This window comes from Cibotium barometz, chromosome 2 (assembly GCF_041138505.1).
Source record: "Cibotium barometz isolate CiBa-2024 chromosome 2, ASM4113850v1, whole genome shotgun sequence".
In the NCBI taxonomy this organism is placed as follows: Eukaryota; Viridiplantae; Streptophyta; class Polypodiopsida; order Cyatheales; family Cibotiaceae; genus Cibotium; species Cibotium barometz.
The window spans coordinates 25,419,994-25,550,158 of NC_141047.1; the positions used below are offsets into that span (position 1 = coordinate 25,419,994).

General features: G+C 43.5%; 1 protein-coding gene across 8 annotated transcripts; it reads left to right on the plus strand.

Moving 5' to 3' along the window:
- Nucleotides 1-14,231: 14,231 nt before the first annotated feature.
- Nucleotides 14,232-96,705, plus strand: LOC147640857 (3-dehydroquinate synthase). 8 transcript variants are annotated; one of them, XM_086816080.1, is made up of 12 exons: nt 14,312-14,339; nt 53,981-54,720; nt 55,917-56,147; nt 59,208-59,374; nt 59,515-59,613; nt 59,942-60,010; nt 60,185-60,319; nt 60,431-60,520; nt 84,435-84,602; nt 84,747-84,828; nt 85,028-85,123; nt 85,249-85,693. In XM_086816080.1, the coding sequence occupies exons 3-12, from the start codon at nt 56,006-56,008 to the stop codon at nt 85,311-85,313; spliced, it is 1,113 nt and encodes a 370-aa protein (XP_086672206.1). In that variant the 5' UTR covers nt 14,312-14,339; nt 53,981-54,720; nt 55,917-56,005; the 3' UTR covers nt 85,314-85,693. The 8 variants fall into 8 exon arrangements, with proteins under 8 accessions (XP_086672194.1, XP_086672220.1, XP_086672206.1 ...); XM_086816068.1 differs by lacking the exon at nt 53,981-54,720 and having other exon boundaries at nt 14,232-14,339; XM_086816083.1 differs by lacking the exons at nt 14,312-14,339; nt 53,981-54,720 and adding an exon at nt 55,013-55,147.
- Nucleotides 96,706-130,165: the final 33,460 nt, after the last annotated feature.

Below are 130,165 nucleotides of genomic sequence, written 5' to 3' on the forward strand. Positions count from 1 at the left end.
CTATATCTTGGCTCATGATCTCTTTTGTGTTTGCTCTAGGCATGTCTTAAGAATGTTTTCTCTTTTAGCCTTTTGTGTTCTACTTCTATTATTCTAGCATCCAAAAACTCGATGTGTGCCCTTTACATGATTGTCATAGCCAGTTGTGCAGTAGCAAAAGCATGGGGCTCTAAATATTTTGGGGGAATGGTATCATCGTAATAAAGTTTAATTTTAAGCTCTCTAGTTCTGCCTTTTATGCCAGTGCTCCAAGCCCATCCTTATGGAGATTTTTTGGGAACTTGGGAAGGGATTATCCTAGTTTCTCCTCTTTCCTTTCTGGCGAGCTTGATCCATTGGTGAGTGGTATTGGTGATGTCATCCTTTGCATGGGCTTATACCCCCTCACTTAATCTCCTAGTCAGGATACTGCTCCACTTCCTCTCATGGACCTAGAGCTAGTTGCTCGGGTCTCCTTGGACATGATACTTGCTAGCTCTCCATCTTGCTCTCTTCTTAAGGCTGTTATGTCAATTCTTTGTTTGATTATTCTATGAATTATCAAATTTCTTCCCAGTTACCACTAGGACTTATCCGAATTTGCCTAGCATGGTTTGCCAAGTCCCATAAGAACTATCATGCCTTCTTCAACTCCTTTTTTGAGTCTTCTTTAGCCTTGAAGAGCTCACTCAAGAGCTAGATTTTATCCCAACTTAAAGCTTTCCTAGCCTTATTCTCTCTTAGGCCCCAATTCTTGAAGTTTGGGATCGTTTCATCCTTGGCTTCTAGGTGCCTCTCCTTGTTTTCTTAGATCTCCTTATGCATTTTTGCTAGCTCCATTCTAGAGGAGTTGAGGGCTTCATTGAGCTCTTTCAAGGTGTTCTATTCTTTAGCTCCATAGCAGATTCTCCCTAGGTTATTGTTTACTTGCTTCTTAAGCTCATTTATGGCCTCCTTATTCTTCTTTTGCTTCTCCTTTAATTCCTCCACCAACCCTTCGAGCTCTCCGATGCGGGCCATGAGTGCAATCTCTGGTGGCATATGCTCTCTCAATTCATTAGCAGGTAGTATCGTGTCCATTGCAGTGATGGTCCACAACACTAGTTGCTTGACCTTGCCTCCTCTTTCCTGTCCTATCATGGCTTTCTTGCCTTCTGCCTTCAGGTTCTAAATTTTGTTTTTCCAGATTTCCAACTCTTGCTTGTGGAAGAATGTCCATGGTTGCCCACAAGACATCAATCTAATCCTCATAGTTATTAGGCTCTAGAAGAGACTCATAGTCTTGGTTCTCATCTTCACCCATCCAATAACGTTTTACAACACCTACACATGCTAACCGAAGATGCTGATTGAAAACATGGTCAGTGATAGTTGTAAATAGTCTCATTGGTGAGAATTCCTTGACCCATGGAATGAGTCTTCCCTATTTTCAAGTCTATCTTGAAGGAATGGTTACCTTTGCAATGGGATGTAAACAGATGTAAATGTGATTGGTTTCCCAATCATGAACCAATCTTGTGTGTCTCATGTAAGGCCTTTTGAGGACCATGGTGTATGATCCCCTTCTCTCATGTAATTCCTTTCGAGGATCATGGTATATGATCCCCTTCTCTAAAAATATATCACCACAAATGAGTGGAGTTTGAAGGTCTTAATTTTTACATCTTGTAGGATGCTAATGGTTTGGCTATCCACCATCAATAAGATTGACCATAAGCCTTATGCATATGAGTGGTGGCTTGCACCGTGGCTTGCACCGTGGCTTGCGCCTAGGCCTTCCAACAATCCTTGGTTATTATGCTAACACCAACACCACCATCCAAGATCACGGAGACTATCGTTCCTTTATAAGCAATGGTAATGCAACATTCATTTCCTTACTTTCAAAGTAGTGTCCCAGCTTGTTCATGGGTACTTTTGGCTATGCTTTAGCTTTGGGTTTAGAGGGAGAATGCTCAATGTAGCATAACTCATCCTCCTCATCTTTAGATTTAGGTTTAGCTATGTGAGCTCTTAGGTTCTCATTCATCTAGTCAGATAAGTCTCTCTAAAGTTGAGAATTTCCTTACAAAAGAGAACTTATCAAGACCCAAACTTCTAAGGACAAGAAGGTTGTGAGACAGCCTGCTATGTCATGCAAGTGATATTCCCACTCACTTCGTTCACACTTGGTTGGAGGTGCTACCAACATGTAAGGAATGTGTAGTGGTCCTTTCTTGGGTGGTGGGGGTCCTCTGAAGGGTATGGAATAACTTTGTCATCCATCACTTCATAGAAAATGACTGTGATGATCCATGGAAGGTCAACTTTTGCCTCCCACATTGAGTCATCCTGCACTACATCAATGTGGGCTCTAGGTGAACTAGTTCTAGAGGAAGAGGCTCCAAAATTTTTGCCTCTCCTCCTTTACATTGATGTGGGCTCTAGGTGAGGTAGAGGCTCCAAAACTACTAAGCTACTCTAATTAATCTTGCAACTTCCTTACAAGCTCTTGGGCTTGTTTCATTTGATTTTTCTCCAACATGGGATTGGGGTAATCCTTGAGTTTCTTTAAAAGGTTTGCATAATCAATGGGTTTCCCCTCTTTGGGAGGAAGAACTAGTTTGATGGTCTCTCCACAAAAGTGATGTAGCTTTAGAGCTCTCATCCAAACCACTTTCAATGGTCACATCATTCTTGTGTTGGCAACTAGTTGTGCGTTATGTTTATCGGTGCTCTTTGAGGTCTTCTTATTTTTTACCTTTAGTGCTAGTTCATTAGCCTTTTTTGTACTACTACAGCCTTTGAGGCTAGCACCTTAGGCTCTTTAGCTACTTTCTTTGAGTTTAAAGTTTGATCTTTAATGGAAGACTCAACAGTACCAAGGCAGCTCTACAGGGACCGTTTTGCATGTAGACCCCACTGTGGATACTCTCCATGGAATTTGTTTGCCGCTTGGTCATGTTGGCGTGTCAATAAAAGATGTTGAAGTGGGAGAAGTACCTCTTCTTTTTCCCCTCAAAGATGGTGATATGGACAAGTTAAATCAAACCAAAGGATACATCATTATGTGGCCAGCTAGAGATTGCGTAAGTGTTATTTTATATCTCTCCACCTTTCCAATTATGCACTTTTTTAGTGGTTTTTTTAAGAGCAATATGTCTTGTATATGACATTGTGTTTAGATTGTTGCAAACACATCAAAGGAAACCCCACATCCAAAGAATGCAAAATGCGTTAAGAGCATACCTGCCAGACAAGTAAGCCAAGAAGTGAGATGTACGAAGAAGAGGAAAAAAGTGCAAGAGGAAGAAGATGATGATTGGACTCCTCCTTCGAAGGAATCCAAGTCAAGTTGCTAAGTCTTCGAAGAAAGGTGCTTCTTCAAAATCCATTAAAGAAACTAAGGAAGTAGGAGAGGTACATGAGGGAATTGAAAAATAAGGCGAGAATGAAGAGGGTTTCATGGCGACTCATGTAACTCGCTTGCGATTAGAACTCCTACAAGATAGTCCTAATAGAGTGAAGGTAATTATTATCCACTTTTTATTAAATCTTACATAAGGTATTTTTTGGATTACCAAGCATAACGTGTGTGTGTGTGTGTACATTGCACGTTGGTGAAATACACTCCTTTTCCACTTATTCCCTTGTGCAGACTTGTGCCTAATCCCTCTATACGAAGAGTGCAATTTAGGTACAAGAAGCTGGCAAGGAAATTTTATATGAATGGCTATGTTTTCGATAGATACAGGTTCATTTGCTCTATCTCCTCATCCCATAATCATGTTAGAGAAGTGACTCAAGATGATGTTATTGCATGGGATGACATTTGACGATTGAAAAATGAGGAGTTCAAGAATATGATCAAAGGCACGGAGTGGGAATTCATGAGAAACAAGATGTTGTATGTGTGGGATGACAATCATCAAGTTGTGGCATGGATGGAGAAGATTAATAAATGTGAGTCTACTTATATTGCCTACTTTTTGAATGTGGTCTAATGTTATCCTTATTGAATTCAATGAGGATAGCAAGGGGGAGGTTCTCACAATGATAGCTTACTTAAACAAGTAAGAGAATATATGTCTTAAGTCTCTTTGAATTTGGAATGTCGTACTATGTTTCAATCTTTCATCATAGCCTTAAATTTTTTTATCATAGGATGAATGAAGTGGGTTATGTTTCTTCATCTCTTATGGACAAAGTGTGCCTCATTAGGGCGCTTGGGCTGGCAAACAAAGAAACAATTATGAAGCACACTAGAGAGATGAACAAGGCATGGATGGACAACCATGCCTCGACACATAAAAAAAAGGGTCACCCATCCTGGTATAACTGCGAGCTTTCGAGACTTTCCCAAATAGTATTCCAGGTAAACCTTCAATCTTTTGAAACTTGCAATATATGATTAACATTTGCATATTATCCAACCACTAATGTTGTAATTTGTGAACAATAGGATGAGTATCTCGCAGCCACCCGAGATATTGACACCCTAGTAGATAGCTTGCATGCACATGAGTTTAAAGAGAAATGGAGAATTGCATTTTATAACGATGAAAGAAAGTGGAGGCATGCTACAAGGCGGCTAGCAGTGATTGCAAATTCTCCATAAGGGGAAGGTTTCTTTGAGTAAGAAATCCTACACTCTTTCCTCTGTCTATTTCGTAGGTAACAACATTTTATGGTTTTAATGTTTTGCGGTTTAATTTTGGTGTTGTGTTGCAGACGACCAGTGCAAGTTAATTGGGACGAGAAACCAAATTATTTGACAGAGGATAGGCTATACAGCTTGGCAGCTAGCTCGTTGGCCAAATGAGCACAAAGCACATATTTTGGATATTTTGATTGATGGCAATTTGCAGAGGCTGAAGGATTCACAAATCCCTAAAAATAAGTAATAATTACTTTCCTTATTCTTGATATATACAAAGCACTCTATTTTGTTTGAATAACAATTTCAATGGTGACATAGCAAATGTAAGTTTATTCAGGGATTGTCTTCAAAGAGAAGTTATATGGCATGAGATTGGAGCGCAGGGTGTAGCCCTCCTCGTAGAAATATCAAAAAAGTACAAGGCAATTTTCCTAGATACATTCGTGGAGGACCTTACCGATCTTAAGAGACTATATTTTGGGAAGCTACTCAAGGAAATGGTGGGATCCCTAAAGAAACAAGGTGTAGTAGCTTCAAACCTTGCTATCGTTATTATAACATTAGAGTAGCTTGTTCTGGGGGACACTCTAATGTTAAGAAACAAGGTGTAGCAGCTTCAAACCATTTTGGGCTACCAAGTGTGCTGTGTTCATGTGCGTAACATTAGAGTGTCCCCCAGAATAAGGACCCTACATCAAATCCCCTGAGTGCCCTAAGCACTCCAAATCCCAATGTTATTCCCTATAGAGAAACAAGTCTTAAGTGCAGATTTGACCATCCATATAGGTATTATCCCGATTGCCCTAAGGGCGACTGTCGCCCTTAGTGAGGGCAAGGCTAAGGTCACCCTTAGTTGGGGGGGTGCCACCCCTCACCCTAACTAAGGGCCATCGTCGCCCTTAGTGAGGGCCCTCACTAAGGGCCCTTACTATCTCCCTTGGTGAGGGTCCTTAAACTAAGGGCAATGGTCGCCCTTAATGAGGGTGATTGGTGGCACATCCCCCCCCTCACACATTTTGTCTTGGTCACACACAACCTTCCAAATTAAGACAAACCCCGCCCCCTCCTTTTTCCCCTAATGAGAGGAGCACCAGCCTTGTTTAGCATGTGGGGATGTAGTTGACCATCCAGTCCTTTGGGATGACCATAATACTCAGTAACGTAGCATGATATAGCAACCTAGTATTCTCTACAATGAGTCTACACACAAGTTCCATCCAGGCACGACGACCTAGCCTCGATCGATCCCCAGTGGAGAAGTCATCCTCTTCATTCCACTTTAAGTCATCGTCTTCATTTGGTGTGTTATTGGCCTGCTCTCTCTTTATCTTCTCTTTCATTTAATTACCTCTATTAATTATCTCTATTAAGTAGTATAAAAGTACTCTTTATCTTCTCTTTCATTTAATTACCTCTATTAAGTAGTATAAAAGTACTCTTAGCAATGTAAAAAATGATACTTGTAATAGACACTTAAAAACTACACAAAGGGTCTATACTCTTTACTTGGGATTAAAATGAATGGATTAAGTCCTATACAAAGATACAAGGCATTAAAACATATCAATTAAGAACTATAATTGGGGGTGGGACATGGCACTTTGGGTTAAAATCAATGTCTTAAGAACTATACAAGGGCATGTACTCTTTACTTAAAATAAAAATGGATGGAATCATAAAAAGGAATAATCATTAAATGGGAGTTAGCTATGAAATAATCATTAAATGGGATTGACAAAGCTGATGTTTTTGATGCAATATTATGTCCTCACTTTGGATTGAAAGTTTTTGCAATCAAACCACAAGATAATGGTGTAGATCATCTTATATCTATCATGTCAGTTAGACCCATTGGAGAGAGGAACCATGTTATATCTTTGATAAAGATATAACAACAAAATACCTTATTGTTCCAATAATAGGAGAGTCAATCAACACTACAGCAAGCCCCCCAAAAGAAGTCATTATTGATCTTACAATAGAATATTTTCCCACAGGTACACCACTTCAGAAGAGTGTGGTCAAATACTTATTGTCTGAGGAATCTCACGCTGGTGTTCTTCGTAGAATGTTATTAGCAGGCACACATATTGAGAAAGTAGAAGAGATTCCTCAAATCTATAATGGCAATGTGGCTTTTGAGTTGCCGAATGTACATGATCCTTAAGCCTCTCCAATCCAAGGAATGGAGTAAGCACATGATGGCCATTGTTGGGTGAAACCTACATAGAGTCACGTGAAGTTTTCTGGAGTTGTACGAAAGAGTTCCTATGGAGGCTTATTTGAGTGCACTTATGCCTTGTGTGGAAGCAAAACTATGAACGGCACACTGAATAAAACATCATGGATTGGTAAGCTTATTATCTTGGCTCAATTTTAGTAAACTTTGATTAATAAGAGTATTTATTGAAACTTTGTAATTTTTCACATATTGGGCAAGCTCACACAAAAGCTTCACTCACTAGGCTTAACAATAGATGGATATGGATCACTAACTGGCTTCTACTACAATAACAAACATGTATCTAGAAGAATGTTTGGTTCTATGGTGTACTATTATAAGCCACCTGACCCACATGTGGTGACAAGATTAATGATACATCAAGGGGAACATTTGCATGAGGTGCAAAGGGGCACATCAAGGTAGGCGTTGCAAAACATAAGAGAACTTGTGCAAGAGGCAGTTTCAGAGGTGGCTACAAGTGGTCCAGCATCATGGAGTTATCACTATTATTAGAACACATGCATCCCCTAATTCAATGTCAAAGGTAATGTTAATTCCATATTGCTTTTAATTGTTTGGTGATTCAGAATCTTGTGAACTTAAGGTTACATAGTTTATTCTTGTAGATTTAGGAGGATGGTACGTGCTTCTAGGATCAATGGTTATGTGCAAGGAGTAGAGTCAAGTATCCTAGAATTGAAGAGACAATGTGCTTTTGAGTTCTTCCATGGTAGTCGTTTTCTTGGGCAAGCTTTAGAAGAGTCAAAGCAGTGTTACGTGTTTAAAATGTTAACCATAGGACCTGCATCGGGTTTGGATCTTGTGAACTGTATGTGCCAAACAAGAGATGGTGATTTGAGGAGGGCTTGGGTTTGTTTTAATCACGTTAGGCGTGTGCAATGATAGACAACAATGGCTACACATGTATATGATCCAAGGTATAGTTTAGTCTTGAAAAGTTCTTAATAAATTTGATCTTGTTTTTAGTAGTTTTCCAACTGTTGTATGATGGCATGCAGCTTGCAAAGAGCTCATGAAAATTTCAACTTGCGAAATGAAAGAGGAGGACACAGTGGCACAAGTGCTTCTCTGGGAAATGATTAACAATGTGGTGGTCCAAAAAGGCTTTTCCAAACCAGATTTTTTTGGCTTCATGAGACTGATGATGCTGGAGCCAACTAGAGGGCAGTTAGGACATTCTATAATAATGGACCAGAGAATATATCGGAAGGTTGTGAGCGTTTGTGTATTTTTCATTGGGAGAAAAGCTTGAACTTCCATACAATACAATATGTAGTTAGGAATTTTTAAGAAGAGTACAAGCGACTATGTCGTCAGTGACATTGTGCATTGAAGAGAAGAAGAGGCACTTTTAAAATACAGACACATTAGATCATGGTGGATGAATGGTAAAGTCACGCTGATGCAAACTTACTAGCCATGGATTGTTGGCTTAGTTGGTGGCATAATAGATATCCCCATTGGAGGAAACATCTTATAGGGGTGAGTATTACTTTCTTGGTTTTCAAAAAGAATAGCTTGCATTTGGAATCTGAATTGTCAAGTTAATCTTTTGGTTATGAAATGTAGTTGGAGCTTGCAATTAACTTCATCTCTTGTTGTAGGATGTTGACGATGCCAGTGTGTCACACATGCCGACCACCAATCTAGCCGAAACAAAATATGCAAGTTGGTAAGCAGGAGAGGGTTTCAAGGGAACCATCTCTTTATATGATGCAGCTATTTCAAACCTCACTAATGCCCTCTTGCAATCCACAAAGAAGCATGCATTCATGCAAGGTAAATATTACGGAGCAGGCCCTACAATAACAAAGTTGATGGCGAAGGCCAAAACATCAAAAGCTCCAAGTCCATCAAGCACTAGCAGAGTGGTGGGGGAAGCCGTGAGTGGCACACCAATGCACATGCAACCAAACTTTTTTGGTGATCACATTACCGTTAGCCGGCATAAAAAACCCACAATTATAAATCTTGAGGAATATAACTCATCATCACATCATCCAGTGTATGTCATATAAAACCAGCCACGTAAGAAACAAGGTAGTAGATTAAACTTTCCACCCACTATTCCTTTCGCTACAGAGAGTGGTTGACACAATGCAAAGGGAGAGACAACTTAAGCAGAGGTGAAAGAAATTGTGGAGAGTGACATACACAACTAAATGTGGGCTATATGTCGAACATCTCTACACAACAAGGTAACTTGCCAAGTATGGTTAGGGTGGCTAAGCTGACAAGTGCAAAAAGAGCATCAAGAACTGTGGACAAGGTGTTCTAGCTCCTTCTTTCTATGGTATGAAAGAATGGTATGGGTGGCAAAGGCGTCAGTTCATGTGGTTTTGTAACAACAGCGTAGATTATACTTGGAGAGTATGTAACACCATCTCTCAACCACCTACTAGATCCAGTTGTTTGGCCAATGGGACGAGGTATAAACCTGACTGTGGATGAGATCCGAGCATTGGAGGCTGGTGGGTTTGTGTTACAAAAGGGACTATGTCAGGAAGAAAATGATGTAGGCCATCGGTCAACAAGGTACAGAAGTGGCATATCAAATATGGCAACCAAGAGAATAAATTTGGCAATTTCAAGCACAACTACGGTCTTTGAGCATTTGGTAATTAAGGTCGGGCATATGGAAGTGTTTGTAATTGAGACTAAGGAATCACTAGTACGTAATGAAAAATACCGGGTGACTATGGGAAAGAATCCATCATGCACATATCCTGTTTTTCAAATTAGGGAAGGTACTGGACGACCATATTGTGCATGCAAGCACCTTTATTTTATATATTTGCGTATCTTTGGGTTAGATGTGAACCATAATATGTTTATACATCAACCCACTCTAAAAAAGGAGGACCTAATGAAAATGTTCAATAGCAGGAGAACAATGTGAAAAGGACCTCGTTTTGTAATGATGATATTGTACTGTAGTTTTGAAAAGATCATTCATGTTGCAATAATAAAATGTCCTTTGTCTCAATTCTCTAGCAAGGACTATTTACTTTTCATTTTTTCTAATGTTTTAGCACGACAATCAACATGGTTGTATATCAATGGCTTGAATATGTTCATTAAATTCATCTACTTTTTTAAATTAAGTGGATAGCCATGCATCTACTTTTCTAAATTTAGGGAAAAGCCATGCATCTACTTTTCTAAATTTAGTGGATAGCCATGAAAAGTACCTTTTTTCTTTTAGCTTTGTGTATCAAAAATATGACCCCCTGCCTCTTACTCTAATCCTCACTTCCAACCTCTCATTGTATTTCTTTACCTCACCATCATTCTCTTCCTTACAACCTTCACCATCATCAACTAACCTTTGTTGATCTCTAATGGCCTGAGCTATACTCTAAAGGAAACCATGGATAGGGTTTGCAAAGATTTGTGCAACCAAATGGGAAGAGATACGACAGAACATCTCAGAATCACGATAGAGGCCCGCGCAATCTTTGGAGCAAGATGCTGGCGGATGAGCCTATTGATTTTGGTGATTTGTATATGTGGAATTTAAAGATTGAAAGTGCTATCGGCACTTGGCGAAGTTACGGGTATATTGTCGAAGAGACGGAGGAGCCCCTACGAGAGGAGTTAAAGAATAGAGTAGCCCAAAAAAGCGCATAGGTGTAGGAACAATGCTTGATTACAGTCGCCCTTATAAGTACATAGTTGTCTTTAGCCCGAGAGGATGGTGTAATAACTTTATGGAATAAAGTGGTCTCAACTATAGATCACCTTGTCTTTTGTATTAATTGTCTTGTCAAATTTTCAGTTTGTTATTGTTTTGATTAATTAAATGAAATTTCCAGTTTGTTGTCATGATTTGAATAGCAGTTATGATAGAAGAGTTGTATTTCAAAGTTGTATGTGAATAAACCTGGTTCTGTTTGTACTTAAAACTGGTATTTTCGATCCTAGGATTTAATGTCATCATGTTATTCTCTCTCTCACTCCCTCTCCCTCTCTCTCTCTCCCTCTTCCTGTCAAATAATTATGCCATGACCTCAATCATAATTGAAAAATTATTGACCTTAATAAATTTACATTCTTCACTATTTCTTATGAAACAGTACTAAAGGCATACTGGATATCATGCCTAATGCTTGTATGTATAATAATTGTATACATTATTCACTTTGTCAATTGTACTCGCATGCAATGATATAAGGTCACATGCAAAGGATATAAGGTCACATGCAATGATATAAGGTCACATGCAAAGGATTCAAATGACATATAATCACTTGCAAAGGCATGCAATGACATGCAACACTATGTAAATGACATGCAATACTATGCAAAGGGCAAGAAGTACCATGCAATGACATGAAGATATAATAACATCCATATGCAATGCCATGCAATGTATATTGTAATGGCACATACATGCATTGACATGCAAAAGGATAATAAAGAGCAGGTAATGTCATGCAAACGTAAAAATACAAATGTAGAAAAATAAACTCAGATGCAATGCTATGTAACGTCATGTGAAATGAGGGAGTGAGAGATAGAAATGAGGTGAAAGAGAGATAGGAGGGCAAAGGGAGGGAAGAAGAGATTATGTATAGGGAGGGTTGGACAAGGAGAGAGAGAGAGAGGAAAGAGGGTGGGAGAGGAGATAGAGGGAGAGGATAGAGAGAGTTAGCAAAGAGAAGGATAGATAGAATGAGAGAGAGAGAGAGAGAGAGAGAGAGAGAGAGAGAGAGCAAAGAGATGGATAGAGAGAGAGAGAGAGAGAGAGAGAGAGAGAGAGAGAGAGAGAGCGAGAGAGGGAACGAGGATAAGAGGTGAGAGTGAGAGAGAGAGGGAGAGAGAGAGAGAGAGAGGAGGGTGGGAGAGTGAAAGGGAGGGAGGGAGAGGGAAATGAAGGAGATAGAGAGAGGGGGAGGATAGAGAGAGTAAAGAGAAGGATAGAGAGAGTGAGAGAGGGGGAGGGAAGAGGGTGGGAGAAGGAGAGAGAGGGAGAGTGGGAGAGTGAAGGGGAGGGAGGGATGTCCGGTGGTAAATGAAGAGAGAGAGAGAGAGAGAGAGAGAGGGGGGGGAGGGACGGTGGGAGTGTGAAGGGGAGGGAGAGGAAGGGATGTGCGGTGAGTGGTAATAGATAGAGAGAGAAAGGAAGGAGCAAAGTTGGTGGTGTGGGTTGGGCTGGGCTGGGCTAGGTGGTGGTGGGCGGAGATGGTGGTGGCATTAGTTAGGGAGAGATTGTTCAAGTAGAGAGAGGGGGCTGCCAAGAAAAGCTCCCTCAAAAATCACACTCCTGGACTGCTCATTCCTAATGGTATAATAAATATGTCCTGATTGCTATAGCTCTTTTGTTGGGCTAGTTGGCCATGGCCATAAACCCAGCTCAGGTTTAAATATTTGAAACACTGTGATGTCCACTTCTCAAGGGAGCGAACCTTGATGTTCTTGGCCTTGCTCTCACTGATGCAAGAAAATTTGATTCTTATGTATGTTGTATATAGTGTACATATGCCCTTTTTTCATGTAAAGAGATGCTAAGGACATGGATGGACATGGAGTTTGCTGAATAAATCCAAGGGTCTTTTCCCGTTGGACTAGTATGGATTGCAAGGTAGGTTGTATATATGAATTTAGAGATAAGGGGTTTCAAGCCAAGATCTTGAACCAAATTCTGATATGATTGGGAGTTTCTCATGATAATGGAGAATGCACTTATCAAATTTCAACTCATTTGGAGCCCATTCACCATGTTTTCATGCAATTCAGAAAATTTAGATGTTTGAAACATGATAGCTTTAAGGTGAATTGGATTTGTCAAATGGAGATTAGATATCATAGGAAACACCTCTACAAATTTTTATAAGGTTTGGATTTCTTTTTGGTCATCAAAAGCCCAAATCAGGGTTTCAGGACATGATAGTTAACAATTTCAAAATACAGCTTCCTCAGAGGTTTCAACTAAATATAAGGTGTCGATCTTCATCAGCATTATTAACCTAAGCGACAAACCAGATTTGGTTTAGTTCAAATGAGGGAAAAATGTTTACATGCATTTTAGAAAATCAAATGTTTTGCTTGCAAGTGAGCTTGAAATGTTGGGTTGAGTTGGCATATATTGTAAATATAGGATATGAGTTGTCCAAGCAAGAATCCACATCAGATGCCAAGTGGGTGCCACGTAGACATGTAGCTAGAATCATTGAGGTGATTTTAGCAAGGAGAGATATTAGAAGGCTCTTCTTTCTTGCCCTTTCGAGAGTCTTTTGAGAAGGAATAGCTCAAGATAAATTCTAGAAGAGGAGGAACACGATTTTTTTTCATTTTGGCAGCATGAGGATCATACTTGTGTGAGCACCCATGTGCAGGCGGCAAGTTCTAGAAGATAAGGAAGCATGCTGTTGTACGTCTAGGACATATTTATTTATTATACCATTAGGAATGAGTCTTATGTGGAAGCACATTAAGATAAGAACAATAAGGAGAAGACTAGAGTCTTGACATTGATTGACCATTGATCATATGACCACAAACCGTGACCAAACCATTAACCATGACCATGACTGTTGATCATTAAACTCGAATGTGACCATTGACCATTGATCATACTAGAAGAGAAGGGTCAATCCATGGAATATATAATTTTTAGAGAAAAAGCATGCAAACTCTCCATCTATGAGACTTAATGCCTCAATTAAATTTTGTGAATTCACAAAAAGGCCTACTTATGGCAAGCCAAAAATATCTATGAGACTTAATGACTCATGTAAAATGGCTTGGTTCTCTCTCTCTCTCTCTCTCTATAACGCTCTCTCTCTCTCTCCCTCCCTCTCAGACACCATCTCTCTCTCTCTCTATAACGCTCTCTTTCTCTACACCCAATATGAAATTGCGTTTTTCATAGATTCAGTTGTCTTTAAAATAATCATTTAATGAAACTATAGTATCATTGATCATAATCCTCCAAAATATCCGGTTGAATCCTAATTTCCATTTTTTCTTTCATCGGTGTACCTATGGCATCATTGGCAACCAGAACGCTCACCACCTGTCCACTCGGGGGCCTTTTAGTACCCGGCAATATATTCACTTATAAAAATCAAAATGGAATCTCCGTTGAAGATCAGCAAGATCAACCAACAGATCCATATAAAAGAGCCATGGACTCATCCATTGAGGACCAGCAAGGTCAATCAACCAGATCCATGCTCGAATTCAAAAAACAACTCTTACTTCTTGCTCCAATATCTTCCACGATGCACGTGTGGGTATCTTCGGTGACCCAGAGCCCGAGCACCGTATGATCAGCACCCTCTAGGATCCTTCGCAGGTCACCTAAAGCTCTCTCTCTCTCTAACATATGATGGTTCAACGCTTAATTTAAAAAAGTAAAAAGTAGTTTAATATTAAGGTGGGTTTAACATCTGTTAATGCCTTAAGTAGAGTGGTCGACGCCTTCGCCAAGTACTTCAGTTCGTTCCCCTACAGCGATGGTCTCTCTACGTGGTACGCCCTCCGCTTCTGCTGCTATGCTTGAGGGATTCAGACCGTCAACAGAACCGGGTTAAATTGTTTGCATATTCATGGGCGATAACTTTAGCATTTGTCCATTTAGTTTTTCAGACAATCCCTTCTAAAATTCATAGTGATTTTGCCACCTTATGGCTTAGCTCCCCATATTCCTCAATCATGACTCAGAGCATTTTTAGTATCTTATCGCTCTGACACAACCACTATACTACACATACATGCATTCTATGCATGTGAAGACTTCTCATATAGAGCTCCTATGCATGCATATGCAATTCATGTGTATATAAGGGCTTGGTTGTTGTAGTTTATTCTGCAATGAGCTGCATCGGTTTCTCTCTCCCTCTCCAGGACAGGTTGCTGCACATGGGACCTCAAAAAAGTCCTTCAATGGCTCCCATCCTGGTGGCCTGCATGAGTCTAGGGGGTTTTAGCTCCCCACCCATGAGAGGGGAAGGGGGGATGGCTGTCTGTCCCCATACATGGACAGGGGATCTCCTCTGCCCAGGCCCTCGCCTGTGTACGGGGGATGATGTAGCCACTCCCTTTTCTGATAAATTCTGCCAAATTATGTCATGTGCACTAGCTAATGGAGTGCCACATGGGCATAGTTCCTGATATTAGCACGCTTAAGGGCAGATTTAGGGCAAAATAAGCATAGTCCAGATAGCCCATGTCTGCCCAAGCATGTCCATGCAGCCAAGTGCCCAAATGTGGAGACAAATTAGGTGTGTTTTTGGGGATATGGGCCAGCTGACCGGCCCTACAACTGAACAACCAGTTCTGGAACACTATAAATAGATGGGCAGAGAAGGGGGTCAGGCATTCACTGCTAGTTTTGTATTGCCATGTATGATGTCCTAGAGCAGCAAAGGCAAGTGTTGAATCAACAGGAGGTAGTGCCATGTGTAGTTTATACATTGAACAAGATTCAGGATAGCAGTACAACCTTTTGTTCATGCATTGTAGCTTAACGCTAGGATGGAAGGAGTCCGAATCTTAGTCCAGAACTGAGTTTACGGCATTGTATGTGTGCATCTGTGGAAATATACAATAGATTAGGTGAATCTCTCCTCTTCTTTGTGAGTATTCAGATTGTGCTTTCAATTTGTGTTATGCACTGAGGTGCTGCTATGTGACACACTGGCTTATCATCAGCGCTACATTTGTACATTAGTAGAACCTTTTAGGGATTTATTGTTGTATGCCGTGACCCCATTGTGAGCCCTAAACCAAGGACATGTCATGCACGAGCTGTTACGTAGGTCACATCTGAAGCCTTAGGTGTCACTTAACCCACTTGGAGAACAAAGCATGTAGGTCATCTTAGGATAGATGCATATAGCAAGCATGTAGAACAGCATCCAGTCAGCCAACCTAAGCAGCCCACAAGCCACACGTGTGAAAAGCGAGGGCATAAATATCATTTTCAGCAAGTCGTGTGCATTTAACAACAAGCCAACAACATGTAGGGCAACCGACTTGATGTAGGGTGATGTTATACAAGGCGCTTCTCAGTCCCTTCCATAAACCATTTCATTCTTGCATCATTCATCAGTGAAACAAAGCAGTTTCAATGTGTGCTTGAGTCATCTGACTTGTGCATACATAATTTCAGTAGAGCTCCGTTATGTGCTTCAGTGCAAGGCAGCCAGAAGTCATCTCATTCTTGTATCATTCAGCAGTAAAACAAAGCAGTTTCAATGTGTGCTTGAGTCTTTTGACTCATGCATACATAATTTCAGCAAAGCACCTTCATGTGCTTCAGCACAAGGTAGCTAGAAGTCATTGTTAGTATTTAGCCACCAGACTTGCAATCCCTTAGCAGATCTGGGTGTGCATATTGGCTCGTGAAGTGGCTTCTAAGTTGTCTTGATGGTTCAGCCGACGTTTGGTCTACCTCGTCCTTGCGTTTGGCAGTCCACAATCATCCGCCGTCGCCAAGTAAGTTTCTTGGTAAAGGCTGCACCATTGCCAAGTGCGTTTCTGTTAGCATTTCATCCCTGTATGGGTTTCTATTTGCATTTCATCCGTGTGTGCTGCCCATATTTAGCCCATATTTGTTCCCTTTTTTTATGGCCCTTGATTGTGGGCTGGCCGCTCTATTTTTTCCCCATTTTTTTGGCTTTTTTTCCAGGTTGGGTACCTGATGACCAGTCGGCCAGCTCCGGTTGGCCAGCCCCATACCTATATATAGGTGGGTTGGCCTCTCCCATTCAACATGTTCATTAGTTGTGTTGTGTGGTTCATGTGTTGACACACCTACTCCCTTTTGTATCCTTCACTTATGAGCTTACAAGGTCTCTTGCTTGGGATTTTATTCATTGCAGTATATTCAGCTTTTTGGCTTCATCTCTCTCTCTCTCTCTCTCTCTCTCTCTCTCTCTCGCACTCTCAGTTCAGCACATTCTAGTGCCCCCTTTGCTTCTGTTGTGTGCACACTTTATCATGGTATCATCGCTCTAGGCTTCTGCGTTTTTTTGCCCCATGTTCAGCCCTGTTTTCAGCCTCTCCTTTTAGCATTTTTTTCATGATCTGCTGCTGCTGGTCGGATCTCCTCTTCCTTGCACTTCGTCGCTGCAGGCAACAGGACAACAGCACCTTTGTTGGCTATGTTTTCTTCTTCAGTGGACACATATCACTTGCAGAGGGGGTTTGGTGTGGCTGGTTGCTTTGAGGGAGCAACGTCGGTGGCTGGGCTCCTATCTCCCAGTTGTTGCTCCTCCCAAAAACCCAGTTGGAGGAGATATCTATGACAAGGTGTCACCACACCCTATGTATGGCTCTTCGACTTCCCATGCTCTCGCATATGGGATAACCCACCACTTCCAGTCATGTGACTACCCGAGAGTAGCTATGAGAAATGCCACCTCCAACACCCTCCAATTCGAGCACCTCCATCAATAGAGGCTAGGATTGCCCAGGACCACACAGGATGAGATTTGATACCATGTTAGAGTCACGCAGTAGCAGTGGCAGCACGCACACCACCCCAGTGCATTGAGCAATGTTAGTGGCTGGGCTCTCATCTTCGAGCTGTTGCTCCGTGCAAAAACTCGGCTGGAGGAGATATCTATGACAAGGTGTCACCACACCCTATATATGGCTCTTCGACTTCCCATGCTTTCGCATATGGGATAACCCACCACTTCCAGTCATGTGACAACCCAAGAGTAGCTACGAGAATTGCCACCTCCAACAGTTTGATGCTTATTTTCAGTCTCTTGTTTTTTCTCCTCGGGTTGTTCCAGTTACTTGGGAGGAAGTGCTTCCCTCCATTATGCAGATTGAATCTCACTTTGAGGAGCGGATTGACACCTCTGGTGGTTTTGATGGAGCTTTGGCTGCTCGAGATAAAAGGAAGAGTCGACAGAAGAAAGGGAAAAGGGGTTCTGACAAGAGCTCCAAGGACAAAGACAAAGACAAATCTTCTAAAAATCACTGTTAAAACCCTAAGATCTCTGTAGATAATTGTCATGCATAAACATGCATAAACTAGGCATAAACTCATCCACCCAACCACCCTCGAGCCCAAGGAATGCATACATGAATTACAATGAAGTACCTCATACCTTAACCTTGATGTCCCATACCATCAAGAGATATGACTTCATTCTAGTAGCATATAGCTCTAGTGTGAAACGGTAGGTGAGTAGATACAATCCTCTACACAAGAGAACATCCCTTGAGTGTGTCCCATGTCCCTATTATATAGGAGAGTTCTCAAGTGACTCTTGACTCTCCAATTTCCATGTGTGACCCTTGGATGCTTGACCCTAACCTCAACCCTTAAGGTTAGCCCTAACCCATGCTCCACTAGAGCTTGTTCCCATGCTCCCATGCTCACAAGCCTAATGTGGGTTAGTCTTCTAGTATATGTGCATATAATGTGCACATAACACCACCATAGTCCGGTTCTTAAACTCAACTACTTCATTTTCTGACGGCGAACCTGTATTGGCCAGCTCCCGCTTGATGCCATGTTCCGCACAAAACCGCACGAAAGCATTGGAAGAAAATTCTCCTCTTTTGTTAGCCTTAAGAGTCTTTATCTGCAAGCCAGACTCTTTCTCCACCATCACATGTCACTCCTTGAACCGAGCAAAAGCTTGGTCCTTTTGTGAAAGGAAATAAACCCATGTGAATCTGCTACAATCATCAAGCAGCAGCATAAAGTACAAAGAACCTCCCAAGGATGCTGTCTGCATAGGTCCACACAAGTCAGTGTGTACCAACTCCAAAGGTTTCGAAGCCTGCCTGGAAGCCTGCTTCGGAAAAGATTCCTTGTGCTGCTTACCACGAATACAAGAACTACAACGTCCTTGCCTGCTGCCAACATCTGGCAAGCCAACCACCATCTGGTCCCGGAAAGCTCACCGCAGCGCATCCACATTCAAGTGGCCAAATTGAAAGTGCCACAAATCACCAATTTGAGAACTTGTCAAAGAGGAGAGTGCGGAGAGTTTATATATACCATTCTCCACACCACCTTCCCAAATAACCTGGCCAGTCTCGCAGTCCCGTGGAGCAATAGAATGCTCCTCAAACTCCACTCGGAAGCCAGTTTTGCACACCTCATGCATTGACAACAGATAAAAACCAAGTGCGGGGACGTAAAGAATACGAGAGGAATGCTTCCTCCCTCTGCCATCGGGAATCATCTCCAATCGGCCCTCACTGTGAATTGGTATGGCGGAGTTGTCGCCAATGAAAATACGACCTGACTGCTCTTTCAGATCCTGAAAGAACTCACAGGAAGGAGTCATGTGCCTAGAAGCACCACTATCAAGAATCCATTCCCGAGTATCCTTGGCGGTGAAGCCAACTGCCTCCTCGCTCGAAGAAGATGAAGCATTGGTATCCAACATCTCCAAGTGCACAAAAGCTGGAGTCTTTGTAGCTGAAGCTGAAGAATCAGCACTCTTCCCAGTCCGCTTGGGACACTTCCTCCAATAGTGGCCTTTCACGCCAGAATCATTACAGGTCCTCTCGGCCTTCAGTTTCTCTCGGTCTGAATCAGGCTTCTTCTCAGAAGACTTCCCTTTGCCCTTGTTGTTATTACGGCCTTACAACCGTTGGCCAGTCAAGGCCTTAGAACGTCCGCCCTGTGGAGGGTTCGTGAATCGCTCTTCCTGGTCCAAGACTATAACACGCGGAAGCTCTAGGGGTCTTCTTTCAGCCCTAAACACTCCTGGAAACAATCTGATGCAAAACGTAGACATGAATAGAGAGTAGAGAGAGAGAGAGAGAGAGATATGCTGGAAATTCAGTATATTCATATAGTACAAAAAGGTACTCCTAATCTACAGCCCTAGGCTGCCTTCATAAAAGGTGAACATCACCAAAAACTGTCCCTAACTAGGACCCTAAGGACCCAACTCCTAGAGAGTTGAATGACTCTAATGAACAGCACATGTGGCCTTTTATAGTCCTCTTGGAACATTGGAGTGCTGGCCGACCAGCAGTCGGCCAGCCGACTGGTTATATTCATCATAAAAGCTGTGCCATTTGGACATAATCCCTTATAATGCTACGCCTTCAGCCGCCTTGTCCTCTGGTCCAGCCGACGTCATCTTCTGATGCAGCCGATAGTCCCCACTTGCAGCTGACAGCTTTCTCTTCATGTTCTCCATGCTTTGCTCCAAGTCCACACTGGCTAATCTGCACTCTGTGCTCCATAAATCCTGGTTCTATCTAGTTCATACTCTTTATCTGGCTGCCTCTTCTGGACCAGCATCTAAGAATGTCCATGGCATCTTTCATGCACATGACATGTCCCTCTGATAAACTTGATGACGGGATTCCAACCTGTTCTTGGATGACTGTCATCATTCCAATCTTTTCCCGAAGTCCCTGTGTCATCCATCCATCTCTGGCAAACCCTTTTCTCTGAAAGCCCGGCCCGGTCTCCAAAACCACTATGTCTCTGAATAAGATCTATGCATCTGTTCCATCTAGTCCACAATTCTTTCCTGCCCTGACTCTGAACACTGTCTTGGTCTTCATTCCTGGAGAAATGAGTCTGGCACTCTCACATCACCCCATGGAGGATAATCCTCCCTTGGGACCGTTGCCCGAGAACCTATCTGGCTCATAGGACTGCCATCCCCTCTGGCTCTGTGGAACACCACCAACAAACCTCCTGGGAGCTCTTCCCGATTCTGTGTTCCTTGCCTTAGGCTTCGTATCCGTGTACTTTCCTGTACCTTGGACCTGTACACCATCATATGGGACTGATTCAGTGTTTAGCTTTGCTGAGCCTGATGCTCTGATACCAATGTAACACGTGGAAGCTCTTGGGGTCTTCTTTCAGCCCTAAACACTCCTAGAAACACGTTGATGCAAAATGAGAGTAGAGAGAGAGAGATATGCTGGAAATTTAGTATATTAATATAGTACACAAAGGTACTCAGTCCACAGCCCTAGGCTGCCTTCTTGAAAAAGGTGAACATCACCAAAATCCGTCCCTAATTGGGACCCTAAGGACCCAACTCCTAAATGAGTTGAATGACTCTGAACAGCACATGTGGCCTTCTATAGTCCTCTTGGAACATTGGAGTGCTGGCCGACTGTAATAAAGTAGGAACTTTATTCAATAGGGTTAATAATGGGACAAGTCCATGTATAAAAGAGGGGACTTGGACCATGGTTTTAACTTTTGATGATCATTTTTAGAAATGGAAACTTATGTTTCTTGGAGCTCATGGCTTCTCTCTTGGCTTGTGGAAGGCTATTTCCATTCTCTTGGTGAGAGACTAAACACACTTAGGCATCATGTTTACATGGTGATTACTCATAATTTTCATGCATTACATCCCTTCATTCCAATTGGTATCAGAGCTCTTGATTTTGATCATGGGCATGCATGGGTTGTTGGGAAAATTTGCTTGAAAATTTGAGTTTCTTTCATTTTTTTTCTCATTTTCTTGTAATCCTTGAGTGATTCTTGACAAATCTTCTCTAATCTTGCTTAATCTCATGGAGATGGTGAGCATTTCATGGAAATTGCTTGAATTTTGAGTGATTTTGGCCAATTTTGCCATTTTTGGACCAAATTTTGGGCCTCTGGACCAAAAATTTGGGGCAGTCGGGCCAAAACTTAGGGCAAGTGACTAATTGCAATTAACTTTTTTGCTAATCACATTTAGTAATCATCTTCTTCTTCCTCAAGCTTTCCATAGCCATGGGATGCTCTTCCTCTACCCGTTTTGATGCCAAACCTTAGGGCTTTTGTAGAGCTCCTTGAGATCTTTCATTTGAGCCTCTTTCTTGCAAATTTTTTTCTCAAGATTTGGGAGCTTGTGAACATTTCTCCATGGCTGAAAGTTGAGCTTAGTCTACCTTCCATGAACCATATCTTTCATTGCTAAGCTTTTACACACTTCATAGGCATCATTGGTAGTCTAATCATCTCATGAAGGAGGCAAAGAAGAGGGCGACGGGCTATTGCAGGCTGCCGCTGCGCGATTTTCGTGGGTGAGAGAGAGCTAGGGTTACCTAGCTTTACTACCTCACAAGAGGGAAGCTTCACAAGAAAGGTTTTAGCACTTGTTTGGAGCAATTTTCAAGCTATGTTCAAGCACATGGGAGGTGTTCTTTGGCTGCAAATTTGAGAGCAAAGAGAGGCCACGTTTTTTCTCCTACAAGAGGCTTCTTCAACAATTTTTTTCATTGAAGCTTTCCGGATGACATTGGTGAGTGATTTGATTAATTTCTTGCAAATTTGAACCATTTGGTGGAGCTTGGGAATGGATTAGGGTTGGACACATTCAAACTCCCCTAATTTTCAGAAATTAACCATTAAAGCTTGACCATTCACATGCCAATATTGCTTCTCCATGCATTATTGATGGCAATGGTGAAAGGAATTGATTCCACATGAGCTTGGCCAATTCATAGATCACATTTTGGGGGATTTTCTTCATTATGTCTCATTTGGCATGCCATTGATGGAATAGCAAGCTTATGCAATGTTTTTGGAGTCCCTCATGCTCATCTTGATGCCATATGGACACTATGGATGCTATACATAGCCATGCCAATGCTATGTTTTACACATGGGCATAAGAGAGCATAAGTTTTGGAAGCATGCATTTGTCAATATGATGTGAAAGGGATTGTTGGAATGCAATTGCAAATGCCTTGATTGTGGTTAACAAATGCTTATGCAAATGCCATGGTGAGGGCATTGTGAATTGTTGGTTTGTGTTGGAGCTTTTGGATGATGGATTGAGGCACGAGTCCATGCTTTATTGATGAGTTCTAAATTGTAAAAGGGCATGAGTCATGCTCAATACTTGTAAGCCAACAAACTTGTTCTATCATTTGATATTATCCACATCATTTTGTACCTACACTCACCATTGCTACCACTTCAAGTTTCTATAGAATCTAGCAATGTGTGAGGGTACCTTGGCATTGGTTGGAGAGGCCAAGGGGAGAATGGCTTGAACTCTTTGTGCCGTGATTGCCATGGTAAAGCGGTACAAAGGGGGATTAGGTACACCGGTGTGAAGAAATGGCCTCAACCTTCACCTTGGAGGAAAACTCGGTGAAGGGGTGAGAAGAGCTTGGCCGGGAGATCGGCAAGCTTCAACGCGCGTCCTCAACAATCCTCACCATCGACTTTGTGGATGCATTTGGGCAATGGGGCCCCTTTTCCGTCATATTGTGTGGATATTGCAAATGCTTTGATGGACAAAGAGTGCATATGATCTTTCATGACATTGTGGGATACAAAGAGTATTGCATTGTGATTTGAGAAGTTGCATTTTCATTTGAGTTTTGGTTCCAATTACAAAGGAGACTCTGGCGGAATTTTTCCAACAAGGGAGCCAAACAAGCTTATTGATTGGAGATTTACCCCATGGATACACTTGAAGAGTTATTCACAACTACCAAGGGGAGAAACACCAATCATTTGTAGCCGGATTGAGCTTTGGGACCGAATTTTGGGAATTTCTGGGATTTTACAAAACCCTAATTCAGTCCTAGGGTTTTTGGGATTAGGTCCGAGTGATTACACGACTCTATTCTACTCCTTGAGAGTTTTCAAATGAGCCATAGAACCCCTTAATCGGATATCACAATCTCGGTCAAAGTAGTCATGTTGACTTTCTGGTCAAAGTCAAACAGAATATACTTCCACTTTGACTGAATCAAAATGCTTTTAGGGGTAGGTTCTATCTTCCGTTAGCTTTCTATAGAGCCGTCAAAATCCTAATTCCGACATATATTTTGCGTTTTAGAGCCAAATTACTACTTTCAGCTGTCCCGCACAAACCCTAAAACAGAGAGTACTTGCCTACACCTAATTCTTACTGTGTTCATTTGGGAGGATAGTAGACACCATTACCTACCCATAGAACCTCTTTTTGTCCAATTCCGACATCATTTGGGCATTCTACCAACATCTTGCATTTCTTCACTATGCCGAAGGGAAGACCACGCAAGGGTGGGGATGTTGTGCAAGAAATGATCATTGGTGATGAGGACATGGAAGGTAATATGGATGCAAGGGATGCATTCATCAATGAAGACAATGGGGGCAATGTACATAATCAAATTTCTCAAGGGACACAAGCGGCGGTTAACCATGACACCCTCATGCAAATGCTTGTACAACGGTTGGAGACCTTAGACTCCAAGCTTGATTCTCATTTTGAAACATTATCCTCACGGATTGGTGTGATGGAGGACAAGTTTGGGAAGTCTCAAGCACAAGAAAAGCATGGGAATTATGGTGACTATGAGCAAAGAAAAGGCAAGGGCATCTTGAATGAGGATTCCATGAAGGCCGTACAAAAGGATCCATTGGGAGCATCCACTCGAAGATTCATGGCGGATGCACGGAGACCTCTTGTCAAGGACATGTTTCCTCCTTCTTTTCATTCGGGTTTGTCTCACCTCAATGCATCAAAGGGTCCTACCTTTTCTAGGGCAATGCATTCAAGGGAAGAGGATGAGGTGTTTGTGAATGAAGAGAGATTGCACTCGATTGGAATCAAATGTCCTTTGCCCAAAGACAAAGGGATGCTCACGAGAAGTGGATGGAATTGTCGAATATCATCAAGAGGGATTACAAAGACTTTGCACAATTTATGGAGTCATACTCGAAGATGCAAAGATTCAAGCCCTCTACCCAACATGATAACCCATCCCACATATCTTCCAAGGATGTCAAAGACAAAATCTCACTATCAAAGTTCAAAGGTGACGGGTCATCTCCGCAAGAGTTGGAGGAGTGGGCTACCAAGCTTGACACCTATTTCCAACTTTACCCAAAAAGTGAGCGTGATATGGTACAATTTTCCTCCTTACATCTTGAAGATTATGCTCATCAATGGTGGAGGCACTTGGTCAAACAAGGGAACACGCCATCAACTTGGGAAGGATTGAAGCGGGAGATGAACTTGGCCTTCATTTCACCCTTAGTGCTCGACCGATACCATGAAGAATGGTATGAGCTTTCTCAAAAGGGGATGATGGTGATAGGTTACATCAAGAGATTTTTGAAGCTTTCAATGTACGTGGAAGGCTTGAGTGAAGACATGAAGATGAAAAAGTTTGTGCATGGGCTTGAACACTTCATCAAGGCGGATGTGTCGGCTCAAAGGCCTAGCTCTCTCAAAGAAGCTATGAGGTTAGCCGAACTCTATGAGCCAAAGTACAAGAGGTCTCAGCCCATGACCTTCACCAAAGACACACTCAAACCAACCACTACTTCTTACAATTTTGGGAAAGGTCCTACCTCTACATTACCATCCTCTAATCCAAGAACTCCTACATCATTTGGGGGTGGACAGCCAAAGAATGGGATACATCAATTTGATGCCAAAAAGAGTAGTGACTTCATGAAGAAGAAGCCCTTTCAACCCTTCAAGAAGACTCAAAGAATGGATGATCCAAAGATTGAGGAGTTGAGAAGCAAAGGGCTATGTTTCAAGTGCAAAGAGAGGTGGTCACCCGGGCATGTGTGCAAATCAAAGAAGATTGTGGCCACTATGATCCTCATGGATGAGGAAGAGAACAAGGATGACTCTCATGACATTGAGGAATGGGAGGATTGCAATGAAGAAGCACATGAGGAGTCACTTGAAGACCATTCTTTCATCACGGAGGATGGTGAGTTTCCGTTTGATCCGGGAGGTGGAGTTAAGGAAAGCCTTGTGGACGGAGACATGCCTACCAATGCAGAAATTTCAGCTTGCATATGCTCTATCTCACAAGAGTTGTTGGTGGGTTGCAAGAACCCAAGCACACTAAGGTTGGTGGGGACCATCAATGGGAGGGTTGCACATATTCTTGTGGATTCCGGGAGCACTCATAGCTTCATCAACTCTAAATCCATCAACTCTCTCAAACTCAACACAAAGAAGACACCTACAACGTTCCAAGTGCAAGTGGCAAATGGGGAAAGTGAGAAGACTAGCTTGGTTTGCCCTTCTACAAAAGTGGTTTTATCCTCTTCATACACTTGGGAAGGTGATTTGGTGGTTTTGGATATGGGTCCCATCGACATTATCATGGGGTGTGATTGGTTGGCTTCACTTGGTGACATTCACATGAACCTTCAACAAGGTTTCATGAGCTTTCTACATCATGGGCAACAAGTGGTACTTGCTGCAAATGCACCTAAGAAGCTCTCTTTGATCACTCCAAGGCGACTCAAGAAAGAGATTAAGGCTTTTGGCACTATCTATGTGTTACATGTTACCCAAGAGGGGATGGAAGGCAGTGGACAGCACATAGATGAGGAAATGGCAACTCTTCTTAAGGAGTATGAAGATATTTTGCAAGTGCCAAAGAGTCTACCACCTAAGAGGGAGATTGACCATGCCATAGTACTTGAACCGAATGCAAAGGTTGTCAACAAGCCTCCTTACCGTTTGTCTAAGGTAGAAAGAGAGGAAGTGGCTAAGCAAGTGCAAGATTTGCTTGCTATGGGTCTTATTCAACCTTCACAATCTCCATTTGCATCTCCCGTTCTCTTGGTGAAGAAGAAGGATGGATCCTTTCGCATGTGCATTGATTATCGTGACTTGAACAAGGTCACAATCAAGAATAGGTATCCCATACCTCGCATTGATGATCTTCTTGATGAGCTCAAAGGGGCAAAGTTCTTCACCAAGATTGATTTGAGATCGGGATATCATCAAATAAGGATGAAGGAAGGTGATGAAGAGAAGACAGCATTTAGGACGGAAAGGGGATTGTTTCACTTCATGGTGATGCCCTTTGGTCTTACAAATGCTCCGGCCACTTTTCAAGCATTGATGAATCGGATATTGGCTTCCCTTCTTTTCAAGTTTGTGCTAGTGTTCTTCGATGACATCTTGATCTATAGCAAGAGCAAAGGGGAACATCTATGTCATGTGAAGCAAGTGTTTGAAGTGTTGAGGAAGCACAAGCTTTATGCAAAGGAGAGCAAATGCACATTCATGGTCAATGAAGTGGAATATCTTGGACACTTGGTGGGTGAGAATGGCATAAGGGCTGATCCTAAGAAAGTGGCATGTGTCAAAGAGTGGCCAACACCAAGCAATACAACTCAATTGAGAGGATTTTTGGGATTATCTTCTTTCTATAGAAGATTCATGCAACATTATGCATCCATTGCGGCACCTCTTACCGACTTGCTCAAGAGGGAGGCTTTCTTTTGGGATTCCATTGCCAACAAGAGCTTCAATGAGCTCAAGGAGTTGCTCACTTCAGCCCCTATACTTGTATGTCCGGATTTTGCAAAGACATTTTATGTGAGGGCGGATGCAAGTGGTAGAGGAATTGGGGCAGTTTTGTATCAAGAGCATGGAGTCATTGCATTTGAAAGCAGAAAGCTTACCGAAAAGGAGATGGGGCTTCATGTTTATGAGCAAGAGATGCTAGCCATACTTCATGCCATCAAGAAGTGGCATCACTATCTTTATGGTGCTCATTTCAAGGTGAGAAGTGATCATAGGGTGCTGAAATTTTTCCTCTCCCAACCAAATCTTTCTCCAAAGCAAAAGAGATGGCTGGCCACACTTCAAGGATATGATTTTGAGATATCCTACACACCCGGGAAGGACAATGTAGTGGCGGATGCATTGTCTAGAATGTGGGCATGCGCTACAACTTCAATCATGGAGGTATATAGTGAATGGATCAAGGGGATTCAAGAGGAATACCTTATCAATGAAGGTGCTGCCCATATTTATACCAAATTACAGCAAGGTGATGGTGGAGAGTTTCCTCATTACAAGCTTCACAATGGTCTCTTGTGGTACAAGGATAAGGTGTATTTGGTTCCTACCTCATTCTACATACCAAAGGTGCTTCATGAGATGCATTCTTCACCACTTTCGGGCCATCTTGGTGTACTCAAAACCTATGATAAAGTGAGCAAGAGTTTTTATTGGAAAGGTATATGGGGAGATGTGAAGAAGTTTGTGATGGAATGTGCTTCTTGTCAAAAGAATAAGGATAGCCATCAACTCCCAAGTGGTTTACTTCATCCATTACCTATTCCGGATGGTAAATGGACTCACATTTCTATGGACTTCATCACGGGTCTACCAAAGACAAAGCATGGATGGGATCAAATATTTGTAGTGATTGATAGGCTTACAAAATCAGCCCATTTCATTGCTTCAAAGACCACTTATGGAGCATCTCATATTGCCAAGCAATTTTTGGAACATGTATTCAAGATACATGGCTTGCCACTCAACATAGTTTGTGATCGAGATACCAAGTTCATGGGGACTTTTTGGAGGTCATTATATGAGAGCTTGGGTACTCAAATCACTCCATCTACGGCCTATCACCCTCAAACGGATGGGCAAACGGAGTGCACAAACAAATGGCTTGAGGTGTACTTGAGGCACTATTGTCATGACATGCAAACATCTTGGGATGAGTGGCTTTATCTTGCTGAATTTTGCCATAATTCAAGCAAGCATTTGAGTATTGGCATGTCACCATTTGAGGCTCTCTATGGATATCAAGTACATGTGCCATCGATAGCCTTCCATGAAGACAAAGTGGTCAATCCATTGGCAAAAGAAGAGTTGGAAAGAATGAGACAACTTCTTCAACTTTGCAAGGACAATATGAAGAAGGCTCAAGATGTCATGAAGGCTAATGCGGATGTTCATAGAAGGAATGTGGAGTTTCAAGAGGGTGATTATGTGCTATTGAAGCTTCCCAAGAGTCGGCATAACACTCTCAAAGGTGTAACCAACTCAAAATTGGCTCATAGGTATTATGGACCATACTTGATTATCAAGAGGGTTGGTGATTTGGCCTACAAGTTGGATTTGCCTTCTTCGACAAGGATCCATAATGTGTTTCATGTATCTAACCTTAAGAGGTTTATGGGATCTTTGCCTCAAGAGATGGAAGAGCTTCCACCCATGAATGAAGAAGGTGAGATCATTTATGAGCCGGAGAGGGTTATTGGCAAGAGGACAAGAGAGTTGAGGAATCGGAACTTTATTCAATAGGGTTAATAATGGGACAAGTCCATGTATAAAAGAGGGGACTTGGACCATGGTTGTAACTTTTGATGATCATTTTTAGAAATGGAAACTTATGTTTCTTGGAGCTCATGGCTTCTCTCTTGGCTTGTGGAAGGCTATTTCCATTCTCTTGGTGAGAGACTAAACACACTTAGGCATCATGTTTACATGGTGATTACTCATAATTTTCATGCATTACATCCCTTCATTCCAATAGTCGGCATAACACTCTCAAAGGTGTAACCAACTCAAAATTGGCTCATAGGTATTATGGACCATACTTGATTATCAAGAGAGTTGATGGATTTAGAGTTGATGAAGCTATGAGTGCTCCCGGAATCCACAAGAATATGTGCAACCCTCCCATTGATGGTCCCTACCAACCTTAGTGTGCTTGGGTTCTTGCAACCCACCAACAACTCTTGTGAGATAGAGCATATGCAAGCTGAAATTTCTGCATTGGTAGGCATGTCTCCGTCCACAAGGCTTTCCTTAACTCCACCTCCCGGATCAAACGGAAACTCACCATCCTCCGTGATGAAAGAATGGTCTTCAAGTGACTCCTCATGTGCTTCTTCATTGCAATCCTCCCATTCCTCAATGTCATGAGAGTCATCCTTGTTCTCTTCCTCATCCATGAGGATCATAGTGGCCACAATCTTCTTTGATTTGCACACATGCCCGGGTGACCACCTCTCTTTGCACTTGAAACATAGCCCTTTGCTTCTCAACTCCTCAATCTTTGGATCATCCATTCTTTGAGTCTTCTTGAAGGGTTGAAAGGGCTTCTTCTTCATGAAGTCACTACTCTTTTTGGCATCAAATTGATGTATCCCATTCTTTGGCTGTCCACCCCCAAATGATGTAGGAGTTCTTGGATTAGAGGATGGTAATGTAGAGGTAGGACCTTTCCCAAAATTGTAAGAAGTAGTGGTTGGTTTGAGTGTGTCTTTGGTGAAGGTCATGGGCTGAGACCTCTTGTACTTTGGCTCATAGAGTTCGGCTAACCTCATAGCTTCTTTGAGAGAGCTAGGCCTTTGAGCCGACACATCCGCCTTGATGAAGTGTTCAAGCCCATGCACAAACTTTTTCATCTTCATGTCTTCACTCAAGCCTTCCACGTACATTGAAAGCTTCAAAAATCTCTTGATGTAACCTCTCACCATCATCCCCTTTTGAGAAAGCTCATACCATTCTTCATGGTATCGGTCGAGCACTAAGGGTGAAATGAAGGCCAAGTTCATCTCCCGCTTCAATCCTTCCCAAGTTGATGGCGTGTTCCCTTGTTTGACCAAGTGCCTCCACCATTGATGAGCATAATCTTCAAGATGTAAGGAGGAAAATTGTACCATATCACGCTCACTTTTTGGGTAAAGTTGGAAATAGGTGTCAAGCTTGGTAGCCCACTCCTCCAACTCTTGCGGAGATGACCCGTCACCTTTGAACTTTGATAGTGAGATTTTGTCTTTGACATCCTTGGAAGATATGTGGGATGGGTTATCATGTTGGGTAGAGGGCTTGAATCTTTGCATCTTCGAGTATGACTCCATAAATTGTGCAAAGTCTTTGTAATCCCTCTTGATGATATTCGACAATTCCATCCACTTCTCGTGAGCATCCCTTTGTCTTTGGGCAAAGGACATTTGATTCCAATCGAGTGCAATCTCTCTTCATTCACAAACACCTCATCCTCTTCCCTTGAATGCATTGCCCTAGAAAAGGTAGGACCCTTTGATGCATTGAGGTGAGACAAACCCGAATGAAAAGAAGGAGGAAACATGTCCTTGACAAGAGGTCTCCGTGCATCCGCCATGAATCCCCGAGTGGATGCTCCCAATGGATCCTCTTGTATGGCCTTCATGGAATCCTCATTCAAGATGCCCTTGCCTTTTCTTTGCTCATAGTCACCATAATTCCCATGCTTTTCTTGTGCTTGAGACTTCCCAAACTTGTCCTCCATCACACCAATCCGTGAGGATAATGTTTCAAAATGAGAATCAAGCTTGGAGTCTAAGGTCTCCAACCGTTGTACAAGCATTTGCATGAGGGTGTCATGGTTAACCGCCGCTTGTGTCCCTTGAGAAATTTGATTATGTACATTGCCCCCATTGTCTTCATTGATGAATGCATCCCTTGCATCCATATTACCTTCCATGTCCTCATCACCAATGATCATTTCTTGCACAACATCCCCACCCTTGCGTGGTCTTCCCTTCGGCATAGTGAAGAAATGCAAGATGTTGGTAGAATGCCCAAATGATGTCGGAATTGGACAAAAGGAGGTTCTATGGGTAGGTAATGGTGTCTAGTATCCTCCCAAATGAACACAGTAAGAATTAGGTGTGGGCAAGTACTCTCTGTTTTAGGGTTTGTGCGGGACAGCTGAAAGTAGTAATTTGGCTCTAAAACGCAAAATATATGTCGGAATTAGGATTTTGACGGCTCTATAGAAAGCTAACGGAAGATAGAACCTACCCCTAAAAGCATTTTGATTCAGTCAAAGTGGAAGTATATTCTGTTTGACTTTGACCAGAAAGTCAACATGACTACTTTGACCGAGATTGTGATATCCGATTAAGGGGTTCTATGGCTCATTTGAAAACTCTCAAGGAGTAGAATAGAGTCGTGTAATCACTCGGACCTAATCCCAAAAACCCTAGGACTGAATTAGGGTTTTGTAAAATCCCAGAAATTCCCAAAATTCGGTCCCAAAGCTCAATCCGGCTACAAATGATTGGTGTTTCTCCCCTTGGTAGTTGTGAATAACTCTTCAAGTGTATCCATGGGGTAAATCTCCAATCAATAAGCTTGTTTGGCTCCCTTGTTGGAAAAATTCCGCCAGAGTCTCCTTTGTAATTGGAACCAAAACTCAAATGAAAATGCAACTTCTCAAATCACAATGCAATACTCTTTGTATCCCACAATGTCATGAAAGATCATATGCACTCTTTGTCCATCAAAGCATTTGCAATATCCACACAATATGACGGAAAAGGGGCCCCATTGCCCAAATGCATCCACAAAGTCGATGGTGAGGATTGTTGAGGACGCGCGTTGAAGTTTGCCGATCTCCCGGCCAAGCTCTTCTCACCCCTTCACCGAGTTTTCCTCCAAGGTGAAGGTTGAGGCCATTTCTTCACACCGGTGTACCTAATCCCCCTTTGTACCGCTTTACCATGGCAATCACGGCACAAAGAGTTCAAGCCATTCTCCCCTTGGCCTCTCCAACCAATGCCAAGGTACCCTCACACATTGCTAGATTCTATAGAAACTTGAAGTGGTAGCAATGGTGAGTGTAGGTACAAAATGATGTGGATAATATCAAATGATAGAACAAGTTTGTTGGCTTACAAGTATTGAGCATGACTCATGCCCTTTTACAATTTAGAACTCATCAATAAAGCATGGACTCGTGCCTCAATCCATCATCCAAAAGCTCCAACACAAACCAACAATTCGCAATGCCCTCACCATGGCATTTGCATAAGCATTTGTTAACCACAATCAAGGCATTTGCAATTGCATTCCAACAATCCCTTTCACATCATATTGACAAATGCATGCTTCCAAAACTTATGCTCTCTTATGCCCATGTGTAAAACATAGCATTGGCATGGCTATGTATAGCATCCATAGTGTCCATATGGCATTAAGATGAGCATGAGGGACTCCAAAAACATTGCATAAGCTTGCTATTCCATCAATGGCATGCCAAATGAGACATAATGAAGAAAATCCCCCAAAATGTGATCTATGAATTGGCCAAGCTCATGTGGAATCAATTCCTTTCACCATTGCCATCAATAATGCATGGAGAAGCAATATTGGCATGTGAATGGTCAAGCTTTAATGGTTAATTTCTGAAAATTAGGGGAGTTTGAATGTGTCCAACCCTAATCCATTCCCAAGCTCCACCAAATGGTTCAAATTTGCAAGAAATTGATCAAATCACTCACCAATGTCATCCGGAAAGCTTCAATGAAAAAAATTGTTGAAGAAGCCTCTTGTAGGAGAAAAAACGTGGCCTCTCTTTGCTCTCAAATTTGCAGCCAAAGAACACCTCCCATGTGCTTGAACATAGCTTGAAAATTGCTCCAAACAAGTGTTAAAACCTTTCTTGTGAAGCTTCCCTCTTGTGAGGTAGTAAAGCTAGGTAACCCTAGCTCTCTCTCACCCACGAAAATCGCGCAGCGGCAGCCTGCAACAGCCCGTCGCCCTCTTCTTTGCCTCCTTCATGAGATGATTAGACTACCAATGATGCCTATGAAGTGTGTAAAAGCTTAGCAATGAAAGATATGGTTCATGGAAGGTAGACTAAGCTCAACTTTCAGCCATGGAGAAATGTTCACAAGCTCCCAAATCTTGAGAAAAAAATTTGCAAGAAAGAGGCTCAAACGAAAGATCTCAAGGAGCTCTACAAAAGCCCTAAGGTTTGGCATCGAAACGGGTAGAGGAAGCGCATCCCATGGCTATGGAAAGCTTGAGGAAGAAGAAGATGATTACTAAACGTGATTAGCAGAAAAGTTAATTGCAATTAGTCACTTGCCCTAAGTTTTGGCCCGACTGCCCCAAATTTTTGGTCCAGAGGCCCAAAATTTGGTCCAAAAATGGTAAAATTGGCCAAAATCACTCAAAACTCAAGCAATTTCCATGAAATGCTCACCATCTCCATGAGATTAAGCAAGATTAGAGAAGATTTGTCAAGAATCACTCAAGGATTACAAGAAAATGAGAAAAAAAATGAAAGAAACTCAAATTTTCAAGCAAATTTTCCCAACAACCCATGCATGCCCATGATCAAAATCAAGAGCTCTGATACCAATTGGAATGAAGGGATGTAATGCATGAAAATTATGAGTAATCACCATGTAAACATGATGCCTAAGTGTGTTTAGTCTCTCACCAAGAGAATGGAAATAGCCTTCCACAAGCCAAGAGAGAAGCCATGAGCTCCAAGAAACATAAGTTTCCATTTCTAAAAATGATCATCAAAAGTTACAACCAGGACGGAAAGGGGATTGTTTCACTTCATGGTGATGCCCTTTGGTCTTACAAATGCTTCGGCCACTTTTCAAGCATTGATGAATCGGATATTGGCTTCCCTTCTTTTCAAGTTTGTGCTAGTGTTCTTCGATGACATCTTGATCTATAGCAAGAGCAAAGGGGAACATCTATGTCATGTGAAGCAAGTGTTTGAAGTGTTGAGGAAGCACAAGCTTTATGCAAAGGAGAGCAAATGCACATTCATGGTCAATGAAGTGGAATATCTTGGACACTTGGTGGGTGAGAATGGCATAAGGGCTGATCCTAAGAAAGTGGCATGTGTCAAAGAGTGGCCAACACCAAGCAATACAAATTGAGAGGATTTTTGGGATTATCTTCTTTCTATAGAAGATTCATGCAACATTATGCATCCATTGCGGCACCTCTTACCGACTTGCTCAAGAGGGAGGCTTTCTTTTGGGATTCCATTGCCAACAAGAGCTTCAATGAGCTCAAGGAGTTGCTCACTTCAGCCCCTATACTTGTATGTCCGGATTTTGCAAAGACATTTTATGTGAGGGCGGATGCAAGTGGTAGAGGAATTGGGGCAGTTTTGTATCAAGAGCATGGAGTCATTGCATTTGAAAGCAGAAAGCTTACCGAAAAGGAGATGGGGCTTCATGTTTATGAGCAAGAGATGCTAGCCATACTTCATGCCATCAAGAAGTGGCATCACTATCTTTATGGTGCTCATTTCAAGGTGAGAAGTGATCATAGGGTGCTGAAATTTTTCCTCTCCCAACCAAATCTTTCTCCAAAGCAAAAGAGATGGCTGGCCACACTTCAAGGATATGATTTTGAGATATCCTACACACCCGGGAAGGACAATGTAGTGGCGGATGCATTGTCTAGAATGTGGGCATGCGCTACAACTTCAATCATGGAGGTATATAGTGAATGGATCAAGGGGATTCAAGAGGAATACCTCATCAATGAAGGTGCTGCCCATATTTATACCAAATTACAGCAAGGTGATGGTGGAGAGTTTCCTCATTACAAGCTTCACAATGGTCTCTTGTGGTACAAGGATAAGGTGTATTTGGTTCCTACCTCATTCTACATACCAAAGGTGCTTCATGAGATGCATTCTTCACCACTTTCGGGCCATCTTGGTGTACTCAAAACCTATGATAAAGTGAGCAAGAGTTTTTATTGGAAAGGTATATGGGGAGATGTGAAGAAGTTTGTGATGGAATGTGCTTCTTGTCAAAAGAATAAGGATAGCCATCAACTCCCAAGTGGTTTACTTCATCCATTACCTATTCCGGATGGTAAATGGACTCACATTTCTATGGACTTCATCACGGGTCTACCAAAGACAAAGCATGGATGGGATCAAATATTTGTGGTGATTGATAGGCTTACAAAATCAGCCCATTTCATTGCTTCAAAGACCACTTATGGAGCATCTCATATTGCCAAGCAATTTTTGGAACATGTATTCAAGATACATGGCTTGCCACTCAACATAGTTTGTGATCGAGATACCAAGTTCATGGGGACTTTTTGGAGGTCATTATATGAGAGCTTGGGTACTCAAATCACTCCATCTACGGCCTATCACCCTCAAACGGATGGGCAAACGGAGTGCACAAACAAATGGCTTGAGGTGTACTTGAGGCACTATTCTCATGACATGCAAACATCTTGGGATGAGTGGCTTTATCTTGCTGAATTTTGCCATAATTCAAGCAAGCATTTGAGTATTGGCATGTCACCATTTGAGGCTCTCTATGGATATCAAGTACATGTGCCATCGATAGCCTTCCATGAAGACAAAGTGGTCAATCCATTGGCAAAAGAAGAGTTGGAAAGAATGAGATAACTTCTTCAACTTTGCAAGGACAATATGAAGAAGGCTCAAGATGTCATGAAGGCTAATGCGGATGTTCATAGAAGGAATGTGGAGTTTCAAGAGGGTGATTATGTGCTATTGAAGCTTCCCAAGAGTCGGCATAACACTCTCAAAGGTGTAACCAACTCAAAATTGGCTCATAGGTATTATGGACCATACTTGATTATCAAGAGGGTTGGTGATTTGGCCTACAAGTTGGATTTGCCTTCTTCGACAAGGATCCATAATGTGTTTCATGTATCTAATCTTAAGAGGTTTATGGGATCTTTGCCTCAAGAGATGGAAGAGCTTCCACCCATGAATGAAGAAGGTGAGATCATTTATGAGCCGGAGAGGGTTATTGGCAAGAGGACAAGAGAGTTGAGGAATCGGAATATTGATGAATACCTTGTCAAATGGAAGCAATTACCCATGGATGAGGCTACTTGGCAATCATTGGAGTATGTCCAACAACATGGCTTACTTGTGGATGACTTTCCGTGACCAAGTGGTATGGTTTACTTGAGCAAATTGGGTAATATGAGGAGAAGTATACATGCTGTAATTTCTGGACAGCTTTGGGAAGGTCTACTATTGGGCCTATTTTTCTACTCCAACAAGCTTCATGGCGTATCCTAATGAAAGATTATGATGTGGGCTACATATGGCTGAGTGTACATATCATTTTCAGCCCAATATATGGAGTCTAAATGAAGGATTTTCAAGGGTCTTCATCGACTAGAAGGGCTGTCATAACAGTCCCACTCATACACTTTGGGCTTGAAGCTTTGTGGACTTGTATACATCCGGATTTTCATTGTATATGTGCTTTGGATGTACTTGAGAACTCTTAACCACTTCCCATTGATTACATTAGAGTCTCATACTTTGAGATTGTACATGTTATTGATTTTGAGGACAAAATCTTTGGGAAGGGATGGTTTGTAATAAAGTAGGAACTTTATTCAATAGGGTTAATAATGGGACAAGTCCATGTATAAAAGAGGGGACTTGGACCATGGTTGTAACTTTTGATGATCATTTTTAGAAATGGAAACTTATGTTTCTTGGAGCTCATGGCTTCTCTCTTGGCTTGTGGAAGGCTATTTCCATTCTCTTGGTGAGAGACTAAACACACTTAGGCATCATGTTTACATGGTGATTACTCATATTTTTCATGCATTACATCCCTTCATTCCACCGACTAGCCGGCCAGGTGACTGGTTATATTCATCATAAAAGCTATGCAATCTGGACATAATCCCTTATAATGCTGCGCCTTTAGCTGCCTCGTCCTCTGGTCCAGCCGACGCCATCTTCTGATGCAGCCGACAGTCCCCACTTGCAGCTGACAGCTTCCTCTTCATGTCCTCCATGCCTTGCTCCAAGTCCACACTGGCTAATCTGCACTCTGTGCTCCATAAATCCTGGTTCTATCTGGTTTATACTCTTTATCTGGCTGCCTCTTCTGGACCAGCATCTGAGAATGTCCATGGCATCTTTCATGCACATGACATCCCCCTCTGCTAAACTTGATGACGGGATTCCAACCTGTTCTTGGATGACTGTCATCATCCCAATCTTTTCCCAAAGTCCCTTTGTCATCCATTCATCCCTGGCAAACCCTTTTCTCTGAAAGCCCGGCCCGGTCTCCAAAACCACTCGCCATGGGCACAAGCTCCTCCTATGTGATGGTGCTGAGCCTGCCACTGGTAATCAAAGAGGAGTAAAAGGTTGAGTACTGAGAGGGCAAATGTGACAACAACATTATGGCCATATCCTTTGACGATATCTCTTTCCCGGCATGGAGAACTTCTTGCTGAAGAGCCTGCAGCTTGTTGATGTCCTCCCGCATCGTCGACGACTTTGTAGGATTCGTCACCTGCATCTGAACTTCCAAGGAGATTCTCTTCATGGGTGATACCCTGTTGTAGAGAGAAGCCAAATGCTGCCAAATCCCTCTGGCCAGCGTCATGTGCTTTATGTGATTGATCACCTGTGGTGTGCAATTGAGGAAGATGAAAGAACGGACTCGTGCATTAACACTATCCCATAACTGTGCCTCTACCTCCCGTTCCTTCCGAATAGAGGGTAATGTCAGAATACGCAGCGGAGATGATGACCAGATCCGGGAACACAAGAGCAAAAGACGCATGCAGAAAAACAGCACAAGAGAGAGACAGATGTAGGCGTGTAACTCTACTTTGATATACACAAGAAGATCCCGATATGATACAAATGTGGTATGGGGACTGGGGGCCTATTTATATGCCCCCACATCAGCAGTCGGCGTACTGTAGGCAGCCGACTGGACACAAGAAGCCTCACGACTGGATAAACACAGTCGGCCAGCAGCAGAAGAGTCCCACGACTCATGAGGTGCAGTCGGCTATCTCACAGACGCAGTCGGCCAGGCTCAGGGTCCTCCTGCCACTATAGGGTTGCCTCCCCAGCCACAGAAAAAATGGGAAAAATAGGGGAAAAATGTGGAGTGGGGAAAAATGATAAAACACCTCATAAGGGCGGGCACACCCACAACAAAGGCCCTGGTGTATAAAACTGGACAGGAGATGACTTCTAACACCCCCTCTCAGCTCCTGGCTGTGAAACCAACCATTGGGAGCTGGGGTGCCGCCTGAGCAAATCCTGAGAGAGCGACTTCGTGAAGAGGTCCACTGTACTGTCCTCTGTCGAACAGAACTCTAGCAAGATGTCATCAGCAACGATCTGTTCACGAACAAAGTGCCTCTGGATGACCATGGGTTCCTCCAGTGGAAGCCCAAACCTGCCATGCATCCTCACCACCTCACAAGCAGCATCACAAGCAGCCCGGTACTCTGCCTCTGTGCTCGACAAGGCAAAAGATGACTGCCTCTTACTGCTCCGAAAAACTGCTCCTGGGCCTGAAGTAGATCTCCTCGTGTCCGGATCTCCTCCCCAGACCGAGTCACTCCAACCGTGGAGTCGGACTCCATCCAACAATCCCCCTCCTGTGTACAAGAGTCCATGATCCTTCGCATGCTGCAGAAACCACAGGAAACGCAATCCTGCCTCCCAAAGAGTCATCCGCAACCAGGAGCTCAACCGCCTCATCAGGAAGCACCCGTCCAGTCTGGCGTCCATCAACCAGATCCATGAACCATACAGCAGGAAGCGCCCGTCCAATCTGGTGTCCATCAACCAGATCCATGAACCATACAGCTTCTGAGTCATTCAACCAGATCCATGAACCATACAGCTTCTGAGTCAAAAAGGCATCACACTGCTCACAAGGATCAACACCTGTTACGGTGCACAAACAAGTCCTGGAAACCTGATGAAACCTGTCAACCACCCCCTTTGAATCCGGAACCACAAAGCCTGGAGAAACCACCTCCTTCTGCAAGTAAGCACCTGCCACCTGCCTAGCTTTCCGAAAGGTCCCCGTGGAAAGAACATCCTCAACAACTGGAAGTTCTATGTCCCAAACACTACGAGACATCAGAGCATAAGTGACCTGTTCAGTTTCCTCTGACTGACGAACACAAGAACTACCAACATCAATACTGGAAAGTTCCTGCCAACTGCTGCCATCTACTGGTAAGCTATCCACCATCCGGTCCCGGAAAGCCTGTACCTGCAGCGTATCCACACTTAAGTGGCCACTACCAGACTGCCACTCATCACTAACCTGAGGACCTAGGAGAGAGAGTGCTGAAAGCTTGTAAACTCCATTCTCCACTCCACCTTCCCAAACCACTTGGCCTGTTGCTTTGTCCCGGAGAGCAACAAAATGCTCATCAAACTCCACCTGTACGCCAGTCTTGCAAACCTGATGCACTGACAACAGATGAAAACCAAGTGCCGGAACATACAACACCTGGGAGGAATGCTTCCCCCCTCTGCCATCGGGACCTATCTCCATCCTGCCCTCATTGTGAATTGGGATAGTGGATGTATCGCCAGTAAGAATATGACCAGAAAGCTTGCAGAGATCCTGTAAACCGGAACAGGAAGGAGTCATGTGCCTGGAAGCACCACTATCGAGAATCCACTCCCGAGTATCCGTTGCGGAGAGTCCAATCTCCTCCCTGCGTGAAGAAATTGAAACATTGGTGTCCATCACCTCCGGGTGCACAAAAGCCTGAGTCTTCATGATTGTCGCTGAGGAATCTTCACCCTTCTCGGTCTTCCGCTTGGGACACTGCCTCCAATAGTGGCCTTTCTCGCCACAATCATTACAGGTCCTCTCTGCCTTCAGTTTCTCGCGGTCAACGCGTCGGACTTCTTCTCAGAAGACTTCTCCTATGAAGCCTTCCCTTTGCCCGAGTTACGGCCTTTCGACCGTTGGCCAGTTAAGGCCTCCGAACCTCCACCCTGAGGAGGGTTCGTGAATCGTTCCTCCTGGTCCAGGACCATGGGCACAAGCTCCTCCCACGTGATGGTGCTGAGCCTGCCACTGGTAATGAAAGACGAGTAAAATGCTGAGTACGAAGAGGGCAAGTGCGACAGCAACGTTATGGCCATGTCCTGTGACGATATCTCCTTCCCAGCCTGAAGAACTTCCTGCTGAAGAGCCTGCAGCTTGTTAACATGCTCCTGCATCGTTGACGACTTTGCAGGGTTCATAACCCGCATCTGTACTTCCAAGGAAATCCTCTTCATGGGCGATACCCTGTTGTAAAGAGAAGCCAAAAGCTGCCATATACCTCTGGCCAGCGTCATATGCTTTACATGATTGATTACCTGCGGTGTGCAGTTGAGGAAAATAAACGAACGGACCCTGGCGTTGACACGATCCCACATCTGTGTATGAGCCTCCCGGTCCTTCCGGATCGATGGTAACTCCGCTTCCTCAACTTCCGGCCGTGGAACCCCAACAACGACGAAATCAGCGAGGTCGTAAGACTCCAGAACAGATTCCATCATAACCTTCCATATGCCGTAGGTGCTCCCGTCCAACTGACGGTCCACCGGGAACGTGGGGAGTGTCGGGATCTTCACATGCCTCTCGGCCATCTCAAACAGATCTGCCATTGCGGGGATGTACTCTGAAAAGGGTGGGTGGCTGGGTGGGAACAAAGAAGAACTGATACCTGCAAGTGGCTGTCCACCAAATCAGCCCGCCTTCCTCTTGCACCTTCTCTTCCCAGTCAGCCCAAAACAGTCCACCAATCAGCAACACAGTAGTCCCCCTCTTGCTCACACAAATCCCAAGACCTATCTAGAGCCTAGGGCTTTGATACCATGTCAGAATACGCAGCGGAGATGATGACCAGATCTGGGAACACAAGAGCAAAAAACGCATGCATAAAAACAGCACAAGAGAGAGAGAGATGTAGGCGTGTAACTCTACTCTGATATACACAAGAAGATCCCGATATGATACAAATGTGGTATGGGGGCTGGGGGCCTATTTATATGCCCCCACATTAGCAGTCGGCCTGCTGTAGGTAGCCGACTGGACACAAGAAGCCTCACGACTGGATAAACACAGTCGGCCAGCATCAAGATGGGTCGGCCAGCAGGCAGAAGAGTCCCACGACTCATGAGGTGCAGTCGGCTATCTCACAGATGCAGTCGGCCAGGCTCAGGGTCCTCCTGCCACTACAGGGCTGCCTCCCAAGCCACAGAAAAAATGGGAAAAATGCATAAAACACCTCATAAGGGCGGGCACACCCACAGCCATAGTTGATTCCGTACGTCGTACGCCTCAAACCTGCCTTACCTGCCGTACCGTACGGCACCGTACGGATTCGTACGATACCGTACGAAATGAGTTTTTTTTTTTTTTTTTTGGGGGGGGGGGGGGGGGGTGGTTGTTGTTGTTGTTGTTGCGTGGAGCAATTTCAGTCTTCTAGAGAGCCATTCATCGCCCTTTGCAGCCTATAGGAAGCTGTTTGTCAGGAGCGTGTGCACTTGCCATTGCCATATTAGGGATCCTCGAGCTCCAATCCCCGCCTTCATGATGATATTCCATTGCCCCCTCATGATGATATCCCACTGCCTAGAGAGCCCTTGTTTGATGATGATGGAAACCTACTTAGCGAGAATGATCCCTAGAGTGTCTCGTCCACCTTCGAAGAGTCCTCTTCAGAGAACTCTCTTGATGGACACTCTAGTAGTGATCATGTTGATGATCATGCAGATGTTGGTGATGATGTAGACTTTTGATATGTTATAGCTCTCTAGGCATTGGGCATCTATCTCCTTCTAGCCCATCGATGATGTATTGTAGTATGTAGTATCATGTATGTACGCATGTTGGCGGTCGCCCATGCCATGAGTTTTTGGCCTATCCTTTTGTAGCAATTTTGTACTCTAATGGCATGATGACATTATGTTCATGGTTCTACTATTTTGTAACTTCTTGTCTACAATATTTTTGTTAAAAAAACGTACTAATATCGTACCGTACCTCAAAAAATTTTAAGGTACCAATTAGTACCGTATTTTATCGTACCGTACCGTACCGTACCTTTCGTACTAACTAACCATGCCCACAGCAAAGGCCCTGGTGTATAAAACTGGACAGGAGATGACTTCTAACAGGTAACTCCCCTTCCTCCAACTCCGGCCATGGAACCCCAACAACAATGAAATCAGCCAAGTCATAGGACTCCAAAACAGATTCCATCATTACCTTCCATATGCCGTAGTTATTCCCGTCCAAGTGGCGGTCCACCGGGAACGTGGGGAGTGTCAGGATCTTCACGTGCTTCTCAGCCATCTCAAGAAAATCCGCCATCTCAAGGGTTCACAAGGTCTTGTGAAGGGAGGGTGGGTGGGAAAAAAGAAGAAGAAGAGGTTGCAAATAGAACGCAAGGTGGCTGTCCAACGGTGATGGCCTCCTTCTACCCGATCTCCAAGTCGCGTACAGCCCAAATAGTCTCCAATCAGCACCTCAATCAGCAAACCCTCGACGTCCCACTGTCTCCAAGCTTCAAGCCACCTGGGGCTCTGATACCATGTCAGAATGCACAGCGGAAATGAAGACAACTGCTGTAGAGAGCAATACGCAGATGCAAGAGAGAGAGAAGCTAGTGTAACTCTGCTATATACACCAATAAATCCCGGAATACACAATGGAAAGTGTGGGGGGGCAAGGGGCCATTTTATATGGCCCTAGGCTGCTGGTCGGCCAGAACAAAAACAGACAACAGTAGCCCAGATGTCCACGACCAACAATAAGCCCAGTCGGCCAGCACATCTGAAGTCGGCCAAGGCTGTACAGCAGGTCGGGTATCAAACAACCAGCCGGCTAGAGACAGCCGACAACCCTCCCACACCCATAAAAAATGGGAAAAATACATGGACGTGAGGAAAAATGGGGACACACCAAAACTGGGCGGGCACACCCACAATAGAGGCCCTGACATAGTGTACAGACAGGACATGACTGCTAACAGAACCAACCCGAGAGAGCTGGAGTGCTGTCGGAGCATAGCTTGAGGTAGAGACTTCGTGAAGAGGTCCGCCGCATTGTCCTCCGTCGAACAATAAAAAAGCAAGATGTCACTAGCATAGTTGCATTCCGTACCTGTACTCATCCGATTAGTACCTTCAGTACTTTCCGTACCATTCCACACGTACCGTACCTCGTACGGATAAGTTCTTCGTACGTACCAAATATGAGGTTCAATGTACAACACTTATTTGGCTCGTTTTCTAATTATTTTAGTAGTCAGTGGTCATTGCTCAGTATGGATGTTAGATGTTTCTTATTTTATATGCATACATACGTACATATATATATATACAGTAAAAACCGTGAATGTACTTAAAGTACTTATCTTGATGCGTACTTTACGTACTCGTATCGTACGCGTAACATACTGCACCGTACCTAAAGTACTCAACCACTATGGTCACCAACCAAAATCTTCTCATGAACAAAGTGATATTGTATCTCTATGTGCTTGGTCTAGGCATGGAAGACCGGGTTCCGAACAATAGCTATACAGCTCTGGTTATCGCATTGGATGACCGTGGGTTCCTTATGTGGAAACCCAATCTCACCAAGCAACCTCCGCAGCCACATAACCTCGCAAGCAGCCCGGTACTCTGCCTATGTAGATGACAAGGCAATAGTTGGCTGCCTCTTGCTGCTCCATGAAATAGCTCCTGAGCCAAGGGTAAATCTGTAGCCTGATGTAGATCTCCTCGTGCCTGGATCTCCTCCCCAATCTGAGTCACTCCAACCTTGGAGTCTGACTCCATCCGTTGTTCCCCCTCTAGTGTCATAGAAGAGTCCAAGATCCTTCGTACCGTGCAGATACCGCAAGCTTTGCAATCCTGCGTCCAATGAGTCTTCAAAGGCGTCTGCAGAAATGAGCTCAATAGCCCCATCGGGAAGCTCAAGTCCAATCTGGTGTTCAACAACCAAATCAATGAACCAAACTGCTTCCAATACAAGGAGGCATCAACCTGTTCACAAGGATCATCAACTATAACTTTGGTATGCTAAGTCTTGGGAACCTGTTGAAGACCATTCAAGGCCTTTCGGAACCTGTAAACTGAACCATCCCCTCTGAACCCGGAACCTCAAAGCCTGGAGGCTGCTCAACAGACACCTCCTGCAAGTCACCATCTGCCACTTGCTTGGCTTTCCTACAAGTCCCCTGGGAAAGAGCTGTCAGAATACGCAGCGGAGATGATGACCAGATCTGGGAACACAAGAGCAAAAACGCAGGTAGAAAAAACAGCACAAGAGAAAGAGAGATGTAGGCGTGTAACTCTGCTCTGATATACACAAGAAGATCCCGAATATGATACAAATAGTGGTATGGGGCTGGGGGCCTATATATATGCCCCCACATCAGCAGTCGGCCTGCTGTAGGGCAGCGGACTGGACACAGGAACCTCCACGACTGAATAAATACAGTCGACCAGCATCACAATGGGTCGGCCAGCAGCAGAGGAGTCCCAAGACTCATACAGTGCAGTTGGCCATGTCACAGATGCAGTCGGCCAGGCTCTGGGTCCACCTGCCACTACTAGACTGCCTCCCAAGCCACAGAAAAAATGGGAAAAATAGGGGAAAAATGCGGGGAGTGAGGAAAAATGATAAAACACCTGATAAGGGCGGGCACACCCACAACAAAGGCCCTGGTGTATAAATCTAGACAGGAGATGACTTCTAACACCCCCTCTCAGCTCCTGGCTGTGTAACCAACCACTGGGAGCTAGGGTGCCGTGTGAGCAAATCCTGAGAGAGTGACTTCGTGAAGAGGTCCACCGTACTGTCCTCCGTCGAAGAGAACTCCAGCAAGATGTCATCAGCAACGATCTGTTCACGAACAAAGTGCCTCTGGATGACCATGGGTTCCTCCAGTGGAAGCCCAAACCTGCAATGTAACCTCCTGCTGCTCCGTAAAACTGCTCCTGGGCCATAAGTAGATCCCCTCGTGTCCGGATCTCCTCCCCAAACTGAGTCACTCCAACCGTGGAGTCGGACTCCATCCAGCAATCCCCCTCCTGTGTACAAGAGTCCATGATCCTTCGCATGCCGCAGAAACCACAGGAAACGCAATCCTGCCTCCCAAAGAGATATCTGCAACCATGAGCTCAACCGCCTCATCAGGAAGCTCCCGTCCAATCTGGTGTCCATCAACCAGATCAATGAACCATACAGCTTCTGAGTCACAGAGACATCACACTGCTCACAAGGATCAACACCTGTTACGGTGCACAAACAAGTCCTAGAAACCTCTTGAAGACCACGCAAGGCCTTCTGAAACCTGTCAACCACCCCCTCTGAATCCGGAACCACAAAGCCTGGAGAAACCACCTCCTTCTGCAAGTAAGCACCTGCCACCTGCCTAGCTTTCCGAAAGGTCCCCATGGAAAGAACATCCTCAACAACTGGAAGTTCTATGTCCCAAACACTACGAGACATCAGAGCATAAGTGACCTGTTCAGCTTCCTCTGACTGACGAACACAAGAACTACCAACATCAATACTGGAAAGTTCCTGCCAACTGCTGCCATCTACTGGCAAGCTATCCACCACCTGGTCTCGGAAAGCCCGCTCCTGTAGCGTATCCACACTTGAGTGGCTATTACCAGACTGCCACTCATCACAATCCTGAGGACTTGGGAGAGAGAGTGCTGAAAGCCTGTAAACTCCATTCTCCACTCCACCTTCCCAAACCACTTGGCCTGTTGCTTTGTCCCGGAGAGCAAGAAAATGCTCATCAAACTCCACCCGTACGCCAGTCTTGCAAACTTGATGCACTGACAACAGATGAAAACCAAGTGCCGGAACATACAACACCTGGGAGGAATGCTTCCCTCCTCTGCCATCGGGAACTATCTCCAACCTGCCCTCACTGTGAACTGGGATAGTGGACGTATCCCCAGTAAGAATATGACCAGAAAATCTGCAGAGATCCTGTAAACCGGAACAGGAAGGAGTCATGTGCCTAGAAGCACCACTATAGAGAATCCACTCCCGAGTATCCGTTGCGGAGAATCTCCTCCCTACCTGAAGAAAATGAAGCATCGGTGTCCATCACCTCCAGGTGCACAAAAGCCGGAGTCTTCATGATTGCTGCTGAGGAATCTTCACCCTTCTCGGTCTTCCGCTTGGGACACTGCCTCCAGTAGTGGCCTTTTTCACCACAGTCATTGTAGGTCCTCTCTGCCTTCAGTTTCTCGCGGTCAGCGTTTGACTTCTTCTCAGAAGACTTCTCCGATGAAGCCTTCCCTTTGCCCGAGTTACGGCCTTTCGACCGTTGGCCAGTTAAGGCCTCCGAACCTCCACCCTGAGGAGGGTTCGTGAATCGTTCCTCCTGGTCCAGGACCATGGGCACAAGCTCCTCCCACGTGATGGTGCTGAGCCTGCCACTGGTAATCAAAGAGGAGTAAAATGCTGAGTACGAAGAGGGCAAGTGTGACAGCAACGTGATGGCAATGTCCTCTGACGATATCTCCTTCCCAGCCTGAAGAACTTCCCTGCAGCTTGTTAATATGCTCCCGCATCGTCGCCGACTTTGCAGGGCTCATAACCCGCATCTGTACTTCCAAGGAAATCCTCTTCATGGGCGATACCCTGTTGTAAAGTGAGGCCAAATGCTGCCATATACCTCTGGCCAGCGTCATATGCTTTACATGATTGATTACCTGCGGTGTGCAGTTGAGGAAAATAAACGAATGGACCCTGGCGTTGACACGATCCCACATCTGTGTCTGGGCCTCCCGGTCCTTTCGGATCGACGGTAACTCCCCTTCCTCTACTTCCGGCCGTGGAACACCAACAACGACAAAATCGGCGAGGTCGTAAGACTCCAGAACGGATTCCATCATCACCTTCCATATGCCGTAGTTGCTCCCGTCCAACTGACGGTCCACCGGGAACGTGGGGAGCGTCGGGATCTTCACATGTCTCTCGGCCATCTCATACAGATCTGCCATTGCGGGGATGTACTCTGAAAAGGGTGGGTGGGTGGGAACAAAGAAGAACTAAAACCTGCAAGTGGCTGTCCAGCAAATCAGCCCGCCTTCCTCTTGCTTCTCCTCTTCCCGATCAGCCCAAAACAGTCCACCAATCAGCCACAAAACAGTCCCCCTCTTGCTCACACAAATCCCAAGACCTATCCAGAGCCTAGGGCTCTGATACCATGTCAGAATACGCAGCGGAGATGATGACCAGATCTGGGAACACAAGAGCAAAATCGCAGGCAGAAAAAACAGCACAAGAGAAAGAGAGATGTAGGCGTGGAACTCTGCTCTGATATACACAAGAAGATCCCGAATATGATACAAATAGTGGTATGGGGCTGGGGGCCTATATATATGCCCCCACATCAGCAGTTGGCCTGCTGTAGGGCAGCCGACTGGACACAGGAACCTCCACGACTGAATAAATACAGTCGGCCGGCATCACAATGGGTCGGCCAGCAGCAGAGGAGTCCCAAGACTCATACAGTGCAGTCGGCCATGTCACAGATGCAGTCGGCCAGGCTCTGGGTCCACCTGCCACTACTAGACTGCCTCCCAAGCCACAGAAAAAATGGGAGAAATAGGGGAAAAATGCGGGGAGTGAGGAAAAATGATAAAACACTTGATAAGGGCGGGCACACCCACAACAAAGGGCCTGGTGTATAAATCTAGACAGGAGATGACTTCTAACAAGAGCTTCCTCAATTGCAGGAGGCCCTTTGTTCCGAATGATACAAGACATCAAAGCATAGGTCACCTATAAAGGCTCCTCTGATTGACGAATCCAAGAATTGGAATGTTCATGCCTGCTGCCATCATCTGGTAGGCCATCCACCATCTGGTCTCGGAAAGCTTGCTGCAGCGTATCCACACTCAAGTGGTCATGACGAAATTGCCACACATCACCTAATGGAGAACCTGTAAGAGAGAGTGCTGAGAGTTTGTAGATCCCATTCTCCACACCGCCTTCCCATACAACCTGGCTTGTTGCTTTGTCCCGTAGAGCAACAAAATGCTCCTCAAAATCCACCCGTACACCAGTCTTGCAAACCTCATGCACTAACAACAGATGAAAACCAAGAGATGGGACAAGAAGAACCTGGGAGGAATGCTTCCCCCCTCTGCCCCATCGGGAACAATCTCTAACCTGCCCTCACTGTGAATAGGTATAGTGAACTCGTCACCAATCAGGATGTGACTTGCGTGCCTTCGAAGATCCGGAAGGAGGCATGTGCCTAGAAGCACCACTGTCTAGAATCCAATCCCGAGTGTCCCTAGCCGATGAGTCCAACCGCTTGCCTACTCGAAGAAGATGAAGTATCTGCGTCCATAATCTCCAAGTGCACAAAAGCTAGAGTCTTCACGGTTACTCCCAAGTTGGGAAGGAGATATCTTCAGAAGACATGGCCATCACTTTGCTATCTCATTTGACCTCTCAATACTCAACTTTCTACTCCTCTTTGATCACCAATGGTAGGCTCAGCACCATCACATAGGAGGAGCTTGTGCCTATGGTCTTGGACCAGGAAAAGCGTTTTATGAACCCTCAACAGGGCGGAGGTTCTGAGACCTTGGCTGGCCAGCAGTCGAAAGGCCGTAGTAAGGACAAAGGGAAGTCTTCACAGGAGAAGTCTTCTCAACAGGAGCCCAACTTGGATCGTGATGCCTTGAAGGCAAAGAGGACCTGTCACAATTGTGGCAAGAAAGGCCACTATTGGAGAAAATGTCCTGAGCGGAGCACCGAGAAGGGTGCAGAACCTCCTGCTGAAGAGCCTGCAACTTGTTGATGTGCTCCTGCATCATCGAAGACTTTGCAGGATTCATCACCCGCATCTGCACTTCCAAGGAGATCCGCTTCATGGGTGATGCCCTATTATACAGAGACCAAATGCTGCCAAATCCCTCTGGCCAGCGTCATATGTTTGATATGATTAATCACTTGTGGTGTGCAATTAAGGAAGATGAAAGAACATACATGGGCATTGACACGATCCCATAACTGTGCCTGAGTCTCTCGTTTCACTTTATAATCCGTCTCTGTAATGAAATCAAGAACACTCTTGCCATTGATTCACTCATCTGTGTCACATGTTATTCTAGGATGTCTGTGTGTGTTATGTTTTTGCTTAATGGTACATGCTGTGTAAGAGAGAGAGAGTGTGAGGGTGATGCAGAATAAGAGTTGGGAAACATTGTGCATGAGCCTGTCCAGTTGAGCGGAGTCTGTAAATGTTCCTCATGACCACATAAGGGTTGGTGTTTTGAATCTAGAATTTATGCGGGAGTCTACGCGTCTCCCACGGCATTGCCTAACTAGTTTGATACACTAGACTGTTGTCCTACCATTCCATTGTTAGGGAAAACAGCGAGAGAAAAAAAGCATCTCTATAATTCTTGTCGAACATTTCTACATTAAAAATGTATTCTCTACTCCCTCGCTCAGGCAAGCCACTGATCTTGGCTTGGTACATGGCTCCCCGTCCTCCAACTCCGCCCGTGGAACACCAACCACAATGAAATCAACCAAGTTATAAGACTCCAAGACAGACTCCATCATACCTTCCATATGCTGTAGTTGGTCCTGTCCAATTGTCGATCCACCGGGAATGTGGGGAGAGTAGGGATCTTCACTTGCTTCTTAGCCATCTCAAGCAAGTCTGCCATCTTAAGGGTTCACAAGGTCTTGTGAAGTGAGAGTGGGTGGGAAAAAAAATGAAGAGGAGGCTGCAAATAATATGCAAGGTGGCTGTCTAACGGTGATGGTCGCCTTCTACTCAATCTCCAAGTCCAAACAGCCAAGCAATCTCCAATCAGCACCACAAATCAGCAAGCCCTCAAGCTCCCACTGTCTCCAAGCTTCAAGCCACCAGGGGCTCTGATACCATGTTAGAATGCATAGCGGAAATAAGAGACATGTGCTATAGAGAACAAAATGCAGAAGAGAGAGGAGAGAAAATGAAATGAAATGATATATTAACGTCTCTAAGAGGCCATAATGGCCTATGAGACCAAAACTGAGAGTACATCTGAAGTTGGTGTCTCATCAAAGAGAACAAGACTAAAAAGTACAATAGACTGATTGTCCTACAGTTATAAGAACAGAACTGCAAGACTCCGAGATGATACTGAGTAGAAAATACTGGAAAATACTGGAAAATACTGGAAAATGTATATCAGGTAGATCCATGTATGCTGATCAGTTCAAGTGTTGCCCTCTCCTTAGATCAAGTATCTCCGCCATGGGGCTGTCTAGAATGGAGAGGTCGTAGAAGCGAGGTAGCGCCTCCGATGCTGAGCAATAATGGCTCTGATCTGGCAATGGCGAGGATGCCGTGGTCGGGATCCTGGTGGGCGTGGCCGACGAGCACGACATAAGATAACTGCTCTATCAGTGGTGACTCCCTGGGAGCGTGGTCGGTGCTCTGATGGCCCAATGGAGGAGGTATCAGGAGGTGTGTGGGCTGGGTTGCTGGTGTTGGTGCCGAAGAAATCTGTCAGGGTCCTCTGTCTAGGTACATCATGGCTCGGCCTCCTAACGGCCCAAAACCCTCTCGGAAGAGGTAGTGATATCTCCCTCGGATCTCATAATAGACTGTACATCGGCAAATGTAGTGTTCCTCTGTCTCTACCTCCTGGTAGCATAGCTGACAAATGCGGTCATCCACGATCTGATGCACATATCGCCCTGTCTCAATCCGCAGCTGGTGTGATGAGGTCCGGATCTGTCCAATGGCACAACGTATCCCATGTGATAGGTGTACATCCATGTACACCGGGCGGGTGATAAAATCATCCGGTGAGAGGTGTAGAAAATGGCTCTTGTAATGAGTCATTTTCGTGCCCAAGGGCTCAAGGGGGCTAGTCCATGTCCTCTTTGTGTCCACTCTGATGATATCCATCCTGATCACGCGGTTTTGCTCTGAGCGGGTGAGATCCAAAAATGGACAATCCAGACTGTACTGAAAGGGTGGTAGTGCCTCTATCCGCAAACCATGTAGGTCAAACCATGATCTCATCTGAGCGTACCAACAATGAGTATCTCCATCCTCTACCAACTGTATGGATGAGGTCAATGCCAAATGGGAGTACCTCTACTGAGGGAGCTCCCATAGCCGCTGTAAAAAGGTAACTGCTTGGAATAGGGCCTCGGTTACTACTGGTGGGGCACCCAGCTCAGCCCGAACAATCTCATGTGGTACTGATGATTCGCAATCATCATAATTAGTGGTCTCTCCATTTGCCTCCATCCCTCATCTGTCCCTCTCTGAGATTTGTGATGTATACTGGCCCCCCAAATTGGAGCTCCGTACAGGAGGGTCGGTGTGACAAGCGTATCAAATAGCCACAATTTGGTGCGTGGCTCCTGAAACTGTATGTGTGCACACTGCCTCTCAAGTGCCCCCAAGGCTGCATGCCCTCGAGCTAATCTAGCTGCTGTTGCCTCCTTCAGGGAGAAACGCGGTCTTGTGAAAGTTAACTCCCAAGTAGACATATGACCTGACGTACTCTACCGGCTCCCCTCGGAAAGTGAATTGAGGCTCTGATCTCGTCACCCATGCCTGTGTGGTGTTAAAACACCATAACCTTGGTTTCCCCAAGGTTCACTGTCAGATCTCTATCCGCAGAGAAAGCCTGTAATGCATCCAGGTGTCTCTGTAGCCCTCCCGGAGAGTCTGAGATTAGAACAATATCATTAGCATATAACAAGATGGGTATCAACACCCCTGCCAGGCATGCCCCTGGGCCTCCCAATCTATCTACATAATCAGAGACCGCATCAATGTACAGTCCAAAGAGGGTGGGCGATAGCGGGCATCCCTGCTTCACCCCTATCGTGCTGGTTACCCTATCAGATAGTCCGCCTGGAGCTCGGACTCTGCCTGTCACAGTCATACAAAGCATATATCCCCCACTGCATATCCTCGGGTACCTCAATGTCATGCAATCTGTGCATAAGCCTGGCATGTGGGTACGGTATCGAAGGCTTTGCGGAAGTCTATAAAACAGCAGTATATCCTTCTCTTCTGTGCCCTGCCCTCTTCAATAAGTGCCCGAAGTGTCAGTATGTGATCCAAGGTAGTAAATCCTCTCCTGAAGCCAGAAGCCAGAAGCCAGCCTGTCCATGTGCTCGATGACATGCCTCTTCTGTGCCCCGCCCTCTTCAAGAAGTGCCCGAAGTGTCAGTATGTGATCCAAGGTAGTAAATCCTCTCCTGAAGCCAGCCTGTCCATGTGCTCGATGACCATGCCTCTCTGCCCATCGGCTCAGCTCCGACTCCAATATAGAGCCATATAATTTGGTCAAGTAATGACCAATCATGATTGTCCTTTGTAGTTTGCCTGGTACCATGGGGTCCCCACTCTTAAAGAAAGGTACAATGATATGCTATGTCCAGCTTGTCGGGAAACCCTCACAAATGGCACGATAAACACATGTACGATGAGCGGAGCCAAAGTGTCTCGTGCATACGAGAAGTGCTCTCCAACTAGCCCATCATGATCCTGTGCCTTTCCATTCTGTAACCTGTCTATCGCATCTAGCACCATCCGCATAGTAAAAAAGGTGCTGCTAGGCGGTCTAGCTCCCAGTGGAGGGGGGGTGGGGGGCTGTCCTGGTGCATCATATAGCTCTCTAGCATAAGTATGCCATGCCTTAGGTGTAGTAATCGGAGTACCAGGCTGTCTCTCGTGAAACATCTTCCATGCCCTCTTGCTGTCCTTCCCCAGGAAGAGTTGGTAGATCTCCTCCTCTAGCTTAGCCAGATAGGCTTGTTTCTTCCTCCGCACAAGGCGCCGAAAGATCATCCTGGCCTGTCTATGTGTGTGAGACCCAATGGCAATCTCACGATGTAGCTGTGCTCGTGTCTCACGACACTCATCATCATACCAACTGTTCTGTGGGGCAGTGTTGCGGGGGGGGGGGGGGGTGGAAGGGATCATAGTGCAGGGAAACGCATATGAGGCGGATGCATGTAGAACACCTGCCAATCCTCTTGTGATCGCGTCCAGAGAGCTATGCGGGTCTAAAGCGAACAAGCCATCAGATACTGCATCCCGATAAACCCCAACTGTCTCACGTGTAAACTGATATCTCGGGTACCTAGGTAGATGAGTGGCTGGCCCATCTCTCGGGGATCTACCTACTAGTGTGAAACTCAGGTATGCATGATCAGCTGCTATGCCAATGGGCCTACTGGAAATCGTGAAACCCCGCACATCAGGTATCAATGAAGGAGATCCCATCAAGTAGTCCACTGTGCTCGCTCCCCCTTTAGAGTTCCAGTGTGTGAGAGCATCTGATCCTTGCCATCTCAATAAGCCATTGTATATGACCAGCCCATTTGCACTCCCGAGTGTGAGAAAATGCCTGCCATAATCTGTAATCTCCCCTCTTTCCTTGCCTCAAGCACACGCGGCATGTGTTCCTTCCGGTGTGCTAGCTGTGCCGGTGTAAGGTCCTCATCCAAATAAATCTTTTCTCCCTTAAGGGCCATCCTTTTGGAGAGGAAGGCCTTCTTCTTCTCCAAGTCACCAAACCTGATGATCAATATCTTCGCCCTGGTTTCATCTCTGCCTACTCGCCATGCTCCGGTAATGGGTACATCAGTGGCTCCAATTTTTGTTGCAAGAGCTTTTGCATCCTCTTGGGGATTTCCCTTATCTTCCCACCCAACTACACGTACGTGTACGGCACGTGCCCGTCTCTTGGCTTCCTCTTCCAATGTAGCATTCATCACCTCTACTTTATTGACTGGTGTATCCTTCTGTTTTTTACTACTTCAATCCATGGGTTGACTTCCTCAATTTATTTCTTTGTGGCAGTGGCAATTTCAGCCCATGAACTCTGCTCTATACACAAGATCCGGTACAAAAAAGTGTGGGGGACCATGGGTGGTATTTATACCAACCCATCTATGCTGGTCGGCCAGGAAAAAGTCAGCCGACAGGCTGCTGGACATGCCCACGACTGCAATCATGCAGTTGGCCAGCAAAAAACATAGTCGGCCAGGTACAGCCCAGGTCGGCCAACGAACAGCAGCCCCATGACAGTAAAAAATGGGGAAAAATACATGGAAAAATGGGGAAAAATGAGAAAATACTCTGGGCGGGCACACCCACAACAAAGGCCCTCTATGAGCACTATGGTATAGACAGGAGATGACTGCTAACAAGAGCATCTTGTGGAAACTGAGGTCAGGAAAAACCACCCAGCCGTCCAGCACCCTGGAGAGAAAGGAGAAAGCTTCAAAGAAGACAGCTCAAAGAAGAAAGTGTCCAAGAAGACACCACCAAAGAAGAAACAACGCTTTTGCAAAGCAACAACGATTTCATCCAAGAGCTGATGGAGTAGAACCGATTGCTAAAGCTACAACTTCAACAAGCAAAGGAGGCAGAAACGTCTAAAGAGCAGGGCCCAGAGAATTTGTACACATGCTTCTCTTGATGGAGCACAAAGACGCCTAGAACTTGTTGAGGAATGGAAGGCTGAGGAAGCCAAACGCAGGGTTGAAGAAGACCGGCGCCGTGCAAAACTCATGGCACCAACTGGCAAGGGTCTGTTGGTAAGTGGAAGCTTATTTGGTTTTGACCTTAGCGGGATTTTCTTTTGGACTTTCAAGGCTTTTAGTTTTTGGAATATCTAGGCAATGTACTTGCAAACAATACCATCTGTACCAGCTCTACCCTCCATGGGGAGTGTTCTACCCACTCAGTGGGAGCCAAATAGCAGTAAAATGAGGGTTTAGAAATTTACTGCACTTATTTGTTTGTGAATGTCGATGGTTGATGGACTGCTTGCCAGTCAGTGGTTCTAAGGAGGTGTTTGATGGCTTGTCTTTGAGGTGGGTTTGCCGGTCGTGTCAGACTGTGGATGGGTTGGCAGTCGCGGTCGTGGAGTGCCTCGTTGGGGTGGAGGGGATTGATGGAAAACATTTCCCTGCTTCCGCTGCGCCACCTTCTCTTTTCAGGGCTTTTTCTCGCCATTGTCGGGTAACCGGTTGGTTCTTGGGCTTTTTGTTGGCTTTGTTTGTTTTGCCGGTTCTTCTCCTCGGTCTTCTACCTTTCCAGTTGCATGTGGTTTGCCGGTGGATGCTTTTGCTTTGCCGGCCTCTTTGGGTTTGTCAAATTTTTTCGTGCCTAGCTTCCTCTTCTAGCCGTGCGGCTGCTACTTGCTTTGCCGCTTTAGTTGCTTGCAGCCGTCTTCTTGCCAGCATTGTATCTTTCCTTGTTGCTTATCTCCGGCCGTCTTCTCCAGTTTATTGTTTCTGACTTTCTTACCGTCTTCGCCAGCTTATCATTTCTGGCTTTCTTATCTGTGTTCGCCGGCTTATTATTTCTGGCTTTCTTACCCGTCTTCGCCGGCTTTACTTACCCTTCGTGTTTGGGTGTTGCCCTTCTTGTGCGTGGCTTATTTGCCTTGCTTTTCTAGCTCTGTTATTGGGTATCAATGAGTCTCCTTTTGTTTCTCCTCTCCCTCTTCTCCTTCCCATTCCACCATTATTTTTAATCTCCCTTGCTGATGTGGTATTTCCCTAATTCAGCCTCCTAATAAATATCGTTTCCATGCCCATTCCCCGTAACTATGGCGTGTTTGGGTGTTCCCACACGAACAGGTCCCCTCTCTAAAGACGGGAACATATTGTATAAATGTTTTAGGCTTCTAAAACTTGTTGTCGAAATTTTTAGTGTATAACTTTTTATGCAAAATCCATCATTAGTATTAAAATGAATCTTGATTGTTTTTTTTTTTTTTGGGCAGTTTCTCTTTTCTCTGGGATTCTTCCAACAACGAGCTCTCTTTATTGTTCAAATAGCAACCCCAAGTCTTCTTTGCGCTGCCCTGCTGTCATGGGGTCAGTTGCAGCTGAAGCAATGAAAACTGTCTGGCTGTGGACAAAAACCAAGGAAGTCATGACAGCTTCTGTGGAAAGAGGCTGGAACACTTTTATCTTTACTCCAGAGATGCAAGCACTTTCCAAGGAGTGGACATGTAAATTTTTGATCTTTAGTTGCTTGTCAGTTGATTGTTTTTTTCCCTTTCTGAGAACAAGAACCTTTTATTAGTAAAGAAAAAATTGTCTGGAAGGCCAGATTGCAGGCTTTTGAAATAGGTAATGACTGCAAGAAAGGATGGGGGGTGTTGGGGGCATAGTTATCTGAACGTTCAAAGGCAAATGCAATGGCAGTCCATGAGATTACATGAAACCTCGAAATTAGTAAAACAACATTATCTTTGAAAGTACGAAGGTCCCAGATGAGGGCAGGAGAGAAAGTCCAAGGTGAGTCGATGGAGCATGACTAGAGGTTCCATTCCTTGCAAGTATAGCAAAGCGGGATGAAAGCAATGATATTTTACTCTTACTTTTTCTGATGAGTGATTCTCTAGTATTATCAAAACGTCTGGGCTAAATGTTTAGGTATGTTTAGGTATGTTGAAAAAGTTTTCATGATGTTGTGATTTAGTGCATCAAAAACCTGTAGCAGAGTGGTTACGGGCTTTGGGCTGATGGAGGCTCCATTCCTTGCAAGGGTAACAAAATGGGATGAAAAATGATGATTTCAGCCCTTACTCGATCTGATGTGTGATTCTCTAGTATTATCAACATGGCTTGCCGATGGGCATTCATAAATTTAGGCAAATTGAAAAAGGTTTTCATGTTGTCATGATTTTGTGCATCAAAAACACGTATCATAGTGGTTATGGCTTCAAAGTCTCGAGGGGCAGACCGAGGTTCAAGTCCAGCTGTCTACGGCCTGTTGCAAACATCACAAGGGGGCGGGGGAAGTGTTAGAATTTGTGCATCTCACTGTGGAGACCGGGCCTTTTATTGGCACGCATGTATTTGTCTCATTTGTGCTGATTGTGGGGTTATTTGCTGCAATCAGCCAGCTCCACAGGGCAGTCGGCCAGCTTCACTCCTTCCCTATATAAAGGCAACTTCCCTTCTCACTTATTGACTTCAGTTCAGTCATTCATAGGCACATGTTCTTCACCATTTGCTAGCTGGTATTGCCATTGAAAAAGCCTCTTGCTACATAACATGATGTTCATTGTCTGATGTCTCTCTCTCTCTCTCTCCTTTGCTCTCCCTCTCTCCTATGTTTTGCTTCCACATTGTGCAACTTTACCATGGTATCAGTCACTTAGGTGACCTGCACTTCAAGGCGGTGCGGTGAGTTTCCTTACTGCAAGAAGTTCAGCGTTTTTTTTTGGGAGCAGAAGAAGGTTTGTGTTTTTGCTACATATGCAGCAGCAGGTTGCGTTTTGTGCAATTTTCCAGGTGGCCGCGTTTTCCTCACCACTTAGTGGCTGCGATTTCCTTTGGCTGCTGCGTTTTCACATCGGTGGCTGCATATTTTCTTCTAGGGTGCTGTGCTTCAGCTTTGGTGGCTGCTTTTTTGTGGTGGCAGCAGCTCTCTCTCTCTCTCTCCTATGCTATCTTGAGTTCTTTATTCTTCAGTTTCTTTTGTCTTTCACATATCAGCATGTTTTTTCTTTTTCTCCTTGCTCTCACCAAGGACGGTGAGTTCTCTGGTGGTGGGCGACCTGTAGCCGGCACCCTTGTCGTGGGAACAATTCCACATGACATGGCAAAAAGGAAGTGACTTGGAGTGACGTGGACTTGGTGGATAGCCGGCCACGGGACAAGCTGGCAGATGCCAACCTGGACTTGGATAGTCAGTCGGCTATTGATGGCGACGAGCTTAGACTACCTACCTGATGGACCACTGGAGTCGGCTACTCACCTGACATAGAATATTTTTGATGACCTCTACCAAGGGCTACTAAACACATTTCTGGTGGAGAGCAGATATATATCACATCCTCATCATCAGTTTTGTATCACACCTTGGAGCACTTAGTCCTATAGTTTCCTCTGTCGCAGCACTGTTTTCTCTCTTATAGGTAGTCTATCTTGGTGCACCCCTATGTATCCCTTGGTTTCCCTTTGGCCACTGGTTTAGACGCTGGCGTGTGCAGACAGTGGGTCTTCTTTGTACTCTTTGGGATTATATAGTGGATTGTCTTGGCTTGGCTATTCTCATCTCTGCTACTGTTCATGGTTGTTGCAGTTCTCTGTTATTTCAGTACTTATGCTGTTATGTTCACTTATGTTCACTCATGTTCACCGAGCACCTGCACGTGTGCACCTTGTATCTTTCTCCTCATCATAGGCTTATTCTCACTATGCACTAGCACTTCGTAGGTGTTTGAGCAGTTCTGGTGAGTAGACTCCTTGGCTCGACACATACTGTCATCTGAGAGAGAGTCCACCGTGAGTAGGGGACCTGGGCCGCTCAGGCTGGCTACACATGCTCAAGAATCATTAATCACATGTTTAATGAACTGCAAGTTCACAACAGAGCACATGATATAGACCTAATGTACTGTATATTGCTAAGAGACAAATATATACAATGGTAGCACAGATTAGAAACTGAGATTTGTCTATGCAAGACTCTGCAATTTGCTGATGAGATGCCTTTGTTTGCTGCCCTGGAAGTAGCTCTGTAGGGTTAAAGCATGTGCACGTGCCGCCTACTTGGGTATGCACATGACAATTCAACACCTCTTTTATAAACTTTTGGGAGAAACCAAGAGAGTGTCAAGCAGAGTAGACTATAGTAGATTCAGCCTTAACAGTAGAAATTAATGCGAATGAGTTCAAGGCTTCGCTTGTTGGTATATATCGTCAGAAGTTCAATTTTCCAACAGATTTAGTAATATTCATTGTAAATATTTCAGCTTTGTAACACACAGTAGGTCAGGTAGAGAGAGTGAGAGAGTCAAGTCTGTATGTTTTCAGTTTGTGCTTTAAGTAGTTCCAAGAATCACGCTTCCTTTAGTACTATTCTGACGGTATATGAAGACAATGGATTTATATGCCGAAATTTTCTCAAAGTCTCTACGAGTCATTTGCATTGTTTTTCAAAAAAGTCTTTTTGTCAAACTATGCATCAGGAAAACTCGGTTTCATAACTAAAATCAAATTCCAACTAAGAAATCAAGACATGGCACCCTTTCTTTTCAATGTTCTCTTATGTGCAGCAATAGCAAAGATCAGGCCTTTGTTTCTTGACAATGGGCAACTTTGTGATGGAAAAAACAAACAAATCGCTCTGGTTGGTGAGGTCTCATGTGCTGAAGATCTGCAAGTATTGGAATCGTTATCTGAGAAAACGGAGATTGTGGTGATGGATGCTCAAGAGTGGCAGGTTGGTTGTGACCTCACTAAGGTGTCCTTGCCATTAAAAAATTTACCCATCTCTAGCAAGTTGTCGTGATGCCCTTAGCAACAAGATCTTGTTCCATAAGATGTGCTACCTTATCCTCAGTGTACAGCTGATTTATGCAGATAATCAGTGCAGAGAATATGGTTGCTTTCTTTCAAAATAGCCAGACCTCAATTTTTGCAATTGCAAGAAGTGCCAGTGAAGCTCAACTTTTCTTGGAGGTATGACCCTTCAGTGTATAAAAACCTTGTGTTGACTTGTGGAGAGTTTGTTGGTGAAGTTTTGCAGCTAAAGGGCTTTACAAATTGGCTCCCTTTAAAAAGAGGGGGGGGGGGGGGGGGGGGTTGATCATGGCCACCCATTGTACATGGATGGGGGATTGTCCAAGCCCCCACCTGCATCGGATGGGGAGGGGACTACTTTAATGTGTGTTGGAAATTTTCTAAACATATGGACTGTTTGTTCTCCAGTTTTTTTTGCAAGAAAGCAAAAAGCAAGGTCATTGATTGTTGAATCCTGGTCACCCCCTTCCACCCTTTTTAAGTGCAGTCTTTGGATAAAGGTACAGACGGTATTGTGCTGCAGACAGAAGACCCAGCTGAAGTTTTTGAGTTAAAGGTGAGGCCTCGATACCTAGGTAAGACGTGGAGGTTTTCAATACACTTAAAGTGGAAGCCTTAAGATGCCTAGTTTCTGGATTGTCTCTTTGGTGTTTTGCTTTCCTCTCTCTTTTTGAGAAGGTAACCATATGGCATTCCTCAATGTGACTTCTCTTGATGGGTGCAAAGACAGGCTTACCTTGCATCACATGCAAAGGAGAAGATGGTGCTGCTGCCTGCAGTTGTCCAGCGAGTTGAGCTTATGGGTGTGGGAGATCGTGTTTGTGTGGACCTTTGCAATCTTCTTGTTCCTGGAGAAGGTCTCTTGGTAACAGCTTTATTCAATTTTTATGGGCAGAATGCATTTCCTCTTCTAGACATCAAAGTAGTTCAATCAGAGATTGTATGCTTTCATAGAGGAAAAAAGTGGGCTTGACAGGTGGGATCTTTTGCAAGGGGCCTTTTCCTTGTCCACTCAGAGTGCCTAAAGACAAACTATGTTGCAAGCAGGCCTTTCCGTGTCAATGCAGTAAGTTATATACAAGAAGATTTATTTATTGTTTTTGCAAGGAGGGGGCTTCAAACATACAGCCTCTTGGATAGGGTAGTTCTTTACAATGAAATCAATCAAATTTCATCTGAAAGGTTTATAATTTTGGAGTTGAGTGGCTAAATCTTGTCATCTGAAGTCCAATCTGTTTGGTAAGAACTTTGGTGCAACTGTATTTCAAAAAGCAAGGCCCTAAAGCCGGAAGAGCAAAGCACAAAGAACTTTGGAAAAGCTGGTTTTTTTGGAGTAATAAAATTTATTGTAAAAAGTTAAAGGAGGAAAAGCAAAGTGAAAAAGGAAAGCAAAAGCCTTACTAGCTTTTTGGCAAAAAGCAGGACCCCTCCCACAGGTATAAAACAAGCATGAGTCTCTCTTGATCATCATCGTTGAGGTGTGAAGTTCTTCATCAATCAAATCGTGGAGTTTACCATCATTGCCTGCTGATTCAGAATGCCACTGACGACTGCTATGTCACATCATCATCTGTCCGTACGACTGTACGGCCGTACGGAACTGTATGACCGCCTACAAATCTACGCAACCTTGTTTTGTTGCCATACTGCTGTTGCTGACTGTTTGTGCTGTACAGAACACCACTGACTGGCCTGCCAGCACCGCCACCTGCGAGCGCCGCCATCTGCTAAACTGGCCGTGTGAACACTGCTGCTGTACAGCTGATCTGGCAGCGCCGCTGCCGTACTGCTGGACTGCGCCGCCGTACGCCTGCTGAATCTCCGCCGCCGCCGCCTGGCTGTTGCCGCCGCCTGATCTGCACCAACTGGATTTAACTGTATAGCTGTCCTGTGTCGGCTATCTGCTATTTATGCTGCTGTTTGCTGAACTGTGCACCGTCCGATGATTGCCTTGCTGCCGTGGGCCTATCCTGGTTCATATACATCTGTACGACCTCTTGGGGCTGCTCTACTCTGGATTGGGTGGCTAAATCTACTGTACAGCCTTCTTGTGGACTGTTTCTACTCCAGATTAGGCATCAAACCTTTAGTTAATCATCATAAGCTTCATCATCTACACTTGTCTCTTGTGCATCCCGTGTACAAGCTTGGAGTACGTTGGATTTGGTACTAGACCGGCGAGAGATCTTGTGGATCATCCCCGTTGTGCTCGGCATCAAGAGATTTCTCTTGAGGAATCTTTCTTGGAGTGACAAAGCCATGTCGAGAGTAGAGGGCAACCAAGGGCCTAATGAAGGGAACAACTATAAGGCCGATCATCTAGGACTTTAGGATGGGAACCAGGGTCGTCGATCCATTACTTATGAGACTGCGGCCATGTCATCAGAAGAGTACAATGATTTTTAGCAATTCGGGCGTTTGCTCAGGGATGAGGAATTCCTTGCTTGGAGAGCCAAAAGGGAACAGGACAAAAGAAGGGCTCAAATGTTTGAAGACTTCATCAAGGATAGAGCCACCAAAGCCGAAGGAGTTGAAGCTGCCAAAGCCTATCTTCATGCCAAAGGAGTCACCATTGCGGAAGGATCTAGAGCCACCGGGTCTGTTTCTCGTGGAGGAGACAGGGAGGCTATGCCTAGGCTTACTCTTTTAGATGCAGCCTCTTCGGGATAAGTGAGAAAAAAGAAGGCGAAGGAGCCTACAACAACCGGCAAAGTAGACTTCAAGCTGGGACAGAAGAGTGGCAAGTTCGATGCTTTCTATGGTAAGTGGGATACACAAAAAGCTTCGTCTTTTATTAAGCAATTTGATGCCGCTTTTGGAGGACAGGACTTCACTGAAAAGTCCAAGCTTCGCATGGTTTGCATGCACTTGAAGGATGCCGCCTTGAATTGGTGGTTAAAGGTGGTACAAGAAGGAACTGAGCCAAAGACGTGGACCGACTTCAAGGTTATGTTCAACAAGAAGTTTCTACCTGCAACCTTTGAAGCAGATGTGCAAAAAGAGTGGGATGAGGTAAAGCAGAAAGACGGTGAGAATGTGGCAACTTATCTTAACAACTTTTCAGTTGTTTCATTGAAGTTTACTTCTTATAATCCTATTCCACCGCTAATGGAAATGCATTAAGTTCGTGAATGGACTTCAACCTAAGCTTATGCAAGCAGTGTATATGGCTGGTCCGAAATCTTTGGAGGAAGTCCAAGACAAAGCTTTACAAGCCGAGGCTTCGCACATGCCTTGGATGGTGGGCAAGACAAAGAATGACAACCGGGATCCACCTCAAAAGAAGTTTAAAGATGGATCCCAATCGAGAACCGAGACTCAAGAGAAGAAGAATAGGAGTGGGGACAAACCTCCACTCTTTCAAAGAAAATTGTCTCCCCACAAGCAACTTGAGGATTATGTCAAGGAAGGGAAGTGTTGTCAATGTGGAAAGAAGGGACACATGGCTGTAAAATGTCCCAACAAGACAAAGCAAGAAGGCAAGCAAGAGACCAGAAGATCATCAAATTGACATCATGCCAGGAAGTTCATCAAGGGGTTTGCAATGGTCGCTAGTCCATTGCATGACTTGACAAAGAAAGCTGTGGGCTTTTGATGGACCAAAGCCGAAAAAGAAGCCTTTGAAGCATTGAAATTTTACACTAGCAAAGGACCGGTGTTGATTATTCCAGATTTGTCAAAGCCTTTTGTGGTTGAATGTGATGCCTTAGGAGATTGCATTGGAGCAATCTTGAACCAAGAGGGCCATGCTGTGGCCTATGAAAGTCAAAGACTTCAAGGAGTTGAAAAGACCGCACCCACGTATGAAAAAGAGTTGATGGCTATCATTCATGCATTGAAGATTTGGAAGCATTATCTTATGGGTGGTGAGTTTGTTATCAAGACGGATCAACAAAGTCTGAGGTACTTCATGTCTAAACCTAAGATATCTGAAAAGCATATAAGATGGGCTAGTTATTTGGCCCAATTTCATTTCCAAATTATACATACTCATGGAAAAGACAACAAGGTAGCGGATGCATTACCTCGGAGACCCATGAGCCATGCGGTTTCTATGGGATATCATATGGATTTTACTTTGATGAAAGATTTTTATGCTACTGATGAGGATTTTCAGGACATTTGGAACAAATTGCAGAATGGAGATTTGGTGATCTCCTATGTCATCAAGGAGGGTTTCCTTATGATGCAAACCCGGTTATGTGTGACAAAGGATTTGAGGCCAAAAGTGATGGAAGAATTCCATGCTCCACCCTACATGGAGCATAGAGGCATCTTGACTACAACTCAAGCTTTGGAGAGCTACTTCTATTGGCCTAGCATAAGAAAGGACATTGAACTATATGTTCGAGAATGTTTGGTTTGTCAAAAGGTCAAGTTTGATCGACAAAAGCAAGTAGGATTATTGCAACCATTGTCGATTCCAAATGTTCCATGGGAGAGCATTGCTATGGATTTTATCTTTGGATTACCAAACTCAAGAAATGGGAATGATGGTATATGGACTATTATTGATAGATTCAGTAAGCAAACCCACTTCATTCTAGTGAAGAAGACCATTTGCATAGAGCATATGGCAAGATTGTTTATTCAACAGATTTTCAAGCACCATGGATTGTCTAAGTGCATTGCGGGCATAGTCACAAGGGACGGGGGACGGCCGAATGTAGGAAACAGGGACGGGGATAGGAACGGCACTTAAAAATTACTTTGTCAGCGCCACCCACTCGCCTATACGGGCAAAGCTTGCATGCCCATGGCCGTGCACCGCCTCCATGAGGGGATGGGGTGTGATTGACCTCATCCCACCATGTCCATACCGTGGGCCGTCATCCTTCTACAGGAACTTGAAGTGCCTCCGCCACGTGAGGAGGATGCCATGGATGATGGATGCCTCCTTGTCACTTGATAGCTTGCGAGAGAGAGAGAGAGAGTGAGTGAGGCTTGAGCCTTGAAAGTTGAGGGAGAACTTGAGTGTGAGGGTGTGTTTCTGTGTGTGTGTGTGTGAAGCTTGAGAGAGTGTGTGCGTGAGGGAGACAGTGTGTGAGTCTTGAGAGGCTAGAGCTTGCTTGTGTGAGAGCTTGAAACTTGAGACCTTGGCCCTTGAGGCTTGCTGAGTGAGGGAGAGAGAGTGTGTGTGTGTGTGTGAAGCTTAAGCTTGAAGTGTGAGAGGGAGTGTGTGTGTGTGTGTGTCTTCTTATAGGGAGGGAGGCAAGAGAGATCCAAGGCCCAAAGCCTCAAAAGCTCAAGGCCTATGGGCCAAGGCTAAAGGCCCACGAAAAGCCCCTCCCAAAGGGCGATTTTGTAGGCAATGCCAAGGAGAGTGATGGGGCGCCAATGTCAAACCTCAAGACGATCTCCCTCCTCTTGGGGGATCAAGTGGATGAGGTCCTTGGCTGCTAGCCACTTGGGGAGAAAGCTGAATGATGAAAAAAGAGAGGAGAAACTTGGGATAGCTCATAATTTAAAAGAGATAACAAGGAAAGTGGAAAAAATTAAAACTTAGTGGGGGAAAAGTATAGGAAAAATCCTTAGGGAGATTAGGAAACGGGAAATGAAAACGGAATCGACGCTTGGGAGAAATACAGTTTCCGCAATTTTGGCTAGGAAACAAGAGTTTCTTTTTACTATTGTTACAACTGCTAGAGAGTTGAGTGAACTGAGCCACATCAATTTCCTATGCACCTTTGCCCGTTTGCGTGCCCCCCTCGTCGCCAAGCCCATCCTACTGCTCCCCTACCTGTTGCCCTTGCCCTTTCGTGCACAGTCCGCCCCCCTTCACTTCCACTTCCTGTGACCCACCGCCTTTGCTTCCCCTGTCCCTTGCCTGGCTCCCCAGCCCCAACCTCCACTCCCGTCTTACTCCAACTCCACCTGCTCCCCCCCCCCCCCCCCCTTCTCTAGTGCTTTTCGCCCTTTTCTCCCAAGCCCCCCTTTGCTTTGTTACAGTTTGTTTTCCAAGCCTTAGAAAGGAGTACCTTCCCTGTTATGACCCTTACACGTGGCAACACGTGGGACACGTACACACAGATACACAGGATTTACGTGCTAGTAATGCGTGGGACATGTGGATGTTGCATGGAAAAACCAATGGCGGCATGCTATTGCACATCATCGCTTATAATAATAAGTGTGAATGGTTAACATTCGTGGGTGACGGTCGTATGCCAAAGACCCAGGGATGTGTAGCATCGGAGTACCAACGGGGACACAGGGTGTCATGTGCACAGAGTGTATCTACCGTGTGCTACATGCACACAAGACTAGCTTCGAGGCTTGGGAAGCTTGGAGCTAGGTAGGCTGATTGGCGAGCTGGGCTAGGGATAGACTAACGGACAGGCACCCAAGTATGGATGGGCGGGCGCCCGGTGACTGGCCAAGAGCCTATAAAAGGGTGGCCAAGGTTAGTCAATAGTTCATAGAGTCTCGCGTGTCTTTGTGAGAGCTCTATGGTCAGGAGCGTGGATCTAGTGCAGACGTGCACCTGCTTTATGCAACCAAGGCCGGCAGCAGTCTCGAGGCCCGCGAGGGTAGCTTCATGGCGGTATGGGACGTCACGAGGTAGAGATTGGCCGATACGTCCAGCTAGTTAGCTCAGCTCGTGGCTCGGTGGGAACATCCAAGACTTGTGGGTTTTGCCTACGGCTGTCAAGGTTGGGAGGTGAGTCAGGTCTGCACCCCCTTCACGTTGCTCGGCTTTGTTTTGCAGGTTTCGAGTCTTGTATCAGGAGCGTTCTACGAGGTGATCCTTTGGGGATTTGACAGAGGTATTAGAGCAAGCCTCGAGAACGTGCAAGTCGGTAGGTAGAGAAAAAAGAGGTCAAAGAGAGGTATGAATTCGAGAAGACTGCTGTTTTTTCAGATTTCAGCATGTTATATTTGCATCGTTGAAACCCGTGTTGGGGTTTTGGTCTTGTAAAGGGTCAATTAGTTGCTTGAGAAGAGTTTTTTGATTGGAAAAGAGAAAAGCATGGATCTAATCGGCTGTGTGAACATCAAGAGTATAAGAGAGAAGAACTCTTAGTGACTGTATGATTCAGCAAAAGAAAGAATCTCACCAAGTAAAGCCAGTAGCCACAGTGGGCCTTCAATAGCTTATAGCCGTGTGACAAGGAGGCTAGTGTGAGTTCTAATAGCCCTCTGGCACTAACAATTGAAGCGTAAACTTCTACTTGTATGATTAATCCCCAAGGCTTCATGAGTGGAAAGCTCTCTTGTAAGAAACTTAACCAGCCACTGCCCAATCTAAGGACCCTGAATTAAACTGAGCAGCAAAGGCTTTGGAAAGAGGATAAAGTCAGCATCACCTAAAGAAAGAGCACCTCCAAGGCATGCATCAAACCATCATGTGCTTTGCCCATATCTTGACAATCAAACTGAAGCCATCATCATAGTATGGGCTATTACTTTTGCAAACTTCACAAAGAGGAATGGCTAGCCATGATACTTCTACAAACGGTCTAGAATAGCATTAGCAAGGCCAAAGTCGGCCTATGAGACAAAAAAATAATACAACTGTGTTCTTCCGGTCATCGGAAAGCAGTCGTGCAGCAAAGGAATAGCCGGGCGCTGTTTTTTTTTTTTGGGTATTTTCGTTGCTGTTAGTAGGTGGCGAAGGCCTTCTTCCCTTCGATTGACGGGTGGCGATCCGCTAGCTGGCAATTTCATTCGATTCGCTGCTGTTCCTACAGCTGACGTGGGGTGGACAGCCGATGTGTGCTTTGGCTTTTTTTTCCTTACGTTTTTTTTTGGGGCCCCCATGCTTTCCGTTTTTATATCGAAAACAGCGTTTTTTTAAAACACACGTAGTGTGGGTTTTAAATAAATGAAAGCGGCATATTTTTTTTAACACGCCTAGCGTGGCTTAAAAAAAAGAAAAAGAAAAAAGAGCATGTGCCTTATAGCTTATGAGTAGCTTATGTGATTTTTTTTCAAAAGGTGTTTTTTTTTCCAAGCTTTATGTATGGCTTTTATACAAGCCCTCATGCATGGTTTTTTTTAATTTAAAAAAAAAAACACAAAAGCAATGCCACGCTTTTCGGAAGGCCTATAAAATTCCCCTCAAGAGGGCTTCTTGCCACACTTCTCCTCGTACTCTCTAGCACTCTTCCTTGTTCAAAGCCAAGCTTTTCTCTCATCTTGCCCTCTTCAAGATGTCGACCCAAGAATCCGAGATGGAATCCATTCGCGAACGTGAAGACCTGCCGGCTACGGAGACCACCGATGGCGATCTTTCCGACGATTTTGTATCCAAATTTGATTTTCAGGAGTTTAAAGTTGCTTTCGAAGCTTCTTTCTCAGAACGTCAGGCATGCCGCACAAGTCGCCGCGCAGATGCAGGCTTTACAGAATTCCATCTCTTTATTGACCACTACCCTGTCTACTCTCTCGGGTATGGATATCTTGGCATCTACTTTAGGCCCCAACATTACTCCGGAGCAGTTTGGGGGCGAGCAAAAGCAGCATACCAAGGAGATAGTGGACACATGGCTACATAAGTGGCAGGTCCATTTCCAGTTTCATCCATATGACGATGACAAAAAGATTCAGTTAGCAGCAGGTTTCTTTTCAGGCAAAGCTTTGCTTTGGTGGAAAGAACTCAAACCTAAACCAACAACCTGGGCACAGTTTGAAGAAGTCTTCAAGAAAGAATTCCTCAAGAAGGAGGATGACTACGATATCGTTGCTCAGTTTGCTAGTTTGACCATGACCTCGCAGAACCTTACTTATGAGGTCTACCTCCAGAAATTTAGAGACTTGCAGATGAAAGCTACGAAGATGGATTCTACTACTCTTTTGGGTTTCTTCGTAGCCGGTTTACCCAACTCGTACTGTTTACAGGTTAAAAACAACAAATGCAGAACTTTGGACGAGGCCATTCATTCTGGTCGTATTTATGACGATACAATGGCCTCTTCCAAATCTAAACCCCTGATCGAGCAGGGGAACAAGCACAAAAGGAAGTTCTCTGCACGGATGGCTAGCACGACAGAATGAAAGTCTTCGGACCAACCTTCGAAGAATTCTACTTTGACCCCAGCAAAGAAAAACCGTCTCCTCAAGGCTTTGAAGCTCAAGAAGGAGCGATGTTGCTTCATCTGCGAAGAAAAAGGACATATGCATAACGAGTGCCCGAAGAAGAAGAGTGCAAAGACCAACGCAGGACCCAAGCCAAAGGCAGCCAACCAGTTGTCTTTAACAGGTACTTCAGTCACTGTACTTTCTCGCCCTAGTTTATGTTCTGATTGTATGTTCAACTCTAAAGTTTTTGGCTTGCATGAACTTCTCCGAGTTTATGGAGAGATGAATGGCCATAGAATCCATATTCTTCTGGACCCTGGCAGCTCACACAACTTTGTTAATTACAAACTTGTGCAGAAATTGGGTCTGGATACAACACCTAGCGATCATACCTATGAAGTACGCTTACTTGCGGGTCGGCAAGTATGGGATCGAAAGGTGGAGAAGCTACCGATCCGGATTCAAGACTACGAAGATATTCTGGAGTGCTATGTTATGCATCTAGACCATGTAGACTTGTTATTGAGGATTGAGTGGTTTAAGACTCTTCAGGTCCAGATAGATTGGTCTAGTCATACTTTTTCTTTTGAACATAGGAACACCCAGTATTGTATCTTAGGTGATTGTATATATCCCTCTCAGGGACCTCTTGTAAATAACGTTGATTTTGAAAATATAATGGATTCTTCTTTGTATAATGCTTTCCATTGTGTCTTGATTCCACTTTCTTCATTTCTCATACCTACTATGGATATTAATGAATTAAGTGTGTTTGAAAGCAAAGAATTAAAGAAGATACTTGATTTGTTTCAAGATGTATTTTCTAAGGAACTGCCATCGGGCTTACCACCCGAAAGGGCAGTAGATCATCGTATTGACCTGGTCCCTAGTGCTCAACCTGTTAGTATTCCACCTTACAGGATGAGCCAAGCTGAGGAAGATGAGTTGGCCAAACAACTCGTAGATTATTTAAGGATGGGCCAGATCCGTCCAAGTAAGTTACCTTGGGGTGCACCTGTGTTACTTAGGAGAAAGAAGGACAACACTTGGAGAATGTGTGTAGATTACAAGAGATTGAACAAACTGACAATCAAGAACCGTTATTCTCTCCCTAGATCAGATGACCTGATTGATTGTTTAGCCGGAGCGAAGTATTTCACAAAGATAGATTTACGTATTGGCTATCACTAAATACGTATTCATCAAAGGCACGTTGAAAGAACTGCCTTTCGGACTAGGTATGGCCATTACGAGTTTCTCGTATTACCTGTTGGGTTAACCAATGCTCCAGCCACTTTCCAGCAAATGATGAACGATCTTTTTCGTCAACATTTGGGAAAATTCGTGGTTGTGTTCCTGGATGATATTTTAATATATAGTCGTACTCTTGAGGATCACGTTAGACACCTCACGATTGTCTTAACTATTTTAAGATAGAATCGACTGTATGCTAAATTAAGTAAATGTGAGTTTTTTATGACAGAAATCATTTACTTGGAACACAAGATCAATAGAGACGGGTTGAGCATTGACTATGACCGAGTTCAGAAGGTTCTGGCCTGGCCTATACCGCAGACTGTGAGACAACTTCATTCTTTTCTCGGTTTTGTTGTTTTTCTTCGGAAATTTGTTGGGAGTACTCTCAGCTCACACTACCAATGACCGACTTGTTGAAAGGTCGTGGACGTAAGTCGAATCAGCCTATCACTAGGCCTTATGTTCTTGAGACTGATGCCAGTGACTATGCAATCGGGGCTTCTCTATACTAAGAATGTAGACTTGTTGCGTTCGAGAGTAGAAAGCTAGACGACACTCAATCTCATTGGCCAACCCTTGAGAAGGAGCTTTATGCTGTCATTCACGCTCTCAAGGTTTGGAGACATTATTTATATGGCTCCAAGTTTGTGGTATTGACTGATCATCAGTCAATCAAGTATGTGTGTGATGCAGATGATTTGAGTGGAAGGAAAGCTCGATGGGCTAAGTTAATGCAAGATTTTGATTTTGAGATTCGTTATCAAAAGGGGTCCATGAATAGTGTCGTAGTAGATGCGCTTAGTCGGATTAGAGAGGTGAATACTTTGTCGTTCACCGAGATTTCTACTGACTTATTTCAGTCATTGAGAGGGCTTTGCAGGACTGATAGTTATTTTGGTCCATATTGGCAGAAGATCCAGGATGGCGGGAGCTCATTGATTGACCAAGACTCAGTGATTGAGCAGCCTACCATTCAGGTTGCAGGAGGCGAGTGGATGATTCGGAATGGTTTACTATTCCGTAATGATAAAATTTGTGTACCATAGATTCTAGACATTAGGTCCAAGATTCTTAAGGAGTGTCACGACGCCCCTTCTGCTGGACACCCTGGGGTACACAGGACATTAGCTTTAGTGAAACACACTTTTTATTGGCCAAAGATGAAAGGGTATGTAGAAGATTATGTCCTTAAGTGTCAGGTTTGTCAAGCAAATAAAGCTGAACGCTTTAGACAGGTTGGGCTGTTGCATCCTTTGCAAATCCCGGGTAATAAATGAGAAAGTATTTCCATGGATTTTATTACTGGATTGCCAAGAACACGTCAAGGCCACGATTCTATTTGGGTTGTGATGGATTGTTTGACAAAAATGGCTAGATTTTTACCGACACGGAAGACCATTATAGCTACGCAATTAGCAAAGCAGTTTGTCGAGCAATTGTTTAGACTGTACGGGTTACCGCAGGACATAGTCAGTGATAGGGACTCTAAGTTTACAAGTGACTTTTGGAGGCTTGTTTTTGAAAAGTTGGAAACAACTTTGAATTTGAGTCTCAGATCATCCTCAATCTAATGGCCAGACTAAAAGAGTTAATTAGATTTTGAAGGATATGCTTCGAGCATATGTCTCCAAAAGACAGAGTTCATGGGAGGATTATCTTCCTATGTTAAAATGTGCATATAATAGTACTAAGCATACGAGTACAGGTTTTAGTCCTTTTATGCTTATGTACGGTTTTCAACCTAGATCACCTGTTATACAGTGGGATTTTCAGGACTTCAGCATGATGCATCACGTAATTTTTTGCAAGATATGCAAGAAATGTTACAAGTTGCGAAGGAATCTATTAGAAGTGCTCAAGACAGAGAGATTTTATTCTAATAGACATTGTTCACCCAGAGAGTTCTCTGAAGGAACGATGGTGTATTTGCGAGTTCCGAAAGATTTCGAGACTTTACGGACAGGTCGATCTCTGAAATTATCCCCTACATACTATGGACCATTTCGGATTACACGATGGATTGGTTCCGTTGCATATGAACTGGATTTGCCTTCTCATGTGAAAGTTCATGCCGTATTTCATGTTAGTAGACTTAAGGAAGTACTGGGTGGAACAAACCAATTAGTAACTTCTCAAGAAATCATAAATGTCGAGGATATGACATTTGTTCCACACGAACCGGAAAAGATCCTTGGATTTTGTGAAAGACGATTGCGAAACACTTCTCACGGAGTACAAAATCAAGTGGAAGGACCGTGTTGAGGAGGACGCTACATGGGAGACATTGACTACCCTTCAGAGGGACTACCCTGGGTTTTTACTGAGCTCAAGAGTGAGCTCTTAGAGGAAGGGGAGTATGTCATGTGCACAGAGTGTATCTACCATGTGCTACACGCACACAAGACTAGCTTCGAGGCTTGGGAAAGCTTGGAGCTAGGCAGGCTGATTGGCGAGCTGGGCTAGGGATAGACTAACGGACGGGCACCCAAGTATGGACCGGCAGGCGCCCAAGTGTGGACGCCCGGTGACGGGCCAAGAGCCTATAAAAGGGTGGCCAAGGTTAGTCAATAGTTCATAGAGTCTCGCGTGTCTTTGTGAGAGCTCTATGGTCAGGAGCTTGGATCTAGTGCAGACATGCACTTGCTTTATGGAGCCAAGGCCGGCAGCAGTTTCGAGGCCCGCGAGGGTAGCTTCGTGGCGGTATGGGACGTCATGAGGTAGAGATTGGTCGGTACGTCCAGCTAGTTAGCTCAGCTCGTGGCTCGGTGGGGACAGCCAAGACTTGTGGGTTTTGCCCACGACTGTCAAGGTTGGGAGGTGAGTCACGCTTGCACCCCCTTCACGTTGCTCAGCTTTGTTTTGCAGGTTTCGAGTCCTGTATCAGGAGCGTTCTATGAGGTGTTCCTTTGGGGATTTGACAAGCTGGGCTAGGGATAGACTAACGGGCGAGCACCCAAGTATGGACGGGCGGGCACCCAAGTATAGACGCTCGGTGGCCGACCAAGAGCCTATAAAAGGGCGGCCAAGGTTAGTCAATAGTTCATAGAGTCTCGTGTGTCTTTGTGAGAGCTCTATGGTCAGGAGCCTGGATCTAGTGCAGACGTGCACCTGCTTTATGTAGCCAAGGCTGGCAGCAGTCTCGAGGCCCGCGAGGGTAGCTTCGTGGCGGTATGGGCATAGTTACCGCGGAACGGCGTTCCGCCTTCCTGGAACGCCGGAACGCCGCTCCGAATCGCATGGCGTGCCCGGAACGTGGAAACGGGAGCCGGAACGGGCCAGTTGCCGGGGAGCGTGGCGGAACGCGAGTCGGAACGCCGGAACGCTAGGGCGGAACGCACGTTCCGGGCGTTCCGGAAAAAGTGTCCTTTCGCTAGTCGCCGGCGGCCTTTTTTTCCCAGCGTACGGCGGTTTTTCGCTTTTTTCGCTTGCTTCGTTGGCTGCGCCTGCTTCGTTGGCTGCGCCTGCAACGTTGGCTGCTCTCCATACCACTCCACGCTGCCCCCTTCAACCTTGGCTGCCCCGGCCCCCCTTGGCTGCCCCACAGCCTACAGGCACACTCTCCATTCCACCTTCCTCTTGGCTGCCCGGGCCTGCAGGCTGCCCCACACTCTCCCTACCGAGCCTTGGCTGCCCCAGACTGCACAGTGCACACTTGTCACTCTCCCTACCTCCTCTTGGCCCCTTCTTTTGCTCGGGTGGCACTCGTGACTCGAGTCTTGAGCACTCAGCAGGTAAGATTTAAAATTTACGCAATGAACATTGGATTTTGGAGATTCTAGTTTGCTGCGTTTTTTTCCACTTTGTGGACACTTTACTTATGTCTCATGCAAGGGCATTTTGCATGTTCATGTTTTTTTAATTTTCAGCCATTTTTCAATTTCAATGGCACCTCCTCGTGGCATAGATGCAGAAAACAGATCCCCTTGGTGGAATGAGGTGGATCTTGTGTCCAGATATGATAGTGCAAGAGGAGGAGGGTCACGCAAGTGGAAGTGCCACTTTTGTGGATCCATTAAGACTGGAGGCACGGATCGTGTGCGAGCCCATTTGTTGGGGGTTAGAGGCAAAGGCATTTCTGTTTGCCCTACAGTGTCAGGAGCAGATATCATACGATTGCAGGCACTTGCAGATAGACTTGATGCAGCAGGGAGTCGGCCCTCTGTTCTTGATCCTCGAGGTACATCATCATTAGCCACACCTGCAGGCGTGGCATCTTCAGCGAGTGCATCTACTCCATTATTTGGGGCTGCTCCACAGCCATCCACACATGGAACAAATGCTTCCCAGACCCAGGCTTCACGAGGTCCAGTGCAGGCTAGTCTTGTGGCATCATGGCACCCTGGGAGGAGGGCACAAGTAGATGCATCAGTGGCACGGTTTTTTTATGCTGCAGATGTTCCTTTGGTAAAGGCCCGCAACCCATACTTTGCAGATATGGTGAAGGAGATTGCTTCTTTCGGACCTGGCTATGCTCCACCTTCATCCGAGGCATTGCGCACTACACTTCTAGCCACAGAGAGGACGGCCATAGAGGATGCCTTGGGACCCATTCAGGATGTATGGCGTAGATGTGGCGTCACTATCATGGGTGATGGTTGGAGTGACACCAGGAGCCGCTCCATTCAGGGTATCCTTGCCTACTCCAGAGGATGTAGCTTTTTTATTAAAGCTATTGACAATTCAGAGGCGGGCAAAACTGCAGAGAGATTGGCAAATATTTGGAGTGAAGCCATTGAGTACGTGGGTCCCAATAATGTCATCCAGTTTGTTTCTGATGGAGAGAACTCAAACAGGGCAGCAGGGAGGATCATTGAGGATAGGTACCCACATATTTGCTTCACTCCTTGCATGTCACATGGGCTCAACAATCTCCTCAAAGATATTGGTAAGATGCAGTGGGTGGAGCCTTCTATTGAAATGGGCAATCACATTGTTTCATTTATCACTCGCCACCACTACATTTTGGCTGTATATCGACAAAGATCCCCAAAGGATCTCTTAAAGTATTCAGATACACGCTTTGCATATAATTTCCTTATGCTAAAGCGTCTTTTTGAAGTGAAGAATCATTTGAGGCAGCTTGTAGTTTGTGAGGAGTGGGATGCATGGCGAGAGCGTACCTCAGTGGCAGGTATTCGATGCAGGTCCATTGTGCTTGATGACACTTTTTGGGACACTGTTGAGGTATTGTTGCAGGTTGTGCGGCCAATCATTCTTATGTTGAGGCTTCTTGATGGAGATGAGCCTTGCATTGGCAAGGTGTATGAGGGGATGGACAGGATGATTGAGAGAATCCTATCTCTACAGACTTTGGATGGGGGTAGGAGACAGGAGCTATCTCGTCTTGCGACAAGCAGGTGGACAGAGTATCACTCTGCATTAGAGGCTGCTGCATTTGTGGTGGATCCAGAATTTCAAGGCAAAGGACAAGAGACAGATGCAGAGGTTGTGCAGGGTTGGGAGGATATCTTGAGGAAGCTTGTACCCAGTGCAGATGATAGGAGGAGGGTTCGTGAAGACCTTTCCTTCTATCGACAAAAGAGAGGCCTCTTCGCTTTGCAGGATGCACAGAATGATAGGTTCAAGATATCCAGTGCACGGTGGTGGGAGGATTATGGGGCAGATACACCATTGCTGCAAAGATTGGCCATTCGAGTGCTTAGCCAGGGTGCTAGCTCCTCGCCATGTGAGCGCTTATGGAGCAGTTTTGGAAACATTGCAAGCAAGAAGAGGAACATGCTTGGTGTCCAGAAGGCAAATGACCTTGTATTTGTTAATGCAAACTTGCGTTTGCTTAACAAGTTCAGGGCTGAGTGTACTCCAGAGCCATTTATTGGATTTTGCCTTGATCTTGATGACAATGATGGTGAGGATCAGCCAGAGGGAGAGGATGATGTGGAGCAGCATGAGGATGAGCAGACTGAGGGACAGCCTGGACAAGAGGATGAGATCCCACTTGCTGATGACTAGTCTTTGACTCACCAGTTACCTTGGCCCTTGAGGGTAGTTTTGTACTTGTCATGCGATGTACTTTCTTTTTCAGTTTCTATATATCCAGATTCCACATGCGATGTACTTTCTTTTCAGTTTCTATTTGGAGTCTGGACTCTTCAAATTTTTAATGTTTAAGACTTTAAAGTTTAATCTTGGATATTTTAAATGTTTTGTCATTTTAGTCCTAAATGCCGACATGTCATATGACGTGGCGTTCCGCGACGTTCCCGATCCGCTCCCGTTCCCGTTCCCGCTCCCGCTCCTGTTCCAACATCCGACGTTCCCGGAACGTTCCCGTTCCGTGGTAACTATGGGTATGGGACATCATGAGGTAGAGATTGGTCGGTATGTCCAGCTAGTTAGCTCAGCTCGTGGCTCGGTGGGGACAGCCAAGGCTTGTGGGTTTTGCCCACGGTTGTCAAGGTTGGGAGGTGAGTTAGGCCTGCACCCCCTTCACGTTGCTCGGCTTTGTTTTGCAAGTTTCGAGTCTGGTATCAGGAGCGTTCTAGGAGGTGATCCTTTGGGGATTTGACACAGGGGGCGCGTGAGTATGGTGTGTGGCCGAGAAGATACGCCCGGGGTCACTGGTATATATAATGGTTGGATGGTTAAACATGGTATGCCAAGCAAGGTTTGTGTTTGCTATTTTGAGTTCTTCTTCTCTCTCACGTTTTTTGCATGATGCTTGATTCAGAGATCCAGGTTGCCTTGAATGGGGTTAGACATTTGGTATGAGAGCCTCGGCCCCCACAATGGACTTCGGCATTCCATGATGCTTGAATACTTGTGTAAGATATATGTTAACCATATGCTCAGCTTTGATGGTCTTTTTGACCTGCAAGAAATGAGCTTGCTTGCTAAACCTGTCCACAATTGTCCAAATTGCATCATTACCCTGTTGCGCGTGGCAAGTCCATAATGAAATCCATTGTAACAGCCCAAATAGTGGCAAAATCAGCATCCGTATGATACAAATCACGCATGGCAGACAAGTCCCCATGAGAGGCAACGGAGATAGCTGCTACATACGGCTTTTGTGACAATGCATCGGCCACTACATTCTTCTTTCCTGGGGTGTGCAAGATTTGAAAATGAAACATAGAGAGGAAATTGGCCATCCTCATATGCTTCTTTGACAACTTAGTTTGGGTAAGAAAATACCTCAAACTTTGGTGATCTGTCTTCACAGTGAAATCAACCCCAAGAAGGTAATGTTTCCATATAGTAAGTGCATGAATTACAGCCAAGAGCTCTCTCTCATAAATGCCAAGAGATAGCTCTGCATCATGCAATCTACGGCTCTCTTAAGCCACGGCATGTTCCTCTTGATTAAGGACAGCTCCTATGCAATTTCCAGATGCATCACATTCCACACTAAAAGGCTTTTGCAAATCCGGAATGATCAACACTGGACCATGAGTAGTTGCATCTTTCAATTTGAGGAATGCATCTCTCTCTACATTAGTCCATTTGAACACGGCCTTCTTCTTTGTCAAATCATGCAAAGGAGAAGCAATCCATGTAAAGTGCCGAATGAACCTGCGGTAGTAAGAGCATAATCCAAGAAAACTACGGATCTCATGCACTGAACTCAATTCGGGTCAATTCCGAATTGCATCAATTTTTGTAGGATCCATCCGCGTATCTCTGACAAGAAGAACTCACTCTTCTTTGCATTTATGAAGAGTTTTTGCTTACGGAGTTCTTCAAAAACAATGGCCAAATGAGCCCTATGCTCTTCTTTGGTCTTCGAGAAGACTAGGATGTCATCAAAGAAGACACCTGTAAATTTCCTGTACCCATGGAATATGCGATCCATCATTCTATTGAATGTAGCCGCCAGGGCATTTGTAAGACCAAAGGCATAACAAGATACTCATAAAGCCCAAATGGTGTCCTGAAAGCAGTTTTGTGTACATCCTCAGGCACTACACGCACTTGATGATACCCACTCTTGAGATCGATTCGGCTAAAACATGCCGATCCATTCAACTTGTCAAGGATGTCATCTATGCGTGGAATCGGAAACCGATTCTTGATGGTAAGCTTATTCAAAGCTCTATAATCCACACACATACGAAAGGATCCATCCTTCTTTTGAACCAAGAGGACGGGTGAACAATATGGGAAAGAGCTTGGCTGAACCAAACCCTTCTCAAGAAGCTCATTTACCTGCTTCATGATCTCCTCTTTTTGGGATGCACTTACACGATAGGCTGGCCTATTAGGTGGTGAGCTACCCGGCACGAGATCAATGCAATGATCTTCCGGTCGTACGGGTGGCAACTCATCAGCAAAACAATCATTGTGCTCTTGCAAAAATTTTAGCCTATCATTACTAAGAGTGTTTACATATACATTATTTTCCTCAACATGATCTCGTACAAAAATCAAGTACGCAAAAACACTCTTTTTCATTACTTTCTTAATTTGTACATGAGATACTCTTCACTAGTATCAATTACATGCTCTCGGCCTTTATGCATGAAGGTGATCTTGTTGGTCTTGTAAGCCTTGCACGGATCAATACGTGTATGCCAAGGCTTTCCAAGCAATACATCACAACCATTCAAAGGCGCCACAAGATTTTCCTCATGATCCACATAGCCTTGAATGTGTATGCGCAACTTGCCAAAAATAGGCATGACTTGCACTTCTCTACCAACAAAGTCAGCCCTTGCTTCAATTTGAGGACCCATGTCCTTCACTTCAATACCCAAAGCAGTTGCCATCTGTGTGGATATGAAATTTTCAGATGCACAACCATCAAACATGAACAAAGCGGGCTGATCCTTGAGCTGTCCCCAAGCTTTACATACAACCTTGTCTTTGCTATCATGTGAAGTGTTGCCCTGCACATCCGGAACCATATGCACATTAGGCTTTGATGCATTTGCATTATCACGCTTTGCTCAGTACTACCACAAGTAAAGCATTTCCTCTCACTCATATATTGCTTTTTCTGCTCCGGAGTGAGACCATAGTCTCTCAGTTTGAAGGGACGCTTCTTGGTAGTGTTATTTTCAGCCTTTGGACCATTTTTATCTTGGTTTTGGTCCTTTTTAGATGGCTGTCCATTATTTTGCAGGTTTTGGACAGCCCTCTCCTTGCCTTGAAATGAGGGTTTAGCCTTATTGGATCGACTCAATTTGAGTTTCAATTGCTTGGTGACGGTGGCGGCTACGATTAGTCGGTGTAAGGTATGACCAAGATACATTTGTAGTCCCGCTTTGTACACGGGTTGCAATCCCGATTGAAACCTTCTCTTCCTTTCCGCCTCGGTGACATGCGTAAATGGAGACACCTCCAAAAGCACTTTCCAAAACTTTTGTATATATGCATTTACCGATTCTCTCTCATTTTGCTTCACCCAATCCCACTTCATTGTTATCTCATTCAATGCATTGGGAGGCAAGAATTGAGCATAGAACCTCTCCTTGAACTCCTCCCATGATCTAACAGGATTCGGTGAGAGCTTCTCCGTGAGCCACCAATGGGCAGCATTGCCTTTCATGAACATGCTTACATGCCGGATCATGGATTTCTGAGTGAAATCCTTATCACTGAAAGCAATATCAAACTGGGCAATAAAAGCAAGTGCCTTTGATGCATCATATTCCCCATGATATGTGTCAAACTTCATAGATTTGTCTCCGGCTTTGAAGTCACGAGACTTTGATGCATGTGCCTGCATCTCAACATGTTTTTCCCCATGTTTGTTCATTGGGACATCCCCTGTGATTGGCATCATTTTAGGACCAAAGGTGATGCATAAGGCATAGATACATTTGCCCTGTAAGCATGAGGCATGGCTGGCCCCTTAACATGCATTGATACATTTTCAGCCATAGCTTCTCCCTCACGAGCACACTTGAAGGCATGAGTGGTATGACAGATACGTGGAATACCTGCACCAACAGAAAATTGCAGCCCATGTTGCATGTGTTGTGCATGCATATTTTCAGCCGGCAATGGCATTTGACATACATTTTGATCACTGCCATAAACATTGTATCCTTCACGGGCTACATAAGGTATTCTTGCATGGCGTGAAGTCACTGATTGTTCCTCTCCCAAAGCATGGAGATTCATCCTCTTAGACATAAGTTCTTGTTCGGGCACCTGTGGGGATTCCAAGACACGTGGGATGGTTGCCTTTTCTGCATAGGCATCCTCGGTACGAGCCAAGTATGCACGTGCTGCATCCCTCGGTTGCATGTGCAACTCTTGAGCAATCATTGCCATTGCATAATCCATATAAGATTTAGCTTTCTTGGCCTTCAAACGGTCATGTACCAATGGATCCTCGCAGTGGTAGAGGTTCAATTCTTCTTGTTGTGCATGTAGAAGAGCCTACATACGAGTAAGTTCAGCCCTCAAGACTATGGACTCTTCTTCTTGCATCTTCTCTTTGCCACGGGACGGCTGTCCCACATATTCATGTTCCCTATTGTGCACCACATGAGTTTGCTCATCCTGTAAAGCATTGGAAGCATGCATTTCATTGTCCCTGCCTCTTGTGTTAGCATCTCCAACATTCATTGTATGGCTGTCCATAATGTTCTAAGTGTAGAGATAGCTAGTGTTCACAGTGATCGTCTCTCACGATAGAAGTGAAAGAGAACCGTATGCTTTGATACCAATGTAACTTAGTTGAACACAATGCTAATCAATACACTTAAATACACTAAGATTTGATGGACACTTGCTCAAATACAAGAAGTAAATTGCTGAATTGACAAGAGACACACAATGAGCCGGAACGGCCGACCCCTCCCTCAAATAAAGTATATTGATCTTGGGAGAATCAAGTACATAGTGTCATGGGCATTTCTGACCAGATTTCCATACCAGTGCATATGAATACAGTATTGCAAACAAGTGGTTGTCGATGTAGACTTGCAATCCACACTGCCCTCTCAAGTGCCCATGTTCCCTGTCGTCTGCTCTCTATTGTTCCACCAACACATGGTAGCAACAATATGCATGAGAGCACGTAGGACAAGAGAACACTACACAGGATATGTGATCTTGTAATCTGGTTCCTCCCTCCTGCTACTTGCTCCCATATTTAAGCATAAAAGCTTACCAATAGCAAGTAGAGTCGATGACAACGGAAGTCTTCGCGACGACAAAGTGCTTGGAGTGTTGAGTTCTTCGATTTGTCGCATTTCTTCGCGACAAAAGTCTTCAAGAGGATGAAGGGAACCTTGGGAAAGCTTCCCCTATGGTTCAACTTGAGAAAGGAGGGCTGAAATTAGGGTTTTCAGCAAAAAAGATCAAAAATTATAGCAATAAACAGAGCTGTTTTGCTGAATTTCAGTCATTGGGAGTGTGTAGGAGAGTGATTAGCATCCGGAAACACTCTTGGAAGCTTGATAAACACCTTAGAAAGCTTGGAAATGGAGTTGGGAAGGAGAATGTGCAGAAAATGCAGCCCAACAGTCCTCATGAAGGAGGTGCCAATCTCTAGAGAGAGGAGGAGGAGTGAGGTGGTGAGTTGTCCAGTGTAGGTGGCAGGCAGGTGCTTTGTGGAGCAAGCTAGAGTGGACACATGGCTGGTTACTCCCTTTATACAAAGGGGATAAGTCCACCTCGGGACATCAGTGTGTGTGAACACCGGGCTGGTCATAATTTATAAGTGAGTTAAGCAAGCATAAAAACAACATGCAATTTCAATTGCAAGCAAGCACATAAAGATGCTATGCAATGCAACATTGGTATGGACAATCCTCGTTCATGAGACTATACCAAAATAGACGTGCTCCAGGCAAGTACACGAGGTACCAGACCCAATGGAACACCAATCCACCAGTCATTTCCGGGCATGTACACGGAGGCACAAGTCCCAACGGAAAGCCAAGTCCACAGTATCACATGAGTGGCATCAATCCCCGGTATATACAACTGCCATGGACACCAGTCGAACGTACATACATGATGAGAAAGCACGGGTGGACCAATTGGGTGGCCAAATGGTGATACACAGATATGCGGGATCTACACGCCAGTAATGTGTGGGACATGCGGACATTGTGTGGGAAAACCAATGGTGGCATACTATTGCACATCATTGCTTATAATAATAAGAGTGAACGGGTAACGTTCGTTGGTGATGGTTGTAGGCCAAAGACCGAGTGATGTGTAGCATGGGGGTACCAATGGGACACAGGTAGCGCGTGAGTATGGTGTGTGGCCGAGAAGGTACACACACCTATTTGCACAAACTGTATGCTCAAATAACAATGCAAGAGACCCAGATCTGACATCTCAAATGAGGCCTTTAATTTAGCTTTGAAAGGAGAAATTGCATCCTCACTGCTTTCACTCAGCAACATGTCATCCACAAATTATGAGCACAAGTATAACCCCACAATCCTCTTTAACATAGAGAGTGCTCGCAATTGGACTTTTTTTAAAACCCTTGCTGGCTAAATAAGAGTGTATCTTCTCATACCAAGCTCTGGGACCTTGTTTGAGACCATAAAGAGCCTTCCGGAGCTTACATACTTTGCCTTCTTAGCCAGGCATCATAAAACCAATGGGTTGACTCACATAAACTTCTTCTTGCAAGTCCCCATTGAGAAAGGCTGTCTTAATATCCAATTGATGCATCTTCCATCCATGATGGGCAGCCAAATCAACAACACATTTGATGGTGGACAACTGTGAAGTAGTTGCAAAAGTCTTATCATAATCTATGCCTTTCTATCGGGAATAGCCTTTGGCAACAAGTCTGGCCTTGTACCTGTCAATGGTATCATCAGACTTTTTCTTGACTTTATAAACCCACTTTGTACCAATTGGCTTCTTGCCATATGGCAAGTCCACTAGATCCCATGTGCTATTTTTCTAGATAGCATTGATTTCTTGTTGCATGGCTTCTTGCCAATGCTTATCCTCTTGAGCCTCCTCATAAGAGTCTGGCTCATCTGTGTCATAAACACTACTCATGCAGGCCACATCTGCATGTTCTCTAGCATTTCTGAAACCAGCCCGTGTCATGCTATGAAGAGGAGCTGAGAGTTTACTCTCCTGCAAAGTACGGACCAGCCAACGAGGCACTGTTCTAGTCTCTTCCTCATGATCTGCAATGGGTTGATTTTCAGCACCTACATGCTGTCCATTAGGCATTTCTAGTTCTTGGTCTGCTCTGGCATCTATTCTCAATGGGAGTCGTCCCTCAAACATATCTTGTGAGCCATTTTGGAAATGTCTACTGAATCAGCCAGTGGTAGTACTGAATTTTCAGCAAATACAACATCTCTACTTTCAATGATCCTTTGGCTGCATGGATTGTAACGGTATCCCATATTAGGCCTCAATTGGAGTCATGGTGTCTAAAGCTTTGGTAGGGCACTTGATCAAAACATGTGATGCACGCATTATAGTCTCCATCCAAAACTTGTGAGGCAGGCCCTTACCTTTGGCCATACATCTAGCCATCTCCATTAATGACCTATTCTTTCTTTCTGCCAAACCATTCTGTTGAATGGTGTATGGCATTGTGCATTGATGTTTGATGCCTTTCTTTGCTAAATGTGCTGTGAATGCATCTGACATGTCCCCCCCCCCCCCCCTTCTTGATCTGAGCGGAGGGTTTGCACTCCGCAATGTGTTTCAATTTCAGCTCTTGCTACATAATGCATAATGCTGAAAACACAAACACCTCAGAATTTGCTTTTAAAGGGTACACCCAAGAAAATCTGGAGTCATCATCGTGCTGTCCCACTCCCTCTCGGGGACCACACTCAGAAGCAAGCAGAACATTGGTGGGGGTAGGGTGGTAGTGGGCAGTATGACAGAAACTCAGAGAGGAGCCATGGATGATTTGCAAGCACTTTTGATTGTGGGTTGTTGTGGTTAGTCTTGGGCTTCAATGTGAATCCATTGACTGGCTATGGAAAGATCCTTTTGGCAGCTTGAGCACCCATGCACAGCTTCCTACACTAAGGTTGTGTGGCTTGAAAGACAAGTATAGCTTCAGAGCAACGGCCTGCACCTCTTCCAGAGCTATTCATGTGTCGTTTAGGGTCTGCCTCAGCCATTTTTTCCTCCTTTGTTGCAATGGATGAAGGAAACCTATGGCTCACGTTAGGTCTCCTTGTCCTTATTGTGGCTTGGACCCGGGTCATTACCACCGTCCTGTGCAGTGGGCAGTACTCCTGTGCAAGTGTTTGTAGGAACTGTGATTATCAGCAATGGAGAAAAAATTGCTTGTGGGTTAGGACCAGAAAAGAAGGATTTTTAACTACACAAGTTTTTAGAGCTGAGATGGTGCTTCAAGAGGACTGCATATGAAGGAGCAACCTTATAGAGGGTTATAATAAAAAAATTGCGAAGGAAAGAAATGGAAGTATAAAAAGTAATATGACCCATGCTACCGGGCTGTACTTAGATTTCCAGACTGCTTGATATCCATCAGCGTTGAATATTGGGTCTTGAAGGATCTGCTTCTCCTGATCCTCTTAGACAGCAAGCCTGAGCTCTGATACCATGTAAGATATACAAGGTGTGGTGTTTGCAATTATGCCATGCTGCAGCTAAAAGCTTGTGTAGGGTGCCTCTGTTCTAAATGATATCTCTAAACCCTCTCTTGCATATGAGGTTTTTGTTTCCTAGTGTGATGTGACAACAAATGAAGATTTCTATATGCTTGTTTTAGAGTGGAGAAGGCAGGTGCTCTAATACAGTCTGGCCTTGTGTAGGGTCCAGTGCATGCTTATGTGGCTATGCCAGGAGGTAAAACCTCTTACCTTGCAGAGTTGCAGAGTGGCATGCAGGTCCTGGTTGTTGATGCACATGGAAGGCAACGGGCTGCGACAGTTGGGCGGGTGAAAATAGAGACCCGACCTCTAATCCTAGTTGAAGTGGTGGTAATAATTATCTTCTTCTCCTTTAACATAGCAACATAATATCTGCTACTTCTGTACCCATGAATGGGCGATTTTGAACGACATATCATGTTAATCCCTTTTGTGTAATTGTTGATTAATTGTGCTTAAATGGGTACTTTGCAGCCAGAAAATGGTCAATCTACAACCTACTCTCTGCTATTGCAAAATGCGGAAACTGTCAGATTAGTGCGCCCTCCTGCTCTGGGTAATTAAAGGAGTTTTTTTTTCTCTCTTTTTTGTTTTGGGATTATATCAGTAAACGCTAGATCCGAGACCCAAAATTCTAAACCAATTAGGAAGAGCTTGAATTTGCAAGGTCAAGGTCTTGCATATCCTCAACTGGTATATATTCTATTATTGTCGCAAGAGACAGACAAATTCCCTAATCTGTTGACTTTTGGCAGGTAATGAAGCCGAAAGCAATTTAACTATTCCCGTAACAGATTTAAAAGCTGGCGACAGAGTGCTTTTGAGCGTACAAGATAGCGCACGTCACACAGGTATGGCAATCAAAGAATTCATACTAGAAAAATGATTGCTTTACCCTTCTTGGTTTCTTTTTGTACTCGTCATTAAATCCTTATAATTTGTCATGATAATGTTTGATATTATCACAATGATGGAGTCTCGAGCCAATCGGTCCGATACAACCAATACAAAGAAAGGCATATTTTTGTTAGGTCCTCATAGCGTTGTCTAAGTGGTATGTATGGGAGGCAAACATTGAGGCAACATCATGTATGATTCTTTTGTTAAGTTCCTTGTTGGTCGCACTATTTTGACTGTGCCATTTCTATAGGTCTTCGTAACGATCTTCTGGCTTGATGTGAGTATTTTGTTTGGAGAGAGAGAGAGTGTGTGTGTGTGTGTGTGTGCGTGCGCGCGCGCGTGCATGCACTCTGACTTGAGGCCAAAGGAATTGAATCATGTGTCCCCTATGCCATGACATGAAAAAAGCATCACTCTAAGATTTGCTTCAAGTAAACATGTTTCCCCTGACAGGAAAAACATCTCTCTCGCTGACCTTTGGCCTAATAAGCCCTTAAGCCAAAATAAAGCTTCACATTCAATAGATTTGAATACATCAAACTAACATATGAGTCCAATATAAGAGCTAAGTTGGACCCAAAATAAAGCTTCACATTCGAATACGTCAAATTAACATGACACTAATATAAGAGCTAAGTTGGACCCATAACAATTAAAAATGTCCTAGTGACCATTTCACCTAAGGTAAATCTTTTTTTTAACTCAAATCACTCCCTCATTACCTACTTCATTACTTATTGCCCATTCAAACATAGTACTCTACCTCCGATGTCTCTCTCTCTCTCTCTCTCTCTCTCTCTGACACACACACACACACACACACACAACCCACCCACCACCATGTCATGTAAAGAAAGGAGGAAAGCGCACACAATATTATCTATTGCTAAGATAAGGTTTAGGACTAGTTAACTAGTCTATGTAACCACAAAATATATATTTTCTCATCAATTTCACACTCATTTGCATCAATTTATCTCTATTCTCTTTATTGACTCATTTTCAAGTGATCTCCACTTCACGTGAGCTCAGTTGCATATGATTGTCCTTCTTGTGCTAAAATTATGTTCTCCATTGCAATCCCTTTTTCAATTTGTCATCTTGTTTCTCTTATTCTTTGCTAGGCAAAGCACACACCACTGTTGGCATCTTAATCCTTTATCACAATTTATTGCAATTAATGGATCTAATGCAACACCTCCTTGATGAGATCCAATCTTTCCCATAGCGTCCATGTTACCCACTCTATCTCCCTTTTATGGGATGGCTCTCATAGAGTATGATTGATAGTTTTCAAAATGTGATTGAATCACTTCCTAGTTGTAGGTGGTTGCCATGTTTTTAATGCTTGATGAGCATTCCAATTGTAAAACTAATGCTTGTCTCCTTTCGAGCTGCTTTCATCATGATCCAATTTGTGCATTGATCCGTTTGAGCTTCATACAAAACATAAGAACATTACCTAGCCTTTTACATATGGTACTATGTCTTCCTTAACGTGATGCTTTTCGCAAATAGATAAAGTTCTTATATATATATATGTATATATATATATATACATCATAACACGTATGAAATTGGAGCAATGTGTCTATCCAAAAGTTGCAACTTCAAATCTTGATGACTTAAAGAAAATATCATTTTTGATATAAAAAAAGATTACTCGAATATTCACATTTGAAAGCTTTCAAGTGTGTAGATGAAGATTTTCTACCCAAGTACAAGTATGGTGGATTCATTTCTTTTATTTCTTTTGCTGAAGAAGAAGAAGAAACTGCATAATTGTTAGAATTTATTCTTGACTCGTTATTATTACTTTGTGCGTAATCGATTGCTCTATTTTGTAAGACCCTTATAAGCCACTTTGTGTTGAGCATGGTAGGACGCTCGATAGTGCTTAAATTAGACATTGGGGCCACATGGTTGGGAGCCGACTTATGTAGATTTGGCACCATGTCAATTAGGATGTATGAGAGTGTGGGTTGATAGACCATACTTAAGGGTAGAAGGATAACTTCCCAAGGACACTCTAAAAGCTGCGTCAAGACATGTTTAATCTAATGTTACTCTATTTGGTGGACATGATTTTTTGGTCCATCAAGATTGGTTGTAGGGTGGTTGCGGCCTATTATACGATTAGCCTTGGGTACCATATATAGAGTAATTTGATAACATACTCTCTCATATTGAGATCATTAGTTGAGATCTATCTTCATTGCGTTGTGCATCCTTGTTAGTGCATAATATCCTTTATATTAGACTCTACATAGATGGCCATCAAAGCTCCTTTGTTGAGGTGAACAGATGTCATCAATTTGTAATTTAGTTTGCAACAGTAAACAATTTCTCATATTTTAAGTTCTTTGTAGTAGATTTAGAGAAATGACTAATCTACAAATAACGTAACTACAAGGGCTCAATCACCACTGCAAGTGGCTTGGTGGTAGTAGATTTAGAGAAATGACTAATCTATAAATATCATCACGCAAGGGCTCAGCCACTAGTGTTTAGTGATGAAAAGTTAGATGGAAAGATCTTATTGTTTGTATGAATGTAAAAGTCCAATTTTCTTACATGGTATTAGAGCACATGCTCTAGATAAGGCTTGTTTGTAAGTGGCTCTATGGTAGCAGATTTAGAGACATGGCTAATCTACAAATAACATAGTTGCAAACAAGGGCTTGGCCACCATCGTTATGTAGTGATGGAAAGTTGGATCAGACCAACTAGAAACTCTGGAAGTTCAAAATGGGGTTTATTTTATCCTCTTATGAGTTGTTGGGGATGTTAAGAGGTTTGAGCCAACGTTGGATCTTGTTGAATCCAACACAAGCAAGACCTTGATTTAACATGCGACGTTGGCCATCAAATGAATCAGACAAGGAACATTACCTCATAATTAACTAGCATTGGAGAAGTCTTTGATGGAGGAGCAGATCAATAAGTCAAGTGATTTTCTCCTCCATCAAAGACTTCTCCAAACATTACAAGGATAAAAAATTTGCGTGACCAAGTGGTGGCTATCGGGATCAATAAGTTGAGTGAAAAAGATCTTATATGTAGGTGGATCAAAATATAATAATCTTGTTACTTCTTTGAACGCCTTGGTAAGGAATTTTGCTTTGGCTTTTAAAGATTTTAGTGCTATGCTCTTAGAGGAGGTCATGTGCTAGACGACTAGAGAAGGTAATGATTTCGCCTTCTCAACAAGTGCAAAGAAAGATAAGTGAGAACTCGGGTAAAACCACTCCTCTTCTTCAACTCAAAAGAAAAAGAAGAAGATGGCGAAATGATTCTATTGTGATAAGCGTGACAAAAAGAGGGAAGCAGATGAGAAGATGACATGTTAAATTCCATCAACAAGGAGTTAAGCAACATTAGTGGAGTAGTAGAATTGGAGATCTTTGTAGCAAGTGAAGAGATTTATACAAAGGTATATCCTTCTTCAGTATCAGATTATTTATGGATCATGAATAGTGGAGTGTCCTGACACATGACCTACGAAAAGAAATGGCATTCATCTCTATATTAGTAGGAGACGCCATCTTGATAATAGTCAAGAATGATGTGAAATGCCTAGCAAAAGGAATAGTTACTCCCAACAATTTGCACATAATAGATAGTATAGATAGATATTTTACACACACACACACACACACACACACACACGTGTGTAAATAAAAACATACACACACACACGCACACAATATTAATTTAATTGAATTTAATTTTTATTTTCTTAAAATCTACATATTTTATTAAAATCTACTTTTATTCCCTCTCTCTCTCTCTCTCTCTCTCTCTCTCTCTCTCTCTCTCTCTTTGTCCTCTTCCTCTTTACACTCAGACGGCTTCATCCAACGACCACGATGCTTGGAGGTCCACTTATCACATGGAGCCAGAGTAGCCATTGGGCGACTAAGGGTCTCATCACACCAACTAGAGATCGAGACTGGGAGAGCAGCACGCATCCCTCGAGCAGAGCGCATTTACAGATTATGCCAGATGGGGGTAGAGACAGAGGAGCATTTTGTTTGCCAGTGTGGTGCTTTGTAGGAGATCAGGGCATGCTATCCTGAGGTTTTTAGAGGGACCTCATCACTTAGACAGCTCTGGGAGAGATCAGACCAGAGACAGCTAGGCAGACTACTACTAGCACTACAGAGACACAAGGAGATCTTACTTCAGACACCTGCACATCATAGCGGAGGAAGACAGTCCCAGTTGACTGACTTCTTCCAGAGATTGGCACCAGTAGCCCAGCCACACACATTGGGAGTGACATCTCAGCAGCGACGAGCGGAGGAGATTCGAGCTAGGTGACGACCTAGACTAGCCGGCTACTAGACACCACGGCTACACCACAGAGAGATCGCGGCCATCCAGTCTCGACACCAGCAGGAGGTCCAGGAGCAGCTGGCACATTTTCGCTTTGATCCAAGACGTATGTTCCAGACATTTACGGCATCCTCAGATCGGATGTATGACATATTGTACCCAGACTATGGGACTGGATGGAGTTAGGAGTAGATAACATTCATACTTGTATCACCCCTTCAGCATATAGAGATGCATTAGTAGCCCTAGTACTCCATCCACACCCTCTCGTTTGTACAACACCATTGAGTCCCCTATGGTCGTGTTGTCATACTTGTACATTTTATTCTCACTCCACATTTTCCTCTTGATGACTGGAGGAACATCATTGTACTACTTGTTTGTCTCATAGGCCAATTTTGGCCTTTTGCAGACGTTAATATATCTTTCTTTCTTTCTTTCTTTCTTTCTTTCTCCCCATCCCTCAGGCGTACCCCCATCTCTCTCTCTCTCTCTCTCTCTCTCTCTCTCTCTCACACACACACACACACACACACACACACACACATGCATGTACACAATTGTGCATGCACTAACGCAAACACACTCACTCCCTCCACACACACACACATGCATGTACACAATTAGCGGTTTGGGGCCTATGGGACAGAGACCAGGCCACTAACAGAGATACACATGGCAGTATGGAACTGTAATGGTTCACTATGGGTGCAGCCTGGACGACTGGAGCATGTTATGGTGGGGAGAGACATCATACTTCTTTTGACAGAGACGCATCAGAGCCCAGAGAGAGGGCTACCTCAAGTAGAAGGATTTCAGTGGGAGTCAGCATACAGGAGGACCACACGCCAGGGTACCTCGAGAGGGTCGGGGGGAGTAGCAGTTCTATTCAGACGGGAGCTATAGGGGAGACTGAGAGTGGTAGCACAGGATCCAAAGGCCAGATACATGTGGATCAGCTTACAGATCTCACAGGACAGGGTTATATACATAGCCCTATGTTACTTTCCTCCATTAGGATCCTCCTATGTCATTACAGAGGACATGCCACAGGAGGAGGAGACAGGAGCCTCGCCATACACTTATCTCAGAGGAGATTATGCATTATTCTACACTAGGGGAAGTATTTCTTACGGGTGACTTCAATGCCCACACACAGAGCAGACAGTGTGAGGTGTATGACTATGATGACATGGAGATCCTCCACCCTGTGGATTGAGAGGAGATAGGGGCTAGTCGGGCATTAGAGGACACTGGACCAGACAGAGGACATTATGGGGACCACTTACTAGAGTTGGGAGCCAGGCATCGTCTCGTTATTTATAACGGGATGCTACAGTGGCCGGGATCAGGAGGGCTGACATGCTTTGCACATGGGGGTCATACATGGATTGGAGGCACGGTGGTAGACTACATTATGGGGTCTTTGGAGGCATCACAGCTTGTCACCTCATTCTCCATCCCACCTCGTCCTATTGGGGCAGATCATACATACTTGGCATTTTCACTAGCCGGATCACTAGTATCACCAGCCCCCCACATACCGACGCCACACACTACCATCTACTTCACACATGACATGGCAGACATATACACTGGCAGAGTAGAGGATGGGCTCCTACTCATGGATCCCCTAGCACCTATGGATACCATTACAGCCTAGTTGGCATCACTCCTACTACACACGGCTGCATTACAGAGCTTCCCACATCGTGTCCACTCAGGAGAGCCTGTGAGATCTGGGACTATGCCCCCAGAACAGATGGTATGATGACGAGTGCAGAGCCCTATACTTGCGGCTCTGCATACAGAGAGCCTTGGGAGCCATCGCAGAGAGCAGGAGTCGAGGGGAGAGAGATGAGGAGACTTACTCGCCGCAAAAGGCGGGCCTTCGCAGAGATACATGAGCTAGAGGTCTTCCATTTCTTCATGAGTAGAGATAGCCCTATCTCATGGCGACACTTTAGAGAGCCCCGGACACCGACACCCATTGCAGACCCACAGACATGGCACACATATGCAGAGGGCCTATACCACGCCCCACAGCAGCCACCTATACCTCAGCCATAGGAGCCTCGACCTACCACAGCTAGCTTCTTTACTCACTCGATTGTAAAGGAAGCTATTCGCCGCCTACAGCATGGACGGGCTGCCGACAGGCATTTGACACAGTACCACGAGAGAGGCTCTTTCAGCGCGCCAACAGTCTCTTGGCATACCAGCAGATATGACATGGGGCATCTATGCATTCTATGAGCAAGTTTTTGGGCGAGTTAGATGCCCAAGAGGTATGTCCGAGACTATTGCTAGCACCATTGGTGTGTGAAGCAAGGATGCCCACTTTCCCCCATGCTATTTGGGTTATACATTGATGAGGTGGCTGACTTCATTACACGGGGAGGTGGAGATGGAGTTGATCTAGCAGGTACCTCAGTACATATTATGCTTTATGCTGATGATATTGTATTAGTGTCTGAGTCTCTGAGTCTCCAGGAGGTCTACAACAACATCTACATGCACTCGATGATTTCTGCACACAGAGGGGTCTTACTGTGAACCTTGGGAAAACCAAGGTTATGGTCTTTCATACATTGAGACAGGTCAGGAGTCAGCTGACATTCACTCTCGTAGGACGCCAGGTGGAGGTGGTGATATCATACGTGTACCTAGGGGTTACCTTCTCTGCAGCCACGCGCTTCACCATGGGTTCAGCAGCCAGAGCTAGATTGACACGGGGATATGCAGCATTGGCTATGCTAGAGAGACAGTGCCACCAAGCGCATTTTTAGGAGCCCCGGATGAAGGGGTGGCTATTTGACACATTAGTCACACCGACACTGATGTATGGAGTAGCGGTATGGGCACCAGGCCTTGCTACCCATTGGTGGACACAGATAGAGAGACCATAGGCCCTCATGATGGCACGCATGATACGCAGCAAACCGTCAGTACCTCATGACATTATCCGAGCAGAGTTTGCTGCGCCTCCTATGATGGTAGAGGCCATATTCCAGACTATATGCCTGCTAGACAGATTCAGAGAGATGCCACAGGACAAATTGTCATACAGAGCTTTTGAGGCATCTAGACAGTTGGCTGAGGCAGGAGACAGAGGATCATGGTATGCACATGTCACACATTGGTTCTCACAGCATGACCTAGACATGGATCATCTACCACCATTCCAGTATGACAGGGATGCACCACATATCCGTCTCTCTCATAGTGAGAGGAACAGAGTATTGAGACAGGACCTATGGCAGCTCTATACACGAGACATGGATATCGCCTACACGGCCTCTTCCACCGAAGATGCTATACTACAGAGATCACTTCATGAGTATCATTGATGATGGATTTGTAGAGAGGCCTAGATACATGGAGGGCTTTTACCACACGGCTCCCGAGTAGCTATTGGTCAGCTTAGAGTCTCATTGCATTGATTGGAGATCGAGACTGGCAGAGCAGCACGGATCCCCTGAGAGGAGAGGGTATAAAGATTGTGCAGAGGAGGTGGAGAGTGAGGAGCATTATGTATGCAAATGCAGAGCATATACAGCCATCAGAGAAAGATATCCCATTTTATTCAGAGAGCCACATTCCTTACGCCAGATCTTTGAGGCAGCAGACCAGCGCATACTGGGGAGATTTATTCTAGACATACAGCGTCACAGAGAGACATCATTACAGGCTCAGACAGCTCCAAAGGGGGGACGACAGACACAGATTACTACATTTTTTCAGAGATCCACCCCACTCCCAGCCCCCTACACAGCAAGGAATTACTCTCCAGAGAGCAGAGACACTCAGAGCCCGCAGGAGACAGAGGACACCTGGCTTTTGGACACCATGCCTATACCATAAAGAGATGACAGAGATCAGAGCTCAGTTTCACAGAGAGGTTGCGGAGCGACTGGCTCGCTCTTCAGAGCATACCCAGCCATGTTCTTCAGGGAGCTGTGGACACCCCCTTCATTAATGTATACCATTTTATACCCCCAGTATGGTATAGGATGGAGCTAGCTAGGTTGCATATCATGATTGTATACTCCATGCATATAGCTTTGCATTCTCCTAGTAGTAGAGCTCCATCCCCTCCCCCACTCATTGTACTTATTGCACACCCAGATTCAGCTTTTTAGTTCAGTACTTTTTCATTTTGTTGGGATGACAGAGGATACCCCACACAGGTACATTGATTTGTCTCATAGGCCGAGTTCGGTCTTTTGGAAGACGTTAATGAAATCTTTCTTTCTTTCTCTCTCTCTCTCTCCTACTAAGAAGTTTTCAGATGTTCTCTATTCCAGATAACGAAGAGGAACCTGCTCTTCGTTTGTGCAATTTACAGACCATGACCTAAGGGTTCATTTTCATTGGGTTCATGCACTCATCACAATAAAGTCTTTGGAAAAGAAACCATATAGAATAATCCATATGAATTCTTAGCCTTTTTTGCCCAGGCGGATTTAATAGGGTGTGGAATGGTAGATTTGAATACCTGAGCCATGTGCTCTTGGAAGAGGTATAAAGTCTAGGATTTTGGAGTACCTACTAGCGTTTTCAAAGATGTCAGATGCATATGAATCTTGTATGATGGAAAAGTATCACGAGACCAACAACAGAGCTCAGCCACCTCTTGAGCTAGTACATGTTGATCTTTGTACCAATCAATGACCATTGCATTGGGTGGTTCTTCCTATTTCATGTTACCAATCAATGACATGAAGCTAAGTCACCTCTTGAGCTAGTACATGTGGTGATCTTTGTGGTAAGGTGCCTACCATTGAACTGGGTGGTTCTTCTTATTTTATATTACCAATCAATGACACTGAGCTAAGTCACCTCTTGAGCTAGGAGATGCCGATATTTGAGGTAAGGTGCCTACAATTGCAGTGAGTGGATCTTCCTATTTCATGTTACGAATCAATGACACTGAGCTAAGTCACCGCTTGAGCTAGTACATGCTGATCTTTGTGGTAAGGTGCCTACCATTGAATTGGGTGGTTCTTCCTATTATATGTTACCAATCAATGACACTGAGCTAAGTCACCTCTTGAGCTAGTACATGCTGATCTTTGTGGTAAGGTGCCTACCATTGAACTGGGTGGTTCTTCCTATTTCATGTTACCAATCAATGACACTGAGCTAAGTCATCTCTTGAGCTAAGACATGTTGATCTTTGAGGTAAGGTGCCTATCATTGTAGTGGGTGGTTCTTTCTATTTCATGTTACAAATGAATGAAACTGAGCGAAGTCACCTCTTGAGCTAGTACATGCTGATCTTTGTGGGAAGGTATCCACCATTACACTAGGTGGTTCTTCCTATTTCATGTTACCAATCAATGACATTGAAGTAAGTCATCTTTTGAGCTAGTACATGTTGATCTTTGTGGTTAAGTGCCTTGCCATTGCACTGGATGGTTCTTCCTATTTCATGTTACCAATCAATGACATTGAGCTAAGTCACATCTTGAGCTAGTACATGATGCTGATCTTTGTGGTAAGGTGCCTACCATTGCACTAGGTGGTTCTTCCTATTTCATGTTACCAATCAATGACTATGGTAAAAAGATGCGGGTTAATTTTATTTGGGATAGGAGATGCTTTTGGAAGTTTAAAGTATGGCATAAAATGATCGAGAATGAGACATGGACGAAGTTAAAGAAGTTTTAGATAGATTGGAGTGGAGAGTTTTTATCAGGTGAATTCAATGTCTATTGCAAGGAGTATGAGATCAAGACATTTGACTACTACTTATACTCCTTAGCAAAATGGAGTTAGGGAAGGAAAGAACCACATGATTGTAGAGATAACTAGGAGTATAATCAAGGGGAAAGGAATGTTGAATACCTTCTAGGCCAAGACAATTGACATTGTGGTGCACACAACTCAACAAGAGTTACACCAAGGCAATGAAGGGGATGAATTCTTAGGTGTATTCTGGTATAAGAAGCCTTCAGTAATATAATTCATGAATATTTAAATGTGATTGTTATGTGCATGTTCTAAACTAATCAAGGACCAAGTGGAATTCCAAGAGAAAAAAGTGTATCTTTCTAGGTATAATATGGAATCAAAGGGTTACCAACTTTACAACCGTTCGGGAAGGAAGATTATACTTAGACACAATGTGGTGTTCGTGGAACAAACCCATTAGGTGGATGAGGGTCCACTTGATTTATCAATGAAGATATAGCTTAGCAGACACAACTACCAACTATAGATCCATAGGCTCCTGCTTCTATGGCAAAGAGGAGGTCCACACCCGTTCCACAGGAGGCGGAATTTGAAGATGAAGTTGAGAAGCTTGTTGAAGCACGGAAGAAGATGCTATATCCAAAGTGGGTGAAGTAGTTTTTTGACAAGAAAGCTTTCTTAGATCTAAAGGATGAGCTAGCACTTGTTCATCATTGATCAAAGAGATTAGAGGAGTAAAAGAGGGCTCATACAAACATTATCAACATGTCACTTATGGTTGAGATAATTGAAGTGCAAGAGCAAGCAAGTTTGGAGAAAGCATAAGGAGACGAGAAAACATGTAATCAGAGTATTACTATATTAACCTATATGATGAAAAAGTGCACTTGGAATCTTGTGGACTATTGAGAGAAATGCAAGTGGTTTTTACAAGTCCAAGTGTATCATTAGAAGGCACGGCTTGTGGGGTGAAGAGTTTTGCAAAAGTTGAGAGATTTGACTTCAGAAGACATTCACCCTCATGACTACATTGACCACTATTTGTACAACTGTTTACACAGTACAATCTTTGGTTGCTCACAAAAAGAAGTGACCAATGATACATATGTATTGAAGCCTACCTTTTTGAATAGACATCAAGGATGAGGTGTATGTAACTTAGTCTCATTGCAACTTAGTTGTCCGTCAGAAGGCAAGGAATGCAGACTTTAAAAGGCATTGTATGCGTTGAAACATGCCCCTCAAGCTTGGTATTAGCAAATTGAATCTTATTTTGTGAGTATTAGTCTTTTAAAAAGCTTTTTAGATGAAAATCTATATGTTTTTTATAAGGACATCTATATAATTATAGTCCTTTATGTGAATGACCTTATTTTGACAAGGAATCAAGAGGAGAAGATCTCGCAGACAAAGGAGTTGAAAAGACAAACAAACCTTGGACTTATGCATTTACATTTGAGGATTGAGGCATGACAAGATCCAGATTGTATCTTCATTTTTGAGCAAAAGTATGTCAAAGAAATACTGAAGGCATTTGGTATGGCTAAGTGCAAGTCAGTTTACACCCCTATAGAGGTTGATGCAAAGTTATCTAGAGAAGGCACTTCTCCACAGGTGGATGTAAATGAGTACAAGAAGCCTGTGGGGAGTTTGATTTTTTGTGTGTGTGTAATACACGGCTAGGGATCAGCTTTGTATAGTTTATGTATTTCGCAGGTAGTGGAATCTGCCTTGAGAGAACCATTGGAAGGTAAGGATGTGGGTGTTGAAATACATTAAGGTACACTTAGGGGTACACTAGAGTAAACTAGAGTGTGTCATTACTTATACCTCGGGTGGGACGTGGCTATTATGACTCAAATTGGATAGAATATTAAGATATAAGGATATTTGTTTCTAGTTTTTGGGTCCAGAGGTACCTTCAAGATTAGTAAGAAATAGACTACAATGGTCCTTTCTTATACAGAGCTGAGGCAACTTGATTTACTCTCTCTCTGAGTCTACCTAGATTGCCATCAAGCTCCTTCTTGAAGGGAATGGGTGGATAGATACTATCAGTTTGTAACATTAATTCAATATTGTTCGCTATCTCTCTTGCTTTAAGTTCTTCATTTTGTGGAAGATTCTTATGTTTGTGTCAATGCCCCAACTGTATTTTCTTACAATAATTTATATTGCTTTTGTGTTCCTAATGCAAGAATAAAGGATTACATTTTTATATTAAAAAAATTACCACTAAAGCATTATATGATATGCATCACCACCAACCACCATAGAATAAAAGAATGCTTTCACAATAAGTGTAGTTGAAGGTTTCCTACCCGAGTAGGCTTATATGTTGGATTCATCTCTTTTTTGTAGTTTTTTAAAACGAACCATATAGTTTATTCCATGGATTTGGTGTTCTCAGTGTATGAACAAAGGAAATGCCTTGAAAAAATTTAATTTACTAAAACATTGTACCATATGCATGTCCACTAAACAATCACTATACAATAGAAGAATGCTTTCACAATGATTGTGTTATTTTTCTAGCTTTCCTCTTCCAAGTTTCGTGGAGCTTGGTGAGTAATTATTCTTGCATATCTTCACTATAGTGGATGCTTCTTGCGTATCTTCACTAGTGGTGATAAACTAATTTTGTAATGGATTCTCTATTGAATCTTCTAGTATCTTCAGCATTTACCTCAGCAATGACAATCTGGACATATCAAAGATTGTTCTTTATGACTTTACAGTTAAAGTATTCTTGTGATCAATTGATAGGGGGGCCACCTTCCTAATGAGGCATCTGGCTCTATCCTTCCTGATGGGATAGCTTATTAGAAATCCATTGGAAAAGAAGTGGGTAATGTCTTCACTCCTTTCCATTATATGGCCAATGCGAAACAATAAAGCATTATGAAGATTGTTAAAAAGATCATCTTCCAATCCTAGAGGGGGTTCTCCATTTGGAATTTTGGAAAGTTGGTTTGCACATGGATATACATAAATCCCTTCCACACAGTGATGGTGGAATCAAATTCCAAAAGAATGAGCAACCATATGGTGATGCATCCCATGTTTCAAGGCTTGTGCATATTAAGAAGTGCTTAATGGTTGGTAAAGAAAACAAACTCGGTAGCAAGGAGGTAATGTCAATACTTCTTTACTACACATACCATGGCCAACCCCTCTCTCTCATTGATTGTGTAATTGTCACAACGAAGTCCATGTTGTATTTCCCCTAGTTGTGTGCCAATACGTATCCAATAGCGAATGATGAAGCATCGATAAATTAGATCCCCATTATGGGATCTCAAAATTGGTGCGCTTGCTAATTTCTTCTTTAGTTTTTCATATGCCCATTGGCATTCAACTACCATTCACAAAGACAATCCAAAGGGTCTGGCATATATGACATACAAGAAGATTGATCTTCTATAATACCTTACATGCCCTATGAATTTCTCCACCTCCTTGTATCCATGACCTCAACACGGTGAAGCCAATAAATATCCATGGGGAGAAGATACTTCTTAGGATTTCTATGTGGTTTTATCCTTAGGCTTTCTATGTGATTTTCTCTCTTGAGCGGGTGACTATGGTTGATGTAGAAGTTGACACTTTTGTGGAGGAGTCCTCTCTAAATGAATCACTAGATTCTCCTAGTTCAAATTCATCGTTTTCTCCCAAAATGGATGTAGCAGTAGCATACACAAGGAGGTCCACTCTTGCAAACCTTGTTCCAAGCTTTTGTGGAAGAGGGCCCATGGTTGCAGTAAGTATACATAGCCAGGAGGTTATTTCCATCCCATCTAGTCTTGCAAACCTTGTTCTAAGCTTGTGTGAAAGGGTGTCCATGTTGCCAACATAAATGCAATCATTAAGTTTCTAGACTTTGGAGGCTCATAGTCCTAGTTCTCACCTTCACTCTATAACATTTGCACATGTCAAAAAAAGTGATTTGGACAATTGTGTCAGGCTCATTGGTGAGAATGTGACCCATGTTTCTTCGTGTATTCAAGTTTGTTTTAAGGACATGTTACCTTTGGATATGTGAATATGATTAGTTTCCCAATCATATTTAAGTTTATCATCAAGGAAAGGTTACCTTTACATACTTGAGTTTAATTAGTTTCCTAATTATGAACCAATAATCTCTGGTAATTGTGGACACCAACACCACCATCTAAGATCATGGAGAGATCATCATTCCTTTGTACATAATAGGTAACACATGTTACCTTTGGATATGTGAATATGATTAGTTTCCCAATCATATTTAGGTTTATCATCAAGGAAAGGTTACCTTTACATACTTGAGTTTGATTAGTTTCCTAATTATGAACCAATAATCTCTGGTAATTGTGGACACCAACACCACCATCTAAGATCATGGAGAGATCATCATTCCTTTGTACATAATAGGTAACACATCGTTCATTTTATCACTTTCAAAATAGTATCAAAATAGTGCCCCATCTTGTGCATAGGCACTTTTGGTAATCCTTTGATTTTGGCTATGAAGGGAGAGTGCTTAGTGTGGCACGACTTATCATCCTCTTCCTCTTCAGGTTTAGGTTCAGTTGTGTTAGCTCCCCATTCATCGAGAACTAAGACTTCCGAGGATAAGAAGGTTATGAGGCCTGCTATGTCCCATGAGCGATATTCATACTCAGTTTATACTCACTCTTAGGTGAGCTTGGATGTGGCACTATATTAGGAATGTGTAATTCCCTAGGAGGTGGTACCTTGTTGGGGACAAAACAAAGTTGTGGCCCACAATCACCCAGAGAGAATTTATGGTGCCTATGAGATGAGACCTCGAGGGGGGTCACCTAAAAATATGTAACTATACCACGGAAGTTCAAATGAAAGGGTTTTTTAATTTAAAATTTTTTAGGAAATTTATAGAAATACATTTACAGAAGGGGTTTTGTAAATCGATTTTGAAAAAAGCCCATAATAAGTCCATAAAGAAAAAGGGGTCATTTTATTCATGAAAAATTTGTAGGTAAGGGGGTTTTTAAATACCCCTTGAACGTACATGATACATAGGGTTTCTTAGAAGTGCACCCCCTCGAGATGAAGGCCCATGGAAGACCAACTTTCACCTCTCCCATTGAGTCCTCCTTCACTCCATCTAGTAGTGTGGGGTGTTGGATTGATTATAGAGGCAAAGGCTCCAAAACTGGCTCTTTTTATGGCCACTTGAGAACTGTTTATGAGTTCGATAAAGGCCTTTAACATGTTTGGAGGTTCTCTCCTAGGTTCTATGATTGTCTCTAATACAGGTATGAGATACGATCAAATGAGGTCAATGGTTTGTACTCGACCACCTGTGTGAGTACTTGCCCTTGTTTAGCCTATACTTTCCTTACAAGCTCTTAGGCTTGCTTCATTGTTTCTTTCTCTAACACGTGTTTGGGGTACTCCTTGAGTTTGTTTGGAAGTTTTTAATAACGTGCTCCTCTTTTTTGGGAAGAGAGGATTTGAGTGGGAGATCACTTGCTATCTCGACAAGGGAGGTAGCTTCAGAGCTCTCCTCTAAACCACTTTTGATAGTCGACTCATTGTTCTTGATAACTCATTGCACATTACATTTTCATGCTCTTTGAGGTATTCTTCTTTTGGACCCTTGGTTTTGGTTCACTAGCCTTTTTAAGGGCTATTGTAGCCTTTGGGGCTTGTGTCTCTAGTTCTTTTGTTGGTTGCTTTAGTGTTGAAGCTTGAGATTTTTCTTTATTGGTAGCCTTAGATTCTCCCTTGATTGTTTCCCTCGTCTTGGCTTGGATCCTTGTGATGGAATTAATGGGGATTACATGAATAACTCCTTCTTTTATTCTCAAAATTAAGGCTTGTTAATGTGGTAATTAAATCTTCTACCATTAGGACGATTGCCACTCTATTGGGAAGATCCTTATAAGCATGCTTGAATCTACACTTGTATACTCAACAAATTCAAGCTCGCTGATGTGGTAATTGAGGCTTTTCCATTGGGGTGATTATCACTTTGTTTTGGGATAATCCTTATAAGTATGGTTAAATATTTGCTTATAACATGTGCCTCCATAAGAATTTATGTTGGGGTTTGACATGGGATTTGGAGATTTGGTAAAATTCTTTGCAAGGTCACTCCACATTAGGTATGGGCCTGTACACTCCACAATAGGTATGGGCCTTTTCATTGAAAGCATTGTATCACTGGTCACATCGGTAGCCTATGTACCATACTATTAAGGTTTCTCACTCTTTTTTATACCATGTCTTCAAGTAGAGAGGCATAGTCTATGGTTGAAGCCTATTCAAAATACCCATAGAGATCATATTATTATTACTCATATGGCTCTTGCTGCTCAAAAGACTCATAGCTATCTTGTTCTTGTGTTTCTATCTTTGTACGCAGAGTCACTGAGTTATGTTGTACTAGTGCTGTACTTTTAGTGCTGTACTTTGGAGGAACTGATTGAGGTAGTAATATTAGAGGTGAATATGGAAATTTTGTGGGCGTTTATACATACCTTTGGGTAAGGGGTTTTAGGCAAGCATTGAAACTTATATTGATTGAGGAGTGAATAGTGGGGATAGCAAATGTAATGGTTTCCTTGGCATGGGGAGCATCTATCGTGGTGCCAAAGTCTACCCTGCTAGATTTTCTTCATGCCAAGAAGAATGAGCTGTGTCATGGTTCTCGTGGTGGCACTAGCAAACAATGACTGTAAAACTGGTGTTGTCTAGGCCTTAGCATCATTAGACATTCTATACTTTTATAATTTTGGTGGCAAATTACACACCAATATATATCTCTTCATGGAAATTGGTGTGGGTGTCATGCTGCTTAAAGAACTCGTTGAGGTTAGCCTTGAGGTTTTCCTTGGGATTAGCCTTGCCCCATTGCCAAAGTTAAATCAGTTAAGCATATTTTCTACCACCTTGTTCATGATCGATGTCACGTGCATCCCGCACTTGGATGCCACGTGGACATATCTGAATAGAAGATGTAGGACCTAGAGTGGAAATTGGTCCCATGTGAGCCCAGTCAGCCAGGGTTCCACTCTAAGCTTCCAAGTTTAGGTGTGCATTGTCCTACACATGAAGCAGTGCTAGTCTGTACTGTGAGTCAATGGCTTATCTGAATTTCTAACAAGGCCCTAGTTTTGGCCACGTGTCCAAATTAATGGCTAACATGGATTTCTAACAAGGCCCTAGTTTTGGCCAAATGTCCAAATTAACCTCTAACATGGAATTCTCACAAGACCCTAGTTTTGTGACCAAGTGTCCAAATCAACCTCTAACATGGATTTCTAAAGAAGGCCCTATTTTTGGCCAAGTGTCTAAGTTAACCTCTAAGATGGATTTCTAACAAGGCCCTAGTTTTGGCCAAGTATCCAAATTTACCTCCAACATGGATTTCTAGCAAGGCCCTAGTTTTGACCAAGTATCAAATCTAACATGGATTTCTAACAAGTCCCTAGTTTTCACCAAGTGTCCAAATCTACCCCTCTAACATGGAATTCTACATATATATATATATATATATATATATATATATATATATATATATGTATGTATGTATGTATATATAACACAAACATAATATATATATATATATATATATATATATATATATATATATATATAGGTACACACACACACATATATGTATGTATGTATGCATATACACATGCACACATACATACATACACACATACACACATACATACATATCATAATGATAAAGTAACTATATCATAATTTGGGTCAAATTCAAAGATATTATTATTGACCCAACTTCACTACATCATAATTTGTTCATAATGACAAAGTGAATACATCATAATTTGTTCATTGCTATAAAGTGAAACATATGCCATGTTCATTAGATCAATTACACCATGTGTTTATGATGTTTTGATTGACCACCTAAACAAAGATCACTTGTTCAAATTTAATCCTCACATATAGTTGATCGTTTGGGTATGTCAATAAGGCCACATAAAATTTATAATCATACATAAGATTTGGACAATCATCTAAATCCATAGCATTAACACCCATGACATAGATTTAAACGAGTGACCAAATCTAGAAATTCGCATCCATCTATAAGATTTGACCACACTAGCATTACCCACTCTTAATATAAATACATAAGATTTGGACAATTGGTCAAATCTAAAGCATTAACACTAATGACATAGATTTACAAGTGACCAAATCTAAAAATTCACATCCATCTATAAGATTTGACCACTGGCATTACCCACCCTTAACATAAATTTGGACAAGTAATTGACTCTAGCCAATAACACCCACGCACAAGATGTCTACTGTCACCTTGTGAGATTTAGACAACCGATTAAATCCAACATTCAAATCTATCCAAATATGTGGAAAACTAGCTATATGACCAAATTTAATTCTATGTACTTAGCGGTATATTTAGTATTTAAGAGTAATAAAAGCATGCGCTTAATTTTATAGAGTTTTGGTTGATTGACTCAATGTCTTCTATCTTTTGTTTTCTTATAACACCCATGCAGAAGACATCATCTAGCGAGATACTAACCAAATCCAACATTCGAAACCATCCACAATATGTGGAAACTGATCATATTACTAAATTTACTTTTATGTAACGAAAATAAATGCAATATTTGTGAGAAATTATATGTATTTGTGATTTTTTAATTGAGTTTTGGTCGATTAATATGTCTTTCATCTTTTTTTTTGACAGATAAAGTATATTATAGATGTGTTAACGAAGATAATAACAACATAGGATTGGATACAAGGGATGTGACAAGCTAAATATATACAATATTGGATTTGAATGGATTATTATTAGAATGTTGCTTCACAAAGTCAAATAACCATTGTGGGAAATAATGGATTGTACATCGTCTAGGATGCATAGAGTTTTTAGCCAATCTATTCATAAAGTTCCATGTTGAGATATGGTCCACGGATTTGCACATAAGTGTGGTGCATATGGTGGAAACTTTAGAATTGCATATAGGGAGACAATTACCAATTTTCATTATGTAGGGATAGGAGGAGTGTTATGTGTATGATCGTGAGAAGATATTTACGCCAAAAAAGACGGGTGTGGAGGCCATGTTCAAACCATTAAAAAAGGTTTGGCACCAATGTAATGCACAATGCTATGTAATAAGGATAGTTATCATTGATGATAGTCCATACAAAGGATGTGCAAGTCCACTAGAGAATTGCATTTTTTTCACCCAATTTTAGCATTAATACATATGACAAGACATTGGAAGAATTATATGGATAGTTATGCCGTTTGGATATGGATGGTGACATCCGTACAATGATTTCTTTTGTAGGCATTGTCAACACAATTAAGGATACTGAAACAAATACCGCGAGTGTCAAAATTGTTAAGAGATGTGGTGCCATGGAGCACAAGGAAGATAGAGAGTGATTCACATGAGCAAGAAAAGAAGCTTGCACATTAAAAAGGAAGAAGAAAAGATTAAGTGTCCTAGATCAAAGGTTGATTTGTATAGTCACTTGTAAAAGGTGAACTCAATGGTAAAAAAGGTAGCACATGGAAAGCACAAGGCGGTACATGTAGTGTGAGCATTTACGAACACATGGATGGCATAAGGGTGGATATATCTTGTGGGATGGAGCTCTATGAGGGCTATATAATAATGTATTTAGATAAAGCCTAATGTAATTAAGATTATTGATTTTGTGTCTTGATCATTGTATCATTAGCTGATCTATATCTTAATATTATATTAACATTTACTTAATATTGTATTATGGCCTTGATTACTTTGCTATGAGCCGCCCTAGGCACCCTAAATTTGAACATGGTATCAGAGCCTCTGCGGGTTGGCCATAGCAAGTGTTCTTAGAAGATTACATTACTTATATAGATTAGGAGTTACTTAATCCTTATCTCACTAGAGTTCTGGCTATCGAGCTAGTTGCTTGAGAGAGAGAACTTTATTTTTTTCTCTGTGGTGTGAACAAAAGAGAGAGAAAGTAACTATAGCATCTTGAGTGAAAGGACAGAAGAGAGCAGTACAACAAGGATAGCAAGAAGCGACGGTGGCAAAGAAGAAAACATCCACGACAGAGAGAAGCACGGCCGTGTAAACATGCATGCAAGAAGGAGAAGCCAGCTTCTGATGAAAGTTAACAATCATCTTCATATAGAGAAGGAAAGAAGCCAGCTTCTCTCAACTGTGAGCTTATCCGCATATAGAGAAGGAAAGAAGGAAGTTTGCTGGACCATCATCACATAGCCCATAGCGCATCAGTAGTAGCTCAAGTAGAATCGTTCGCCTGAGAGGTTCGTGGAGTTAAGGTTGTGGAGATAAAGGTTTCCACGTAAAACAAAAAACATTTAAAAAAAACCATATCCTTTAAAACAACTTGCACAAGAGTGTAGTCACACTCGCTATTTTTTCAATGGATCGTCTTTGTATAAAAAGTGCCATATGTATACTTTGGGCATCTCCTACTTCGTGGGCTTCTTTAACACATATGATGTCTGCAAGAGTGTTTTCATCATCAAATCTCATCGGCAAAACCTTGGGTATCTACTACATCAACAATAAAAACATCATTGACATGTGCAATTTAATACATTATTTTGTGACCTCTATAAATGCCACCAACATGAGTAGGCAAAGTCTTGACCACGAGTCGAAAATAAAATATGTAACCTTTGATGTAAAGCGTCCAAATGAGCGTGCAAAAAATTCCTCACTACCCAAGCCAAAATGATGTAACACTCAACCACTAAAGAGTAGGCAATACAAATCAACCTTTGATCTAGAAAGCTTAGTCTTTTTTTCTTCCCTTTTTAATGTCCATGCTTCTTTTCTTGCTCATGTGACTCGCTCCCTACCTTCCTTGTGCTCCATGGCACCACATCTCTCAACACTCCCCCTTGGTGCTATATTTTTAGGCTACTGTGCAAGATGGAAAGATGTGAGGTTTATAACATATCGTCACCTTCCCCCCCCCATTTCTAACTTGGCTGGGTAACTCAGACACTTGTAAAAGGTGAAGTCAATGGTAAAAAAAGGTAGCACAAGGAAAGCATAAGGTGGCACATGTAGTGTGAGCATTTGTGGACACATGGATGGCACAAGGGTGCATATACCTTGTTGGATGGAGCTCCATGAGAGCTATGTAATGATGTATTTGGATCACGCCTAATGTAATGAAGATAACTGAGTTTGTGTCTTGATCATTGTGTCACTAGTTGATCTATACCTTAATATCATATTAGCATTTGCTTAATCTTGTATTATGGACATGATTACTTACTATGAGCCACACTATTATGCACCCTAAATTTGAACAAAAACTAAATGAAGTTGCAATGCACTATGACAAACAGCTATGTTGTAAGAAAAGGTCCATCAAAGGAGCTGCAGCTAAGAGTTTCATATCACAACTCTAAGCATACCACAAGTGCAAACACTAATTGGATTCTTTTATATTGTTTAGCATAGTGAAAATACTAATGATCATGAATTTTGTTGTTTTTAGTCTCCACTTTGCATTTACAAAAGCAATGGCGACCATTTGCAACCACCTCATTGGCTAGTTCAAAATGGTGAAGTACTTTACATGAATGAGGTTGTCTTCAAGGTTAAGAACTCGATAATTATGGGTGTTGGCCAAGTGTCCCTCTTGGTTGGAGCTTTGTTGCACTACTACTGTGGATATAAATTTCTTCATGATGATTGGACTAGAATTTGTTATGTTCCATGCACCCTAGATCAAGGAGGTACTCCATTCTTGAGGACCCAAGAGTTGACATCAAAGTATATATTGTGGGTGATATTCAAGATAGAAATGTGGTGGGTTGTTACATAGTTGTAGGGATTACAATGAGAAAGGGAATGTGAGATATATGTTTTCTTCATTCTTTTCACCTTGGCATAAACAAACTCACATGTCAATCAATAACCTTGAATATGGATATGTTTATATTGAATCTATATGTAACCTCAAGGCAAGAGATGAGCTCTTTGCCAACTATGAGTTTTGATTGCAATGTGTTATCAATATTAAGTTTCCATCATTTGTCTCATTACGTTTTATTCAATTTGTTTTGTAAAATGAGCATTGGTTCTTTATAATCATGGCAATTTGTAAGTGTCATTGTGAAGGCCTTATCTTAATGATCCTTTCATCTACAATTGTATTTTTCTTAGATTCACAAACGTTATTTTTTCTATCTCCATTATTATATTTGGCTTACTTACAAACAAATATGATAATTAATACTTTAGTGGTAGTTACATAAACGAACATAAGGATGTCATCAAGTTGACACACTCAATAATGAGTAATGTTTGTGGATGTGTTTGTGGATATAATGTTGAGTTCATGGAAGTGAAGATATTTGTGAACTTTGAATTTGGAGTAGGACATGTTATCCTTGAGGGTTTGTTGTTAGTTAATGACTTTGAATTGATCAAAAAGTCATTTTTTATATTTTTTGATGTATGGTTGAGGCAACATGATGAAGGTGATCACAAATTCATGGCATAAAATGTGCATTTGAATAAAGCATTTGTATAAGATTATTCTTAAATATAATATACTTTGAGTACAATGTGCATTCGTATAAGATTATCCTTAAATATAATATACATTGAGTATTGTAAGCCTCAATATCATTGGCTATTATTGGCTAATATGTCCTAAATATATGAAAATAGATTTCTTGGGTTTGAGGTAGTCCCGTTGGCAGTTTACTCTGCCCCATGTTCCCTGTTCCTTGTCCAAAAGGTGAGAAACTTGGTTCCATGGAAAAGAAAACTTGTATAATGGGCTCCTATACAAGGTGGAACTCTCGCTTGCACTGCATGTGCTTACTATTGGGTGTTTTGTGGAACACTTCTTCCTAATGGTACAACAAAAGAGACATGTCCCAATTTTCGTAAATTGTGGTTATTAGACTTCTTGGTCGTGGTCCACTCAGGATCAATGCAAAATGCTTAAAACGTTGTGGCACAACCGACATAGTTTGACCACTTCATGAGGAACCGAACCTTGAGTTCATGGTCCTGCTCTCTAAATGTTAAAAAATGGCTCATTCCATCCCAAATATCTTGCTTTTGAAGGAGTCTTGCCTTCATAATAGGGGAGCATTCCATTTAGTGTTGGTCGTTTATGTTGGTGGGTATTCCATAGTTAGTTGGTGTGAACACCCTCTTTGGGTGTGAATAGTAGGCTTTGGTGAAAAGATAAGGCTTTATACCTATAAAAGCATGTACTTGGGTGGTTCTAAATACATTGAGCATCATTTGGGTTGTGCATATCCTCTCCCTTCGTTTCTATCCCATCCCATCTCTATCTATCTCTCCCTCTTACTCTCTAGATCTCTCCCTGATACTTCTCTCTATCTCTCTCTCTCTAGGCATCAACTAAACATGGCTTGAGCGTCCATCCCGACCTTTGCACATGCTTCATCCTAGAACTATGAATGCTTCATCCTAGAACTATGAATGCTAGCATGGTATCAGAGCCACATTAGCCACCTCATCTATGCTTCCCATCTCCTCCTTATGTTTTTGTTCCCCATCATCACAGATGCATTTCTCATCCGAGTTCTAATGTGCTATGATGCGCAATTCTTCCATCTAAATTTTTGCATCTTCTCAATTATTTTTCCCCTAAGAGGTACTAGCCATGAGCCCACATAGCCCCCAACCATCTGCCATAAATCTTGCAAACCATAGGGCAGCTTGTCGAGTAGAAAATGCACCATCAAAGGGCGACCAAGTCATGGCTGTAGTATCCAATCCCAAACACAAGGTTGAAAGGGGGTTCTCCTGATAGCTATCTACAATAGAAGCTATCTATCTTTTTTATTGTCTTGTTTCTTGTGAATCAAAACAACGAGGAGGAAATTGTAGTTTGAAAAACACCTTGAGTAGGGATTTGTTTTTCTAGAAAAGGAATTGACTTGGCACAAGGCTTATGGAGGTATAACATACATCCTTGAAGCCTTCTCACACCCAATACACTTGTGATATGAAGCATAATGTTTTCCTTGCATTTTTTGGTGGCTTCACCCCAGGTGCCACTTGATTCTTAGTGTGGGCATGAAGCTGGTTATCATATGTAGAGATATTGTAGTTTGGAGCTTGGTCTTTTATGTTGTTTATGACAAATATGACCTGGATAATATCAATATGAAGAAGATTTTAGTATTGCATGCAATATATAAACAACAATTGGAGAATTTGATTAACAAGGTATAACAACAAGAAATTGTAGATTATACAACATCTCAAGTGGTGTTTCAAGGAGTTTAGCTTGACCTTTTATGTCATTATTTCATATTAAAAAATTTAAGTTGTATGCTTTCATGAGTTTTTTTTGTGAAAGGACTTTAACAAGTATGTCCACAAGAGAGCTGTGAGAGATCCACCATGAGACCTCCATGAAGACTCCTAGAAGAGAAAAGGAAAACTCTCCACCCAACCGCCGGATATAGGGACCCTAACCCTGGTCGTCCACACTAGTCCGAACTCCCCTAAACCGCCCGACTCCCCCTAGTCCTAACATTACTCCCCCCTTTTGGAAGAGTTTTCATCCTCGAAAACAAAGGTAGGATATTGGGTCTTGAGAGTACTAACGTCCTCCCAAGTTGAACCTTATTTCGGTCTATTCTTCCACTTAACTAGACACTGTTGTCTAGTCGAGTTCGCTTCTCTTGAAAATCCCAGATGGGCTCTGGCTCGTGTGGTAAGACTAGAGGCTCGATTAAATCTACAAGAACACCTCTATCCACCATATTGGCATCTTCGCCTAGTCATTTCTGCACATGACCTACATGAAAAACTAGGTGAACGTTGGAATGTTTTCGTAAAACTAGCTTGTAGGCAACTTCACCTACACAGTTAAGTGTATTGTGAAAGGTCCACAATACCTCGGTGAAAAATTTGGCACTTTTCTTGTCTCTCAAAGTTTCTGAACGTGGGGGCCACTCTGCGGTCTTCGTCTACATAATGCTTGTAAAATGATCTTCAAGTGTGACCACTCTTCGGTCACCTTCTTCAAATGTGACCACTCTGTGGTCTTCGTCCGCATAATGCTTGTAACGATCTTGGGCCTGTTTAACATTTTGCTTAGCGATCTTTAGCATATCGTTATAATCTTGCAGAAAATGTTTAACCTTTTGAATTCTTTTAGTAGCTAACCCCACTACTACTAGAGATTGGGGTTGAAAGCCATACATAAGCATGAAAGGACTAAAGGATGTAGTGACATGCTTCGCACTATTATAGGCAAATTCTAAAATTGGTAAGTAATCTTCCCAATTCATTTGTCGTTTACTAACATATGCTCTTAGAATATCCTTGAGTACTTGGTTGACCCTTTCTATATAACCATCACTCTGGGGGTGGTCATTCATGCTCATACTGAGCATTGTGTCCAACCTTTTGAACATTAGTTGCTAGAAGTGACTATTAAACTTATGATCTCTATCACTGACTATATTGGCTGGCAGCCCATAGAGTCCATAGATATCCTCAATGAAAAGCCGAGCTAACTCTAGCGTTTTCATCGTGGTTTTAGTCGGAATAAACTGAGACATCTTGGTCAACTTGTCTATTACAACCCAAATGGCATCATGGCCTCTGCTAGTTGTAGGTAGACCTACAGTAAAATCCATAGAGATGATTTCCCACTTATCATCAGGGATCTCTAAGGGTTGTAATAGCCCGCCTATCTTAAGATGCTCAGCCTTATTGACCTGGCATTTTTGACCATGCAAAACATATTCTTGGATGTCCCTGTGAAGTCCAGGAGGCCAATAGAATTGCCTTCTCACTAAGACATAGATCTTCCTAATTCCAGGATGACCTGTACTTGGACTATCGTGATATACTCATAAAGTATTTGTGTTGGCAGCTAGGTTCTAAGTCTGAGGGTACACATACTCTTCCTTTATGTAACAAGTACCCATTATCGATGGAAAAATGATTCCAACGATTAAGCTCGTCCCTAGAAAGAGAAGATTTGGGTATGGAACTATCATCTGCACTCGCTACTATGGAGTGGGAGGGATCCCTGCGTTAACAAATTTCCACACCTTATCATAAATGACTGATCATGTTCGCACTTGCCTTGGAGTGAATCTAAAAATTCACTTTTCAACTCCATGAAACTCAATGAGTTGACTTGAGGCATGCGATTTAAGGCATTTGAGCCACAACATTGTATCGGCCCTTGCGATACCTTAATTGAAAGTTAAATTCTTGGAGGATTTCTGCCCACCAAGCTTTACGACCTTTCAAATCAGTTTGAGTTGTCAACCATTTGATGCTCTCATAATCAAAGACAATCTCAAACTTAGCACCGTAGAGATAATGTCTCCACATCCCTAGAGCATAAATGATGGCATAAAGCTCACGTTCATACACATAATAATTCCGTTGAGCCCGATCCAACTTCTTGCTCTCAAAAGCTGCCGGTCTTCCTCATTGAAGAAGCACAACACCAACTACATGGTCACTAGCATCCATTTCAACCACAAATGGTTGATTAGGATCTATTATTACCAACATAGGTACGGTAGCTATGGAAACCTTAAGACGATCGAAACTTTGTTTGTTGGTCAGCACCCTAAACAAAGTTGTGACCCTTACATTTTAATTGGTCCATCATTGGAACCACTAACTTAGCATAATCCCAAATGAATTTACAATAAAACCATGCCAACCCAATAAATATTTGTAATTCCTCTAGATTGGTTGGATGAGGCCACTTGAGGATTGCCTATAATTTTACATGATCCATCTGAATTTCCACTGTCGAGATTATGTGACCCAAATAATGGATCTCTGAGAGGCAAAAAAACTCACACTTTCTCTTTAGCGTAAAGTGCATTTTGCCTTAGCAAGTCAAAAACTAATCCGAATTAGGAATTTTTTGGACCCAAAGAGGGCCTCTTGGATTAACTTTTGATTAGGAATGGACCAAAAGGAAGAGGGCTGGGTGCACATTTTTTACTTCTTTGACCCTAGGGGGCCTAGGCTTTGGTTTGCTAATGGGGTCTAATTACTACTCTTGTCCCCCTACCTCTTGGGCCCAAACTTAGAGGTCCCCTCCACCTAGAATCGTGCAGATTAAAAACCCTAAAAATTGAAAATTTTTATTTTTATTTCCCAAAAGTGTGTTTTTCCTCTCAAACTTCCCCCCAACATACTCTAGGTTTGGAAAGCTCATTTTGAACCTCTTTCTTCCTCTTCTAAGCTCTCCATTACTGCAGAAACTCCATACCTCTCAAGCTCTCCCTTCTTGTCAAGCTCCCTTAGTCTTAAGCTCCCTCTCCCTCTTTATTCCTTTTCTAAGCTCTCCATTGTTGCTGCAAAAACTCCATCTCTCTCAAGCTCTCCCTCCTTCTCAATCTCCCTCCCTCTCAATCTCCCTCTCTCTCTCTCTCTCAAGCTCCCTCCCTCTCCATTGCTGCAGAAACTCTATCCCTCTTTAGTCTACTCTAGGTTCAGGAATCCTATTCTCAAACTCTAACCCTCTTTTAAGCTTTCCATTGCTGCACTGAAAACCTTGAACTTTCTCTCTCCTCTCCACTCTTCTGTTGTAAAACAAGCTTTTCTTTTCCCTTCTTCTCTTTTCTTACCACCATGGCCTCTTCCAGTAATGTGAGAAGACCTGGGGAGAAGGTGGAAGAGCTTGTGCTGCATAACACAAGAGATGAGAATGGAGTTTGGGCTCCAACAAGATTCAGGGTTGGGGCTTGGGTCTACATGCAGCCAAGCTCTAAGGAACCACATCGAGTGCGTCAACTGGGGAATATGCTACATCATTGGAAGGGGCGGCTACAAGGCTTCAAGCATACTAAGAAGGAAGGACTGATTGCCATAGTGCAACATGTGTATACCCTTGGAGACCTGTACATTCAAGGCCAACGACGAAGGTTTCCTTCAAATTGTTAGTGTAACATAAACACAGCTTTAACAACATGCTAATATTGGATTTTTTGTTTCAAATTTTTTTATCTCTCTGCAGATATTTTTCCCTCTAATTATGTTGAGGACCACTCCAAATCCTCACTAGAGTTTTCTATGCTATGCATGCATCCATCAGAGAGGCAATGTTTGTATCTGAAAGCCCAAGTGATCTTGTACAGAACAATATCTTTTTCTTTTCTCACTCATATTTTGTAGAGAAAAAACCAGGCTTATTTGGCAAGCTAGAAGAGATCCCCAATCCCCCTCTTAACAATCCCGAATGGCCCAAACCTGATGCTTGGACCATCTTGTGCTTAAAGTTTAAGATGGTAAGTGATATCAAGACATCACTCAAGTTTTCAAAGGCATCTAGGTCAGTAGGGCTAAATTGGTTTTGTCCTTTACATGTTTTTGTGCACATGTTCAATTCCATGCCAATGCACCAAACAAAAACAATGTATATTTGTATAAGGAGGTACAGTCTGACCTCATTCAAGGATTATTAGGAGAGGGTTGGGAGGTTAATGAGGGGTCACATCAAGGTGATGTGTACAAGTGCAATGTAGTAGATTCTACAGTAAGCACGGGACATGGATCCCTCTTCAAGCCTCAGAAGAAGAAATTATGCCTATTGAGGTAGCTGTGATGATGCAAAATGGATGGATTGAGCGAGTGGCAGCAAGCAAGCATTGGAGCCTAGCAGACCTACGTGAACACTTTAGCATCATGGGCTTTGACAATGTGGAAGAGTCAAGTTTCAAGTTGATGAGAAGAAAGGTATATCTGATTCCACTACATGTCTAGAGTTAACCCTTACACTTTCTGGTTATTGTGCCACTTTCTATATTTTTACAAATTGGGAAGCGTAAGGAGGGGACAACCATGGTCTCAGAATCATGGCAAATGGGGGACCTTGAATTTTCAGCAGATCAGCAAGGTGCATAGCCCTACCAACACATATAGTAGGCATGTGGAAGAGCTTGAAGATGAACTGAGTATATGGGAAAATAGCCTCTGTTTTGATGCACGTGAGGGGTAAGAGTTTCAAGATCGAGGTGAAGGCAATGACAAGCTTTCAAGTCAACAAGGAGACGGAGATCAACATGAAGTAAATGTCACAAGAGGGGCAAAAAATGAAGACATTATAACAATTTTAGATTAGATGAAGACATTATAACAATTTTAGATTAGATGACATGCTTGTAATTTTGTAGTAGGCTCTTTTTTAACCAATCTTTATTTAATTAAAATCTTAATATTTTTACAAACTATAATTTTTTTGTCTAGCGGTCTAGTGTGAAAAGGCCAAACTTTAAATTTTAACTACTATAAATAGCCAAAGGTGCCTTCTTTCTCATTTTCACGCAATAGAAACCAAGCACGAGCTCACACTATCTCTTTGCATTCACATGGCTACCCACTTTGACAACTTCTGTGAGTTCCTCTCCACCACCCTGTGGGCGGGCAAGAGCGAGCTCTTTGTCATGTTCTCTCGTGAAGTCGACTTTGAAAAGTCGCTCGCCCTTGCGTCCCAACATTATGAGATGCAGATTGCATACATGGAGCAATACTTGGCTCTCCACTCCATCTCCTTTCCCCATTGCCCCAATGATCGATGGGTGCCTGTTGAGCTGCTTAAGTACATTCAACAATATGCCCGCCCCTACATCCAACGCCTTGAACGCTTCATCGACATCTGCATCCCTGCAAGAGCTTACTGTACCTTCAATAAGCAGCAGGAGGTGAAGAGGTTGGGGAAGGGCAATTTAGGAACTAGGTTCCTCTCGTGGCTCGCCACTTTTGCATTCCTCATCAGCTCGATGAGGATTCGGATGAGGAGGTAGAGATGCCTGCATTACAATTGGCAGGGTATTTGAGGGATGACAAGGAAGTGAAGGCAGTAAGAATGAGTGCTGGTGTAGAAGAGCAGCTTGCATCAGAGCACTTTCCAGAGGGTGCACAATCTGTAGAGCTGAACAGCCCACTGTAGTAGAAGATGCGGGGCCATCTTCCCCACGAGGAGAGCAAGGTGCTGCCAGAGCTTGAGATCAATCTCTTGAGCACCATTGCGGTGGAAGGTGAAGAATACTTATTTCTTCATGATCTTAAAAAGACATATGTCTTGAGAATGGATGAATGCGTGAGCATTATATGCACGCGATGTGAGGTGGACCTTGATACGTCCCCAACCTCGGTCCTCACCTAGATAGTGCTATATTACCCCTTGGAGAATCTATCGCAGAGACAGTTGCTTTGGTCAAGGAAACTGTGGTTGAGACCGCGGAGCAAGCCCTAGTTCCAGAGAGGAGGAATTCACAACCTTACAAGACAAGCTAGAGGCTGAAAAGAATACCCTTACTGCTGGAGTAATGGAGGAGACCAAAGCACCAAAAAAGGATGAGGCTAAGTCCTCGATTGACCTCTCCGCCCCCACCAGCACTTTGGCAAAAGAAGACATTGAGCAAGAGGTAATAATCGACCTTTTACAACCTAGAAACATTTGTAATTATGTATAGGAAAATATTTTGATTTTTCCTTTGATTACAGAGGGTGGTTGAAATTGACGCATTTGCTAGAGAGGCGGTGGCAGTAGAGACCAGGCTAAGGTCCATGGACATGATGCTGCGTTGGCGCACTGGATGGCATCGCTTGGATGGCATCGCCGTTATCCATAGGGACTACACCCCTCAATCTGCCTTCACTCTCTTCTTTTTGAAAGCCCCCTCTAAGGTGCTCTGTGTAGCCTCTATGGCATAGAGCACCAAATGTATAGTTTTGATTCAAAAATCCCTTGCCTCCTTCGATGTTTTTGATTCTAGATTTAGGGGTAAGCTTCTTGTTCGTATAGGTATAGCCAAAAGCATAGGCATAGAGGATGCTCAAGAAATAGCCCAATCACTCCTTGAGCACACTCTGCCCACCAATAACAAGAGAAGGAAGCTCAATATTGTAAGAAAGCTTTTGTAAAGATGATGTATCACTTCTTATTATGAATACAATACAATTTTTGCAAACTTATTTTCATCAAGTATATCATTGTTTTTTCTAGTTTGTACCATCAATGTTTTTGTGAATGCATCAGAAATGACCCTGGGAGCCTAGGGAGTAGTGCCAGAACAGTGCGAATTTTGAGCCTACACCATTGCTGTAGAGCCCAAATTCACACTGTTTTGGCATAGCTTTCCCAGCCCTTCTCAAGAGAGCAATTCTGATGCATTGGATGACAAATAATGTATTTTTACACAAGATTAAAGGTATTTTCATCTTGTAAATTACTGTTTCTCATAATCAATATACTCAACTTGATTATAAATGTATTAGAAATGATCCTGAGTGGCTGAGGGTGCAGTGCGAGAACAGTGCGAATTTTGAGCCTGCACCGCCGTTGCATAGCCTAAATTCGCACTGTTCTAGCATAGCTTCCCCAGTCCTCCAGGAGTAATTCTAATGTATTGGATGACAAACAATGTAATTTTACACATAATTAAAGCTATTTTTATCTTATAAACTATTGTTTCTCACAATTAGTGTACTCAACTTTATTATAAATGCATCAGAAATGATCATGAGTGGTTGGGGAGCAGTATCAGAACAGTGCAAATTTTGAGCCTGCACCGCCACTGCAGAGCCTAAATTCGCACTGTTCTGGCATAGCTTCCCCAGTCCTCCAAGAGAATTTTTGATGCATTGGATAACAAACAATGTAATTTTACACATGATTAAAGCTGTTTTTATCTTATAAACTATTGTTTCTCACAATTAGTGTACTCAACTTCATTATAAATGCATCAGAAATGATCTTGAGTGGCTGAGGGAGCAGTGCCAGAACAGTGCAAATTTCGAGCCTGCACCGTCGATGCAGAGCCTAAATTCACACTGTTTTGGCATAGCTTCCTCAGTCCTCCAGGAGCAATTCTGATGTATTGGATGATAAACACTATACTTTTACACATGATTAAAGGTGTTTTTATCTTATAAACTACTATTTCTCATAATTAGTGTGCTCAACTTCATTATAAATGCATCAGAAATGATCCTGAGTGGCTGGGGAAGCAGTGCCAGAACAGTGCGAATTTTGAGCTTGCACTGCCGCTGTAGAGCCTAAATTCGCATTGTTCTAGCATAGCTTCCCCAGTCCTCCAGGAGTAATTCTGATGCATTGGATGATAAACACTATATTTTTACACATGATTAAAGGTGTTTTTATCTTATAAACTACTATTTCTCACAATTAATGTGCTCAACTTCATTATAAATGCATCAAAAATGATCCTGAGTGGTTGGGGGAGCAGTGCCAGAACAGTGCGAATTTTGAGCCTGCACCGCCGCTGTGTAAAGCCTAAATTCGCACTGTTCTGGCATAGCTTCCCCAGTCCTCCAGGAGTAATTCTAATGTATTGGATGATAAACACTATATTTTTACACATGATTAAAGGTGTTTTTATCTTATAAACTACTGTTTCTTACAATTAGTATGCTCAACTTCATTATAAATGCATCAAAAATGATCCTGAGTGGGTAGGGGAGAAGTGCCAGAACAGTGTGAATTTTGAGCCTACATCGCCGTTGTTGCAGAGGCCAAATTCACACTATTCTGGCACAGCTTCCTCACTCCTCCAGGAGCATTTCTGATGCCTTGGGTGACAAACTGGCACATGATAGACACTCGATGTGAAACAAACATGATGACACCAAGACATTGTAAGAGAAACTCAAACTTTTAATTATCAGAAGGTTACAAATAAAAGCCAGATAGGGTTGTTACAAAGGGGGGTTTGAAACAAAAGAGTTGCTTCAAAAAAAAGGTTAACATCTAAGATCTCTAGATCGTGTCTCGCTCGCCTCGAATGCGCCCAGCTAGTTGCATGTCCTTGGTAGATATGGTAATCCTCTTTGCATGTATTGCAAGGAGGTTGGTGTCTTCAAAAAGCCCAACAAGGTAAGTCTCGGAGGCTTCTTGCGATGCTTCAAGGGCAATCCCCTGCACACGGAACTCTATTCTATATCGTTGGAGAATCTCCTTCATTGTGCGAGCGAAAGGGGCTCTTCCCTATCAGTAACTCAGTGTTCCTCTGATAAAACTTGATTTCTTGTAGAGCCCTATGCCCTTGGCGCATCCTTCTCCTTGGAGCTCTCTGTGTTGTGTTAGTGCGTTGGTGAGGTTGGGACTTCCTTGGCTTGAAGAGCTTGACCTTTCTACGCTTGCGCGCACTTGCAGGAACCTCCTCTTGGTCTCTCTCTCATAGTCTGAATCCTCCTCCTCCTGTTGCTGTGGTACCTGTGTAGTAGTATCAAGTTTCTCCCGAGTAGATAGGGGACCATGTCCTAGTAGTAGGGTCTTGCCACCTATGGTGCTGCGCAATGTAGGAATGTTTTCACCAACCCAGTCGAACTGCTCATCATCGGCTTCTCTGTCTTGATCTCTGGGGTGGCTGCATTGTGGGGTCTTCTTCACATGCTTTCTCCCAGTAGAAGGGCCTGCATATGTGTGCGCTGGTGTTGCTGTGGGAGGAGGGTTGGACTTTGGTGATCCCATTGGGCGTGTCCTAGAATCCAAGGGGTCACTCTCTTCCGTGGTGTCGCCCCAGTATGTGGTCGTTGGGTGCCTTGCACTGTGTTTTGTGAAGGCATGGTAACACATGCGGTGTTCTTGGTGCATACCATATCCATGTACGACTATGCTAACGTGGTGATGTGCTGGTGTCCTTACATGGGTGTCTACGTAGATCTTGAGCTCAAGCTCTCTAAAAAAGTAAAATGAAAATGAAGTGAGAGAAGGAACTATTAATAGTTTTTTTAAGGAAAAAAAAAACCTAACTAAACTTATTTTCTTAGCCTTATTACATCTAGATTTATGCTGGTGCGTGCACAACCCAATGCCTCCCTTGTCTCCTCATTCGTGCACGCCAAGCACCATGCCTATGGGGAGCATTGGTCTACAACCATTCAAGCCGAGCATGACTTTTTGCAGCCTTGCGTGCCTCTTGCGCAAGCTTACATTGTTGTGTGCCCGCTCCCTAACCAATACCCTTCCAAAGGTTGTGCGATCTCTTGTAGATAGTTTGTACGTGTTCCTGCAGAGAATGATGGGGAGAAAACCAGAATTAGGGTTAGGTTAAGAGTTCATGTGGGAGACATACACAGAGAAGCACAAGGGAGAGAGAGAGAGAGAGAGAGTTGTGGGGATAAGTCAACTCATGAGGCATGAGTGTGTGACTCCCCTATCACACATGTATATTGCACTAGTACACATAGTGCACTTAGTACATTAAAAGTACTAAGTGTACTATGTACTATAACTTATGGGCTTGTACACACTATAAGGGTGGGCATAACGCCTTTACCCCAACAACCTCCCACTTAAAGGCAAAGTGCCCTTAAGGAAAGGAAAAGAAAAAATCAGCATGTACATGATAATATACAAGGCCATATCAAGGCTGAAAATGGCCTCATCCAATGCCCATCAAGTGTCTGCAATGAGCAAACCGCTCCGGAGGCAAACTCTTCGTCAACAGATCAGCCGGGTTGTCATCCGTATGAATCTTAACAAGCTGAATTTGCTTGTTCTCTATCACCTCTCTGATGAAGTGATACTTCACATCCACATGCTTCGTCTTTGCATGAAAAACAGGGTTCTTTGCCAATTGGATGGCACTCTGACTGTCACAATGCAACAATGGAATATCCCCTGTATAACCCAAATCAACCACTAACCGAGATAGCCATAATGCCTCCTTGCAAGCCTCTGTGGCTGCAATATACTCGGCCTCTGTAGTAGATAAGGCTGTGCACTTCTGCATCCTGGATATCCATGACACAGCACCTCCTGTGAATGTAAACACATAACCGGTAGTAGACTTCCGGTTATCTGGATGACCGGCATAATCCGAATCCGTGTAACCATGCACTAATGCATCCTGTTTGCCAAAGCAAATGCACATATCCTGTGTGCCCTTCAGGTATCTCATGACACCTTTCACTGCTTCCCAATGCTTCTTGCCAGGGTTGGCCATGTATCTAGAAACCACTCCCACTGCAAATGCAATGTCCGGCCTAGTAGCAACCATGGCATACATGAGACTGCCACAAGCTGAAGCATACGGAATCTTGGCCATATCAGCCCTGTCTCTATCTGACTGTGGGCTGTCCATAGCACTGAGTTTCACATATGGAGGCAAAGGAGTACTAGCTGGCACTTTCCCACCAAGCCTCGTATTAGGTGACCTATTTATAAGGTGAACGGCTGTCATAACAGCTTCAGCCCAAAAACCATGAGGTAATGCAGCATGTGACAACATAGAACGGACCTTCTCCTATATGGTCCTGTTCATCCTCTCTGCTGTCCCGTTTTGTGGAGGATCATAAGGAGTAGAGAGCTCCCTCTTGATGCCTTTAGCATCACAAAAGTCCTGAAACTGTTTGGACGTATACTCTCCACCATTGTCGGAACGCAAAGCCTTCAGTGTTTTGCCAGTTTGATTCTCAACAAGAGCAACAAACTTCTGAAACACTGAGAATGTATCACTCTTCAAACGAAGAGGATAAACCCACACCTTGCGTGTGGCATCATCTATAAAAGACACAAAATATTTTGCCCCTCCCAAAGAAAGCTGAGGCATCTCACATACATCTGTATGCACAAGCTCTAACTGAGCATCTTTCTGTCCAAGAGCTTTCTTGTGCGGGCACTGTAGTTGCCTACCATATATACAATGCTCACAAAACTGAAAACTTGAAAACTTTAGAGAAGGCAAGTAACCCAAACGAGACAATTGCTCCATTCCCTTGACACTCATGTGTCCCAACCGGCTATGCCACATAGAGATTTCCGGCAGCTCGGTTGCATTTACATTAGCATGGTGACAAACACCTGCATGCATAAAGTAAAGAGTGTCCACCTTAGAGCCTCTGGCAACAACCAGTGAGCCCTTACTAATCTTCCACTTTCCACTACCAAATGTGGTAACATAATCAGCATCATCAAGCTGTCCAGTAGAAAGCAGGTTCTTCTTGATCTCAGGCACATGCCTGACATCATGGAGCATAAGCTGTGAGCCATCTGAAAATACAAGCCTCACATCACCTCTGCCAAGAATTTCGCATGCATGGTTATCACCCAAATAAACCACTCCTTCATTGCCAGCAGTATACCTGACAAACAAGTCTCTGCAACCTGTGACATGAAAGGAGGCACCTGAATCAATGATCCATGAGTGCATACCATGGGCATCAAGTGAAGAAGTAAATAGGACCTCATCCTCACTGCCACCTGCATGTGACACATTGATTTCTTCGATCTTGACTCCACTTTTGCCCTTTGGCTTTACATCTTTGGCTTCATCCTTCTCTTTGTCTTTGCCTTTTCCCTTTTCCTTTTGATCATTTTTCCATTTGTAGCATTGCTTTTTGATGTGTCCCTTCTTGCCACAATAATGGCATTCCAAATCCTTTTTGGAGCGAGACTTGCTCCTTCCCCTTTCTTGGCTTTTCCCCCTTTGCTGGGATCTCCCACGTGCATTCATTGCATTGGACTTGCCAACAGAGTTGTTTTTCCTGTTCATCTCTTCTTGAAGAAGAGCACCCTCAACATCTGCATATGACAGCATAGCATTCGAATTGCTAGTGGCTGTCCTAAATGTGTCCCAACTCTCTGGCAAAGTGCATAACAAAAAAGTGGCTTTGAACTCATCGTCCATTGCCAACTTTTGATTAATGACCTGGCTGACAATACCATTAAACTCATTTAGATGGGCTGTCATAGAAGCCCCTTCCTTCATCTGAAGGCCTATGAGTTTCTTCAACCAATACACTTTGCTTGAGGCACTTTGTTGGGCATACAAGTCCTGCAATCTCTGCCACATTCCCCAAGCTGTCTTCTCTTCACGAATGCTGAAAAGTAATGAGTCTGACACAGACAACATGATGGTAGATCTTGCCAGCTCATCCATATCTTCCCACTCTTCAGCCGTAAGAGAAGCGGGCATCACACCCCTTTCTTTGATAGGCTTGTGCTGCTTTTTCTGGAGCAACACATTGTAGCACTGGGTTTGCCAAATGTCATAATTCTGCGAGCCTTCAAGCTTCTTGATGTGAAGCAATGAAGAGCTCTCACCTGTGGTTGCCATAGCAATATGCAACCTTTAATGCCTGACTCCCTGCAAATGTGCAAACACTGCACTTAAGATGTGCAAACACTGCACCCAAAGCACACAAAGTGCTCACAAATGTTCTCCCAAGCTTTATCTCCCACTGCGGAAGCAAGAATGCAACTTTTCTCCCAATTTATGTGATGAAAACACCAAAATCTGGTTGCTGCAGATTTTGGACAGCACCTTAAATGTGCTCTTTTGCCCTTCCGAAGTACTGTACAACAGTACCAAGTGCTTACAAATGATGTACCAAACCTGTACCGACAATTTCAGCAGCTGAAATTGAATCTTTTGGTCACTCAAAACAGTGTACAGCCATGCCAAAACATGCACAAAGCTGTGCCAAATCTGTACCAGCAGGTACAATAGCAATAAATGCTCTCCTGGCTATCCAAATGAGTGAAAATCAGATTTTTACAGTCACGAACACTGCATAAAACAGTCCCGAACAGAAATTGGACAAAAGCCCCTTGACTGCAAGCTGATTTCTGAGGATTCAAGGCATAAATGTCTTGTCTGCTGCTTTGCCAAGCTCAACAAGCATACAAACTTGAAAAGCCCCTTGATTTGAGATCAATTTCTGATCATGCATGGTACATTGACGCACATGAAGGCATCCAGAGTGTTCACGATGCTTCCCCCTGGCCACATATACATCAAATACATAAAAGCCCCTTGATTTACAGGCACATTGAGTGCTTGTAAGGCATCAACACATTATCCACAGCATCAAATACGATTGCCTGCATGCAAATCAACTCAATCGGCACAAAAGCCCCTTGATTTGCACTGCAATTTGCTGCGATTTTGCCCAAATGTGCGATTTTTCACATCATACAGCATGTATGAGTGCTTAATTGCACAATTACATCAAAAGCCCCAAATTTCGACATCCAATTTTCTGCAAATTGATCCTGATTTGACCAATTTCCTGCAAATTTATCCTGATTGTGACCAATGTCACCCAATTTTGCCAATTTTGCTCAAAATTGAGCAATTCAGCACCTGAACCTGCTCAATTGATTGAATTGACAAGGAAAATCCAAAATTGAAGCAAAATACCTCTGATTTCTGATTTCTGTTGCAGGAAAAGAGGGGGGTTATGATGATGCTGCTGCAGAAAAAGGAGGATTCTGCTGCTGTGCTGTACGGCGGCGCCTTCGGTGCTGGGCGGCCACGTGGGCTGGCTACGTGGGCGGCCTCACTCTGTTGCTGCAAGACGATGTGGTTGGCCTTCAAGTGAAGAAGGACGGAGGCTGGATTGCAGTCCAGCCGGTGCTTCAGAGGGCCTCGGTTTGCCTGCCCTTTTCTTCGAAGAAACCTTCCAAGGATCAAGGCAGCTGCTGCACGTGAATCGCTATCCACCATGCCCCCGGGCAGCCACGTGGGCTGGCTGTGTGGGCTTCGTGATTGCCTGCGCCGTGTAGAGCTGGCCCGCTTCTGCCTGCGCTTAACGCCCACCTGACGTGTTCGCCTAGCGCCTACACGATTCACACGCTGCTTTCGCCTAGCGCTGTGCGCTGGAACTCCACGTTCGCAAGCTTCACGCTGTTCGCCTGGGTTCGCTACGATGCGCCTTCGCTTGTTGCCTCAGCCACGCTACACGCTGCCTTGTGGTTATGCGCCTTGTGTAATGCTACACGTAGGCAGCGTGGCTAAGTCTGCTGGGCAGCGTGGATGCGCCTGCCCACGCTGCTGCTTCTCTCCACCCACCTGCCTGTGACTGGTCACACAGTCGACCAGTAACCAGCGTTGCACAAGGGCGACCAGCGACAAGTTCTGATGCAGCACGCGCCTAACTAGCTCTGATACCAGTTGATGGGGAGAAAACCAGAATTAGGGTTAGGTTAAGAGTTCATGTGGGAGACATACACAGAGAAGCACAAGGGAGAGAGAGAGAGAGAGAGAGTTGTGGGGATAAGTCAACTCATGAGGCATGAGTGTGTGACTCCCCTATCACACATGTATATTGCACTAGTACACATAGTGCACTTAGTACATTAAAAGTACTAAGTGTACTATGTACTATAACTTATGGGCTTGTACACACTATAAGGGTGGGCATAACGCCTTTACCCCAACAGAGAAGCTCCGATAATGAAAGTTTATGTTACTTACTTTGTTGTACGAATTCTTTTCTTCCGTGCTCCACCTTTAAATGCAAGAGATTCTTTTCTTCCGTGCTCCACCTTTAAACGCAAGAGATTCTATACTAGCCAATGTCTTTTTGCATTCACAAGCACCATTTGGCGTTGCTTTGAGTCGTTTGATAAGTTCCTCTAGCCTTTGAATCTTTGCATCCTTCTCCACATTCTCTACGAGGATCTCTTTCATTTTATCTGATGATGTTTTAAGTCCTTCTTGACATTGTAAAAGGCTGAATTGTGATGCTTGCAATTGAGATTGGAGAATATAGAGACAAGGGACCCCTCTTCTTAACAGCGTCACTTCCTTGTTTGGCCCCATTCAATTTGTTCCCCTTAGAACTTTGAAAGTCGGATGCTCCAACCCAAGGTGTCTTGGTCGTGCGTTTCTTCTCAATATTATCATCGAAGATCTATACACTTTTTATAGCCTCTTCTAATGTTTTAAGATATTGAGTTTTAACCATAGTCTTATATTCATTATCTAGACCACACAGAAAACCTCGTACTTTCTAGAAATAATCCAAACCCTCAAGCTTGAGAATTATCTCGCGATACTTCGAAATATATTGGGTCAATGTAAGACCTTCCATCTTACAATTGTCCCAAGCATTCCAATTGTGATCCTTCTCATTCTTAGGTAAGAATTCTTTCCGAGAAAGTGCCTCAAAAGTAACCCATGTCATAGGTCGATCGCTCTCACCTAGGCTCATCCACTACTTGTAGGCCTTGCCCACAAGCGTGAGACTTGCCTCGAGTGTGCGAACAGTATCAGGAGAATGCTTCAAAAGGTGCAAGTCCATCCACTTTTGCAAAAAAGTGTTCAGTGCATCTTTATTATGCGTTGACCCCCCAGGAGTAGATGCTCCTAGAGTATCAACCGAGACACTCCGAAACCTTGAACTAGCGATTAAGAGTCTCTTGCATGGTCTTTACACTTCGAGAAAAAAATAAGTAAATTTTGCTCAATACGTCGTATGCGTGATTCTAATAAAGTATGTGCATGTAAATCCACAAATCCATGATCACCCACATCCATAACAGCCATATTGGTATCCAAAGATGGAAGACCGCCATGCTGCTGACCCTCGAGGTTCTCGGAAACTTCAGAGGTCATGGTAACAAATCAAATTCATATGCAAGATGAAGACTAGTACTTGTTGACCAAAACCGACTCACCGAAAATTGGACTTTCACTGCTATCTTTGAAGTGATGCGGCTCGCCTACACATGCTCCGTGTTGTTGATGCACTGACATTTTTCTTGTTGTGTGGTTCCTCTTTTGCTAATATGGCTTGGGCTCTTGGCTCTTTTAACTGTTGACTTTTGTTGCGGTGTTGTTTCTCTCCACGGCCTTGTTGTTGACGCTGACGAGAGAGAGAGAGAGAGAGCAGTTATATGTTCTCTCCACAGGGTGTTTGACTGGCTGCAGCTTTTAAGCTTTTTTTTTTTTTTTTTTTTGCTAAATCCTGGCCGCCGTTTGGTTACTATGACGGGCTGCTGTAGTATGAGGAGACCTCCTTCTCGTGTGGACAGGTAATGGGCGAGAGAGAGAGAGAGAGAGAGAGAGAGAGAGAGAGAGGGGTAGAGTAGTTACTCTCCTCACATCGCCTGTGTTGGGTGTACTCTGCCGTCCTCTTGGCGCTGCGCGAGACTGTTGTTGCTCTTGCTTTTGTCCACGCTATTGCAGTTGCTATGTGGCGGCTTTTTTGGTTGCTCGTGGCCGGCTGTGGCTATTGTGGCTTGGAGAGCAGCCGTATGTGGCGAGAGATGACCGGCTGCAACGATTGAAACAGCCGTATGCTATGTGCCGAGATGGGCTGTTGCGCGGTTCTTTGGCTGTTGATGATTTAGAGAGCTTCCTACGCAGATTTGCTGATGATTAAGAGAGCTTCCTATGCAGACGAAAGCAAAGGATGGATGTCTGATATCACTGTGAGAGATCCACCATGAGACCTCCATGAAGACTCCTAGGCAACTCTCCCAACCATCTAGGGACCCTAGCCGGCTAACTATAGCCCTGGCCGTTCACACTAGTCCGGACTCCCCTAAACCACCCGACTCCCCCTAGTCCTACACTTGTCTTGACAGAGCTACCTCTAGTTTTTGTCACAAGCAATGGTACATACACAAGAGTGTCCACCAGAGTCTAAGCACTATTAGAGGTTTTTTGGCCAAACGTTTGTAAGGTTTGCCATAATTATGGTTATGGCCTTGTTGAATGGTCTTTTAAACAATACAAGGATTCTACTTCACAATTGATGAAGGTTACGGTGATTATGTGGAGGAAGCATCATAATGTTATGAGGACATGGTTGTAGATGATTATGATACACAGCCTAGCCCTGAAGAGCTTGAGTGTGCACTATCTATAAGGATCTAAGGACGACTTGTGGATGTGGTCATGTTCAAGGGGAGTTGTTGGTGGAAGACAAAGTTTATAGTGATGTCCATAGCTAGTAGGTTTGCTTTCATAGTTAAAGGAGTTAGAAAGTGAAGGGTCTTATATTTTTGGAAGAAAGGCAATATGTTTCATAGCCAACCGAGAGTAATGATCATGAAGGAGTGTTTTGCATGGACACCATAGCCAAGCTTGGGAAGACAAAGGGTTGAAATTCATAATATGGGGCTATATCCCTCTAAGTGGTGATCCAAGTGACACCACAAATTTCATGGGGGGACAAAAATGAGATGACAACCATTCAATTGGAGGACACACCATCATGTGGCGCCGAGGGAAGCGAGATTAGACTAACTTAAGAAATCCAAGCTCTTAAAAGGTACAACATGAAGATATTGATATTTGACGATCTCAAACCAACACAACTCAAGTGAAAGGGAGCTAACTTAGAATAGGTAAGGGTAGCACACGAGGTGGGAAAATTGAAGGAAGAGCACTCAACCTAGGGATTAGCACATGAAGGGAAGTCAATTCACAGTCTTTAATTGATGAGCCTCCACTCCAAGGTTTCACACATTAAGGGTAGCCAATTCATAGTCTTTTACTCATGAGCATCAAGGATTTCACACATTAAGGGCAAATAATTCATAGTCTTTTATTCATGACCATCGACGGTTTCACACATCGAGGATAGCCAATTTGCAATCTTTTATTCATGAGCCAATTTGCAATCCTCTACTCATGAGGTTGCATAGCTAACTATTAGGTTGTGTAATTTTTTTCTATTTAGCCCTATGACCCTCAACCCTTAACTGATGCTTTAGGATTGTAATGTTTATGGAGTCATGGTCCCAGATGACATATTTGCTTGTTTGCTTTATTGGAGACACGAAGAGCTGAGCACGTCTTCAAAGCTAGGGAGCTCATACGGAGACCACCTAAGGAGGAGGGGATCTGTTTTACAGTATACCACATAGAGGTTGAGACAGAGGAGCATTAAATATGTCATTGCCTACTAGTATACTATGAGATTCGCAGGAGGTTTCACTATTTGTTCCATGAGGGATTTTCCCCACTTTCTAGGATCATTGACTTCCCGGACCAATGTTACCTAGGGCTCTTCTTGCTCAACTATTGACTTCCCAAATCAATGTTGCCTAGGGATCTTCCTACTCGACCTTTGTAGACACAGGGATGCTTTCTTGTGAGAGCTTCGGCCACAGCCAACTTGACTCCTCCCTCGCCAACCAACTATCACTAGGTTGTTTCAGACCCAAGAGGAGGAGGACACTCATACAGTGGATCCTATGGATCCACCTCAGGCTACTATAGTCCCACCTCACTTGAGAGGAGTTACTTGAGACCAGGTGTTCACATTAGTGCTCCCGGCTCTTTGGGACGACCACAATTCTTGGAAAATATGACAAGGAATCAGTTATAGACAAACCATCTTTTGATAATGAATGGGATCGACAAGGGGTGAAGCTTGAAGTCTTGGATGAGGAGCAAATTATTCAGTGATTTCCTTACTTATGTTGGTTGAGGAGTGAATTATTCAGTGATTTCCTTATGTTGTAGATGTACCAAATACACCAAAAGATGACAATGGGATTGAGTGATTGGATGCCCTTGAGCCATATGAGGCGCATTCTTGTGTTGATGCTTCTACATTGACCAATTGCATGCTTGAAGATGATAACATTATTATCGATAAACTTCTAGAAAGCCATTAATGAGATAGATCCAATCGTGGATACACTTCTTGCTTATTGCCAGATAAGGACATACACTTATTCCATGAAGGAATTCACATTTGAGAATGTGGACATGAAGGAATTCACATTTGAGAATGTGGACATGACCAACTTCGGATTACTCATCTTTGGCTTCTTCTACTATCTTGTGGATGCATGAAAAAGTGTTCTTAATGATCATATGGAAGGAACCATCATTGATGATAACTTGGGCATGCATGATGAGGAGGTGCTGTCATTGGCTTATAACGATGCTTGCACTCTAGTCGACTATCTTCTTGTGGATGCATCGAAAGGTGTTGTTGAGGATCATATGGAAGGCACCATCATTGACGATAAGCTGGGCAAGCATGATGAGGAGATATTATCATTATAATGATGAGGATGATATGTTTGATGGTAAGCACTCTATGTTTAGTTTTGGGATTCTTGATACAACTTCTAGTTTGGTGGTATTTTGTTGTGGATGAATGCTAGAGCTTACAAGAGGTGATCAAGTGGAATGCAAAGTTTGAGGCCAAGTTAAAGGCATAGTATGGCTCCTCCCAAGGGATTGGGGATGATCCAAGGAACAAAATCAGGTATTTGTCCATTTGTGGTGATTGAAGGATAAAGTGTTAGCATGGCTTGTAGCCTAAGAAGAGGTGTTCGATAGTGACTCCTTTAAAAACAAAGCCATAGCATGGCATTGCCATTTTGTCAACAACAGATCTTGGAGGATGTATGAAGATCAACGGTCTTGCTGCTAAGGTTACAAAAGTAGGTGCTTCCTTATCAACTTAGGGGATAAAGGTTACGACACTTACACGTGGTAACAACGTGTACGCATCCCATGTGTAAGGGTTGTAACATTTACCAGGTGTAAGGGATGATGTACAATAGTATGCCGCCATTGGTTTTCTCACGCAACGTCCATGTGTCCCACGCATTACTTGTGTGTAAATCCCATGTATTAATGTGTACACATCCCATGTGTTACCACCTGTAAGGGTCATAACAATAAATGTTAGGATTTTCATAACCCATTTTTGGCAAGTTGTAACTAGATATAATTAATTAGTCCGTCATGGTAGAGTGTGGAGGCCTTTTTGCTTGTAGTTAGCATGTCCCTTAGTGTGTAAAGGGACGAGGGGCTAGAAGCAATTCTCTCTTCTCTCCCTGAGTGTGATTTTTTTATTATTAAAGGGATGTTATAATTAGCATTAATCAAAAGTATATAAGACCATGGTTTTCTTTGTAAAGGAGGACTTTGTAATTGAGTGTAGGAGTTGAATTGAAAAAAGCAAGGTCATGGTGCTATCATTCATTGAATCAAATTGAAGCAAATTTTTTGGGGAGAATGGAGTAACATAACTATTTTTTTCATCATGTGTAAGACACTTTTTTGTTGTTTCAAAGGCTATAAGCTATGGGCAAGCCATGCACAACAAAGGTTGAAAAACATAGGCAATCTAGGCAAGAAGAACAATGGGAGGAGGCAATGGGTAAATTGTAGAAGATGGGGGTGATTAATAGTATTTGGAGAAACTTGGAAAGCTAGA

Excerpts from the sequence above, each read along its gene's own strand:
- LOC147640857 (XM_086816066.1), top strand. The coding sequence starts at position 55,740 with ATGGCGTGTTTGGGTGTTCCCACACGAACAG. Across the intron at positions 60,011-60,184 it reads CTGAAGTTTTTGAGTTAAAG|GCTTACCTTGCATCACATGC; the intron begins GTGAGGCCTCGA and ends GTGCAAAGACAG. Across the intron at positions 60,521-84,434 it reads GGCCTTTCCGTGTCAATGCA|GGTCCAGTGCATGCTTATGT; the intron begins GTAAGTTATATA and ends GGCCTTGTGTAG.